This window comes from Lactuca sativa, chromosome 1, assembly GCF_002870075.4.
Source record: "Lactuca sativa cultivar Salinas chromosome 1, Lsat_Salinas_v11, whole genome shotgun sequence".
NCBI classification, from domain to species: Eukaryota; Viridiplantae; Streptophyta; class Magnoliopsida; order Asterales; family Asteraceae; genus Lactuca; species Lactuca sativa.
The window spans coordinates 57,749,095-57,893,273 of record NC_056623.2 but is presented as its reverse complement, the minus strand read 5'-3'; the positions used below and the strand labels follow the sequence as shown (position 1 = coordinate 57,893,273).

Sequence of the window (144,179 nt, the reverse complement as noted above, 5' to 3'; positions counted from 1 at the left end):
ATCATCCAAAGCTCATAAACCCTAGATCTAGCATACAATAACCGAATTAACATATGAATTAGGGTTTAGATCTTACCCTGATTGTTATGTAGCAATAACAATCTCAATTCCTTTTGATATTGACCTTTGAAAGCTTAGTGCCTCAAATGTTGCACCTCTAACGGAGTCACAAACACCACAAGCATCAAGACGAACTTAGAAGAAGGAGTAAGAGCCACAAAAAACGTTCTAGGTTTCTCTCAAAGAGTTGGTCACGTTTTTGGGGGCTTAGAGATTCCTTATATAGGTAGGCTATTAGGGTTTTCAACTACGAAACCCTAATTTGACTGCTTAGGCCCTAAGCATCCCATGGACTCCCTTCTTAGAAGCCTTGGACGAATTCTAATGGGTTTCCCCATAGATTTCGTCCACTCCAACTTCTATAGAGTCCAATAGCCCAATATTCAACTATCACACAATTGCCTGTTCTAGTCCCCTTTATTTAATTAATATCTTTTAGCCACAAAATTAATTCTTATTAGTTCTTGACTAATATTAATTAAACAATATGATTTCTCTTTTAATAAATTATTCATATAATATATTAATAAATCATAATTAATCCTTTTTCTCCTTAGTTCATCCTATCAGTTGCTATGGTGAAGGCAACTCAAAAGAGTCATGCTCACAATCGGGTCAAGTACATACCAAAATAATTATGGGCTTAGACACCTAATCCAACACAAAGATGACTCTACCACAAAGGTTCATGAGAGAGAAGGAGCCAGTAGGGCTTGAGTCAGAAGCAACATTGTTGGAAGACATCTGAAAAAGAAGAAAGACAATTTTAGATTAGATATAGAATCCTTAATAAGACACCCAAATGTAATATTAAGGCTAGGACCCAACACAATACTTTACAACTTGGAAGAGGGATGCCATAATCCAAGCTATAAAATATTTGAAGGTAGGTGAATGACGATTCACCAATTTCCACCATGAAAAACGAAATAAATTATTAGGTTTTTTAAATGGAATTGAAACTCCTAGATTCTTTGGAAATTCATTGAACTTTTCAATGGCATGTTTAAATCTCGATTGTGTCCTCTCAAGTTTGTGACTGGGATGCCGAGGATCACAAACAAGGTGTGAATAACCATGAGAATTAACTTGGTACCCTTAATCTTTATCACTTATCAATGTGTCGGTTACCCACACGCGCTCCACCGATCTATGATAAAGATTAAGTAACCCTTTGCCACTCTTACTAGTCCATGTTAGTGTGTCGGTTATCCACACACGCTCCACCAATGACTTGCTAAGGTACAAAGTGTGATTTCATGGGATAGCACCAATTTCACATTTTCCTAAAGTAACTAAGAATGGGAATTTATAAAAAGCTTAGTTACTTTATATTTTCATTATACTTTTAGTGAGAATTATATTCCTTGTCCTACTCGTTAGGCTAACGACCCTCCACCAGTCAAGGAAGCGGTGGGTGAGAGTGGACACCCATTAAGCTGCCATTTTATAGGCAACAACCGTATACCCCCTTATAGACCAGCTTCGTGAATGAGGCCTACTAACGGTAAAACTGACTTGCTCTTATATATATATATATATATATATATATATATATATATATATATATATATATATATATATATATTATTAACTTATAATATTATAAAGATAAGGGTTGAATTTTAACTTTTAAAACTCTAGGGTATGGCATTAAAGTTCTCTAAAGTTACTTTACAAATTCCAAAACTTGAGGGCAAGTTTTGAAACTATTCAAAACCTTTCATATTTATAACTTATGAGTTTAATGGTTTATTAAAATGAAGACTCTTCATTTTATGTAACCTATGGTTCTTTAATGACTTTTAAAGAAGTGACTTTAGGTAATCCATAACTTGAGGACAAATTATGAACTCCATCAATGATATTTAGATCAAGAACTCCACTAACAAACAATTTGCAAATAATTCCTATGATCAACTAAAACTCACAAGCATGAATATTCATATCAACAATTTCAAGAATCATATAAACACATATAAAACTTGAAAATTTAATAATAACCATTGAAAATGGATTAGCATAATCATTACACCATCAAAAACAAGTTTTATAAGACCAAAACAGTTTTGGGTAATGATTCTAGTCCATTTCCAACAACAAAACTTGAAATTTTGCACACAGGGGCTCCTACTCGTCAACTACAAGAACCTACTCGACGAGTAGGATACATTTTGCCATGGACTCGGCGAGTTCACTATCCAGATTGCAGAATTCTCGACTTTTTAAAGCAGTTTGCATCAAATACAAAGAAAACAAGCCTAGGATCTGATACCACTTATGGGTTTTGAGCATTCTAACACTCCTATGGTGTACATGCAACCCTATAAACCTTGGATCTATGTGTTTCTCTAATATTCATGCAAATAAGAATTTTCTAAGGTTTTCATCCTAACTAGCATGACAATGGGAACTTGTAATATAAAACTAGTAGAATGACATACCTTTGTAGTTGCTTGGATTCCTTAAGACTTTGTGAGCCTAGCACCTCAAATGTGATGCCTCAAATGTTTCACACAACACCACAACTCTTGGAATAACTTGAGAGAAGAACACTTTGATCACAAAATCGGCTAGCCCTCCTTGTCTTGCAATAGTGGCCGATTTTGCTAGCTATGGAGCTCTTTATATAGTGTGCCACATGTAGGGTTACACCATGTAAACCCTAATGTGCATGGCTTTTCATTTTCCTCCATGATCCATGGGTTAGAACCTCCATGGAGCACCCAATGGGTCCTAGCCCAATCTAGTGAATCATGAACCATAAGCCCACTATATAAGAATGAATGATTTACAAATCAATCCCCATATATTTAATTAGTCTCTTTTTTATCACAAAATTAATTCGAAATTAATTATTGATCAATACTAATTAAATAATATGATTTCATATTGATATATTAGAACTTATAATATATTAACAAATCGTAAGTGTCATTTTTCTCATTTTGTCTATCCAACAGTTGAGATGTCGATGCAACCCAAATTGACCATGCCAAGTCGGGTCAAGTACATACTAAATATAGTTATGGACTTAGACACCTTATCCAACATAGCGTACCATCTAGGTACGCCTAGCAAAAGGATAGAAATTGCAAAAATAATTAAATGGAGGGTAGGAAAAGAAACTAACCGAGACTTGGGTGTAACATGCAAAGAATATATTATTTGGGTGAATGTTTATATTAGAAAGACTATGTATCACCTTAGCGATATTGCTCACCATAACTAGATCTGCTAGTGGTTTTTTTCAGGTTATCATGGATGTTGCAGGTAACCTCTCTCCATAATGGTCCATTTCCTGCCTTTAGGCACCACAACCATCTAGACACCTGGGCAATATTTTGAGCCCTTAAAGACCCGACTCCAAACCACCTTCTGTCTTCGGGGAAATCACTTTCCACAATGAAACCCAATGGATTTTTGGTGTCCCATCACAACCACGCCATATAAAAATCTTCTTCTAAGTTTTTGCAAAGAATCTAAAACACCCACGGGGGCTTTAAATAAAGCAAAGTAGTAAGATGGAAGATTTTTGATCATGACTTTAATAAGACTTAAAAGCCCTCCAAAAGAAATGTTTTAGATTTCCAAACCAAAAGTTTGGAGTGAAACTTCTCAATAATTAGCTTCTAATGTTTTTTTTAAGATTCATGTTAGCTCCAACCGGTACTCCCAAGTATTTGAATTGAAGGGTGTTTGTCACACATCCTAGTAGTTGAGCCCATTTTTTGTTCTCTAGTTTCGTAGAGAAAATACCAAAAATTTGAGACTTGTGGAAATTTACTTTCAATCCGAAAGTGGCTTCGAGACATCTAAGAATACGTGCTAATTTGATGATGTAATATCGGTTCCATTCTCTAATGAATTTATCATCTATATAGAAAAGAAGAGATTTAAGAGGGAAATTGTCACATCTAGATCATGGAGGTACTTAATTTCTTGAATTTCTAACCTTTTGGAAGAGGGTCACGATGTGAGATGTGGTGGTCACGTCGTGAGTGGCCATTGACTTGTTGACCCGCATTTTCGAATCTCACGATGTGAGGTATGAAGCCTCATGATGTAAGAATGGTCTGATGATCCAAAAACCTAATGTTCGGGTATTTAATGGAATGATAGGGCTAATGTTGCCCATCCTCAGCCTCCCTTACTTTCTAGACTCCTGAAAAACCTAATCTCGACCTGCTTGAGGTCCTTACGACCCGTTCCAATCGAATATTCAATATGTTAGTCTCTGACCTTATTTGTTGGATTTGGATAATCGTCGGAATGTATGGTTTTTACGGACGAGTTTGAAGAACCCGCAAACTCAATCTAGTACTTTTGGCCCTTCCTTTACCATGATTTTGTTATGCCTCAAATTTGGGTTTTGACTCAGACTCGAGTTCGGGTTCAGGATGGGTTTGAAATTGTTGTTGGGTTTGGAATTGGGATGGAGAATATGGTATTAGATGGTTGAATTTTTTTTGAGAAAAGATGTTGTGTCATTTGGAAATTCGAGTACATGGATGAAACACCACCATACATCGGTGGTGGAATCCAAATTGGGTTTCTATTTGTGGGTGGTATAGTTGTGGTGACAAAGAATCATAAACAAAAATGTTATGACTGAAAATGTTGGAAGCATTTTGGTTGTTTGGAGAGTTGTTTGAAGCCATTTTGAAAGAATTAGATAGAGTTTAAGAAATCATAGTAATATTTGATGTGGTAATATATATATATATATATATATATATATATATATATATATATATATATATATATATATATATATAATTGTCAAAAACTAGAAAAAAAATCTATATTTTATCCCTCCCTAACGTCTCTCTCAACGACTACTTTCTTCTTTGCCTCCAATTCTTACAACCGAAAATATTTTATGTTCAACATTGCCTACTATTAGAGTGCAAACCCAATCTGGCATCTATAAAAAGAGTAATTAGATGCAAGCTTACAAGGAAATGAGTAATCCCTTCTATTTCCAATTGGTTTTTGAAAATGAAGTCTTGTTGTTCTTCTATGTTGACCATGGTTGGGCTAGTATCGATCCTAACAAGTGGTATCAGAGCTATGGTTGTACCCCGGATGATGTGGTCGGCGTAGGTGGTGTAATCGCTAGTAATTCTCGTTCCAACAAAGTTGATCCCGAAGACTTGAATCGAAAGTCTTCCTAATGGCCCTAGTCAAGTGAGTGTGTCCCGAGAGTATCGGTAATATGAAAAAAGATTGGATCAAATGAACAATCATTAAAGGGAAGCCATGGCCAGAAATGGCTGAACTTGGGTTTGAGGGGAGGATTATTGAGGGTGCAAACTCAGTCTCACATCGGTAAAAAGAGAAACCATATGCTAGCATATAAGGCAATGGGTAATCCCTTTTATTGTTGATTGGTTTTAGATTACATATGGAACATCGTTGTTCTTCTATGTCGAGCATGATTTGGCTAGTATCGATCCTAACACCTATGAAAATTGCTGCCTTTTCGGCAACGAGGGGCGGTGTTTGCTGCCCACAATGTTGTCCACGCCAGATGCTGATGATAATTCATTTGTCCATAGTGTTTAGCCTAATAAATGAAGTTAAAGACCTGAGATTTTTCTCTCTCCTAATGTGTATCTCAGACAGACCATAATCTTTTATAAGTTACCGACCTTTTCGATGTGCTAAAAATCACACACACACATTTCAAGAAACCTTGAACTAAAGAGAACACAAGATACAACCCCAACACAAAGCTAAAACACACACACACACATGTCTAGAAATGGGATTTTGTAAGAGAAAATGGACCATTTCACACCAGTAATAACACTCTATTGGAAAGAGCCATTTAACCTAAAAAGATTACTCACACCAAGATACATTATCAGCCCACACACTCTATTGGAAAGAGCCAGAACACAAAGAACCTCATACATACGCGAGAGAAAACACCATTTCTTTGTTGCCTACAAATGTGATCACCAATTTTAATGATGGTATATATAATGAGAGTCCAATAAATACACATAAGCAACTTTATCATTTAATAATTAACTAGTGAAGAAACCCGCGTTGCGGGATTGGTTTTTTTACTTGGATAATCACATTTTATTATGAAAGCTGAAATACATGATGATACATGTAAGTCACAAACAATAAACCCACCACCAAAAGACAAATGTTCTTTGTTAAACTTCTTTGCTGCAAAAGGAAAGAAAAAACAGAACACATATTAATAAACTGTTGTTTCATAAAATAGCTATCAATAAATCAGGTTCGATTACTTTGTTAAGATTCTAGCAGATTACCAAAATTTTGACATGAATAGGTTTTTAGTTCCATATTGCAATCTTGTAGCTATCATACCTCTTTGGAGTATGAAAATTTATGTGCATTAGCATTTTTTTTATGTCTAAACACCTCTCTGATAATCTTGAATCTATCTTGCACCTGATGCTAAAAAAAAGCTAAAACAATGCCTTGAGATCATATATATATATATATATATATATATATATATATATATATATATATATATATATATATATATATATATATAAAGCTATCAAAATTGGCAGGTTAATAAGAAACATAAAATAAACATTTTACAACCACTTCAAACAAAGTAAAATTCGAAATTGAAGGACTAATGACGAGTCAAATTTCATAACATAATCCTAAAAAAGCTACAAAGTAAATATCATGAAAGGTATAACAAAATCAATTATTAGAAAATGTGTACATACTTTGCAATTTGTAAAGGAAATGCAATAAATTTTGTTTTAAAATAGTAAATTAGCTATACACACCAGTGGAAGAAAGGTTGGCCAACATTAGCTTCTTACCACTCCTCATAATACAACTGTAAACTATCACCATGTTGGATGTCGACCATAAATCTAAAATTATTCACAACATAATAGTTTAGCCATAGTAAGAAATAAATAATCATCAATTTTTGATGCGTTGGGTTGATTATACTTACAAATTCAATCCAGATTTGAAATATTAATATATGAGCTTGGGAATCCAATGACAAACCCTTACCCGCCTGCCAAAACAAATTTGAGTAAAAAATGGTGGAATATTTGCATAAATTAGGATAACTGATTTCAACCAATATATAAAGGAAATATAAAATCAAAAATAGTGATATTGTTTTTTTATGTTTAATATTTAATAACATGTCATTTCACCTTTTAGATTATAAAAAATAAAAAATGATAACATACACATTTACATGTAATAAATGGCATACCATGTAACTTGTAGACTTTTGGTTTTCAACTTCTTGAGCTACAGAATCTACGTATCTAGAACAAATACAATGTCAACTTAGGGGTAATTCGGTAAATAGTGTTCTTCACCTCATTATTTCAAGATTCCCATATGCAACTTACATCACTTGATACAACAGGAATATGTGAGACATTCCAACCAATAGAATGAAGCTTCCTACACAACAAATGTCTTAATTCAACCTCCACACTTCCAGACCTGAGCTATGTCAATTCATAAACATCAGTTAACACATAACAAATCATAATCATAATAATACAAATAATAATCAAGAAACTTACATAATTTCATCACCCACTGCTGTGATTGAGGTTGAAGGGGTGTTTTCTTAATGTGATTCCACATCTTTGACTCCATCGTTGACTTTTTTAGTTAACTTTTTTTTTCTATTCCAGCTCTTTCTAATCTTCCGTCTGAAAGCATATATGCAGGCTTCAACTTTTCCTTACCAGAATCTTTAATGCATAACAATGTATCTGGAGTTGTGTCATTAACACTTCCTATTGATGTATATCTGTAAACATGTAAAAAAAATGTTTTTTTAAAGAAAAAAACCCATAAAGCAAATTCTTGAAAATATAAGCAACAACTGATGCACTCTCAACAGGAAGCAAGTTAATTTAGAGTTTGAAATGGAAATAGAAGGTGGGCATAGACTTACGGACGGCAGTGAGTAGTCGTCGTGCAAAATTTAAAGGATTTTTCACTTTAACCATCAATTTACAAAAGTGTCTACTTCCATTAATCATTATACAAATATTTAGGGAAAAATTAAAGGAATTTTCACTTTAACTATCAATGTCACCTATGCACACAGAAAAATCTAAATAGGTTGAAAAATCGCTAAATGGGCTATATATACAAACCCATTTAAGTAAGACTTCATGTGGATTCGTCCAAATCACCGATCCTCTCGGACTCTTCATTCTTCTCAAACTCTTGAGACTAAATTCAAAGATGAATCGTTCATGGGTTTTCTAGAGAGATTGATTGAGTGAGTAAAGAAGAAAAAGAAAAAAGGAGAAGACAATTGTTTCTCAAGCGTCTATAGGAAAGATAAAAGGAGAAGACGATTCTCCAATTGTCTGCAGGAGCCCAGCCGTCGAGGAAAGTTATGGTACTGTACATCTGAGTGGAGGAGAAGGGACTGGAGATTGTACTTGACGCTCCCGCCACTGAGCATCAGATTGCAGAAATAGGTGGTGGTTATTGAAATGGTCCGTCGTTAGAGGTTGGCTCTTTTCGATTCCAAAAAAAAAAAAAAAAACAGAAAAACAATCACGGGTCTACAAAGAAGGTGTGTGTACCTGAGTCTTAAAATGATGAAATCGCGAATTCACTATTTTCTTTCCCTAGATCTTTCCTCTCGCCATTGATTAATTTTCTCAGCGGATCGATCAAGTCGGAGACGGCAAAGTTGCATGCTGATGGCGGAGATCGAGCAGACACAGTGGAGCCCTAATCGAAATACAGAAGGAGGTAGAAAAGAAAAGGGATGAGTTATGTAGAAGGTTTAGAGAGAGAGAGAGAGAGAGGCAGTGTGTGGAAAAAGGTGATATGGCAAAGGAGAAGATGCAGGAAAACGAACACGTAGCCAACAGCTTGAGCCACTATCAGACATGTAATCCACTATCAGGATCCAGTATAAATATTTAATTAATGAATTAAAGTGACAAACAACACAGCAGAAAAAGAAAACAAAAGAAAAAGAAAAAAAATCAACCAATCAGAAACTGTTCAAGTGTATCTTTCAAATTAGTAATTATATATAATTATATTCCAGCTGATATATTTCCCAATGTTGAAAAAAAAAAAACATAATACCAACATTAAAACTTGAACACAACTTATTAATAATAATAATAATATTTTATTCTCCAATTATAGATTACCAATATACTTAAACAAAAATGGCCAATATGGCGGCTACAATAGTGGTTATCATGAGTAATATCACAAGCACCATGATCTTATACGTGATTGTCACAATTTTCATTATCGATTCTGGCGAACTCCTATTAACAAAAACGTTAGCGTCACCGATTACCTGGGATGTAAAAAATGTGATGATGTCTAACACCAAAAAAACTTTATATGAAAATTTCCTTCCCAGTTTAAACTCTTCGGTCGCTTCGGCAAATACTTCCAGACGTTTCATCATCATCATCATAAGAATAAACGTAGCATATTTTATTGCAGATGTCACAACCGATATGATGGATCTTTTATTTTCTTGGGCCTCATTTTGATCCTCCATCTTGTGAAAATAAACCTTCATAATAAATAAAATGATTGGTAATTAATACAATTTGCGTTTCAGTATTTGTTAACATAAAAAACGAGATTGTGAAATAATGCAAATCACATGTAAGACCAATCTCCTTTTTCACTACAACAAACATGTTACTTTTGTTAAATACGATAAAGATAATATCAACCACCAACCTAATAAAAGAAGAAAAAAACAATATGCGAATCCTTTCTCTCTCTCTTTTTTTAGAAAAAAAATAGAAAAAAAAAAAGCTACTTAAAAACGAACTCTTCTTCGATTGGAAGTTGGTTTTTAAAGATAGAGATGGGAGGATGGTTTACTTTTAATATATGATATTGATGCATTTATTTAGAAAATATTTTTAATAAATTGGATCAATGGTGTAATTATTAAAATGTATGTTATAAAACATTATAAAGATGACATCGTTTTTACCATAAGGAAAATCTGATTTCTTTCTTGTTTACGAAATGTACCCTTTTGTAATTTTTATGTTAGTTGTAATTACGTATCTAGTTAAGTAATACTTATTGTTTGAACTTTTAACTAGTAATTTTGATTATGATACATAATCTTTTTTATTGTTACAAAAAAGTAATTAGGATTTTTTTTTTTCATTAGTCATTGCATTATGATGAATGAATATAATATATATATATATATATATATATATATATATATATATATATATATATATATATATATATATATATATATATATATATATATATATATATCCAATAGAATAATTTTATTTTTAGTTTAAAAGATGATATTATATTACTTTCTATAAAATTTTATTATAAGTGAGATTATAATTAATATTTATTTGGATGACAAACATCTTTGATTTTAGTTATAGCTAGGTGAATAACCTCCGTTTTACGGAGGGTGTAATTTGTAAATTTTTAAACATATAGACCGTTTTTGTAAAACAAGCATTCATGTAGGTATTAATAGGTTTTACAGGTTAATAAAATACATATGAATAATTCAACCTATTTCTAATTAATATATTAATCACATAATATATTAACAAATCATTTTTTACAACTTATTAATCATATAATAAATCAATAATTCAACCTATCTCTCTCTCTCTCTCTCTCTCTCTCTCTCTTTCTCTCTCTCTCTCTCTAAATGTCATTCTATTCAGTTACTAGTTATGTGGGAAACCTAAAAAAGACTTTGTTTCTGATCAATTGTATACTAATTTAGTTTGATCTTAGACACCTTAAGCCAATAGTCTCCTACTAGGATAAGTATATAAATTCAATTTCAAGTATAACTTCTAATCAGATAACAAAGTGTGCTTTCCGAAGCATTTGTTGAACTCTGATCCAATCTGACATTTCTCCTAAGATAAGTGATCAACTATTCTTTCGTTCTTCAAGATATCGTATAAACACGAGACATGTATTATAATCAATTTCATTGTCTAAGATCCGGTTTCTCAATTTCCCGATTTGTGATGACATCATCATACTACTAAATGAACACATCAATTCAGTCCTCACTGGGCCCAACATTATAGTGTCAACCCAAATCACTGAGAGGCCCAAATATATCGCTTTTTCCGTAAGGGAAAAAGGAACGAATAAACTTTGACTATATAAATGTGACTTGTACTCAACAAATCATACATGATACTATGTTTTATTACATCATGTTACTGATTCTTTTTCGCAACACCAATGTACAACCGATTTGTAACTCACAACTTATATATCTCCATTTGAAGAATAGAATATATCATAGTATTAGAATTACTCGTGATTGAATCCATGAAGTAATCTCGAAAAGTGGGTTTATCCATTACTCAAAATCTGCAACATCCCAAAAATCGTAGTAAAAAAATTCATTTTTAAAAACATCAAATCTGTTCAACCATTTGTTTAAAATCAATCAAGGTGAAATGTATTTTTATTTTTCGAACATCGGAGTAATACAGTAACACTCGGTGCGGAAAAGCCATTAGGGGATGTTGTGCAGTCAAGCCGGATCCTTCCCTTTGAAACTAGTAGTACCTGAAAATGTTTAAACCACAAACCGTAAGCACAAAGCTGAGTGAGTTCCCCAAAATACCACATACCATACAATGGGCCCAGTCCGACATACAAATGGGCCCAACCCATCATGAAAATGGGGCCAGTCCAACGTGTATCCAAATAGGCCAAGCCCAACATGCAAATGGGCCCACTCCAACATGCAGACTAATGGGCCCAACCCAACATGCAAATGAGCCTAGCCTAACATGTAAATAAATGGGCCTAGGCCAACATATCAATGAGAGAGTCACAAAGATAGCTAGCTTCCTACACAATAGGGAGAAGACTCACCGATTCACGAAATCAGCTAAACCATAGCTCAATGCCCTGAAATGGATGCTACCACACTCCTATCAAAACATACAAGGTCCAATCTTAGCCTATACACTAAGTCCATCAATATTGAACAAAAGTCAATGATCAAAGTTAAAGTTAACAGTCAACAATATCATCCATTGAACCTCATGTCTTGACCATCCCTTGGTCATTTTGTGAGAACACACTCAGTCCGATTCCATCTAAGTCACAAACAACCCACTCAGCAAGCATCATAACGTGAGTCCTCCTTTGTCACGTCGTGAATATAACATGGCAATATAATCGTGGAATGCTCCTCAGTCATGTCGAGACATCCTCAATGTCACGTCGTGACCACAGTCTGAGACAACCACTTAATGATTTTGAGTCCTTAATATTTTAATTCTTCAACTCCCATTTTCTAGAAACCTTTAAGGGACTCCATAGCTGCATAAAACTGATAACTTTATAGACATGCATGCTTCATGCATGTCCTCTACCCAACCTAGGTCAAAAGCCCAGAAAATAACCTAAAACTCAAGCAAGGTGCACAATTCACAACCAATCCTTAGATGTATAAGATATAATGTTCTAGGGAGTCTGGAGGACCATAAATTTGCTAGCTTTATTCCATCCATTTACTCAAATCAAAATCATGAACCGGAAAGGACCAAAAAATTTAGATATAAGAGAATAAATTATAAAGGTAAAAGCTTAAATCCTTACAAATGGTCCAAAAGATGATATCAAAGTTGAGAAGATGTTGCTTGCTTGATCCTTGCACCAATTCACCTTCCACTTCCTTCAAAAAGCACTAAAACCACCAAAGATGGGCCTAAACCACCAAGATGGATTAAGGTTAGGGTTTTCTAAGGTTTGCGGGTGATGGAGGCTGATAATGAACCCTAAAATCGAGTTAATGGGGTTTAAAAATGAAGGAAACCCTAAAAGATCATGGGCTTGGGCTGCAGCCTTCCTCACGTCGTAATCACACCCCACATACACGTTTTTTTTACTTTGGCTTATCATGTTGTGAGCTCATGAAACCTGGTTTTCACAAGAAAAAACCATGCTTTTGAATCCTTAATGCCCTCAACCGATCCATTCTTTAAAACGGTTGTTACAGCTCTCCCCCATTTAAATTAGATTTCGTCCATGAAATCATTCTTTTCAACTTTCCCCGCCACACTAATCGACCCTGACAGAACTTCTTGAATACCAATTAGGACTGAGAAGTCATCTGACATCGACAACCACCTACCAATACTGCAAGCAAAACCCCAACTTAGCAGAAATCACATACCCTGACAAAGAATGGGCCTTAACGCTCCTCCCTCAGATAACAAAAGAAAATTCAGTCGCTATGCCATAAAACTGAAAACCCTAAACCATATCTGACCTCTAGACAGATAGAACTATTCCATAGCATATCCATAATGATTTCACTCCACAACATGAACCGAACGAACCTCTTCAACCCTAAATTATCTTGCAGATAACTCAAAAAACAGAATCCCTTACCATTCACCAATGTTGATAACCTTGCACCCGGAAAAAAAGCCGACTCCCAATGCGAGTCTCAACCATTAGTGCCAAACCGTACATAAGTCACGTCTTGATAACCAAAAAATTGCATATTCGATCTACTTGAGATTTCCAGATTCCATGTTGACCTTCTAATAAATAGGGATGCAAAATCCTCAATTGTTTGTTGAGACTGAAAACCTCACACATGGTCGTACAATGAGACTCTATCCAAGAGTCTTACTGATAAAGGCTACCCTAGCCTATCTGCCACACGGATCCAACTCGTTGATGATTAAGCTTCCCTATTTCCATCCTACTCTAACGCCCCAACCATGTCAGGCACTATCAGGTCGCACCCTCATGATTCATACACTAACTAATTCACGATACACCATGACAACATTTAATCTACTTCAAAATTAAGATTAAAAATCAACCTAATCTTACCAACATTCCATCAATGGCTTGGAAACTCATAACCAAAACCACATGCCTTGAGAATAACCTTAAATTTATGAACGATTCGCTCACCCAAGATAACATAACCAATTGGGCCTCGCCGACGAGCCTTAACCAAGCTAGCATAACCAAAAAGGCGTCGCCCACAGGTCTTACCTAAGCTTGCATAAGCAAACGCGCCTCACCCACAGGTCTCATCCAAGCTAGCATAGCCAAGTGGGCAACGCCATCAATCAGAAGCTATACTAGTTCAACCATCAATACAACTCTAGCAGCTCTCCTGCCCAAACACGGGGTGGAAAAAAATAACGAGCCCAACTCAACCCAAACAAAAGCTATGATCACCTCATAGTATTACTACCTGTAACACCCAGGTCATGGAGGCACTTATTTATTGAATTATAGCTTTTGAATGGGGGTCACGTCGTGAGTCACCATTGACCAGTTAACCCGTGCTTTTGAGCCTTACGACGTGAGACTTTGAATGTTCACGACGTGAGAACCGACTGATGACCAAAACCCTAATATTTTGGGTATTTAAAGGAATGAGAGGTCTAGGTTTGGCCATCCTTAGTCTCCCTCACTCTCTAGCCTCTTGGAAACCCTAATCTCGACCCACTTGAAGTCCTTAGCCATTTTTATGATCCTTGAAGAATTCTTTGGTGGTTTTTGACTCCTTAAAGAGGAAGAAGACCTTGGTGGAGAAACCTCTTGCCATTCCAGCTTTTACCTTACCTTCTTTTTGAGATTTTGGACCACTGTAAGTCATAAAGCTTTGACCTTTTTACCTCTTGCATGCTAGATCTAAGTTTTAATCTCCTTTTTTGCATGATTGTGATGGATTTCACGCATGGGATCCATAAAGTGGGAAAAAAATATGGATCATTAAGTCATTTTCTGTGACATATTCCTTGGATCTGAGTTTTGGTGTAGCTTGAGACTCCAAGCATGAGTCTAGATCTCATTTTCCCTCTTTTGACCTAGTGAGTGTTTGATTCATGCATTGGACATGCATGACTAAAAAGCTATGATTTTTATCATCTTTTTGGTGAGTAAAGACATTGGAAAGTCCCAATTTATGGCTATAAGGAATAAGAGCTTAATGCTCAAATTTGGCCAGAGCAGAGCTCACGACGTGAGGATTAAGCCTATCACGTTGTGAGGATGCTTTCCATCTTGCCTATTTTGTTCAGATTAGGCCACGAAGTGACTCAAGAAAAGGTCATGATGTGAAGATGACTGGAATGGAATTGATAGGCTGAGTTGACCCATTGAGTTGGGTCTGGGTCGAGTTGATGCTCATGACATTACCACGAGCTGGTCACGCCGTGAGGATAAGCTATTGGAGTTTGGACCATTGACTTTAGGCCATTTTGTAATATTTTGGCCTTAGGGTTCTCTAGATGGGTTGGTCCATTATTGGGCCTAGTTTGGACTTGGGCTATTCTTGGGCCTCATGATTATGGGCTTAGCCTTAGAAAGTAACTAGAGTCGGTATTGATCGTTCTCAGCGTGAGGAACCATTGTATAGCATGCATGGGTGTAGAATTTGCTATCTTCTGATTGAGGTGAGTTTTCCTCAATGTACTTATGGGTCGAAGGTACCAAGGCCAGCCCATTGGATTAGATATCATGTTTTGTTGTATAATATTATGTAGAGGTTATGTGATTAGACTGGTAGATCTATAGGAATACATGTGTTTATTGTTATTGATTATATATTGATATGTTATCGTTTACAGGGTTGAGTCATACCAACTTATACTGAAGGCCAAGATACATAGGGCGGTCCAGATAGATTGAAGGCATGCGAGGCGGTCCAGTCAAATCGAATACCTAGAGAGTGGTCCATATAGGATAAAGGCGCGGTAAGACGGTCCAGTCATGTTGAAGGCTTTGTATGCATGTTTTTGTTTGTTATGTTATGTGGTGCTAGTTTGGGGGAACCCAATAAGTGTTGGCTTACAATTTTAGTTTTGTTTCAGGTACTTCTGAGGATCATGACAAGGTGAATGCGTGATCGTGCACATCCTTCGGTTTTATGTTATCTGGATTTTTTTGGCACTCTGATCATTGAAAAACACTTTTGAAACAATGGTTTTCTAAACATTATGGATTAAATTTGTTGTTTTAAAAAGTTTAAATTTTTTGTGATTTTTGAGATGTTACAAATTGGTATCAGGGCAGTGATTTGAGAGAATTGGAGGAGCATTCGTGTGAATCCAGACTCAAACTAAGGAACTGCAAAACTTTTAAAATGGTTTTCAAAAAATTTGTTTGCAAAAGTAACCAATGAAGGATGTGATGTGTGCGATCAGCTAGAGCTAGAAAATATACCCCAAGTTACCACACTGTTATTTGATATAATGTTTATGATAGAACATGCTAGTGATAGGCTAGGGATCTTCAGGAAATGCATGACAGAACTGTCTGATATATGATACTTGATATCCTGGGGTTACTTCTTATATGGAATTGATATCATTACTACAGTAGCTTAGTATATGCATCATAATTGTACATAACTAAGATTTTATAGCCTGAGAATGTTTGGTTTGGCCCTATTTCCTGTTCCTTGTGTGGTTGTGGGCTTAGGGTAGAATAAACTATTCGGCTATCTATAGGATCCAGTTTTATGTAGGATTAGCATACGCGAGTGGTGTTGGGTTGGTGGAAGTTTCATAGATGAGTATATGTGTGAGTAGTTGGCTAGATGAGAAATATTTAGCCACCCTTGAGAGCACAAGGATATGATGTATATGTTGGGTTTTGAGCATTCTAACACACCTAAGTGTACATGCAACCCTAAATACCTTGGATCTATGTGTTCTCTATTATACATGCAAATATGAATATCCAAGGTATTATGCTAACTAGCATACAAAACTTTGATTCATATGAAACATAACAAGTTAGAATACATACATCTTTTAATGTAGAATGACTTCATGAAGCTTGAGTGCCTAGTGCCCCAAGTGTGACACCTCAAATGGTTCACACAACACCAAATACACTTGGAATAACTTGAGAGAAACTTGAACACTTCTAAAATTGGCTAGCCCTTCTCTTCCTAACTTAGTTGCCAATTTTTCCCACAGAATATGATCTTATATAGTTGTTACAATTAGGGTAAACCCTAATTGTCATGGCTTTCCATTTCCTTGGATCCATGAGTTCAAATGCACCATGGAGCATCCATGGACCATCTTATGGGTTTTGGCCCAACTTGACATTCCATGGAGCATTAGCCCACTATACAAGTATGGATGATTTACACAATCAACCCATATTTTTAATTAGTCTTCTTTTGATCACTTAATTAATTCTAGATTAATTCTTGATCAATACTAATTAAATAATCTTATTAATATATTAGAACTTATAATATATTAACAAACCTTAAGTGTTATTTCTCTCATTATAGTCTATCCAAATGCATGATGTCATGCAACCCAAATAGACCATGCCTGGTCGGGTCAAGTCTTACCAATTAAAGTTATGGACTTAGATATTAATCCAACAGTCTCCCACTTGGATAAGTCTAAAACTATTATTGCGTATGACTTCATGAACCAACTGGTAATCATAGCTCTCAAAAGCTTCCGTCGAACTCTGACCTCGTAGATGAACTCTGACCTTTGTCAATGACTTGTCCATTAGATAATGGATCATATATTCCTCCATTCTAGATATCATATGGACTGAGACATGGATTGTAAATCAATCTCTTTGTCCATCTGTTGTTTCCCGATTTCCGATTTATGATGACTGACTGATTGAACAGATCAAATCAGTCCTGGCTTGGCCACGCACTCACATGTGTCATCATTAAATCATTGAAGGGCCCACATATATCGTTTTTATCCCGAAGGTAAAAGGAATGGATAAACTTCGACTCATATGGCTTGTTCTGCTACTTGTTGAATCATACACAAAGACACGTTTTATAACATCGAGTTACAATGCGGTTTCGTGCAATCAATGTATAACCAACTCATAGTAACAAATCATATCTCTAGGTTTGAAGAATATAAGATATTATCGCCTCATGATCACTCGTGATAAAATCCATGAAGTGATTCAAATGAGCGCGGGTTGAATCCAATACTCAGAACTTATGAGCACTCATGAGCTTTGTAGCACAACTTTGTCCACCAACTTGGACCTCTACAAGCCAACACATGACAGTCTTGATTCATATCTACTTCCAACATATGACCGACTGTAGATGGTTTGAATAACTTAGTCATTCCGTAAGAATAACCTAGTTATTATGGAAGTTAAAACATGCAAAGTGAAACACAAGAATAAATGAATCAAATAAGGTATCAAACCCTATGAATATAAATAGACCACTTTTATTTATCACCATACTGATTACTCGTTATTCATTGTTTCAGTTTTATCAACTTTATACTTGAATTAAAAACACTAGTTGTCCCATGCTCCAAGCATGTACACTATGTTTTTCTAAACAATAGTTTTGCCATACACCAAGTATGCACTCTATGATCCTTACTTTGTGTAATAAACCAATTGACCAAACTTTCAATGATTCTAATTTCACACTCCCGAATTCTTAATGCAGGAATTCCAAATTCATGCCATTTTACCGAAATCTTTTAGATTTTAAACTTATATGCAATGATTCTCTTGTAATGATTATGCACAAAGTCACAAAGACTTGACAACAAACATTATAGAGTATTCAAATGAAGACCTACTCCATGGACACAAGCCTTATGTTCAAAGTATGCATTGCTTTGAACATGCTTCTTGCACTAAGTTTTTTTTTTCTAATCTTACACAGATTGCTTCCATCTATAGAGACAAATCTATTTCCCATTTTGACTACTACTTCTGAACAAAAGTTGCCTCTTTTCAGACTATGTCAATATGGCCCTTCCAAAATTCACACTATACTTCCAACTGTCCTTGAGCAACCAATCTTTGGTAAACCTTAGATTGTCCTCGACAATTGCTTAATCACTTTAGTCATATCCAATTCTAGACATTTTCCTCCTTAATGCCCCAAGGCATTTGGAAAATTCATAAAGAATTAATATTATAGCACATGTAAATGGATCTTGTACCCAAAGTAAATGGGACATGATTCATGATGTTTCACATAAAGACATGGTTCTAGACCATTCTTTTGCCATAATAATTTTTTTGTTTGCCATATTCTCAAAATTTTACTATGAAAAGGGATGCCGTAATCATAATCAAATTTTGAGAACGCAATATATAGAATTTTCTTAAGTTGAACCAATCCAACATGAAATTCATATATATATATATATATATATATATATATATATATATATATATATATATATATATATATATATATATTCTTGACTAAGGGTGATTACAATCTCAATATAAGCTCTTTAGAATGATTATAAACTCAATCTAAGCTTTTCATAATTGAAATGAAGTATAATTTCCTCTCCCTTAATTATAGCAAAACAACTTTTTCAACCCCTGCAACCTCACGAATTGAAACTTTTGTTTTCTATAATTAACATTGCTAAGTTGCAATACTTATCATAATTATCATGCTCCCACTAACATGATGATTATTAGCATAACACTTATGCTCCCACTAGCTTTGACATGTACTCAGAAATCAACTATTGACATTTTTACCAAAGTTCAGATTTCTGATACTAGATTGCTTTGATAAGACTTTATCAAACTCACACACCTTATCTTAGATCGCTCACAGGTGTGTCTAAACAATTTCAGAACTATGAAAAGGGATGCTGTAATCATAGTCTTAATTGTTTAGACCTTTGCTATTTCTCATAAGTCCATGTTAGTGTGCCTACTAACAACTTTGAGAATGCAAAGATTACTATCTACTTACAAATCTACTTAGTGGAAGTGTTTCCTCACCATCATTTTCATGAATCGGAGAGAAACCTTATGGCACTTATATTTTTATGGTGTATGAGCTCCTACCCATATGAATTTGTCAAAACCTTAGTCACAAGATGCGGATAATGACAAATCCGAACACATATGGACTGAACTTATGCAATTTTAACTTCTTGCCACCTGGCAGTACATGGCCTGCCATTGCTTCCAAGTTGTTATGCAACCAATTGAGAACTCTAAGAACTTATATGCAAAGCCAACTTTAACTAGAATGGGCACATAATATGTCAACACGATAGGTTATAAACCTCAAGTCGTGTGCTAGTGAAGAACCTCAGGTTTTCTTCTTGATTAGTTCTTGAGACTTTCAAGACCTTTAAGACTCCCACTGTCCTCTTGACATATAAGACTCTCTTGTCAAATATTCAAGGGATAGTGCGGATTCTTTGTCAAGACAAACACTTCACACAATTGGCCTAAGTTGGTCTTTGTTTTATCCAAAACATCACAACTTACCAACTTCAAATGTACAAGACTAGGACACTTTTACTCTTACATTTGACACGTGCTTTTAAACCTTTCTTTAAGATATGTCACTCAAGTTACAATCTTAGAGTATAACTCTAAGAATTGTTTTGGAACGAAGTATGACTCACCACTTCAACAATTCATAGCTCTTCTTCTTAGCTATCAGAATGCACTTAGAGGATGAACTGTGATAAGGTCTCTTAATCATTAAGGTGATCATATAACATGATACTAAAGTACTCTCCCATCTTTTCAGATTTGAGAAACCTTTATCCTTCTGCCTAATTTGATTCTTCTCATTCGTTCTGCCATACATCGAATTTTTTTTTCCAATGTATCATAATTACACTTAAGCCTGTAAGTATAACCATATTTACTAAACTTTAGTAAATCATGACGAATAGTCTTATCAATTATTTGTGGTGGGCTTAATCAGTGCACAAGAATGTGTACTCAATCCCTTAGTCCTTTACTTGACTCACACATCCATGTGAACAAGTAATTAGTCTTAATTTTCCAATGCTTGAAAGTTCTCATTCATCATAGCATACAACTTGCATGATTCCAAGTTCCGGTCCAATTGAAACTTGGGTGATGAGAATCTTTCTTTATTTGGTAAATTTAGACATTACCACAAATGAAAGAATCAATTTCATATTCCCAGTCTTGCTATTAATGGAATCTTATAAGCAACAAAAATTTTGACAGATGCCATTGTAAGGATATTTTAAAATAATTAATATCAGAAATTTTCCTTTTATTTTAAAAACTTTGCGGAAGAACTTATCCTTACAATCCATATGAAAACTTGTTTTTATCTATTCCTAAGAAATATCTCATAACTCCTAAGAAGTAGCTCAAGAATCCAATCTTCAAACTATGCGATAGAAATCCATCTACGTGATCAGATTCAACATATTCTTTCTTTAAGTTTCTTTACTTTTCTTTGATTCTTAAAACACCAAGATGTGACCCAGTCAAATCATGTAATAAGAATCTCAAAATAGGAACTTAATAGAGTTAGACAATGGACTTTACCTGAAATAAAGTCAAAACTCATTGACTTTACCATCCTTAGGTAAGTTTGGAAGCTTCGCAAACAGTGCCCCTTCCTTTGGCAATTTTAACAAATGGACCCTTTGGTAATGGAACATGGGACTCTCATAGACATAGCTTTTCTCTTTACCATTTGGTCAACCGAGTTTACTATGGCCAATCCCTTTCCATTGGGAAGAGAATGCTTTTCTGGATTTCGTGTGTCAGTATTGTCCCTTTCCATAAAGTTTTAGGAAGTTGATCTTCTAATCAAATTTGCTTTACTAGCCTTCCAAATCATTGTTGATTCAGCAGTACCAAGCAAATAGATAAGATTATTAAGGGTCATGTCATAGTCTGTTTCATAGGAGTCCCAAAGGAACTCACTATATGACTTAGAAAGTGATTTAACCACCAACTTTCCCAAGACTTTGACATCCAACTCTCCCGGCTTGTCAATATGTGACTTCATCTCCAAGATGTGATCATACCACGACCTTGCCTTGCCAATAGGGCTTGAGTGACCTTGAACTTGTGGGTTAGGGAGAATAATTGGAGGAGGTGGAGGAAGTGAAGTTCCAAGAGATTTGGGAAGATCATAGATGTCTGAACTTAGACATCTTTTAGGAGATATTCAAGTTTAGTTGGTTTAAGTGCTTAATATAACACCCAATATGAAATATTAAGGCTAGGACCCAACAACCTATTTATAACTGGAAGAGGGATGCCGTAATCCAAGTTATAAAATAGTTGAAGGTAGGTAAATGACGATTTACCAATTTCCATCATAAAAAACGAAATACTACCTCCGTCCCAAATTCATAGTCCACTTTTGACTTTTAAAGTCTTTTTTCTTCAACTTTGAACTTAAATATTTTTGTTTTTTTTATAGATAATACTTGATGCAAAATATATGAATGGATTGTATTTTAAATGTTTTTTCATTGTTATAAAATTTATCAAGTAATATATAACAAAAATAAAAATATTTAAGGTCAAAGTTGAAGAAGAAAGACTTCAAAAGTCAAAAGTGGACTATCAATTGGGACGGAGGGAGTATAATTAAGTTTTAATTGGATTTGAAACTCCTAGATCTTTTGAGATTCATTGAACTTTTCAATGGCATGTTTCAATCTCGAGTGTGCCCTTCAGGTTTTGTGACTGGGATGCTGAGGATCACAAAACAAGGTGTGAAGTAACCATGCAAATTACTTGGTACTCTTAAATGTTTATCACCCAACCAATGTGCCGGTAAACCACACACGCTCCACCGGCCTATGATTAAACTTTAAGAAACCCTTTGCCTACCTTGTTAAATCAAGCTAGTGTGTCGGTAAACCACACACGCTCCACCAACCGACTTAATCAAAGTGCCAAGTGTAATTTCATGGGTTAGCACCTTATTCACATTTTCCTAAGTAACTAAGATTGGGAATTATAAGTGTTTAGTTACTTAGTATTTATCATTAATACTTTTAATGAAGGGAGAACTTATAGTCTTTGTCCTACCCGTTCGGCTAACGGCCCTCCACCAGTAAAGGAAGCGGTGGGTGAGAGTGGACACCCATTAAACTGTCATTTTATAGGCAGTAACCTTATACCCCTTATAGACCGGCTTCGTGAATGAGGCCTACTAACGGTAAGACTGACTTTTACTCTTATACATATATATAAATATTATTGACTTATAATATTATAAAGTATAAGGATTAAATTTTAACTTTTAAAATCCTAAGGGCTTAACTTGGAATTAAAGTATTCATAAGAGAAAACTTTTCAAATTCCAAAACTTGAGGGCAAGTTTTGAAACTATTCAAAACTAATTAATTCCATAACTTATGTGTTTAAAGTAGTTTTAATTAAAAGACTCCTCAAGTTCCATAACTTGAGGACAAGTTATGGTAGACTTTAAACTATTAAAGAATGTAACTTTTCTTTATTTTTGTAACTTATGGAATTAATTAAAGTTACATATTTTATTACTTAATGAAGTGACTCTTGACTCTCCATAACTTGAGGACAAGTTATGGAGTCATAAAACCATTTAATGATAACAAGACTCTTCATATTTTGTAACCTTTGCCAACTTTTATGAGTTTTAAGAAACTTTAATGTGACTTTTCATGTAACTTGAGGACAAGTTACACAAACACATTTTAGAATCATCTCTTAGATTAAAATGGATTGAAAGCAACAATTTCTATTAATCTAAGCAACTCATAAGAACAAGATAATTCAAATCAAACTTTTCCATGTAGTTAGCCTAATCACTAAAATAATTCAAAACATGAATCTATTGACAATTATCTTTGAAATTGGATTAGCATGAACATTACCACATCAAAAGCAAGTTTATAAGTTCAAAAACAGCTTATGGTAATGTTCCTAGTCCAATTCCAGCCAAAAACCACGAAGATATACTGTCTGGAGGCCAAAATCGTCGAGTTCTTCATGGAACTCGTCGAGTTCATGCTCTGATACATGAACTCGTTGAGTTTTCTACCAGAACTTGTCGAGTTTAAGGTTCTGACAGTTTCTTGGTTTCGAAAAATCTATTTGCATCAAGTATAAGAGAAAGCAAGCCTAGGCTCTGATACCACTGTTGGGTTTTGAGCATTCTAACACACCTAAGTGTACATGCAACCCTAAATACCTTGGATCTATGTTTTCTTTATTATACATGCAAATATGAATATCCAAGGTATTATGCTAACTAGCATAAAAAACTTTGATTCATATGAAACATAACAAGTTAGAATACATACCCCTTTTAATGTAGAATGACTTCATGAAACTTGAGTGCCTAGTGCCCAAGTGTGACACCTCAGATGGTTCGCACAACACCAAATACACTTGGAATAACTTGAGAGAAACTTGAAAACTTCTAAAATCGGCTAGCCCTTCTCTTCCTAACTTAGTTGCCGATTTTTCCCAAAGAATATGATCTTATATAGTTGTTACAATTAGGGTAAACCCTAATTGTCATGGCTTTCCATTTCCTTGGATCCATGAGTTCAAATACACCATGGAGCATCCATGGAGCATCTTATGGGTTTTAGCCCAACTTGACGATCCATGGAGCATTAGCCCACTATACAAGTATGGATGATTTACACAATCAACCCATATATTTAATTAGTCTTCTTTTGATCACTTAATTAATTCTAGATTAATTCTTGATCAATACTAATTAAATAATCTTATTAATATATTATAACTTTTAATATATTAACAAACCTTAAGTGTTATTTCTCTCATTATAGTCTATCCAAATGCATGATGCCATGCAACCCAAATGGACCATGCCGGGTCGGGTCAAGTCTTACCAATTATAGTTATGGACTTCGACATTAATCCAACAGTATACGTATCCTAGTTGTTGTATTTGTGTGGGAGATTATGATGATCCCTTACGAAAAATATGGGTAGTGATGATATAGGGTCCATTAGCATGGCCTAGACAGCTCTGGCATGCCAGCCATGCCTGACGCACCCTTTCCATCCTTGCTGGGGACTCCCTTGCCAGCCCTTGTCTGGCACTCCATTGTACGCCTCTCCTGGTGCGCGCCCGCTAGCCTTGCCTGATGTGCACCCGCCAGCCTCGCCCGGTGCCTCCGGGCGGCCTTGTCCAACTCCTTGCTAGCTAGGCCTGACCTAATTCCCCTTAACCTAATTCTCCCCTATAAATAGAATAGTGCCTCCTCCATGGAAAGGGGATTCTCCCCTTGGCTCATCCGCCACACTATACTCCGTCACCCACCATACACCACCACCAGCACCAAGATGGTTCTTTCCAGCTAAGGAGAACCGTCTCAGATCTACCAGTTGATCTAACTTGATCATCGGAGCCTGCTCCCGGGGCACAGTCCATGGGGCTTTTCTAACGTATCTCTCTGATTGTGACTAGTAGTTCTCTCCGCCGTAGCTGCCATCAAGAGAAGAGGAGACCAGAAGTATCGTTGGAGCTCTATGTCACATCATTTGGCGCCATCCTGGATCCGGTCAAGTAGCAAAAGCCTCAGTTGGTTTCAAGCTCATTTTTCTCACAGAGATGTTCAAATATGTTGCATTCCACATCAGGTTTGCTTAGATCTGTATATTTCTACCCATAATTTGTTCAGATCTTCTTGTTTCTTACCAAGATCTGTCCAAATTTGCTTCACAATCATTCAGATCAGTACATTCATTTTCGTTTTTAGTTCATATATATGGATATATACGATTTTCTTCACTCCAATATTCCCCAAGTTTTCAAGAATCTTCTTAGATTCGTTTTTGTTTATATTTTGGGGGTTTGTTGAGCAAGTTCAGAAGAAAAGAAGTTTTATGAGTTTTTACCCATATTTTTCAGTTCATAAGATCAGAAAAAAAAAATGATTGTGGGCACAACTAGGACGTTTGTACATTTAAAAAAATCGAGTTCTTGTCCCACCTTTGTTCATATTTTTGGTGTTTTCTTTAAAAGATTAGAAAAGGAAAACCAAAATCTTCTCAGAACTGTTTCTTGTTCATATTATGAGGATTTGATTAGCAAGTGGGGAGAAAATAAGTTTTTAAGAATTTTTATCTCATTTTCAGTTTATATATTACCAAAAAACCGTTTTTAGTTATGATTTTTTGTGTGCAATCCCATCCCTACAAAAACTATTTGTACACATAGCTATGTAGTTTGTATACTTTACAAAACCTTCAAAAAAAAAAGAGTTTTTCACAGGTTTTTACTCCACTCTGAGTTCATATATTTTTAGAAAATCGCATTTAGTTTATGATTTTATGTATACAAGTTTACTCAAGTTATTTAAAAGCTTGAAAGAAGAAATAAGTTTCTATGAAATTTTTACCTTCTCAAACTTTCAGAAAACTCGTTTTTCATTTGAGTATTTCTATATATTCTCAGCTCAGATCCTTAGACCCGCTTAGATTTTCGTTCAGTTTAAACATGTTTGCAAGGAATTATTCAGATCTATTTTTGTTAAAACTTCAATGGCTTTATTCAACTTTGAAAAGAAAGAAAGATTTTATGAATTGTTATCATCTTTTAGTTTACATATTGTTAAAAATTCATTTTATTAATGAGTCTAAATGTAAAAGTTTATTTAAGTTGTGCTGTAATTCTTATACATTTCAAAACACTGGTAAAAGTTACCTTTACCCAATAGTTTGCCATTTTAGTTAATGGTTCTAAAAAAAACAAATTATCATGGCTTATAGTTTAATGGTTAGTCAAAATAATTTTAGTTAATGGTTCTAAAAAAACAAGTTACTATGGCTTATAGTTTACTGGTTAGTCAAAATAAAAAAGAACAAAAAATGTAGATATGAACTGATACAAGAAAGTAATTAGTAAAAAAGAAGTGAAAAAGAGACGTATATACAAAATTCGATGGTTATACAAAACTCGATGGTGACTCCTTTTTACCTCGACACAAAAGAAAAACAAATATAACAACTGTATTACTCTTTTTCATTTCATGGTCAACCAAAAAGGGAAAAAAAAGAAAAAAAAAGGGAGGAGGTGGTAATATCGGGTCTTTCAAATAAAATTTGCAATGCCACTAAGTAGCTACTTAGGACTTCATCTTGCTATATATGAAAGGCTTGAACCTCATACCAGGTTCGAAATTGAATTCCATCTCTCTTTCGGAATTGAACCTCATACCAGGTTCGAAATTGAATTCCATCGTTGAGTTTTGAATGGAATAGGTGTTGGTTATATCAAGAAGACGATCCTGATTTCGAGTTTTGGTGTAGAAGTTTTCTTAGATTAAATTGCCTATGTTAGATTTATGAGAATTCTTATTTTTGAATTCTGTTTACTGATTTCTGAGAATCGAATGAAATTAGGATTGATTTTTTATTGCTTCGAATGCAGCAGAGGTGTCGATTAAATTTAAGAAAACATGAAAATTGTATTAGTTTATATGTACATAGTTATATCAGCATTGTAATTTCTCTCTAATCGCAAATTGATGTTTGGGATGGCTGTTGTCACTCAAGATTACGAAAGACTTGCTCTAAGAAGATTAGGACTTGCGAGCATGTCAATCATCATAACAATTCACAAATGTTTGCAATTGGTACCCAATGTCTCCACCTTAATCCTTATTTGAGTGTTGTTTGGCTGTTGATTCAATAAATGGTCAACTGTTTTGGTTCATCGAATGGTGTTGTTGTTGCTTTACGTATTGCAAGCCATCTCACAGTTTCATAGACGTTTTACCCTTGCCTCTACCTCTTGTTTTGTTGTTGCAGGGAAACATATTCCTTTATATTTGTGATTACTTTTGTTGACTGTCATTAACAAACATCTAGCCAACAAATGTTGTGTTAAAGAAAGTTATTGGTTATTTGATTTACATTTTTTTTACATCAGTAGATTGTGTAAGCATTTATGGTGGTTTCCTGATGCTTATATGGTATTCATGCTCTCCGTGATTTTATTTTGAACAACAATCATAAAGAATTTTTATGTAAACATTGTATCAAGTATGTAACGGTCCGAACCTTGTTGTTTTATGTATTATGTTTTAATGCCTTATTCCAATTTGTTGGACTTTTTTGCCCTTGTTTCTACCTTTGGTTTACTGCAACTTTTGATTATTAGTTGCTGCTCATTTTGGAGTTTGTTGTGCTTCTTTCATCTATAATTTTGCTTCTTTTGGATCTGTGATGCTCCTGTTAGAATGTAGATCAACATTTTTTTTCCAATTATAACTATTTATTTAATATGATTGCTTAAAAAAATAAGGGTAAAATAACTATGTATTCAAATTTTTTTTTGGGTTTGTATTCTTTTTTTAACTGAAAGAATATTTTTTGCATAAATATAGAGGACGTATTGGAGGGTTTTATTGAGAGAAATATTAATTGTTTCGTAAGTGATTGTATATTTTTTTTGCCAAAAGAGGCATCACGAATTGTTGATGGAATTGTAAAAAAATTGATAAACATTTATAGCAAAATAAATAAATAAATAAAACCAAAAAGAAAAAAAAAACCAAAAAATTAATATTAAAAAAAAAAACAAACAATAACTACGATTTTTGTGTCTTATGAGTATTGGTTTATTTTTTTGTTGAAAGAAATAAAAGAAACATGACACCTTTTTTTAAAAAGTGCTAAATAACCCCATTTTGGTAAATAAGTTTAAAACTATACCTATCGGGTAAATAAGTTATTTTTTAAAATTTGCAATGCCACTAAGTAGCTACTTAGGACTTCATCTTACTATATATGAAAGGCTTGCAATTATTTTATTGTGGCCCACCGTTTATCTTTCTACAAATAAAAAAAAAGCTTGCAATTATTTTATTGTGGCCCACCGTTTATCTTTCTACAAATGGATGAAAGGCTTGCAATTATTTTATTGTAGCCCACTGTTTATCTTTCTACAAATGGATGAAAAGCGAGTTTTTGACTAAAAGAGTGTTTTTGAAAAACTTATTTACCCAATGGGTACAGTTTTCAAAGTATTTACCAAACAAGGTGATTTTTCCATTTAATAAAAAAAATAACCGTGACCTAAACGACTGAAGCTGCAAGCGGGAAGAAATTACCAACTATGCACGACACCATCTCTCGTTCGTCTTTCCGGGTGCACCTCCATTAGCGGCCACAGCTCCAGCCGGCCACCATTCAACTTTCGGTCATACCAGAATCCACCTCCGTCAATTCCTAGCATGTTATTCCATCTCTCTTTCGGAATTGAACCTCATACCAGGTTCGAAATTGAATTCCATCGTTGAGTTTTGAATGGAATAGGTGTTGGTTATATCAAGAAGACGATCCTGATTTCGAGTTTTGGTGTAGAAGTTTTCTTAGATTAAATTGCCTATGTTAGATTTCTGAGAATTCTTATTTTTGAATTCTGTTTACTGATTTCTGAGAATCGAATGAAATTAGGATTGATTTTTTATTGCTTCGAATGCAGCAGAGGTGTCGATTAAATTTAAGAAAACATGAAAATTGTATTAGTTTATATGTACATAGTTATATCAGCATTGTAATTTCTCTCTAATCGCAAATTGATGTTTGGGATGGCTGTTGTCACTCAAGATTACGAAAGACTTGCTCTAAGAAGATTAGGACTTGCGAGCATGTCAATCATCATCACAATTCACAAATGTTTGCAATTGGTACCCAATGTCTCCACCTTAATCCTTATTTGAGTGTTGTTTGGCTGTTGATTCAATAAATGGTCAACTGTTTTGGTTCATTGAATGGTGTTGTTGTTGCTTTACGTATTGCAAGCCATCTCACAGTTTCATAGACGTTTTGCCCTTGCCTCTACCTCTTGTTTTGTTGTTGCATGAAAACATATTCCTTTATATTTGTGATTATTTTTGTTGACTGTCATTAACAAACATCTAGCCAACAAATGTTGTGTTAAAGAAAGTTATTGGTTATTTGATTTACATTTTTTTTTACATCAGTAGATTGTGTAAGCATTTATGGTGGTTTCCTGATGCTTATATGGTATTCATGCTCACCGTGATTTTATTTTGAACAACAATCATAAAGAATTTTTATGTAAACATTGTATCAAGTATGTAACGGTCCGAACCTTGTTGTTTTATGTATTATGTTTTAATGCCTTATTCCAATTTGTTGGACTTTTTTGCCCTTGTTTCTACCTTTGGTTTACTGCAACTTTTGATTATTAGTTGCTGCTCATTTTGGAGTTTGTTGTGCTTCTTTCATCTATAATTTTGCTTCTTTTGGATCTGTGATGCTCCTGTTAGAATGTAGATCAACATTTTTTTTCCAATTATAACTATTTATTTAATATGATTGCTTAAAAAAATAAGGGTAAAATAACTATGTATTCAAATTTTTTTTTGGGTTTGTATTCTTTTTTTAACTGAAAGAATTTTTTTTGCATAAATATAGAGGAGGTATTGGAGGGTTTTATTGAGAGAAATATTAATTGTTTCGTAAGTGATTGTATATTTTTTTTGCCAAAAGATGCATCACGAATTGTTGATGGAATTGTAAAAAAATTGATAAACATTTATAGCAAAATAAATAAATAAATAAATAAATAAAACCAAAAAGAAAAAAAACCAAAAAATTTATATTAAAAAAAAACAAACAATAACTACGATTTTTGTGTCTTATGAGTATTGGTTTTTTTTTGTTGAAAGAAATAAAAGAAACATGGCACCTTTTTTTAAAAAGTGCTAAATAACCTCATTTTGGTAAATAAGTTTAAAACTATACCTATCGGGTAAATAAGTTATTTTTTAAAATTTGTAATGCCACTAAGTAGATACTTAGGACTTCATCTTGCTATATATGAAAGGCTTGCAATTATTTTATTGTGGCCCACCGTTTATCTTTCTACAAATAAAAAAAGGCTTGCAATTATTTTATTGTGGCCCACCGTTTATCTTTCTACAAATGGATGAAAGGCTTGCAATTATTTTACTGTAGCCCACAGTTTATCTTTCTACAAATGGATGAAAAGCGAGTTTTTGACTAAAAGAGTGTTTTTGAAAAACTTATTTACCCAATGGGTACTGTTTTCAAAGTATTTACCAAACAAGGTGATTTTTCCATTTAATAAAAAAAATAACCGTGACCTAAACGACTGAAGCTGCAAGCGGGAAGAAATTACCAACTATGCACGACACCATCTCTCGTTCGTCTTTCCGGGTGCACCTCCATTAGCGGCCACAGCTCCAGCCAGCCACCATTCAACTTTCGGTCATACCAGACTCCACCTCCGTCAATTCCTAGCATGTTATTCCATCTCTCTTTCGGAATTGAACCTCATACCAGGTTCGAAATTGAATTCCATCGTTGAGTTTTGAATGGAATAGGTGTTGGTTATATCAAGAAGACGATCCTGATTTCGAGTTTTGGTGTAGAAGTTTTCTTAGATTAAATTGCCTATGTTAGATTTCTGAGAATTCTTATTTTTGAATTCTGTTTACTGATTTCTGAGAATCGAATGAAATTAGGATTGATTTTTTATTGCTTCGAATGCAGCAGAGGTGTCGATTAAATTTAAGAAAACATGAAAATTGTATTAGTTTATATGTACATAGTTATATCAGCATTGTAATTTCTCTCTAATCGCAAATTGATGTTTGGGATGGCTGTTGTCACTCAAGATTACGAAAGACTTGCTCTAAGAAGATTAGGACTTGCGAGCATGTCAATCATCATCACAATTCACAAATGTTTGCAATTGGTACCCAATGTCTCCACCTTAATCCTTATTTGAGTGTTGTTTGGCTGTTGATTCAATAAATGGTCAACTGTTTTGGTTCATTGAATGGTGTTGTTGTTGCTTTACGTATTGCAAGCCATCTCACAGTTTCATAGACGTTTTGCCCTTGCCTCTACCTCTTGTTTTGTTGTTGCATGAAAACATATTCCTTTATATTTGTGATTATTTTTGTTGACTGTCATTAACAAACATCTAGCCAACAAATGTTGTGTTAAAGAAAGTTATTGGTTATTTGATTTACACTTTTTTTACATCAGTAGATTGTGTAAGCATTTATGGTGGTTTCCTGATGCTTATATGGTATTCATGCTCACCGTGATTTTATTTTGAACAACAATCATAAAGAATTTTTATGTAAACATTGTATCAAGTATGTAATGGTCCGAACCTTGTTGTTTTATGTATTATGTTTTAATGCCTTATTCCAATTGTTGGACTTTTTTGCCCTTGTTTCTACCTTTGGTTTACTGCAACTTTTGATTATTAGTTGCTGCTCATTTTGGAGTTTGTTGTGCTTCTTTCATCTATAATTTTGCTTCTTTTGGATCTGTGATTTTCCTGTTAGAATGTAGATCAACATTTTTTTTCCAATTATAACTATTTATTTAATATGATTGCTTAAAAAAATAAGGGTAAAATAACTATGTATTCAATTTTTTTTTTGGGTTTGTATTCTTTTCTTTACTGAAAGAATTTTTTTTGCATAAATATAGAGGAGGTATTGGAGGGTTTTATTGAGAGAAATATTAATTGTTTCGTAAGTGATTGTATATTTTTTTTGCCAAAAGATGCATCACGAATTGTTGATGGAATTGTAAAAAAATTGATAAACATTTATAGCAAAATAAATAAATAAATAAATAAATAAAACCAAAAAGGAAAAGAAAAAACCAAAAAATTTATATTAAAAAAAAACAAACAATAACTACGATTTTTGTGTCTTATGAGTATTGGTTTTTTTTTTTGTTGAAAGAAATAAAAGAAACATGGCACCTTTTTTTAAAAAGTGCTAAATAACTTCATTTTGGTAAATAAGTTTAAAACTATACCTATCGGGTAAATAAGTTATTTTTTAAAATTTGCAATGCCACTAAGTAGATACTTAGGATTTCATCTTATTATATATGAAAGGCTTACAATTATTTTATTGTGACCCACCGTTTATCTTTCTACAAATAAAAAAGGATTGCAATTATTTTATTGTGGTCCAATCGTTTATCTTTCTACAAATAAAAAAAAGGCTTAAAGTTATTTTATTGTAGCCCAATGTCTATTGCAATTAATTATTTTATTATAACTCAATATTATCTTACAAATGGATGAAAAGCTTACGATTATTTTATTGTGCCCACTCTTTCTACTAATGGATGAAAGACTGGTAATTATTTTATTGCCCACCGTTATCTTTCTACAAATATACACCATATACACCGCCTATTACATTCATCTTTTCTGTGGATTGCGCCCCACAAATACATACTATTAAAAGTCAGCAGAAAACAAAAAAAGACCACAGGTGGGCGCCACCTGTCTCACTCATATACTCCAAAAAATAGAAAACACGGTGGTCCGATGACCACCTTCTCCGGTAGAACCTCCACCACCGACAGCGATTCACCGGAGCCACAAGACCGGTTTCTCCAGCCACCAAGCCATCTCCCTTCCCAGAAGTAGTCTCTCGAGACCAACCGGCGATGGAATCCTTCAAATTGCCATCTCCATCTCACATCCAGCTCCTCTACCACTTGTAACCTCCGGCAAACAGCAGCGCATTACCAGTCAACCATTTTCTCCGACTGACGCGTTTGTAAACCTTCGACAGCACCCGTCACCCAACAGATTGAAGCTATCAGAAGATCTTGCTCTGGTCTCATCCATTTTTAAGCTTCAATGGGAACAAATGAATGAGAAACTCTCCACCATGAACTCCTTTCAAATCTCACCAACACCTCCGATTTCTAGTCATCAACTGGTGACAAATTACAAAGGGGAACCACCAAAGCCTTCATCGATCACAACCGTAGCTCCAGTCGCCGAGCACCCTTGACCGTCAGTAATCTCCAGGTAACCAATAACGTCCGACAAAGAAGCTCCGGCTGGGTAGTCCGTTGCCAATAGGTGACTATTACCGGTCCCGTTTCCCTCGATTTACCGGCAGCGATTGGAGCAGTCACATCGCCACCTAGCCACCGGACTCATCAAAACAAAACTCCGTTGGAGAAGCGTCGCCTCAACATCGCCTCCAGTCGTTGATTGTTTCAATGGGAAGCCAATAGATCTAGCGCCGCTCCTAAACTTGCAGCTTCGGTTCCTTCTCCAAATGCTAACTAATTTCGTCGTTAGTCGACGCCCTCCGGCGAGGAACCGCGCGTCACAGATCGCCGATGCCTTTCCTTCTTCTTGGACTAACGTTTCATATATTGAACATTAGAGCGACGTGCGGCTGCAGGGCTTTTCCCCTAAAAACTGATTAAAACATGGTGGGCCAACAATTGAAAGAATGGGCTCCTTGTAAATAAAATAAATAAACAAAATTAGGATGATCATTCAATAATTGGGCTCCTAGGGTTCGGCTCACATTATGTTTACATCTTATTGGGCTCTCTCCAAAAACAAAAACGGGCTCTGCCTGAGCAAGACATGGGCTAATTCTGCAAAATAAAAAATCAATCGCGTGGCATTCGAATGTTGTGGATCAGCTCAACATAAAATGTTCTCAAAATACATGTGTTGTGACCGGACTAATCAACACTCTAAAAAAAAAAAAAAAAAAAGACGGAGAAGAGTAGCGCATTACTAGTGCTGCTACTACTCACGAAGCATTTCGAAATAACCTCGACAGGAAATATGAATCAATTTATTATTACAAGAAAAATATAATAACTGTCAAATCTAACTGTGTTTTCAGATAGCCGCTCCAACGTTGCGACATTCAGAGCTCGCCGACGGAAAACTCGTGGAGCAAAGCTCGGCCTATAAAGCAGTCACAGGGGACTTGCAAAGTACAAAAGAATGAGGCTTACACATGCAAACACAAGCCAATGTCATATACTTTTTCGTTCTCACTCCTCACCATTTCTAAAAAAAGGGGGACTAGAAGGGTTAGCACGACATTATGTAGAAGTGATCCTAAAAGGCGGAGTTAAAGTAAATGAAGAACTGATATTATGCATGATAGTGCATTCCCAAGGTGACATTAATATTCCAGATCGAAAGAGAAACCTCGTGGTTCAACCCTTGGTAGTCATGTTTCCCAGCTCTCAGTAGTCGTGTTGCTCACCTATCGCTAGCAACTCCACGACCAACCCTTAGTAGCCTCGCTTCACAGCTCTCGACAAGGTCATTAGAAGATGAGCACCAATTTTCATTCTTGATAATGATACGGCAAAGCACCAGGTGCCATTACACTTCAGCTACTCCTGATAAACTAGGCCGAACACATAGATTGCTGGTCGTTGCGCCCAATCATGCAAGGTTCAACATCCTTGCCTTGAGTCGCACGGTGTCTTATCCCGACTCCATTATATTACCAAGCCCCGCATGCAAGGTTCAACATCCTTTCCTTGAGTCGTTTGGCTTTTCAGCTCGACTCCATCCTAGCGGTGAGCTCGGCCGGCAAAGTTCAGTACCTTTGCGTTTAGTCGTTTGGCTTCTCAGGCCAACTCCATCCTAGCGGCAAGATCTGCCGGCAAAGTTCAGTACCTTTGCCTTGAGTCGTCTGGCTTCTCAGTCCGACTTCATCCAAGCGGCAAGCTCCGCATGGAAGGTTCAACATCCTTTCCTTGATTTGCCTGGCTTCTTATCCTGAATCCATTATAGCGGCAAGCTCCTCCTACAAGGTTCATCATCTTTGCCTTGAGTCGCCTGGCTCTCCAGCCCGGCTCCACTAAAGCGGCGTGCTCCACCGACAAGGTTGAACGGCTTGCAACATTTGCCTATATGATTCCACGCGATGCTCTCCCACGTGATGTATCTACGATCGTTGGCAGCCAAGCCCGATCCATTCTACATGATGCTCTCTTGTGTGATGTATCTATGATCGCTGCCAGCCAAGCCTGATTTGTTTCACGCGATGCTCTACCGCGTGATGTATTTACGATTGTCGGCAGCCAAGCCCGATCCATTCACACGATGCTCTCATGCGTGATGTATCTATGATTGCTGGCAACCAAGCTCGATCCATTCCACACGATGCTCTCCCGCGTGATGTATCTACGATCGCTGGCAGCCAAGCCCGATCTGTTCCATATGATGCTCTCCCGCGTGATGTATTTACGATCGTTGGTAGCCAAGCCTGATCCATTCCATGTGATGCTCTCCCACGTGATGTATCTACGATCCCTAGCAGCGAAGCCCGATCCGTTCCATGTGATGCCCTCCCGCGTGATGTATCTACGATTGCTAACAGCCAATCCCGATCCGTTGCATGCGATGCTCTCCTGCATGATGTATCTACGATTGCTGGCAGCCAAGCCTAATCCGTTCCACATAATGATCTCCCTCGTGATGTATCTACGATCGTTGGCAGCTAAGCCCGATCCATTCCATGTGATGCCCTCTCGCCTGATGTATCCACAATCTTGGTAGCTAATCCAGATCTGTTCCACGTGATGCTCCCCCGCGTGACATCTCCATGATCGCTGGCTGCTAAGCCCAAACCATTCTTCTAAGCCGCACAACATAATTTATGTATTAGCGCGCATTGTAAGTCGTGCATCATAAGTTCATGTCAAGCTTACCACCACATTTAGTGTCTCCTCTCTTATAATCAACATTGTTTTCCTATGCTCGGACGAACAATAAGGCATTTCCTACATTACATCTTGCTATAGCAAGGTTACTCTTCAAGAAGAACGCTATCTACAACAACATTATCACTTATAATCCATCAACATCTATGTTGTCTGGCGCTTGGCAACAATGTGGTTGTTATTGTCACCGAAAACAACCTTGTTGTGTATTCTTACAACAACCTTGTCATAGGCACCATAGTTTGATATGGCTACCTATGCTACCCACATCAGACTGGGGGGAATCTAACTTGGAATAGCCCGAGCAAGAAACACCTTCATAATGGTTATCAAGGCTCATACAAAATAGACTAGGTAGATAATTATTGATGACATTCCTCCAAGATGATAGAAACGTCACGACATACATCGTACATTCATATAGTAGCCCTGCTCCGCAATAACATTAGCAGTAGTCTTGCTCTACATAACATTGCCAACAACATTTACGTTGCATCACACCAACCGGACCACACTGCTTTCAATGAAGGAGTATCAAGTCAGCTCAAGCTGCATAAGCAATGCTTGAATCATCGCACAACACCATGTCTCTCGTGGACGATATTTGGTCATTCATTTTACTCTTTGATGCATCAGTGCTTTGTCTAGTCCGATCTGATTGGACTAGGGGGATTAGCATGGCCTAGACAGCTCTGGCATGCCAGCCATGTTGGGGACTCCCTTGTCATCCCTTTTTCGGTGCTCAATTACAAGCCTCTCCTGGTGCATGCCTGCCAGCCTCGCCCAGCGCCTCCGGGCAGCCTTGTCCAGCTCCTTGCTAGCTGAGCCTGAATTGGGCTGGCCCAAGGCATGACCTAATTCCCCTTGACCTAATTGTCCCCTATAAAGAGAAGAGTTCCTCCTCCATGGAGAGGGACTTCTCCCCTTGGCTCAGCCGCCACACTATACTCCGACCGGATGGCTCAGCCGCCACCTGCCGCCGTCAGCCACCATGCACCACCACCAGCACCAAGATGGTTCTCTCCAGCTAAGTAGAAATATCTCAGATCTACCAGCTGATCTAACTTGATCGTTGGAGCCTGCTCCCAAGACACAGTCCCTAGGGTGATTCTAACGCATCTCTCTGATCATGACTAGCATATCTCTCCGCTGTAGTTGCCACCAAGAGAAGAGGGGACCAGAAGTATCGTTGGAGCTCTATGTCACATCAACTAGGTATGGAAGGTAGTGTGGGCTCATACTAATGAAAGCACAAGAACCGTACATGTCACATGGAAGTCACAAACCCTGAGGGTTCGTCTGTCTAGGATAGTTGTGATGTTATGTGTAATGACCCGATTAAGATGACTTATGCGGAATTGTAAAGATCAAGTGAATTAATCAATCATGAAGAACACAAAGAGTAAATAAATGTTTTAAGCTCCATTAGAATAGCAAGATATTACAAGTGGGTAATGTAAATTCTCTCGCCAATCTAAACTCTCCAAATGGGTTCTTACATAATATGGGAGACACTCACTTCCTATTTATAGGAAAGGCGAAACCCATTACACATCACAAGAGGGTAAGCCACATCCAAGCATAACTTTTCTTCCTAACATTCTCCCCATAAAAGTTAGGATTGGATGTCCCGACTTCAATTTCCAAACGAGCTTCAAGTGATCAAGACCAACTCCCCCTCGAAGTAACACCTGTCTTCAAATTCTCTTTGAAAAAGAATATCCAATAATCTTCGAATACCCATTTCAACATTCTACCCATTTTTATAATCAACAAATGATTATAAAACCCATAAGGGATGAGAAGCGCTCAACGAATAAACGTGATGAATTATGAAATATTTAATATATTCTTGTTTATTTTCATTATGGCTTTCATGTGGGGATCAGGTTCAGGATCGGGAGAGAGCGGCCAGGATAGGCCAGGGATGATTGATGTCCAGATTCGGGAGATCATCGCCACTGAGGTGGCTGCTGCTATCCGGAGATCTATGCTGGAGACGTATGGGTCTATCAAGACCACTGTGATCGAGCTTTTTGATGAGCGATACGCTGCTCTTACTGAGGCTACCGCTACTGTAGCTAACACAACTATCATTGTTGTGGGGAGATCCTTTCAGTATCGGGAATTCGACAATACGAAGCCCCAAGTATTTGATGGAGTTCAAGATCTGATTGTTACGATGAGATGGTTGTCTGATGTTGAGGGTTGTTTCTTTACATGCTATTTCCCTGCTGACCAGAAGGTCAAGTGCGCCCTGAACCTTCTTCGTTCATGTACGAAGGATTAATGGAGGTTGGTGAGTGGCTCGTACACTTCTAAACAGAGGACTGCTGTGACCTGGGAGCAGTTCTCCGAGTTGTTTCGCTAGAGGTTTGTTCCTACGGTGGAGAGGAAGAGACTGGCCCAGGAGTACTTGGATCTTAGGAAGGTGACTGAGACGGTGACGTAGATCACAAAGATGTTTGCAGTGTGGGCTATTTTTTGTCCCAGGTTTGCTGCTTCTAAGCAAGATCAGATGGCCCGATACATGAACATGCTCAAGATGGATATCCGCCAATTTGTCTCCACTCAGCGGTATGGTTCACTTACAGAGGCAGGCCCTTGTCCAGCCACAACCTACATCAAAGTGGTTTAAATACGTTGATTCAAGATCTGGGAGCCAAAGGGGTTACACTTGTGTTCAATGCGACAAGCTTCACAAGGGTACTTGCCGATCATCTGTTGGATGCCATAAATACCTGATTCGATGTAGTTGGATGCATTTTTTGACTCAGGATGCGTGGGGTTGTGATGGTTAGGGTGTGGTAAGATATGGGTGGTAACCATGGTTGGTTAGAAGTGTTGTAAGACTGCGATGGGACCGTAACATTCACCAGTTCGAGGTAGACCTCCGTTAGAGGTGGTCATGAGTGTATCAGGAGAATCAGTTTGTTCCTTGGGCACCCCGGCCAGGATTGTCAATGATTATTCTCTGTTTTAGGTTGAGGACCATTAGGGTCCGAGGCGGAGTCGGGCCTGTGTAGCTCTTGATGGGTGGGGCCCGTGGGCGAGGCCACTCCTTGGTATAATTAAGTGGGACCCGTGGGCAAGGCCTGTGTGATTATGGAAATACAGGTGGGACCTAGTAGAGACTGTTTGGTCAAGGTTTTGGTTCTTGAATTATAGGATTAAGGGGGTGAAATGTAAGTGCAGATCCGTGGATCTCGGGTTATGAGTTGAGTATCAGGTTGGTTTTTGGGTGAGATCTTGGGCTGGGTATCACGAGTGTTTATTTGTAGGATTTTCTTTTCAGTAGGATAAGAATTGGGGTATCTATATGCCGAGCTCATCAACCGAAGGGTTCAAGGGTAATGAATGGATTAAGTTTTGATGATAGATCAACCCATTATGATTATGTACTGGATTGATTCTATATGTGAAGGGCATCAAGATAAGTCAATGTGGTATTAATGATTGGAACTCGTGTGTAGAGTCGCTTGTTATTCGGAGAATATGTTAGGTCACTTGTAGTTTGGGTTAAATAATCTCAAAGTAAAAGATTTGACCCTGTTGCGTTGCTCTTGTATGAGTCTAACCGTTACAGGGATAAGTCTTCTACTCGAAGGATTATCTAATCCTTCTATCAAATTTAAGTGTTCTGCAACAATAATTGGTTTGTGATTCTTTTTTCTAGTGGGAACCTCAAGTTATCAGAAGTTGAGTAGTCAATTGGGAGATAAGTGAAATGGATTTAGCAATGGTTTATGGGTCGTCTATTAAGGAGTCAGACCATCTCGAGACTTCAGATTTCAGATTGAGTGGATGTGGTTATTTTGCAAGGGATTATTTTCAGGTGGAGAAAGCATTCGTTGATCTTCGGGTTGGAGAGACCTACTAGGGTGGTTTCGGTTGCCTTGGGAAGGTTGTGGTACGCCCAGGGTTGTGGTCATGTTACTCTAGTTGTTTGGCATGTCGGGAATGGTAAGGAATGATTTCGAGGACAAAATCTAATTTAAATGGGGGAGAGTAATGACGCCCTGTTTTGAACCGTTTCCCATTTCGGGGTGGTGATCAGCGTTTGGGTATTATCATGCTTAGGACCCTTGAAGAATTGAGATTTCGGCTCATTTGGAGATGGATGATGTAACTTGGATGATCCAGGTATTCGGTTTGTGTTTTGGAGTCAAATGGGTATTTTGGTAATATGCCAGCTCGGGCTTTTATGGAAATTGGATGTTTTTTCAAGAAATGGTAAGGTATGTACGACTTGATTAAAGTGTAGAGCTTCTCGTTACCTTTTCATGGATATATGGATCATCGGAATCGGATTTATAATGGAGAAGTTATGTCCTTTGGAATATATTAGGGTTTGATAGGAAACCCTAGTACGCAGGGCATACTGATGTGAAGGGAAGGACGTGAGGTGTACGCTTAGCATCCTGCAAAGGTTGGATCGAGGGTGCGAGAATTCATACGCTGGATGTACGAGGACTACGTGGGGCATACGAGGTGCACATTAAGTCATTAGTGCTGGCATCTATGCCAGCCTCCAAGTCCTCAAAACTCTAGAAATTGTCCTTTAACCTCGATGGTGGTGTTTTTGAGCTCATGTTGTGCGTCTTGGTGCGTTTTGGCTCTTATTCAAGAAGAATGAGTTTGGTGCAAGGTTGTGAATCAAGGAAAAGCTTGTGGATCTTGATTATGTGCCTCATTTCCAGCTTGTCTAAGGTAAAAGCTATAAACTTATTCATTGTTGGCTTAGATCTATTTTGTATGAGTTTTGGTTCCTTTTGGCCCCACGAATGAGCCTAGTGGTTTGGGACCACTCTAGGAGCTATGAGTTGCCACTCTTGGTGTTTTTGAGGTTCTAGATTCACGTACTCAGTCAGATGGGATTTTTCTTTTGGGCTTTAAGTTTGGGCTTTCTTTTAGGCTTGGGTGTTTGAGTTCCTATTGGGCCATCTCAGTGCAAGTGTTTTGGTCTCGAAAAATTGGTTGGGCTTTAGGGTAAGGCCCATGCAGGGGGTGTGGGCCCAATTTGGAAAAATGGGCCATTTTTAGGTCTTGGTTGATTTATTTGACTTTTGGGCCTTTTAGATTATGAGTTTGGGCCTTAGTATGGGACAAGGCTAGGGTAGGGGTAAAATGGTCTTTTTTACCCCGAGTATGGATTTATGGTTGTGGATTGGAACCCAATTGTTAATTAGGTGTTGTTTTGATATTGATAGTTCGGGTATTAGTCAGCCAGAAACCATGGATTTTAGGTGTGATTCAGCGGTACGAGGTGAGTCTCGTCACTTGGTTTAGTGGGTCGAAGGCACTAATGTCGTCCCATGGTTTATATGTTAGGATTCTAGATGTTTTTTCAACTCTTGAATGTGTTATATGATGATATGCTTACCGAGCAAGGCCCAATGCCAGGCGGCGCCTTATGAGTATATCGTATGCTAGTTATCAATATGTGTTTTTATGCTTACCGGGTGAGGCCTGATGTCGGGCGAGGCTCAATTACTGTATGGTATGCTATAGTCTTTGTGATTATTGCATATGCTAGTAAGGTTATGTGTTTATATGATTATGTGGTTATATGATGATGTATCGGTCAGGGCCCAATATCAGGTAGGGCCTGGTGATTGATAGATCTGTAATCCAAGCGGACTCACAATCAGGTGTCGCACCTTAGTAAGCTTTCAGGAAAGTCAGGACTATTTATTGCCGCATCAAGGAAAGATGAAATATTTTCTATTAATACTCTTTATTCCCACATTTTTTGAATCCAAGAATTGAACAGGGTTCTATGGTCGGTCCGTGACCCCTGGATGCCGAAGGCGTCCTTGGGGGGGATAGCACAAGGGCTTAAGGCATTGTTTGCTAAATCGACTTATCTGACCTAGCGCCCCCTGTCCTTCTCCTTAGTTTCTAAACTAGAAAAATCGTAGGACATAAACAGTGGGAAGTATCTTGTTGGTTTTTCTTCCTCACTCTCGAATAGGTGAACTTGGTTCGTTTAATTCTTGTGGGGCTTGAGACCGGGCGAGGCCTGATGGAGGGTGGGGACCCAGTATGTGATTTATGTATGTGTAGTATGTGGTATCTTGGGGAACTCACTTAGTTTTGTACTTACGGTTTTCAGTTTATGTTTGACGTGCTTCGGTTCTCAAATGGAAGAGCTCGGGATGATTGCAGAGCACACACCACATGTTTCTGCATTATGTGATTTACTCTGATTTGGTGATGTTTTGATAAATCTTGATTACCTTGATTTTATGGAAATGTTATGTATTAACGACTTATTAATCTAAAAACGAAATATTTTATGTCATTAATTTTGGGACGTAATAGTGTATCAATACATCATAAAACATCAGAGTAAATCACACAACGCGAAATAAGGTGGTGTGTGCTCTACAATCATCCCCATCTCTTCCCTTTCGAACCTGAAGTACCTGAAACATAAAACGAAAATTGTAATCCCAAAGCTTAGTGAGTTCCCCAAATCTGCCTGTTATTAGGCCATGCCGGGAATCAAGCCCCGCTCGGTATACAAATTTGTCAGTCATCAGGCCCTGCCTTGTATACATATAAACGTATCAACATATAATCATACAAACAACTACGATAATCCCAAAGATAATAGCATACAGTACAGTCATCGGGTCCTGCCCTATAAGCATACCAACACATAACACATGCAAGAGTTATCCAGACATCTAGCATCCTAACATAATAAACCATGGGCCGACATTGGTGTCTTTGACCTGCTAAACACAGTGAGGAAACTCACCTCAAGCTGCTAAATCACTCGAATGAATCTCTGACTGTTGGCCCACAAAATGCTCGCGCTATCAAAATCAATCACATCCAATTATTAATTGGATTCCAACCCATAACCAAAAGTCTAAGTTATTTGGCCCATCACCAAAGTAAAATACTAATTTACCCTTTATCTAAATTGGCCCAAAACCAAGGCCCAACTCAACCATTCAAAGTCCCAAATCCTAAAGCCCAATATACGGCCCAATCTTACAAATTGTGCACAAAATACATCATGGGCCTAAAATCCAAGGAAGCCCAACATGCTATCCCAAAGCACAAAGCAAAGGTATAATCGCCTAACTAGGCCCAAACTTCCAAATCCACACTATGGCCCCATACCGAGGACATTAAGCCCAAAGGCCTATATGCTGAGTACGCAGGGCATACTCAGCTCGTACGCTTAGCGTACTCCATTTGGGGCTAGTATGCGTTGCGTACCCATTGGGTACGCCCTGTGCACTCCCCAGTGTGCCAACCTACTCATTTAAGCATTGTAACGTCCCAAAAATAAGACCCGAAAATTTCATTTTTAATTTAATAAAACCAATATCCCAAAAAACATCATCATAAAAATCTAGATAAACAAATTGTATCAATACATCATCAATCATCAGAGTAAATCACACAATGTGGAAACATGTGGTGTATGCTCTACAATCATCCATGGCTCTACCCTATGGAACCAGAAGTACCCGAAACATAAAATGAAAACCGTAAGCACAAAGCTTAATGAGTTCCCCAACATACCACATACCATACATAAAGAAACACATAATTGGCCCCGTCCAATGAGTGTAACGGGCCCATACCATTCTCGCATAATAGGCCTAGCCCACTGAGTATAACGAACCCCACCCAAACTCACATATCGGGGCCGCCCACTGAGTATAACGGGGCCCGCCCAAACTCGTATTATGAGCCCCACCAACATATAAATCATAAAAGCACATACACATACAAGGGTCACACATACATCTAGTATCCTAGCATCATTGATCATGGGTCAACATTGGTGCCTTAGACACGCTAAACATGGTGAGGAAACTCACCTCGCACTGCTAAATTTCACGGATAAATATTTGGATGCTGGCCCGCTAAAAATCCACACGCTATAATCACAAAACATCATCTAATTAATAATTTGATCCTGACTCACCCTAAGAGTCCAAACTAGGGTAAAAGACCTTTTTACCCTTCCCTATATTTGGCCCAAGGCCCAAGCCCAATCAAAATTGTCCAAAGGCCCACATTCTAAAATAGTCACACAAGGCCCACTATGGGCCCAACTTAAACCAAGGTCCAAAAATATTATTAGCCCAATACAATATTCTGATGGCCCAAAAAAATCCCTGGACTCCTAAAGTCTAATTTGAAGCCCAATACCGAAAAGCCCAATTTCCGCAGCCTACTGCTGAGTAGGTGGGGCGTACTCAGCTCATACGCTCAGCGTACCTGCTTAAGGGATTGTATGCGCAACGTACATGCTTGTACGCTCAACGTACTCCACCCTTTTGCCAAGTTTCACTTTTTAGCTTCTTAATCGATTAAGACTTCCATCCCAACTTAGATTTGACTTCATTAAGGTGAATTCTCAAGTAAAGTTGGAAACTTTACGTGCATAAATGACTTAATGGGGCTCTAAAGCTCAAAATAACTTAACAAAGGGTATTAACACATGCATGAGTCCATAAACACTTCCAAGCTTTGCATTTTTATGGACAAGGGGACCCCAAAATGTCTAGATCTACCAGGTTAGGTTTCTGAAATGACCCTAGCTTACAAGACCCAACTAAAAGGACTAAAATGGCCATAAACAAGTCTAAAGAAGATCCATACAAGGAGATGTCAAGATATTATCTTTATACATCAAATGACTTGCAAAAGGAAGGATGATTATCAATATCTAAGCTTCACGCCAAGCAATGAACCTTCAATCTTCTTCTATCCCTTAAAAGTGAGCGATAAAACACAAAATTTTCTTCTCAAGAGCTTAAAGATACAAAATGATGGCTAAGGATCGATATTTATGGTTTAGGGCATATGGAGGCTGATAAGAGGCCAAGCGCATGGGACTTAATGAGCTTATATAGGGGTTAAACCCAAAATATTAGGGTTTCAAGCTAGCCAGATTACGCCTAACATAACCCTGGTATGCACAGCGTACGAGGCTCAAACCCACAATCACCCCCTCATTAGTATGCTAAGGATACACTATGGTATGCCTTGCGTACTAGCCATAAGAACCAAAAATGAAATAGTTTAAATACGAAGGGCTAAAAGGAAACATACTCAATTGAAGTGTTACAAGCACTTAACCCTCTAAGTCCTTTATCCAGAATCTCAAATTTGGTCCTAAAGGAGACTTATCACATAAAGTTGGCAACTTTACATTCATGCATGGCTTAATGGGGCTTAAGAGCTCAAAAAGAGCTTAACAAAGGTCTTAATACATGCATGGGTCAACATACTCCATAAAGTTTGCATTTTTATGCTCATGGTGATTGAATTGAGCTAAGATCTAACATCCATTACTTCTGGAGTAGATCAAAATCCCACCTTTAACATAAAGGGTTCAAAAATGCCCAAGAAACACCAAATAGAAGATCTAACATAAATTGACATAAAGGTGTGACATTTTTACCTCAAAAGCTTCCAAATGAGAAGGTGATCTTGGATCCACAAGCTCAATCTACTTCTCCAATGGATTCTCTTCTTCTTCTTCACCTTAAGACACCAAAAATCTCTTTATCAAGCTCAAAAACTCACTAACACACTTAGGGTTTCGTTTTCAGGGTAAGAGGAGTTGGAGACTAGTCTAACATGTATAAGAGATGAGTTTAAGACATTTAAATAAGGCACAAACCCTAAAAATTAGGGTTTATCCTAGACCTGCAAATGCCATGTGTACTATACGTACGCCCCACGTACGTGGGTGGAATCCACGACCATCAGAAGGCTAGTAGGCTAAGCATAGTCGTAGAGTACGCCCCGCGTACTAGCAAAGGACCATATTGATAACAATTTAGCATTGGGGACTAAAAGAGGAACTTTCCAAAAACTTGTATGTTACAATTCTCCCCTACTTGAATCAAACTTTGTCCTCGAAGTCTGCTGCTCCAAATAACTCTGGGTAATGCTCTCTCATCTCATCCTCAGGCGCCCACATCTATTCTGAACCCTTGCAATGCTGCCACCAGACTTTCACTAACTCAATAACCTTGTTCCTCAAGGTTTTTGTCTTCCGGTCAAGAATCGCTACCGGTCTCGCGATGTAATTCAGGCGATCATCCACCTGAATATCCTCTAATGGAACCATTGCGGAATAATCCACTGAACACTTCCACAACTGAGAAACATGTAACGTCCTATGGATCAGACTGAGCTCCTCGGGAAGATCCAAGCGATATGAAAGCTGGCCCACTCGGGCTAAAACCCTAAAAGGACCGATGTACCTGGGGCCCAACTTTCCTATCTTTTTAAATCGACTGACACCTTTCCAATTTGACACCTTTAGGAGAACCATATCCCCCACCTAGAACTCTAGATCTGATTGTTGCTTGTTGGCATAGCTCTTCTGCTGATTCTGAGCTGTCTAGAGTCTACCCCGAACCTTCTGTATCAACTCAGTGGTCTTGAGTACCACCTCGGTACTCCCCATGACTTGCTGACCGACCTCACCCCAAAAAATTGGTATCCTGCATTTCATATCATAAAGCTTCTCAAAAGGAGTTCGATCGATGCTGGCGTGATAGTTGTTGTTATAAGAAAATTCCGCTAACGGAAGATACGTATCCCAACTCCCACCGAAATCCAAAACACACGCTCGTAGCATATCGTCCAAGGTCTGAATAGTCTGCTCACTCTACCCATCAGTTTGCAGATGGAATGTCGTGCTAAAATAGAGACCAATAACCAACTCTTCATGGAACCTCTTCCAAAATCTGGAAGTGAATCGGACATCCTTGTCTGAAACCACCGAAACCAGAACCCCATGTCGTGCTACAACCTCCCTGATGTATACCTCAACCAAATTTTCTGCAGAGATACTCTCCTGAATTGGAGCCGCGACAGCCTTGCGGATGAGAGCATCGGCCATCACATTGGCCTTCCTTGGATGATAAAGGATCTCACAATCATAATCCTTCACCACATCCAGCCACTGACGCTGCCCCATATTCAGATTCAGCTGATCCATCAGATACCTTAGGCTCTTGTGATCCATGTAAATAGTAAAACGGACCCCATATAGGTAATGCCACTAAATCTTAAAGGCGAAACCACAACACCCAGCTCCAAATAATGCGTCGGATAGTTCATCTCATGAGGCTTCAGCTGCCTCGAGGTGTAAGTTATCACGCGACCCCGTTGCATAAGACCTGCACCTAAACCCACGATCGATGCATCACAGTAAACCATAAAGTCCTCAACACCCTCTGGCTGGGTCAAAATCAGTGCCTCACATAGTCTCTGTCTCAGGGTCTCAAAATATGCCTCCTGCTCAAGCCCGAACAAAAAGTGTGCGTATTCTTCATCAATCGGGTCAACGAAAACACTATTTTGGAGAAATCGTGGATGAATCTCTGATAGTAATTTGCTAATCTAAGGAAAGTCTGAATATTAGATGGAGACATCAGAAACTTTCACCTCATCACCTTCTCGACCTTGGCTGAATCGACCAGAATACCATTCTGGTTGATAAGGTTCCCCAGAAATTGCACCTCGCGCAACCAAAACTTACACTTGGAGAACTTCGCATAAAGTGTCTCACTCCTCAAGGTCTTAAAAACCTCTCTCAAGTGCCCCTTATATAGCTCCTGGGTCTTGGAATAGACCAGGATATCATCAATGAATACAATCATAGACCGATCCAGCATCAACCTGCATACATGGTTCATGAGGTCCATGAATGCGGTTGTAGCATTGGTGAATCCAAAAGACATCACCACGAACTCGTAATGGCCATAGCTAGTCTGGCAGGCCGTCTGCTATACATCCTCCTCTCTAACCTTCATCTGGTGGTAACCCAAATGCAGATTAATCTTGGAAAACCAAGATGCACCCTGAAGCTGTTCAAACAAATCATCAATCCTCAGGAGTGGGTAATGGTTATTCACTATTAACTTATTCATCTCCCGGTAATCAATACACAAACGATGAGACCCATCCTTCTTCTTCTTCATAAACATGATCGGTGCTCCCCATGGAAAACTGCTCGGTCGAATGTGTTACAACCCGAAATTTTCTATCATGTACAGTCAAACACTTCATAGAAAGTCAAACTCATTTCTGCTACCTTTTAGCACGTTTGGTGTCCGTTTGAGCATTCTGAGCTTTAACCCTTCAAGAGGTAAACATAGGATGTATACTCCAGGGCATTTTGTGCTTCTTAGAAGTCTCAAAACTCCAAGAGTTTGGAGTTTACGACACAAATGGCATTTGGACCATAAACCATAAACCATCTCTCCCAATGTGTGACAACCCGAAGTTCGCTCCGTCATTTGTAACCCGTTCCGTTAATAAATTCGTCATTTTCAAAATTATTTCCGTTTCATTTCTAAAATTAAGTCATTAAATTGAGTTTTCTATTATGACTTAATGGGTGTCTAAATGCATTTAGAACTCATATTAACATCCCATTCTAGTAATCGGAATATTTTTAGAATCGACCATATCGGGTTACGGCAACTTGATCGGGTGCGACCAAAAGCCACGTCTAACGTCGGTATCGGGTAGAATTCCACCGTGCCCCAAACTTGGATCCTATTTAAAGCCCAAAAGACTTCATTTTGAAGCTTTTGCACTCTCTCACTACTCTCTCTCTCTAACCTCTCTCCTCAAACCCAAGATTTAGGACCAAAAATCATCAAATTAAGGCTCCAATTCATCAAGGTAACTTCCCTAACTCATAGATTAGCATCCTTAGCCTTCAAATTCGTGTTTAATCTATGGAAAAGGACCATATTCATGTGTTTACGGCCCAGGAATACTCTTGGTCCGTGAACACACATAAACGGGGTTTTTGAGCCTTAAAACCCTTCCAAACCACCTTTGGAGCTTAGATATGACTAAATGGCTTAATGGAACGGACTTAGAACACCTTGAACTTAACTTTTGGGGAGTAAAATTGATTTTACTGCCCAAGAACATTCTTGGGCCGTAAACTCATTATCATGGGTAGTAAACTCAAATTCAAGTGTTTAAATGCCACTTAAACACACCAATAGCCTTGGATTAAAGTCTAGAACCAACCACAATCGATTTAGGGGCCATAAACATGATGAAAACCTTCCCTTTAGGAGTTTACGGCCGTAAACCCCCCAAAAATAGGTTCCTGGGCCGTAAACTCATATACACTAGTCAAATGATGCCCTAAATTCATTCTAAGGCTTGTAAAATTAGTTTGAATCACATGTGATTGATCTAGGGCCACCAAATCATGAAAGGAATGAATATATAGGAGCTTACGGCCATAAACTCCTAGTTTACAGCCGTAAACTCCATTTGGTAATACCTTTGGTGGTTTAATTCATTCCTATGCCTTAGATTAAATCATACCAACATTCGCCAAGTGATATTTGACCATTTAGCACCTTAAAACCCATCAACCATGAGTTCACGGCCATGAGATCATGTGTTCATGGTCTTAGGGCCGTAAACTCCTTAAGGAGTTTACTCTTGAAGAGCAAACACATTATCCGAGCCCTATACGTCCGTAGATGTCACCCGGGTCACTCCAAACACTTGATTTGAAGTGTTTTCTTGTATTGGAGTGTATAATCATATATAATTAGTGATTTAAAGTCTAATTAGATACATTTGTATACCATTTCATATTACATAGTAACCTCGCTCGTTTTCAAGCCCCGATTTGACACTTAGCATCCTAGACGACACGTTCCTCGACTAGTGAGTTCATACCCCTACACCTTTTTTAGTGTTTTTCAATGTTTTCAGGGGGGGGGGGGGGGGGGAATACAAGCAAACTATGAATGTTTTCGAAACTTAAAACTGATGTAATTCTATAAATATCTGGCAAACTTTTAAATATCTATACCCTTTATGTATTATGTGGAGCATAAGGGATGTTTTATCGATTATAACTACATGGATTTTCAGTAAAGGAAACAATCAAGCAAACTATGAATGTTTTCGAAACTTAAAACTGATGTAATTCTATAAATATCTGGCAAACTTTTAAATATCTATACCCTTTATGTATTATGTGGAGCATAAGGGATGTTTTATCGATTATAACTACATGGATTTTCAGTAAAGGAAACAATCAAACTAAACAAATTATTATGGGAATAATTTGGGATCTTCAGTTCTCGTTTTATGAATTCGGATTTCATGTAATGTTAATAGATAAACTATGTCTGATTTAGTTTATCTCTGTTTATTGTAAAGTATTATGCCAGATAGTTTCTTTGTATTAAACTGTTTTTACCGTATTATGTTCCAAAATGATTAGTATGTATGATAACGTCCGAGAACACCGTGAATAATTTAATACTAGCTTGTGAGAATTCGTCATTATTAAACCCTTTGGGTTATCAGTAAATCCTCCCCGGAAGTGTAACCAGAGTCTCCTGGAGGGAGAGCGTGGAATTTGTGAATAGATCTATTCGAGACTGACAATCCCACACCTAAACTGCTGGCTACAGTTAGGCGGGCACGCCTGGGGTGACAAATTATGGATATCGCTCGACGTCTGAAGAACGTTAAGGAGGTCTCGGTGTCGTATCAGCATGGTTACCCGACTCACAATACGTATTAATATAAGTTTATTCACGGATTTGATTTTATATCTATCTTCAATCTATAGTTCTTATATCTAGTACGGGATGGTAGTCCCATGGTTTTTAATCTATATCTAGTACGGGATGGTAGTCCCATGGTTTTCAATTTATATCTAGTACGGGATGGTAGTCCCATGGTTTTCAATCTATATCTAGTACGGGATGGTATTCCCATGACTTTCAATCTATAGTTTTGTGTATTAAAACTACCTTATATCTAGTACGGGATGGTATTCCCATGGTTTTCAATCAATATTTTTATGTATTAAAAATATCTACTGTTGTACTAGATGGTAATTCCCAGTGGTTTTCAATATATAGTTTTATGTATTAAACTATACACTATGATATTTAACTAAACTTTACTTTTAGGAAAATAAAGGTTTTTCCCGGGATAATTGAACTGTAAATAATCGGATCGTATAATAAACAGATAACTAACCTATACTTATAAGAAAATATGAGATTTTCTTGGATAACAAACTTTTTCGGAAAACCAAAGGAAACATGTTCATTTTCAGAAAACAAAACACTTATGAACTCACCAGCTTTATGCTGATTTTCAAACTGCTTGTATTCTCAGGTCCACATTAGACAGGTACCCAACGATCTTTTTGGTGAAGACGGAGTACGTAGAAGACACGTCATTACTTTTGTTCATATGATATATATATATATATATATATATCATGGGTTTTGGTCATAAGACATCCTATATGCTCATATAAACCCTAATGCTTGGATCTAGGTTTCTCTATTGTACATGCTTTGAATCCAAGACTATAAACCCTAATTCTAGCATATGGAAATAGATATTAACATATAATTAGGTTTATGATATTACGTTGATTGTTATGTAGCAATAACAATCCCAATTCCTCCTTGAATTGACCTTGGAAGGCTTAGAGTCACAAGTGTCACTCCTCTAATGGCTTACAAACACCAAGAGCAAATGGAGAAGGTATAAGGAGAGAGGGGAGGTATTGAATTCGTTTCTAGGACCTCTTGGGAAGGCATGGAAGAATTCATGAGCCTTGGGGTCTTTATATAGGTGTAGAGATTAGGGTTTTAGTCCTTATCCTTATCTAGTTGCTTGCCCACCAAGTAACCATAAGATAAGCCTTGAAAACCCTTATCCTAGTCAAATTCTAAGGCCTTATCACCTTAAATTCGTCCAACCTATTAATAAGATAATCCTTACCTTATTTTGTAACTATCACATAATTACAATTCAGCCCCTCTAGTTTAATTAATTACATTTGATCACAAAATTAATTCTTAATTAATTATTGACCAATATTAATTAAACAAATATGATTTCTCCTTTAATATATTATTCTTATAACATATTAATAAATCATAATAACCTCTCTCTCTTTATTTATTTCTCCAATCAAGTTGCTTTGGTGAAGGCAACCCAAAAGGACCATGCACCATCGGCTCAAGTACATACCAAAATAGTTATGGACTTAGACACTAATCCAACAGTCTCCCACTTGGATAAGTCTAACAACTATTCTACGTATGACTTCAGATCCTGATCTGCAATCGTAGCTTTCCAAAGCCGCTGTCAACTCTGATCCTATCAGATACGCGTGTCCTTAGATAAGGGATCATATATTCCTCCATTCTAGATATCATATGAGATATGATTTCAAATCATTCTCTTTGTACTATATATCGATTCCGATTTATGACGACTGACTAATTGAACAAATCAAATTAGCCCTATCCCGACTGAGCATTTACGTTTGTCATCACTAAACCATCGAAGGGCCCAAAGATATCGCTTTTATCCTACTTTGGATAAAAGGAACAGATAAACTTTGATACAATGCTTGCTTGCACTTACTAACCGAATCACACACAATAATATGTTTTATAACACCAGGTTACTAGTGCGTTTACATATTATCAATGTGCAACCGATTTGCAAGATATAACTCACACATCTCGGTTTCAAGAATATAAAATGTTATCGTCTCACCAATCACTCGTGATACAATTCATGGAGTGATCCATGTGAGCATGGGTTTAATCCAATGCTCAAATCATATTCATAAGCACTCATGAACGTTGCAGCAAACATTTGCTTATGTCTAATGCTCTTTAGACAATCCACACACCAATTCACGACAGTCTTCATTCATATCTACTTCCAACATATGAACGACTGTGGCCCGTTCGAATAATTCGATTATTCTTAATAAACTTAATTATTCTGGAAGTCAAAACATGCAAATGTGAAACACAAGAATAATACTAATCCCATATGGCCTCAAACCTTTGAGTATAAATAAAACGCCTTTTATTTATCACCATATTGATTACTCATTATTTGTCGTTTCGGTTAATCAACTTCTTACTTGAATTACAACACTTGTCCCATGCTCCTAGCATGCACACAATGTTTACCTATGGTTCTTACTTTGTAAAATAGATCAAATTGAAGACATTTCCAATCTTTCTCATTTCACAACTCCAAATCCTTTTCCATAAGCGAAAGAATATCAAATTCTTGCTACTTATAGAATATGCTAGATTCTAACATTCTATGCAACTATCCTTTCGTAATGTCACTGCACCAAAGTCACAAAGACTATTGCCAATGATATTACAAAGTCCTCTATCGGAGATTGTTATAAGACAATTCCTTAAGTATGATGTCTCTCACTCAAAGTACATTCCTTTGAACATCCTTTTGCATAAAAGTTCCTAATCTTAGACATAGATTTTTTTTCAATATTCAATTCCCAATATGGACACGCTTCCATATTTTCCATATGACAACTTATTCTTAATAGAATATTTTCTATTCATAATAATGTCGATATGGTCCATTCAATACCATGCTTCCAACTACTCACAAGCAACCAATCCTCGTCGAACTTTGGATTGTTCTTTGATAGTTGTTTAATTATTTTAGTCAAAACCAATTCTAGTTCCTTTTCCCTCTAAATGCGCTCGACATTTGGAAAATTTTAGAATGGTCAAACATTAAAGCATTTGCAATCGATCCTATACCCGAAGCGTATGGGACACGACGCATAATGTTTTATTTGCTATGTTCTCAAAATTCGAATTGTGAAGAGGAATGCCGTAATCATAATCGAGATTTTAAGAACACACTATTTACCTTTGGCTAAATTTATTAACATTTCTCAACCTAATCCTTTAGACTTGAAATGAAGCATAATATTCTCTCTCCCTTAATTATAGCAAAACAACTATTCCATCCTTACGACTTTGTACAGAATGACTCTTGTTTTCTATAATTAATATTGCCAACTTGCAATACTTGCCTTAATAATCATACAATCATAACATGTATGCTCCCACTATCATGATGATTATTAAAAAACATAACACTTATGCTCCCACTAGCTTCGACATGTATTCTTAAACATCTTAACTTTCAGAAAAACAATGCTTATTGAATTTCTTAAGTTCATGTTTCTCATACTTAGTGCTTTGATAATGTTTTATCAAGGCTTCTTGAACTTATACACCTTTGCCTTCGATAGTTCATATGTGTGTCTAAACACTTAAGACTAATTGCCAAACCTCACAATTCAAATCATGGAAAGGGATAACGTAACCATAATCGAATTCGAGAATGCAATTTTACAATCACTATCTTCTTAAAATCTCTCTTAGTGAAAGCATTTCCTCACAATCATTTTCATGAAGGAGGAAATCTTATGACACTTAGATTTAAACGGTGTATGTGTTCCTATCCATGTGAATTTGTTAAAACTAAAGTTTACGACAAATTCAAACTCATATGGACCGAACTATCTTAATCTTGATTTCTTGCCTTATGGTAGCACAGCTGCCCACCATGTATCCCAAGTAGTTAAGTAGCTCACCCTTTTCCTATCAATGTACCTTTCATTGATTAAGGTGCTTTGCCTTTTATGCGTTCAAAATGAGAACTCATAGAACTCACATGCATAATTAACTCGATTGGATTGGCACAGAAACAAAATAATGTCAACACGATAGGTTGTAAACCTCAACTCGTGTGCTAGTGATGATCGATAAGGTTTATTTGATTTGTTCTTGAAACCTTTCAAGACCATTAAGACTCCCACTTACTCCTTGACATATAAGATTCTCTTGTCAATAACCATTTCTTGACAAACAATTATCCAAGAGTTAGTGTAGCTCATATCAAAATACTTCATAAATTGGTCCTGGTTGGTCTTTGTCTTATCCAAGACATCACAACTTTCCACATTTGATGAATGTTATAAACCTTATTTTATTTCACTCGATGTCACAATCTTAACTTTAAGACTTGTTATTGGAACGAAGTATGATTGACTTATTGATTTAACCATTTCTTCAATTCTTGATTCCTCTTCTTAGACATACAATTGTACTAAGACTCATTTAGAGGATCAATTGAGATATGGTTCTTAATCATTAAGACCTATCATAAAGCATAAAAGGTGCTCTCCCATCTTCTTAGAATGGAGAAACTTTTATCTTTCTGCCTATTTGATTCTTCTTATTCGTTCTGCTATTGATCTAAACTTTTTCAATCAATTCAGAATTACACTTAATCTTATAAGTATAATCATATTTACTAAACCTTTAGTAAATCATGACGAATATCATTGTTACTCTTATGGTGGACTTGATCAACATGCAACTTTGTGTGCTCGATCTCCTAGTCCTTCACTTGACACTTTGTCAATGAATTAGTCTAATTTCCAAATATGAAATTTCTCATTCATCATGCATCCACGTTGCATGATTCCAAGTTTCCGTCCAATTGAAACTTGGGCGATGAGAAACTCTCCCTATTTGGTAAATTCTCGACTTTTCCATAAACACCATAAATAAGAATCATATCCATTTGTTGTATAAATATGCAAACACCAATTTTCATAACGATTTCATTGCAAGGAAATAAACAAATAAATAAATAAGTCAAACAAAATTTATTTTATTTATAAAAGCAGCGGAAAACATTTGTCCTTACAATGCAAAATCCATTGAAAACCATGTATTTCAAAAGAAAAAATTTCTAACAACTCTATCATAACTATCTAAGCTCAAAATCTAATCTTCAAGTCCATGCGATCAAGATCCATTCCTTGTGATTAGATTCATCTTGCTCTTTCACCAAGCTTCCTTTCTTTTCACCGATCTTGTAAAACATTCAAATGCAATCTTATCACATTATGTATTAAGAATTAATGAATAGGAACTTAATGGAGTTAGATAGTGGATTTTACCTGAAGCGCAGCCATACTCTTTGACTCTCCCATCTTATGGACTCTTCAGGCTCTTTGGGCAGACTTGTATCCAACGCCCTTTCTTTTGGCAGCAAACGCAGGTCGGTTCTCCTAGAACGTCCTCGGAAGCATGGTCGGTTGACTTTTCCAACAAATACGCTCCATTGCTTCGCCAAATCATTTCTGATTCAGCAGCAATGAGCATGTAAGTTAGGTCAATGAGGTTGTCGTCATGATCCATCATATAATACTTTCTTTTGAACTCATTATATGATTCAGGAAGTGACTGCAAAACCCAATTCACAGCCAACTCATCTGGGAATAACACACCCAACATTATCAACCTATTAATGTGTGATTTCATTCCTAGAACGTGGGCACACACGGGTTTACCATCTTCATGTTTCATTTCCAATAGGGCCTTTGTGATATTGAACCTTTCAATTCTTCGATCTTGTGGGTTGTGGAGAACAATAGGAGGAGGAGGAGGAAGTGCATCATGATTTCTTGTTCCTCGATCGAATCGTGGAATACCATCTTCATGTGGAATGCTTGTTCCACGAGATTTGATAAGACCATAATTGTCAAACTTTGACATCTACAAAACGGGAGAAAATGAATTCAAGTTAGTTGATTGATTGAGTCCTTAGTAAATCACCCAAATGAGATACTAAGGCTAGGACCCAGCACAATATTCTACAACTCAGGAGAGGGATGCCGTAACCCTAATTGCAGAATATTTGAAGGTAAGTGAATGACGATTCACTAATTTCCACCACGAAAAACGAGAAAGAATTTAAGTTTTAAATCTATGAAAACTCCTAGATCCTTTGAGATTCATTGAACTTTCAATGGCATGTTTAAATCTCGATATGCCCCTCTTGTTTGTGACTGGGATGCCGAGGATCACAAAGCAGGTGTGAATAACCATGCAAACTTACATGGTGCCCTCACATGTTACAGTCACCTATTCGATGTGCCGGTAAACCACACACGCTCCACCGAACTATGACAAACATTGAGTCACCCTTTGCTACCTTTGCTTAGAACCATTTAGTGTACCGGTAAACCACACACGCTCCACTAACGTCTTTGCAATGGCACAAAGTGTAATTTCATGGAATTGCATCAATTCACTTTTGCCTAAGTAACTAAGATTGGGAATTTTATGAAAACATTTAGTTACTTTTGTACTTCATTATACTTATAATGGAAGGTTTTTTCTTATCCTACCCGTTCGGCTAACGACCCTCCACTAGTCAAGAGTGCGGTGGGTAAGAGTGGATACCCATTCAATCGTCATTTTATAGGCAATTTCCTTAAACACCCCTTATAGACTAGCTTCGTGAATGAGGCCTACTAACGGTAAGACTGACTTTTATTCATACATATATATAATGTTAGACTTTTAATGTTATATATAGTATAGGGTGTATTTTACACTTTTAAAATATTAGGTGGTCTAATTTAACAATTATACTTTTAATTCAATTAAATTGTAACCTAAACTTTTATGGATTTATTAAACCTCTTTTAATTATACACTTTAATTAATTAATAAAACCATAAGGGTGTGATTTGAACTTTTTCAAAACTATACTAGAGTTTTAGAATTTAACATTCCTAATTAAACTTTTAATCAACTTTTAAATTCCAAAACTTGAGGGCAAGTTTTGAAACATTTCAAAACATTAGGGTGTAGAATTTAAATATACATCAAAATTAAACAATTAATCAAAATTTAAATTCCAAAACTTGGGGGCAAGTTTTGAAACCTTTTTCAAAACATTAGGGTTTCAACTATTTAAATTTCAAAACAACAAAACCTTTGGGTTCAAATTTAAACTATAAAACCTAAAGGGGAAAATATGAAACTTTTCAAAGCACAAGGATCAAATAACAAATAATCTAAATTAACATTTAATTACATAATTATCCATATTTGATTTATTTAATGATTTCTTGCAAAACAATTTACCAATTAAGTCAAAATAATTAATTAATTATCACATAAGGAAACAATTATCTTATTAATTGATAAATATCTTCAATTAGATCAAGAATATAGTCAAATATATCATAAAATCGGATTAATATTGATCTAATATGATAAGGTAACCATCTATAAGCAAAAACAACAAGAAATCCTGAATATACCTCTGTCTGACGCACCGACTCGCCGAGTCACCCTCTGGAACTCGCCGAGTAGGGGCAACTCGCCGAGTCCACAGTGGGACTCGCCGAGTCCATCAAGCAGAACACCAAAAAATCGAATTTTTTCAAACATATCAAGCATCAATACAATAGAAACCAGTCAAGTCTCTGATACTACTGATGGGTTTTGGTCATAAGACATCCTATATGCTCATATAAACCCTAATGCTTGGATCTAGGTTTCTCTATTGTACATGCTTTGAATCCAAGACTATAAACCCTAATTCTAGCATACAGAAATCGATATTAACATATAATTAGGTTTATGATATTACCTTGATTGTTATGTAGCAATAACAATCCCAATTCCTCCTTGAATTGACCTTGGAAGGCTTAGAGTCACAAGTGTCACTCCTCTAATGGCTTACAAACACCAAGAGCAAATGGAGAAGGTATAAGGAGAGAGGGGAGGTATTGAATTCGTTTCTAGGACCTCTTGGGAAGGCATGGAAGAATTCATGAGCCTTGGGGTCTTTATATAGGTGTAGAGATTAGGGTTTTAGTCCTTATCCTTATCTAGTTGCTTGCCCACCAAGTAACCATAAGATAAGCCTTGAAAACCCTTATCCTAGTCGAATTCTAAGGCCTTATCACCTTAAATTCATCCAACCTATTAATAAGATAATCCTTACCTTATTTTGTAACTATCAAATAATTACAATTCAGCCCCTCTAGTTTAATTAATTACATTTGATCACAAAATTAATTCTTAATTAATTATTGACCAATATTAATTAAACAAATATGATTTATCCTTTAATATATTATTCTTATAACATATTAATAAATCATAATAACCTCTCTCTCTTTATTTATTTCTCCAATCAAGTTGCTTTGGTGAAGGCAACCCAAAAGGACCATGCACCATCGGGTCAAGTACATACCAAAATAGTTATGGACTTAGACACTAATCCAACAATATATATATATATATATATATATATATATATATATATATATATATATATATATAACGCATGTAACTGTTGTTTTCAGACAATGTAAATGAATCTATGTAATGTAAAGTTTTGTGTTTACTATGCTTACTATGTATATTGGTTGTGATATTCATGACGTCCTCCGCCCCGGAACGTTTCCGCCTTTGGTTTTGGGGTGTGACACAAGGATCTTCAAGCTTTCGCCCAAATTGTAAGTACTTCTATCCTAGAGTATATTAAGGCTTGTTATACTTCCATATGTCAAGAAATCATCCAAGAAACACCAAGAACGAGGTGTTTACGGTCCAAGGTGTTCTTGGACCGTAAACCCTAAAATGGGTGCCAAAGTGTACCCTAGTTCCTTCTAATCCTTGACAACTAGCATAGATCCTTCCCTTGATGAGTTTAGCACTTGAAAAACACCAAAAACCCCCCATGAACACGAGTTTACGGTTTGGGAATCTCCCAAAACCGTAAACACCCCCAAAGGGTGTTTTGATGCCCCTAACACCTTAGTAAGCCTTGGATATTAGCATAGAGCCTTACACCATTGAACTAAGGACTTCAATACACGAAATGGTGCTTCTTACCATGAGTTTACAGATGTAACTCATGGGGAAGTGGTCCCCAGACCGTAAACACCATACAAGGACATTCTTGGACCTTAAACTCACCCAACCTCTTGTTTAAGCCTTGGAACACTTAACCACTTAATTTATAATAGTTTTATGCCTCATTTGGTGATCCAATTGAGAGTTTATGAACAGGAGTAAACTCCCCTGGGCCGTAAACTCCAACAAACATGGTCCATTGACCATAAACTCCCGTATAAGGCCTTGTACTCCTTTGTTGCAACCCGATAGCCTCCTAACACTTTGACCAAAGTGTTTTCCTCACATTAGGATGTTTATACATGTTTAATTAGTGTTATAATCACTAATTATATATATACATATGTCTTCATATGTTATTAGGATCATTGTGTGTGTCTAAGTCTTCACTTGACACCAAGCACTTGTCCGACACTTCCATCCGATCTGCTCACTGCAGGTGAATTCATACCCCTTAATTAACCTTTTAAATGTTTTTAAATGTTTACAAATGCTTTATGGGGGGAATACAAGTTGAATCATGCTAATTGTTATATCAATCACATGTGATTAATAACTAGCATGCAAATGGATTTACTATACGTTAACTGTTTTACCAAACAGATTTCTTCAAATGACTTTCTTAAACGTTTTCACATGTTTAAAACTCTTTATCACACTGTATTACATTCTTTAAGTTTCCTTAAAACTCTTTTACAAATGTGTTTTTAAACAAAGGTTTTCCTTATACTTAAACTGTCTTATCAAACAAAATACTTTCAAATCGTTTTATAAACTGACATCAAGTCATCGTTTCTTAGTATTAAACTTTTCAAAGGTTTTACAAAACTTCTTTTATGCTTTATATTGTCAAATGCATGCCTAGATATGTATAGTTATATAAATAATGTTTAAAGGACTTAGGACGGCTAGCTCGCTTTATTTCCTTTTCCTCGTTGGGATGTGGCCTTAGGGCATCGGTTGCTCATCCGAATGTCATCTAAATATTAATTATAGATCATGTATACATATATAGGTATAAAGGTTCCCTTAGTCAGTTCAGTACCTTTGGGTAGCAAAGGTATACTTCCGGTTATACTCGTACATCACTAGTAACTATAATAGGTTTAGTTAGGAGATACTATTTACCATTCCAAGTACAAGGAATCACACAAGAGTCAGTTCATTCATGAGTCTATACTAATACATTACATGTTACATGAATACATTTACATAGATATGCTTACATGGATACGTTTACATAGATACGCTTACATGAATACGTTTACATAGATACGCTTACACGAATACGTTTACATAGATACGCTTACATGAATACGCTTACACATATACGCTTACACAATTACGCTTACATTACACGATAACAGAACTAACATAACAAGGTGCTATAACATGGAACAAGTTCAGGATCTAACTATACCAATGAATCACTAATACTTTGTGATAGTTATATTAGGTATACATGATCATAGTAATGTGGATGTTCATGGCTTGCAGTCATGCAGGTTCGCGTTTGGTTCCCAAAATCTCTTGATAGAGAGCGTATAGTATGGGTTCTAGCCATCACATTATGCCTTAACCCTCAATTAAGGCAAATTAGTACAAAGTAGTCACTTATTACAAATACTATAGTACTTACACTTTGCATACGACAATTGCAAATGGATTGAAAATCTGGTTAATATATTATTAATACCTTTACCATGTGCTACATTCACATAATCGATGAGGTAGAAAATAATAATAATAGGCGTACAGTCTGGTCTTGGTAGAAGGCTACTTTCAAAACAATTAGGTCTTGGTAGAAGACTACTTTTTATACTAGTAGGAATCATAGGGATTTTCTAGGGTTTTCAAACGTTTACCATTACTTATAAACATTTTAATACGTATACAAACTTTTCTCCAAATGTTTACAAGTCTTTACTTTCTAGTTTACAAATCAAAGACACATTAATACTTATGAATTCACCAACTTTATTGCTGATACTCGCTTTCAAAATAACTTGTATTCTCAGGTCACAAATAGACAGGTACGACGACCAGGTTTTGTGAAGACGGAGAAATCAAGACTCCTCTTTTATTTTGATTATATATTATGTTGTCTTATACTATGAAAGAACACACTTATAATGAAAATTATACTATTAATGCAATGGATGATGTTTTTGCTTGTTTACTACTTTACATTGTTGTGATACATTACATGACGTCCTCCGCCCCAGAACGTTTCCGTCGTTCTTGGTTTTGGGGTGTGTCAGTGGTATCGGAGCATTGTTTATAGTGAATTAAGTATATCAACCCATAAAAGATATACTAACTATAAATACAATGGGATTAAAAATACTCTGACCAAGAGTTTATACTTTTAAACAATAAAATATTTAACAAAGTATACGTGCTTGCATTCATACTAAAATCCGTGTCACAATGACAAGAACAAAAGTATTACGATTGTTGAATATCACAGGTAAGCTCGGGGATGTATGGTCAGTCCTAGGGGTGGCATAGCCTGATCAACTATGCTGATCCGAGGAGTGATTAGCACATGCCCAAGAATGGTTGTGATGTGTCAACAAGTATAAAAACTTACCAACACTACCACAATGAGAACATTATAACAAAACCTAAGTCTAAAATACTATAGGAGTATTTTGTATGACTATAATTACTTACTTGAGAACTAAAAAGGATCTTCATTACTAAGTTGATAATTGCTAAGTGGATACACTAAGGTTATATGTAACTAGGATGTCATAGACTTAGAATCTGTGACATTTTTGCTTTACCCCGGTTCCTTGTGAATTTGGAGTTAAGGTCACTTATTAGAAGGCCTATTTTGTTTTGATTGCATATAACTGGTATGCAATTTACAAATAGTGATGTAACTAATGAAGATTTTCTAATAATTATCTAGATAGTTCGTCTAATAGTTATTTCCTTACCCCAATTCTCACGTAGATAACATGGCTGGACTCCACCCCCATGGCAACCCGTACCTTCCGAATGAAGGCAATGCTGGATGGTTTGGAGAAGAACCCAAGAATGATCATCCAATCTCTTTGAATGATCACCATGCTGAAGATCTTTCTGATGATGATAACTCTGAACCCAAGGTTGAGAACCAACCCCCGGTAGCTCCCATTCCAAATCCTAACCCTCATCCAGCTTTTCATGGCCCGACGCCTCCTTGGGTAGAGTGCTTGGAAACATGGAGCAAAGAGAAAGATCAACCAATGTTGTTTAATGGAGACCGAAGCTTCTACAACATAAACAAAGGAAGCTCAGCAGATAGAGTTCTACCAATCCTGATCCGTAGAGTAGCCCGAAACGAAATTCAGGGCAGGACGGCTCTCCATCGTATCGCAAAGGTTGATACCAATGCAGAAATGCATACCATTCGCACCAATTGACTTGAACACACAAGTGAGAGATATGAGAGAAACCATGAGACCCTACTACAAGCACTAGCTGAAACCCGAGCCGAAGTCATACAGCTCTGAGTATGTCAGAGAGTGTACGAAAGATACCTACTTGATATGGAACGTCAACTAGCTGAACTAAGGGTTCACCATAGGGGTGACCGTCGCTAGTAGGAGATGCTTTACTTTCCTTCCTTGTTTTAAAGAACCGTGTTCCTGTCTAGGTTCTGTGTAGCACTTTTCTGTGTGACTACCTTGTACTGTAAGTACTTTTAGTTAGGTATTTATGTTGTCAAGGACTTTTCTACTCCGGATGTGATGTAAGACCTACTACAAGGCCAACTTTCCCGAACTTATTACATCTTAAACATCGATGATATTGACAGTCGGCTAACTTTCGTGTCACTCTTTTGTTCAGACGCTTTCATCATACCTTCATTGGAGTCTATCTGAAACTTGATTTAGTCAAGTCATTGGACTATAGTAATTTAACTGCGGAATCATTTTCAAGTCTCTTTCAGTGGTTGGATCATATTATCCACCAACCTATAATACCTCGGCTTGAACGACAAACGTCTTGAGACCATTCTACAAACTTACTTCTACTCTTTACTAGGACTGCATCATGGGGATGTAGGTAAAAACTTCGTCAACACACTTCTATTCCGTACTAGGACTTCATCGTAGGGATGTAGGTCAAACCATCGAGAACATACTCTTACTCTTTAATTGAACGATCGGAGTACATCTAGGGTCAATGGTAGCTTTACTAGGAATTCTAGTTCATCGAAAAGGATTCGTAAGAAAATTATTATTATGACTTTCCTCGCTTATACATTCCCGAGTTATATATAACGAAGACCTGGTAGACAATAGAATGTGAGATTTCTAATTTAGTTTCTTTTCCTCGTTGGGATGTGGGACTAGAGTAGAATCACACATTTTAATATCCGCACAATCTTGATTATATCATAACGTGTATAAGCTAAGTTTTCATGTATAATAACTTATCTATTAGTCAGAATCAAGCCTATAAAGGCTCAACCGTAACGAATCATGAACTCCTTTTCTTTCGTATTAAAGAATCATGTCGTCACCCATAGATAACCCACCGAGAAACGAAACCCCTATCTTCCAGATCGATGCCGCTATGTTACAAGCCGCGGTAACAGCTGTCGTGACCGCTGTCCTTGCACACTTCAACTCTGGCAACACGAACAAGACCGACAAAGGGGTTGACAATTACGATCGTTGTGACAATCCGACCCAAAGCCACAACCCAGAGCTCAAGAAACGGAATCGTCAAGCCCAAGTAGAATGCAAGCGATTTCAAAGGCTTTCCATGCGACAACAACAAGTGGCGACTCCTGCCACCTCTGTACTGGCCAAGCGTTATGAGGGAACACTCCCGAAGTGTAGCTATCATCATAACGGAGCCTGCCGAGTATTGCAATGTACCAATTGCAATAGACTGGGGCACATTGCCCGTTTCTGTAGAGCCATCTCCACTACCGGAGCCAGCCAGGCTTGGTATAGCTGTGGAGAGACAGGACACTATCACAGGAATTTCCCAAAAGTAAAGACCAAAGAAAGCACCCACGTCAATATAACTCCAACCCGACACATCGCTTCCACCACCAATGCTAGTACTAGCCATTCATGTCACCAATGCGGTGAGATAGAGCACTTCAAGAAGGATTGTCCAATAACAAAGAACTCCGGTGCAGACGGGAAAATACTAAGGATCACTGCCGCAGGAGAGACTACTCCGGACCCACGTTAATGTAATTAAGGCGTTTCGTTGTAACAGACCCATAAAACATGTTTAAAACTAGTGCAACTCGAGTCTTATCTTTTGCGAAATCCTATCAGTTAAGGGACCCTCGTGCTGCGTATACTTGCCTTTTGTAGTATACCTTATTCGTAGTAGCATTCTTGTAGTACGCTAAAGTACTGTAACCCTGTCAAAAGTTGCACTGTTGTGTTTTGTCTGTAACGCCTTTATGTTAAAATCTAGTGCCTTTATTTTCAAGTATGTCCGATATTATCATACAACTTGAGTCAATTCGATTCGCACAATACCAGTTTCGTGCACACATATCTTTCTCCGAAATCGCTTTTCTAGCGAAGCCGTCATTCTAGAACTCCGAAGTACTCATGCATAGAGTACCTCGTATTTCTTATCCCTTCCGAAACCTCAAGAAACCTCCCCGAAGTACCACTCGTACAGTATGTCAAGTTCAATCCAAAGACCCATATGGTTGATCTATCACTGAAGAAGGTATACACAGGGGTGGCATATAATCAAGGTTCTATAGGTTTAGAATTGATGATTCCACTTTAACTCTTTTCCTCATTGGTATGTGAGGTTAAATAAGAATCATTTATTCGACTACCTTTTCAATCTTAATTATATACGACTCGTATACACGAGACTGTGATTGATGAACCATGTATGACTTCTAATATGAACTTCAGGACGAAGACTGCCCAAGATTACAAGTGCTCACATCGTCATGCGAATGAACTTAGGACCTAATACGACTCCTGTAACCCAATCGCCCTATAGTCTCGCACCAACGGAGATACAAGAGCTGTTCGGAAAGCCTAACGACTACTCAGCAACGGAATGAGAAGACCAAGCTCCTCACCTTTGAGAGCTCCGGTCTTATTCTTCAAGAAGACAGACTTCAGCGGGTGCGATCATACCAACACTAATGCACCGGATCCCATCTGAACTCCGCAGTTAAGCGTGCTTGGGCGAGAGTAGTACTAGGATGGGTAACACCTTGGGAAGTCCTCGTAGCGCAGACCTCAATATGACTTCCATTAGAAATCATTACCTTCTACCTCGCATAGATGAATTGGTTGATCAACCGCAAGGAACGAAGTGCATTTCAGATTTGGACCCAAGATCTGAATATCACCAGTTACGAGTGTTAGTGAAGGATGTCCCGAGGACAATCTTCCAAACTCGATGCAGATGCTACGAGTCCGTAGAGATATCCTTCGGATAGGACCAATACGCCCGTAGTATTCATGAACTTAATGAATAGGGTACACCATTCTTACTTGAATCAGTTTGTCATTGTCCTTGTAAATGACTCACTTATCTATTCTCGTAGTAAGAAGGAAATCATAAAGGGAATCTACAACAAACCATGGAAACATTTCGATCGGAGAAGCTTTACGCGAAGTTCTCAAAATACGAGTTTTGGAAGAGTAGAGTTGAATTCCTAAGACACACTATTAGTGATGTGGGAATTCTTAAGGACCCTTCCAAAGATCAAACCGTTGAGAATTTTTCAGCACTGAAGACACTTATGGAATTCACCAAATTCTAGGTCTCGCTGACCTACTGTCGTAGTTCATTCGGAACTCCTCACGAATTACGGAACCTCTTACGACTTTGACTCAGAAGGGAGTGGCCCTTGACTGAGAAGAGAAGCAAGAGGAAGAAACCTTTGGAATTCCAAGTGAGAGACCCAAATCCTTTTGGAAGTCTCACTCTGGGAAGGCTTTATACGCTTCGGAAAGCGTGGAGAGCTAATTCCAAGAGAGTTTGGACCCCCGAGATTCTTACCCGAATCGGCTTATAACTCAAAAACCCAACCTACACCGCGAACTCAGTAACGTACATTTCACCCTTCACGTCTCGAACTTGAAAACGTATCTTTCCGACAGGACTCTCGTAATCCCACTTGACGAGATCGAGATCAATGAGAGCCTCACCTTTGTGGAAGAACCGTAGTAATCATGGACCGAGAAGTCAGGCGAACAAGGCAAAACCACCTCCCATTAGTGAAGGTTCATTGGGATACCAACCGAGGACCCGAATTCACTTGTGAGCGCGAGAACCAATCGATTAGGAAGTATCCCCACCTCCTTACTCGATTATTCATACCTACTCCTTACCTAAATTCTAATTTCGGGACGAAATTCCCTCTAACAGGGGGATGATGTGACAACCCGAAATTTTCTATCCTGTGCAGTCAAACACTTCACAGAAAGTCAAACTCATTTCTGCTACCTTTTAGCATGTTTGGTGTTCGTTTAAGCTCCCCGGAGCTCCGACAAACCTCTTGCTAAGCACAAGCGATACAAAGGATCGGGTAGCCCCCGAATCAAACAATACCAATGTAGAAGTATCGTTCACGTGGAACGATCCTAAAATAAAACACATAAATATAAGCAGGCAATTCAATATAAATAAAGATATAAGGAGAAGATACATACCTGTCACCACATCAGGTGCCACGCGAGCCTCCTCGGTCGTCAGCTGAAAAGACATGTTCCTCACCACAGGCGCATCCGCCTTGCCCTGGCGGCCATCAGTGATCTGTAGAGTCGCAGGAGCGGGTGCTACCAACGGTCCTACTATATCCAAACTCGGAAAATAGGCCTTCTTGTGGCCCCTCTGATTGCATTGGAAGAAAATCAGATTAGATACTGGGTGGTGGTAGTAACAGTACAATCCCTGCTAATATAACTCATATTGCCGCACTTGAAGCAACCATAACCACTCACCTTGCATGCCCCCTCGTTCGTCTTGCTACACTTGCCACAGTAGCTCCGGCCCTACTAGCCTCTCAATCTAGAATCAAATACCTTGGGCCTCTTGCCGGAACCCCTTGAACCCTAAGCCTGATATGGCTTCCTCTTCCTCTCCATATCAAGATCAATCTTAGTGTCCCTAGCACTCGCGATCATATCCTTAGTTTCCTGCAACTGGATTGACTCACAAACTGTCGAATGTCACTCCTCATCGTCTCATGGTACCTCACCTTTTTCATCTCCTCATCCACCACATACTGTAGAACCAATAGCGCCCTCTCACGGAACATCGCTGTGATCTCCGTCACTGTCTCAGTAGTCTGGCAGAGGTCCTAAAACTCCCTCGCCAACTGTTACAACTCAATCACTGGCGTGAACTCAGCTCGGAATATGGTCGTAAAATCATCCCATGTCATCGAATCAATAGTCTCGAGCTCTTTCTTTTAGAAGACAGGAAGCAAGTCTAACCTTTTCCCCATCAGGACAACTGCTAGTGCAGAAGGCGTTAGCGGCATCTGCTTACCAATGAATGCTTGTAATCGAGTCCTTCTCCTTATAGTAATCAGGAGCCCTACATTCCCGGAACTCCCTGAAGGCCAGTGAACATGTCCCAATCAAAGCAACCATCTCAGAATGGAAAAAGCCCAAAAGTTCCTCCAACACATCCATGATACCCTTCTTGATCGTACCAAAGATCACAGGAGTCTGCTCAAGTGTGTTGCAGGTAATCTCAGACGAAATGAACTCCAGCATCTAATCATCCAACTTCCCCACTCCAGAACATAAGCCCGAACCCTCAGCAGCACCAGAACCACTAACCGATCTACCTCGAAGAGTCACCATACTGAAAATAGAACATATAAACCATCAGAATACGCATCAATATATATACATCAAGGAGTCTCATACTCTACAAACTCCCTGGTTTCTTCGCAGTTCTCCTTGACTCGAGTACGGATCCTCTGCTTCTAGTAGTACGGGTCGATACTACCTTCTACATCTATCTGTACTTTCCTCAAGGATCGCTTTGATTCCTCCAAGTCACTCTTTACAATAATCCCTATAAACAAGGCTCCCGACACTAAATCTCTTCCTTGGTTTTCCTAGGGCAACCACCACACCACTCTCCGCCATCAGCTACAAAAGGAACTCCTACCAGCATCCTCTAACTAGCTCACAAATACAATTACATATCATTCACACCAGATCATTTTCGAATGAAAGGTATCACACCACAACGGTTGGACTCAAACAAGAGCTGCACAATAAAGTTAAAACCTAACCTTCTAAAATTATTTAGTTTCCGAAATATGTAACTTAACATATTCATTTACTAGTTATCTGATGTTAGTGAGAACTCCTAAAAAGCACGAAGCAAGCAGCATTCGAGCATCGAGTAATCTGAATCAAGCATAACCTAATCTAGTCATCCTATCATTGACTGATCAGTACTAGCATGTAAGTCTACAAGCTCATATATTAGGCATATAAAGGCATCTCTCCTAGCATTCTATCATGCAAATCCTGAGCAGATTCTCAGCCCTAACTAGCATGCGATTCATAGATTTATAAATCAAAGCATATCATAAATCATGTATGGGTATATTGGGAAAACTTACTTGAGATCAGTCAATTGCATGCACTACACCCTTTTATTTTATTAGAAAATCTTTTCATAAAACATTTCTTTTTGAAATTTTTTACCAAACCCTCAATTTGATTTCAGACATACTTGAGAGTACGTCTGAATCTCTCAAACTAAGGCTCTGATACAAACTTGTAACGTCCCAAAAATAAGACCAAAAATTTTCACTTTTAAATTAGTAAAACTATAATCCAAAACATCATTACGAATCTAAGGTGGAGCAAAGTGTATCAATACATCATAAAACATCAAAGTAAATCACAAAATGCAGACTAAGGTGGTGTGTGCTCTACAATCATCCCAGGTTCTTCCCTTTCAAACAAGAAGTACCTGAAACATAAAGTGAAAACCATAAGAACAAAGCTTAGTGAGTACCCAAAAATACCACATACCATACATAATACATAATGGGCCTCGCCCGTCATCGACCCCGCCCGACATCGAGCCCTGCTCGATATACAGATCTGTCAGTCATCAGGCCCAACTTAACATCGGGCCCCACTCGATATACATATATGTAGTCATCAGGCTCCACCGGGTATACATATAAACATATCAACATATAATCATACAAACACATGCAATACTCACAAAGGTAATAGCATACAATACAATCATTGGTCCCATCCCGGTAAGCATACCAACACATAGCACATGCAAGAGTCATGCATACATCTAGTATCCTAAAATAATAAAACCACGGGCAGACATTGGTGCCTTCGACCCACTAAACACAATGAGGAAACTCACCTCAAGCTGCTGAATCACTCGAATGAATCTCTGACTTTTGGCCCGAAAAATCCTCGCCCTATCAAAATCAATAACATCCAATTATTAATTGGATTCCAGCCCATAACCAAAAGTCTAAGCTATTTGGCCAATCAGCAGGGTAAAGTACCAATTTACCCTTTATATAACTTGGCCCAAAACCAAGGCCCAACTCAACCATCCAAAGGCCCAAATCCTAAAGCCCAATATATGGCCTAATCTTCCAAATTGGGCCCAATACCCATCATGGGCCTAAATCTAACGAAGCCCAACATGCTAGCCCAAAGCCCAAAATAGAGGTCTAATGGCCCAACTAGGACCAAACATACAAATCCAAACTATGGCCCAATACCGAGTACATTAATCCCAGAGGCCCATCTGTTAAGTACATGGGGCGTAATTGATGGGTTTGAGCATAACATACAATCCTATGTATGCATGCAACCCTAATAAGATCTATGTATTCTCTAATTCAACATACAGTATGAACAACATCATGCAAACCCTATAGCTATGATAAATAATCGAAATTCACATAATAAAGAGTTATGATACATACCTTTTCTTGTTATGTAGTAATCATAATCCAATAATCTTGAAGATCTTGAAGCTTGAGAGCAAGTGTTACAAGTGTAACACCTTTAATGAATCAAAAACACACTTAGCAAGAGGATGAGATATGAGAGGGGGGAGGAAGCTTCAATTTTTGGCTATAACTCTCTAGGGTTTCTAGTGGCCGAAAATTAACAAGGGTATAGGTCATTATATAGTGAGGTGACTTAGAGCCAAACCTAGGGTTAGAAGTAAGAAACCCTAATTGCTTTGCTTAAGGATCAAGCAAACCCTAAACCTTCCATCCATAAGCCCTTGGATGAAAATTATAGGGCTTCTTTAGAAGATTTTCGTACAAGCCTCTTTAGGACGGTTCTAAAGCTTCTTTCCTCCACTATCAATAAATTGCCAAACAGCCCCTGCACTTTTAATTAATTCAATTAATCCCAAAATTAATTCTAATTAATTTATGATTAACTATTAATTTAATAATATGATTTATAAGTAATATATTATTTACATGATACATTAATAAATCATTCATTTCAATTTATTAATCAAATTAATAAATTATTCAACTTTCTCAACTAATCATCCTGTCTAGTTGCTAGTATGAAGGCAACCCAAAAGAACTGTGTTACTATCAATTCAAGTATATAACAATTATAGTTATGGGCTTAGACACCTAATCAAATGGCCTCCTACTTGGATAAATCTAATAACTATAGTTTCCAGTATAACTTCAAAAATTGATTAGAAAATTATAGCTCTCAAAGTCACTGTCGAACTCTGACCCAGTCAACTACGTGTCCTAAGATAAGTGATCAAATATTCCTCTGTTCTATAAGATATGGTAATGACATGAGACGTGGATTATAATAAATCTCATTGTCCAAGTTTTGTTTCTCGATTTCTGATTTATGACGACTGAAATTAGACTAGTAATTGAACACATCAATTCAGTCCAGGCTTGGCCAAGCGATTTACATGTCGACATCAAATCATCGAAGGGCCCACAAATATCGCTTTTCCCGTTAGGGAAACGAAACATATAAACTTCGACTTATATGCTTGCACTATTCACTCATCCGATCATGCACAAAAATACGTATTATAGCATCAAGTTACTGATGCGTTTACGCATTATCAATGCAAAGCTATCTCGTAAACAACAACTCATATATCCCCGTTTCAAGAATATAAGATATTATCATCTCAAAATTACTCGTGCTAAAATCCATGAAATAATTCTTTGAGCATGGGTTAATCTAACACTTAAATCCTCATTTCAAAACTACTCATGAATATTGCAACAAACAATTGCTATGTCTAATCTCCATAAACAATCTAAAGTTCAATTCATGACAGTCTTGATTCACTACTTACTTCCAAAAGTATGATCAACTGTGGATGTTTGAATAATCCAATTATTCGGGAAGTAAAACATGCTAAGTGAAACACATTAATAGCCTAATTAACTATGGTCTCAAAACCACTGAATGTAAATAAAACTCTTATCACAATATTAATTAGACTTTATTCATTGTATAATGTTTCGATTAATCAACTAAACACTTGAATTAAACATCAGTCATGCCATGTTATAAACTGAAGGGTTTTGAGCATTCTAACACTCCTAAGGTGTACATGCAACCCTAGAAACCTTGGATCTATGTTTTACTATGATACATGCAAATTTGTTTTTCCAAGGTTCATAACCTATCTAGCATACATGGGGAACTTTTAAACATAAAAGTTAGTAAGAAATACATACCTTTAGTTGCTTGGATTCCTTGAGAACCTTGTGAGCCTAGCACTTCAAGTGTGATGCCTCAAATGTCTCACACAACACCAAAGCACTTGGAATAACTTAGAGAGAAATGCAAACACTCTAGGAATCGGCTAGCCCTCACTTTTCTTACTTAGTGTCCGATTTTGGTCTACAACATGATGCTTATATAGTGTGTCATAATTAGGATTACACCATGTAAACCCTAATTGACATGAATTTTCATTTCTTGGATCCATGGGTTCAAAAACACCATGGAGCCTCCATGGAGCATCTTATGGGTTTTAGTCCAACTTGATAAACCATGTATCATTAGCTCACAATACAAGAATAGATGATTTACACAATCAACTCATATATTTAATTAGTCTCCTTTTGATAACTTAATTAACTCCAAATTAATTCTTGATCAATACTAATTAAATAATATTATTAATATATTAGAACTTATAATATATTAATAAACCATAAGTGTCCCTTCTCTCATTTTAGTCTACCCAAGTGCATGATGCCATGCAACCCAAATGGATCATGCTAATTGGGTCAAGTACATTCCAGAAATAGTTATGAACTTAGACACCTAATCCAACAGTCTCCCACTTGGATAAGTCTAATAACTATAACTGCAAGAATGACTTCAGGAACCGATCAACAATTGTAGCTCTTTCAAGGTCTCGCGGAACTGAGATGATGATGATACGCCATTTAAGATAAGTGATCATATAATCCTCTGTTCTAGATATAATCCGGACAAATACATGGAACAATGTCTTACTTATTTCCAGCAGTTTGTTTCCCGATTTTCGATTTGTTTAACATAGAACTTAATTGAACACATCAACTTAGTTCTGACCGGGCCCGGTACATTGGTTAATACAAAATCATCAAGGGGCCCAGATATCGCTTCTAATCCAAGAAGGAACATATAAAATTCGACTCATATTCTTGTTCTACTACTTGTTGAATCATACATAAAGGCACGCTTTATAACATCGAGCTACCAATGCGTTTTTGTAAATTCAATGTATAACCAACTCATAGGCAACAACTCATATCTCTAGGTTTGAACACATATATGATATTACCGTCTCACGATCACTCGAGATAAATTCCATGAAGTGATACCAGGGAGCGTGGGTTGAATCCAATACTCAGAACTTATGAGCACTCATAAATGTTGCAACAACTCGTGCTATGTCCAATCTTACAAATCTCACAACTATTGATTAATTGAGGCGTGTAGATGGATTAAGGAATGAAAATACATCAATAATATCATAAGAACATCATAAATGAAGTATGAAATTCAAAGTTGTACAAACACATAAACCCTAGGTCGAATTTGGGGAAAATGAGGATGGAGATCTACCTTTGGTGCAATTTCTTGGAAGGATTTGAGTAGAGATTCATCAAGCAATTCCAATCACCAAAACACCATGATTTACGAGGGGGGAATCGATTATAAATATGGGAGGAAAGATGGAATCGAGATAAGAAGTGGATGAAGAACGGGAATAGAAGAGACATCAACAATGCTGATATATCGGATCTGCGTCAAAAGAACGGGGCACTTCCCAAGGGCGCGACACGCATCACACCAATTCCGAAAAATTGCCGAATTTGGTCCTTCTCTAAAAAATCCTTTCAAAAATGGTCCCTAAGCTCACCCTAAATTCACTTTAGCTCAAAAATGGTCCTTCCATATCTTAACTTGTAAAAAATCGATCCTATATGCTTATTAGGTCAAATTCTCAGGTCAAAAACAAGTTTCTACAAATTAAAACTTATAACTCCTGAACCTTAAAAGTTTTCTTTTGATGCCTAAAGTTTATCAAAACTCATTTATGATTCAGCAATAAGGTTTATTTTCATTATTCTTCAAGCCATTTTTTTTCATATATTTATTTATTTAATTTTAATTTACTTTATTTTAAATTAAAGAAACTTTTGATTTTACAAAACACCCAAAACACGATTTTACATCCATGAGCATCATAGCATAAGTGGCTAATTAAAGGATATCATGGCTCATCAAGGAACACATGTGGCGCACCTTAATCATGGAGTGACGCATCTACCTCCAAGAATGGTGTATTATCAAATTCAGGGTCATTTTAAAAATTTTCATGATGGAGCATTACAAGATGTTTCATTCCCTTCCTATCTACTTCATACCTGTGACAATCTCAAATTCATGGTCATTTTAAAATTTTTATTTATGCTTATTTTATAATTAGAGTATCCTTTTTGAAGAATATTATTACGAAATTACTCCCCAAAAATATGATAAATATATTATCAAAGAATTTTCGAAGAAATGTATTTTATTTATATTAAAACATTGGGATGTCATCGTCAATATAGAAACATAAGCATAAACAGACATTACATTCATTTACACTACTGATTTGCATCTCCTTTAATCTCTCAATGTAATGTATCTTCGCATCGATACCTGTGATACAAATAAACTGAGTGGGTCAGGTTGGGAAACCTGGTGAGTACATATGGGTTTCAACCCTCAATAATATAATTAATTTGTTTCTCCACATACTTCATGTCCAACAAGTAACTTGATTACTCATCCCCATTATCTTCTTTATTCTTAGGGATCTACCCTAAGAATTATCTACTCTTCAATATTTAACCCTAAGGATTGCCCTAAGGAATATGCACAAAGTCCATCACTGCCAGGGTTTATCTAATAGGCACTAAGTGATAGGTTTTATACAAACAATCCTATGTGTGCATGCAACCCTAGAGTTGGATCTATGTTTTCACTATTAGACATACAACTTTATGAACACAAAAAGAAACCTGGCATGCTCCTACTATTTTCGAAATCCACATAGGAGAATAGAATACATAACTTTTGTTGTTATATAGTAATAACAACTAGTTCCTTGAATCTCCTTAGCTTTTGAAAGCAAGTACCACAAGTGTAATACCTCTAATGGCTCACAGACACACTTGGGTGAGAGGATTGATATAAGAGAGAGGAGGAAGGGTATTAAGCTCCAAAATTCGGGTATAGTAGGGTTTTCTTAAGGGATAGTCGAATTCCTAAGCCTAGGGGGCTATTTATACTTAAGGCTAGCTAGGGTTTCAAGGTGGAAACCCTAATCCCTTAGCTTAGGGCCTAAGCAAGTCCATGGACTCCTTTCCTTAATGCCTTGGACGAAAACTCTAGATCCTTCTAGGATTTTCGTTCAAGCCTTAATAAAGGTGATCCAATGGCCCAAAGTCTCAACTATCAAATAATTACAAAACAGCCGCTATACTTTTAATTAATTCATTTAATCCCAAAATTAATTCCTAATTAATTTCTGATTAAATACAAATTAATAATATGATTCCTAATTAATATATTATTCTTATAATATATTAAAAAAATCATATTTATACCCTAATTTATTATTCTTAACAATAAATCAACCCCTCCCCTCAGTAATCATCATGTCTAGTCACCAGTGTGAAGGCAACCCAAAAGGACCATGCTCATAATCGGGTCAAGTACATACCAAAATAATTATGGACTTAGACACTAATCCAACACTAAATCCATAGTTGTCGATGTTATCTATTAGGCATAGCTGCCAATGTTATATATTAGACACTAAGTCCATAGCTTCCAATGTTCATTTATAAGGCACTAAGTTCATAGCTACCAGGGTTTTTAGAGTACATCTGGTGAACACGTCATTTACAAACACCTACAGGTTGCAAGCCTGCTAGCGTTCCACTAAACTATCTTGAATAGTCCTTGGTCGTCATCTATACTCTACTAGATGACTGGATCAACTTTAAAGTCAAGGCTTCTTATCATCTTTCACCTCTCATCATCTATATAATCTTTCATCTCTCATCATTTATCTACCCTTCTTTACCCAATATATTTATAGGTATGAAAATACGTATACAGTTTAAATCACGTAAAACATGTATAAATCGTTCATCTAGCATAAATGTCTGGAACACATATAATAAGCACATATAGCATGTATTAATATTAAATACTTCATATCAATGTGTAAGATGAAAGTAACTATGAAGTCACTTGTTAAAGTGATGACTTGAAATTCGGGCAGTGCTCCGCTTCTAACAATTGTCTTTTCTTTTGACGAAACCTAGTATCATTATTACTAAGTTTTAGTCTAATATTTATTACGGCTAATTATTACTCTATATTCATCATTAACTCAAAGTCTAGTTTCATGATCTATTAAGTAAGGAACAACCATGTAGGATCATATCGGATGTAGGGTTTGTATGGTATACGAAGTATATTGTTTGGAAATCCCACTTTAAACACCTCACTAAATCGCAACCTAGACATCATCCCCGTAAGTAGATCAAACAATATAATAACTTTGAATCACTGATAAATCTTGTTTATATGTTCATAATAACGATAATGAACTTAAACATAAGTTATAATTAAAGTATGGTAAGCATAACTCACTTACTGGGGGTTTAGCAAGGAGTTGACATCTGAGCGAGCAGAACTCCTGAGTCGAAAGCTCTTCTTCTCGGGGCCTTCTGGCACTCTGGGACTTGCTAATAACACCTAGGAGGTGCTAGGGAAAGGCTTAGTGAGTTTGTGGGTGTTTAGGAGAGAGTTGGTTAACCAGATGTGAGAAAAAGAGTGAAAACACCACTTATTTATAGGTTGCCAGCAACCCTGTACGTTGGGCGTACGTAAGGGTACGATGGGCGTACTCAGTATGCGTGGCGTACACCGAGCTACGTTGGGCGTACTCAGGCCACATGTCGTGATCTCGTGGAAAGCCGTAGGGAAGAAGTAGTGGCCCAGATCTTGCCACGTGTCACTCCGGGGTTTAATCCAAAAATTAAGTATCTTCTAAAATCCGTAACTTTTGCATATGAGCTCTGTTTTTGACGTTCTTCATATCCACACGTAGGTAGCAACAGGATCTACAACTTTGCTTTAGACTCCGTCGACTAATTTTGACTTTATTTTTAAAGTTATATTTGAACAGACTTAGACAGTTAAAGTCCGTTAAAAATTCATAATTTTGTCATCCGACATCCTTTTTAAACTGTCTTTATATCGTTAAGCTCCTATTATTGAGATCATCAATTATCATTTAGGTTGTCTCGGATAATAAACGAATGATCTAAAATTCAACTTTCGAGCTGTATACTCTTACGCTAAACCTTAGAAAATTCATAACTTCCTCTAATGAAGTCAGATTTGGACGTTCTCTATATGCATGCTCTCGGTTTAATGTCTACGACAACTTTTGTTTTGATCGCCAAGGCTAAAAAGTATTTTGTCAAAAATTTAATTTTTACAATACAAAGAGTCGTGTCGGTTTAATCGTGAAATTTCAACGGGTCATAACTTCTTCGTTATAAGTCAGATTTTAGCATTCTTTATATGTACGGAATCCTTGTGAAATCTACTATAACTTTGGTTAAGATTATTTATGTTAAATAATCTTCTATCCAAAAGTCATTTTTAACGTTTATTATCTATAAATTGACTAGCCTGAATCTGTGGGCGTTACAATACCCCTTTTAAAAGATATGTTCCTTTGTCGCTTGATCTATTCATCTGTCTGATGATTCATTCCCTTCTCAAATGATATGGTCCTTTGTGACATGCTCCATAAACACCAAGTGCTCCGTTGAGTTCCAAGTGCTTCATTGAACTCAAATGCTCAATGAATATGCTCCAATTGCTCAAGTCACATTTAACACTAACAAATGCAAACGGTTTTCCTGTCTTTGATAAACACCTTGCAATAAAAATATCAATAATCGACCTATATTTTTCACATGTCCTCAAAAGTTCATGGTCAGTAAAGTGAGTGGGAAAATTAGTAACACAAACATTGTGTCTAATCTTCTCTATTAAAGACGCATTCGAGATACATCAACCTTGGTTGGCTCTACTCCAAAACGCACACATTATCCGACCTAAAAAAGATGAGGTCGACACTTCACTTGTACAAATAATTAGACTATCCTCATTCACAACCAAATCCAACCTAATTATTCATTAATAAAACTAATTTATCTTTCTTCCACCTATACAATCCAACAAAATCCAAAATTTCACTCTCATTAATAACCCAACCAAAATCATGTATTACTTGATAAATAATATTTGTAAATCTTTTTTAGCTGTTGATATAAAAAATCGTTTAACTAGGTAAATATGTACATATTTATTTAAAATATGAATACCAAAAAATTATATGAACAAATAGCAAGTTATTAATTTGTGATTTTTTTATCTTATTAAAAACTATTGAAGGTATTAAAAAGAATTATTTGTGCTGACATTAAATTGATATTTAAAAATAGATTAAGAATAGAAAATCAAAATTAAATACGTATATGTCACTATTGTATTTAATTTGTAAAGAAAAAGAAGTTACAAAATTTTGTATTTTCGTAATGTTTTTCAAACTTAGATAATTTAAGATTTTATACATAATAAACTATTTCAAAAGAAAATCAATTATCCTTTTGGTAAAGCCACATTTCAGTTAAATACAAAATATAATGACCGATTGGCGTTGTGTGCACCAAACCCGTGGGCTGGTTTTTTCAAGGATTTTTTTTTTTTTTTTTTTTTAATACTTTTTAACCAACCAAACACAATTTTATTTGCTTTCTTAAATCTTACATATTAAAAATCAATTTTTATTATTTTCTTAATATTTTATGAGACGTAACTTTGATTAAAAAAATTATGCTACTTTTCATTTTTGTTTTTACGTATGAGCATGAACAACTAGCAAGCTTTGAAGTTTTAGACGGCTTGCGGTACACCCTCACATGTAGTATCTTTGAACGTGAGCATGTCCATTATTATATCATATCCGTCGCTATTACCGACTAAATGATTAATGAAACCAAGCACCGATCTTTTCGTACAATTTATTAAACGGGCGCTATACATAATTACATGGGAAAACCACTTGTAAGGGTAATAATGTTTTACCTGTGTTCAAATTATACCATTCATGCTTTTTTTTTTAACAAAAAATACCATTAAAATTTGTTTCTTGTATATATATGTTACCATTGGTAACCGGATACAATAGGTATCCTGGTATTTTTTATTTAAAATAAAAAAAATGATTATGTGGAAATTACGTGGTTTTACCCCTCTCTCAATTAAACACCCTCACCCTCAATTAAACACCCTCAGAGACACGATTTCTTCTTCACTCTTCAAGACTGTTGCAGGCTTTCTCACATCCATGGCTTCCTCCTCTACGTACAACTCCAACACTAGATCGAAGAAACCCAAGTCAAAATCAAAACTTGATTTTGCAAATCCCTGTGATTCTGGCTACCCTTCTCTTATCTGGACTTCAACGACCAAAGATAATCCTAGAAAAGAGTTTAGGGTTTGCCCTAATTCAACGGTATGTCGGGTTTAATCTATATGTAGTAAGGTCTTTTCAATAATTTTCGTATATTTGGTTTAGGATAACCCATAAATTAAATGCAAATTCTGGGAATGGGTTAATGAAGAAGATACAGTCAACAAGAAGAAAAGAGATGAAGTGGGAGCACAATCCTGTGAAGTGAGGGCACAATCTTGTGAAGTGAGGATTGCAATTATGGACCATGATTTCAATATTTACAAAAAGAAGACAGATGAAGAATTTGATAAGATAATTAGGAAAATTAGCAGTCTCAAAACATATGTAATTGTGTTGTTTATGTTGTTTGTAGTATCACTTTTAAGGGCATAAATGTCAAATTGTAATTGGTTATTATGCTTGTTTTGCTGAATATGATTGAATGAACATGTTTTGTTGTTGCTAAATTGACTGATGTACATTCTTAAATTTGAATATGATTTAATCTTAAGTACAAGAAACATTGAATGAGCATTCATGCATTGTCTTGTAAGGGTAATAATGTGCAGAATTTTACCCCTGTACAAACAACTTTGCATAATTTTACCCCTTAATGTGCAGAAGGGCATAATGGTCAAAATGAAGGAATCCTAAGAGCATAATGGTCAAAAAGAATCTTATGTAAAAGCAACTTTGCAAACAACTTTGCAGAATCTTATGTTTGAATATGATTTAATGTGAAGAATGGTAAAAAATAATGTGAAAGGCATAATGGTCAAAAAGAAGGAATCCTATGTAAAAGCAACATTGAACGATGTAGATTATATTTAAAGGGTAATAACAAACAAAAGCACAGTTTTTAATGTGCATATTTACATCAAAAGACAAGCATAGTGTTTAGCAAAAGACAAAAGCATAGTAATTTCTGCCCTAAACAAACAAAAGCACAGTTTTTAATGTGCAGATTTACATCAAAGGGAATCATTCCAATGTAACAGGTTTATTCACACTTAATCCACATCCATCCTTGGTGATGACAACCCTCCTTAATGCCACTTCAGTGATCCTCTCTGACTATTTCCTTTTCCTCTTCAATGGTTGTGCTACTTGTTCAACTTCAACAACAGGTTGTACAGCAGGTTCCTCAACATCTTCAATTACAGGTTCAACAACAATTTGTTCTAATTCAGGCTCAACAACAAGTTCATGAACTTGTTCCTGATCAGGTTCAACAACAGCTTCAACAATAAGTTCAACAACATGTTCATGAACTTGTTCCTGATCAGGTTCAACAGCAGGTTCAACAATAGCTTCAACAGCAGGTTCAACAGCAGCTTCAACAACTTGTTCATCAACTTGTCCCTGATAAGGTTCATCAACATCTTCAGCCAACTCTTCAATCTAAGATTCAGACTCAGATTCATATTCATCTTCAACTTCAGCCATCTCTTCAATCTCAAATTCAGACTCATCCTCAACATCGGGAACATGTTTACCCTTCTTCTTTTTGGCTTTAGTACTTGGTCCTACATTTAAATTTATAATGCATTAATAGATAATACTTATATTTTTTTGTAAATGAATGATACTTGATATGAAAAAAACCTTCTTTGGATAGTGGACATCTTAATTTGTTGTGTCCTGGTTCTCTACAGATGCTGCATTTTGTAATAGCCCCTTTCTTGCTAATAGTATGTCGACCTTCTTTTTCTGAAGCAACCTTCTTCCTGTTGACTTTAGGTCTGCCAGGTAATCTTCTACGCTTCGGGGGCAACATAGGTTGACCTTCCCAAGATGGCCACATTTCACTTCCATTTAAAGGATTAATTGTATACTTATAGCAATTTCCAAACATTTCTGTTATGAACCAAGTTGCCACATAGTCTTCCACATTCTCATTTAGATAACTAATAGCAGTCATAACATGTACACATGGTATACCGCTTAGTTTCCATCCTCTACATGCACATGTTCTTTGGTTCAAGTACACAACATAAACCTCATGTACCGACCTCACCTCAAATTGTTGCACTCCACTGGGAATTTCATACCAATACCTATAAAATAAAGGAATATAGTATAAAATTAGTACTTGGGAATTACATGCCAACACCTATAAAATAAAGTATATATACCTTAGATGTTTCCTCTTGTCCACTATTTTCCTTCTAATAGATGGACATATGGCTAGATTCCATTTCTGCCCCTTCAATCTTTTACAATACATCCTATCCATCACAAACCTCCTAATTTCCTCTAACATTGTTATAATCGGCTTTTTCCTAGCATGCACAATTGTAGCATTAAAGGATTCACAAATACCATTCTCAATGGCATCACAAGACCTGTCCAATACAAAAAAGCCCTAGACCAGGATTTTGGATCTCTTTCCATCAAGTGATCATATGCTTGTATATCAATCATCCTAATCTCTTTCATTATACCTTCAAACCTTTGCATAGTTGTGGCCTTTGCAGCCCTCCAAAAAAGCTTCCTATATGCAACACCCTTAAATTTTTTCTTGAAATTAGCATAGATGTGCCTAGCACATTGCCTATGCTCAGCATCTGGTACTATTTCTTTAACAGCCTCAATAAGACCCTAAACATGCAAGATAAATAAAACAGTAACCAATTAAAAAACAGTTAGGATAAATACCTTGTGTTGGTCAGAAAGTAAGGTTAATCCTGCCCCATTTCCAATGTCAATGTCCTTAAGTAGTAAGTTTAGAAACCACTTCCAAGTTTCTTTGTTCTCAACTGCAACTACTGCCCAAGCAATGGGGTAAATATGGTTGTTAGCGTCTCTACCTACAGCTGAAAGAAGCTCACCACTGCAAATAACTTTTAAAAGCAACCATCTACACCTATAACCCTCCTGCATCCTTCAATCCAACCATCCTTTACACCTTTGATACAAACATACATCCTAGAAAAATAAATTGTGGAATCAGGCATTGTATCCATCCCAATTTTCACTGTTGACCCTGGATTAGCTCTTAATATCTCAGCTCCATAACTCCATAATTTTTCATAATGTGTGTTCAAACTGCCTTCGATCTCATTAAGTGCAAACTTCTTTGCATTCCTGCATTGTTCAACACTAACCTTCACATTGAAATTTTCCCCAACTTTATCCCTTATTTCCATGCAACTCATTTTGGGATTTTCTAAAGTATCATTAACAAAACGTTTCCCTATCCATGAGTAAGTAACAACTGACCCAAACTTGAAGGTTCTAGCACAGTTATGCTCATTAATTAAGGACTTGATTTGGAATGATTTTTCACTACTCATCCAAGTAACCCATAGTCTAAATGGACATGCTGCCTTTCCTTCACTAGTTTTACAACACCTGACCAACAACCTAGTATTATAATTTTTTTCTTACCAAAGGTTAAAACCGTTTGCTACTGCATAGTTTGAGACAAGTTGATTAAGTTCTTGAGGGTTACAAAACCTCATACCAAGGATGGGTTGCATTGTATCCCATTTCTGAGTTGTGTCATGAAAAGGATAAATTGGGGCTTGTTTGGTTCCATTATCTGAATCATCATCCTCATCAACAAAATCATCTCTAGGGACAACACTAATATAGTTAAGAAAGGGATCATCAGATTTAGTCAATGGTATTACCTCTTCATCAGGTTCATGATCAACAAATAGAGCATCAGACATGACCGAGTCCTTATCTTCATCAGAGCTTTCACTATCAACACCTTCTTCTTCCTTTTCTTCCTCTATCCAGTCAAGCACCGAATCGTTGTAGTGATCAATATATACATTAATCTTTCCCTCGTTACCATGTGCAGCATCAAGAAGCCCCCTTTAGTCATCATCATTTTTCAGTGGTCTCAACCCATCACGCATCGACTTATGCCCAAGACAGTAGTAAACATCAGGACACTTCCCCTTTGTGACATCCTCAAGAACATAAATGAACTCCTTGAAATTTAATCCACCAAAATCGACATCTGTAATTGACGTTTTTTGATTCAGGTAGTATATAAGATGAGGAATGGGGGAAAACATTCCATCGTAATAAACATCTACTTGAATGAAAGTTGATCCTTTTGCATTAGATGGACCAACCATCATCGATCTCAAACAAACCTTCGACTGAGAAAACCCTACACAACGATCTTGGTATGAGGGTGTTTAATTGAGCGTGAGGGTGTTTAATTGAGGTTGAGGGTGTTTAATTGAGAGAGGGGTGAAGCCACGTAATTTCCACATAATCATTTTTTTTTATTTTAAATAAAAAAATACCGGGATACCTATTGTATCCGGTTACCAATGGTAACATATGTACAAGAAACACATTTTAATGGTATTTTTTGTTAAAAAAAACATGAATGGTATAATTTGAACACGGGTAAAACATCATTACCCTCATAAGTCATTTTCCCTAATTACATATACCCCTATACTCTAATACTAACAAAATTTTCACACTCACTTTCTCTTTTTCCTTTACAGGCGCTTTTTTTCATTTTTTTTTATTCTCTTATATCTTTTTTTGTATTTATTTGTATTTATTAATTTTATTTTATTTTTTGTTTAATTGTTTTGATGTTTTAACTTTTAAACAAGTCATTCGAAAAATTATAAAAAAAAAATTTACAACTTTTCATTTGTTAATAATTTTAACAAATTAATAATTATATATTACATTTTCTTAAAACATGAAGAAAATAGCGAAATAGCATGGTAAAGATATAGTAATTTAAAAATTTTTAATATAATGTTCTTTTATTTTATAGAAGAACTAATATTTTGCCCATAACTTCTTACTATTGCAGTAATGGATTTAAGTTGAATTTTGACGATTGTATTAATAAAATCCGACATTGTTGCATATGTTGATAGATTAATATACAAAATCATTACCACTGAATAACTCTAGTTTATATCGTCGAATGAAAATATATTATATATATGACCGAACTCATACGTAAGAAACGTACATAAAAATAAACATGAAAACGTACCTAAAATTTATGTTGAAACATAGATAAACTTGAATTTATATCGACACATACATAAAAATAAACAAGTAAGATTTTTTTTAAGGTAACGCCTGTAAGTTCAAATAATCAAAAACGTATTATATGTGCTCCACTCATACATAGAAAACTTACATAAAAATGAGTACGAAAACATAAAAAAAATACATTAAAATGTAGACAGACTCGAATTTAATCTGATATGTACTTAAAAAACAATTTTTTTAGATTGACAAAGGAAAATACAAATTTACGACAAAATGTTGACCGCCTCGAATTTATACCTACTCATACATAAAAATAACCAATATAAAAATCATTTTTTAAGTAAACTAACGAAAATTTTAGGTACGTTTCTATGATATGCTATGTGCCATAAAAATTAATGAGTTTCCCAAAATACCGCATACCATACATAAATATATACATATAATACAACCTATTTCAGACAACATGCCTATTTCATACCAAGTGATATGATATGTGCCGAATTATAGTCTTACAATCATTCCTACAACAACCTACTTCAGCCGACTGGCCTATTTCATCCCAAGTGAATGCTACGATTCGAATCGTAGTCTTATAACACGCATGCAATTTTCATGGGCTTAACCATGATCTTTCACATACACATAACAACAAAAGTCACACCACCTAGATACAAATCACAAGTCAAACCTATGTCTACCCTCTAAAACTATCATTTTAACCAGAAGTCAACCTGGTCAAAAAGTCAACTGTAAACGGACAAGGTCAATGACCAGCCACCATGCTGTGGCATCCACTTGATAAAACAATTACAGATAAGACCTACCACCACTCTGTAGCGAGCTTCACACCGCGTCGTGGGAATGAACTCAAACATCTTAATGGATTAAGCTCCAATCCGATAAGCCCAACACTCATATATTCAAGAAAGCTTCTTTGCACTCAAATGCTTCATAAAAATTCTAACATTGGGCATGCATGTCAATTACATGTCTATCCTAGAACAAGCTTAAAAATGGTGAGAAATGTGGCCTTAATCTCATGCATGGTTTCAAATCACTCTCAAATTCTAGATTTGGAAGATAGAAAACTCTAGGGACACTCAAGATTGATAAAGATACATGCTTTATGTGGAGTTCATCCATAAACACCAACCACAATCGTAAAAGGTACCCAAAATGCTAGATCTACGAAGTCACAACCATCAAGAAAATAACTTGAATGCTTACAAAGGTCCAGGATATGCACAAGTTGTAACATCCCCCTCTGGCACGTATCACAATATTTTCCGCTTTGGGCTTCCAACAAGAAAACTTCCCAGGGGGTCACCCATCCCAGGATTGCTCCCGCTTGGGTACGATTAACTACAAATTTCTTATGGGTTCTGCTGCCCCCACGACTTTAAAACACGTTGTGGTAGGGAAGGTATCAACATCCCTTATAAGGAATGCTTATTTCTCCTTCCCAGCTAATGCGAGATCACGTGCAACCCACCTTCACCCCCCACTATAGGGTTCGACGTCCATGTCGAAGACATCAACTTGTGACCTAGCTCTGATGCCATTTGTAACATCTCCCTATGACATGTATCACAATATTGTTCGCTTTGGGATACCGGCACGAAAACTTCCTAGGGGGTCACCCTTCCATGGATGGCTCTCGCCCGGGCACACTTATCTACAAAGTTCTTATGGGATTTGCTGCTCTCACGACTTTAAAAGGTGTTGTGATAGGGAATGTATCAACACCCCTTATAAGATCCAAAAGGTTCATTGAGCGCCTCATGGCGGCATGCAGGTTAGCTGCACCTGATCCCACATCGGCTGGGAAGGAGAAATAAGCATTCTGTATAAGTGGTGTGGATACCTTCCTTATCACAATGTGTTTTAAAGTCGTGAGCACAATAGATCCCACAAGAACTCTGTAGTTAAGCGTGCCCGGACGAGAGCAATCTAGAGATACGTGGCCACTGGGAAGTTTTCGTGCTGGGAGCCCAGAGCGGACAATATTGTGATATGTGCCAAAGCGAGGGTGTTACAAATGGTATCAGATCTGGGGCACGGGTCGATGTGTTCGACGGGGACGTCGAAACCTATAACAGGGGTGAATGCGGACAAGTTAGCTACACCTAATCCCACATTGGTTGGGAATGAGAACTAAGAATTCCTTAAAATGGTGTGGATACCTTCTCTGTTACAACGCGTTTTTAAGCTATGAGGGAAACAAACCCTATAAGAACTCTACAGTTAAGCATGCACGGGCAAGAGCAATCTATGGATGGGTGACCCCTTGGGAAGTTTTCATATCGGGAGCCCAAAGCGGACAATATTGTGATACATACCATAGGGGGATGTTACAAATGGTATCAGAGTTATGGCACGGGTCGAGGTGTTCGATAGGGACGTCAAACCCTATAATGGGGGGGGGGGGGTGAAGGTGTTGGATATAGTGTCTAAGTCCATAACTATATTTGGTATGTACTTAACTCGACCCGACATGATCCATTTGGGTTGCATGACATCATGCACTTGGATAGACTAAATGAGAGAAATAAGACACTTATCGTTTATTAATATATTATAAGTTATAATATATTAATAATAAGAATAATAATATTTAGTTAGTATTGATCAATAATTAATTTAGAATTAATTATGTGATCAAAAGAAGACTAATTAAATATATGGGTTGATTGTGTCAATCATCCATAACTTATATAGTGGGCCAAGGCTCCATGGATTATCAAGCTAGGTTAAACCCATAAGATGCTCTATGGGTGCTCCACGGAGGTTGCATAACCCATGGGTCATGGAAATGAAAAGTCATGACAATTAGGGCTTACATGGTGTAACCTAATTGTGACACATTATATAAAGGTTATTCTATTCACCAAAATCGGCCACTAGAAAGAAAGAGGAGGGCAAACCGATTTTGCAAGTGTTCTTATTCTCTTAGAGTTTATTCCAAGTGTACTTGGTGTTGTGTGAGACATTTGAGACATCACACTTGAGGTGCTAGGCTCACAAGGTTTCAAAGGATCCAAGCTATAAAGAGGTAATTCTTACTAACTATTAGAATAAAAGATCCCCATGTATGCTAGATAGGATTATGAACCTTGGAAAATCATTTTGCATGTATCTTAGTCAAACATAGATCCAAGGTTTCTAGGGTTGCATGTACACCATAGGAGTGTTAGAATGCTCAAAACCCATCAGAAGGTGGGTTACACGTGATCCCACATCGACTTGGAAGGAGAACGAAAAATTTCCTTATAAGGGGTGTGGATACATTCCTTGTCACAATGTGTTTTAAATCCGTTAGGAAAACAAATTTCATAAGAACTCTGTAGTTAAGTGTGCTCGTGCTCTCAAAAATGGTATTAGAGTTGCGGCACATATCAATGTGTTCAACGGGGACGTCGAAACCTATAACAGGGGGTGAAGGCGGGCAGGTTAGCTGCACCAAATCTCACATTGGATAGGAAGGAGAACTAAGAATTCCTTAAAAGGGTGTGGATACCTTCTCTGTTACAATGTGTTTTTAAGCTGTGAGGAAAATAGATCTTATAAGAACTCTGCAGTTAAGCATGCTCAGGCGAGAGCAATCTAGGGATGGGTGACCCCTTCAGAAGTTTTCATTTCGAGAGCCCAAAGCAGACAATATTGTGATACGTGTCATAGGGGGATGTTACAAATGGTATTAGAGTTAGGTCATGGTCGATGTGTTCGATAGGGACGTCGAACCCTATAATGGGGGGTGAAGGTGGGTTACATGTGATCCCACATCGACTTGGAAGGAGAACGTAATATTTCCTTATAAGGGGTGTGGATACCTTCCTTGTCACAATGTGTTTTAAAGTTGTGAGGGTAAAAAATTCCATAAGAAATCTGCAGTTAAGTGTGCCCAGGCAAGAGCAATTCAGGGATGGGTGACCCCTGGGAAGTTTTTACACTGAGAGCCCAAAAACGGACAATATTATGATATGTGCCAGAGGGGGATGTTACAAATGGTATCAGAATTGGAGCACGAGTCAGTATGTTCGACGGGGACGTCGAAACCTATAATTGGTGGTGAAGGCGGGCAAGTTAGATGCACCTGATCCCACATCAGCTAGGAAGGAGAACTAAACATTCCTTACAAGGGTGTGGATACCTTCTCTGTTGTAACGCATCTTAAAGCCGTGAGGGCAGCAGATCCCATAAGAACTTTGTAGTTAAGCATGCCTAGGCGAGAGCAATCAAGGATGGGTAACCCCCTAGGAAGTTTTCATGCCGGGAGATCGAAGCGGACAATATTGTGATACGTGCCAGAAGGGGATATTAAAACTACTACATCTATTACTTCTGATTATAAGAATTTTTGCCTTTGTTGGATTAATACCTAAAGTCATATTGGATAGGGTTCCTTTAGAGAGTGAGATTATATGTCTTTACAGATAACTCACTTCACAAAGTGAAAGACCTATTCCACCTGCACTTCAAGCAATTCTTGATGCTGGTGATGCCCCGAAAAGGGTTGGAGTAAAGCGAAAGGATAAAGCAATTGATGAGCTTTCTCCTACGAATAAAAAATCAAAGAAACCTTCTGTAGCTTTGGTTGATGATGAATTAAAGGAATACAATCTAAGCCATTGTTTGTGCTGAAAATATTCAAAATGAAGCAAACACTGCAAACACCTCTGAGATATTGAAGGAAACCATGGAACTTGTTCTTAATCATGAAACTCCAAAGGTATATACGCCTCCTCTTATCACAACTATTACAACACCGGTTGAGACTCAATTCGAGTCTGACATATTCCAGAATGTGATTGATAATCTGATTATAAATCTTTCACAATCCCAAACAACATATACACCACCACAAACCATAATTTCAACTCCCACTACTACAATTCCTATTCCTATATCTACCATTCCAATTCAAACCACCACTATTCTGAAAACCACTCTGCCAATCCAAAAACCTATCTTCAAAACTTTCACCACTCAAATACATATTTCTCAACCCATACCAACACCTATTTTTACCGATTCAACAATAAATCCATATGTCTCTCAATCTCAAACCAATAACAACACTGTTATTCTAACATCTGAACCAATCTCTTCAGAAGTTCCACCTCTTTTCACATAACCTATTTCATCAACAGTTCCACTAGTTACTTCTGAAGTTCTCATTTTAGAAAAAAGTCCTAATTCTCTATCGGTACATGAAGCGTCACTTTTTTTCTTTAGATAATGATTATATGGTGGCGGATGAAGAAGATTTTCATGTTAATCTCGATAAATTTGTTACACCCAGGGTTGATTCATCTTTTGTTGATGAAGAAAGTGATTTAGATGAGGAGAAGGCAGATAATCCCATGACTAAGAGGGATTATAAAGTGTTGAGCAGGAAGGTTAATCTCTTGGTTCTTCACACTCAAGTGTTTTCTACTTACAAGTTTCAATGCATGCAAGAAGCTCACATGGGAATAGAAAAAACTCTTTTTAAGACTTCTGCGAAGTTAGTTTTAGATACAACTACGAAAGTTGATGAAGCGGTTCATGAGGTCAAACAAGCTACTACGAAAGTAGATGTTGTTTTGAAGGAGGTCACTCATTCTATGAAAAAAAAGCTTGCTTAATTAGTGAACGAAGTTAAGGAAATATGCACTTCTTTGGTTACAGAGAATATGGAGCATCGTACATTGTTACAAAAGGACATTGTTGATCACCATATCTCTATGTCAAATTTTATTCTTTCTCTAACTAAGAACTATAAGGGTGAAGCCAACTTACTAGATATCATCGAATAAAAGGCTCAAAAGATCAAAGGGATGAAGAAAGAATTAAAAACAACACATTCCGATCTTGCGAAGATGGATGATGAACTCTTGTTGATGTATAGTTGGAAATTTGAAATTATTCAAAGTTTGGATTGTATCGTTGAAATCGAAGATGCTCCGTATGTGGATTACATGTCTCAACTTCAAGATGCAAAATTGCAACTAATCATATCCAATTTATCTAAGTTCTCTGATGTTTCAAGTAGCGGGGCTACGTCTCAATAAGGGGAGAGAAGACTAAGAGAACTGAGACAGAAGCTCCTATGAATGAAGAAAATCCAACAAAGACACAAGATACTCCATCAACATTTCAAATCGCTATCAAAATGGAGAAATGAAGAAAAAGTCTGATGTAGAACCTAAAGTTACTTTTAGTAAATGCTCAATGGGTGATCGCATGAAAGATTTCACAGTGAATGTTTAGAAAAAGGTTTCGTAGAAAATCCCACAGAAGGATAATGTTGGTTCTGATTCGGTAAAAGTGAAAATTGTTTCAGAGAATGATGTTTATCCATCTGATAATGTTGCTGAGATGGAAGATCTGAGAAAAAGGAATGGGAACTTGATATGTTGAATCAAAATGAGAATTGATCTTGATCAACATAATGGTGAGAAAAGAGAGTTAGAAGCAGGTGAAGCAATGAAAAGAGCTTTATACCTGCTTGGATAGTTGAAAGAATTAAGAGGAGGCAATCAAGAAAGTAAATATCTATTGGCTTGAACCAAATATTTCCTTTTTTGTGGGTAATAATCATGATATCCAATTAGACTTTCTGATGACAGCAAATGCATTTTTTTTGTTGCTTTGAACACTTGGTAAAAGTTCAGATTGGCAATGTTTCTGTTAATTAGAAGTTTTTCAAGTTCTATGTGACACACTCAAAGCCACAATATGATTCTGTTTAGGTTCGAATCATTTGATCATATGGTTGATTTTATGGTGAATGCATTGGATTAATTTTTCTTTGGCTACCGATTAAGGTGATCCGTTCACATTCGTTATTACTAATCCTTAGAAAATAGATTAATTCAAGCAATGGCCAGTTGTCTAAATTAATGAATTTCCTAGTTTATTGGTTCGGGTTAAGTAAGACTTGTAATGGTTAATTAAATTGGTCGTTCAATTAACCTCTTGTTGATGGTTCGTCACAGAAGCTCACACATTAATTTATCTATTTTCTAGTTAACCCTAGTTTCACAGTCGCTATTCCTAGGCATATAACAATGTTTTCACATAAATCATACGAATTTAGCAATTAAGAGATGGTCATGCAACTTAATATGCTGGTTAATTAACTAAAAATAGTTATAATTAACATATAAGGTTCTTTAACAAGCTTAACAAAACAATATCACCAAATTAAATTAATCCTAACCATAAAATCATTCCATATTCACAAAATCATCTACCCTAAACAGAAGACAAAGGTTTTAGTTCGTCATTACAGCTAAAACACACTTAAAAACGAAATCCATTGGTTTAAACATGATTCAATCAAAGGTTAAAGTAAGAATACACTTGAATCGCCTTCAATCTTCCCAAAATCGGATGCATAGACTTGATCTTCGAGTTCCTAGGGTTCCAACAGCAACTTAGCCTCCAAGGGTTTCCAGAGAGAGCCTCAATTCGGGGATTTGACATCTATTTATAAATTTCAGAAAACAGGGTTGACTCGTCGAGTCCAGGTATCGACTCGTCGAGTCCCTCAGTAAAAATCTGTGTACGACAAGGACTTGTATCTCTTCACGAACCTTCGATCAGACTCGCTGAGTTGATGTCTGACTTGCCGAGTCTCTTGTGTTTTTTTGGTTCTTTTCTTCTTTCATCCATTCTCGAGATCTCGAATGCTAATCCTGCTCCCTTTCACTCTCGATCATGTCTTTTAGGCTGAAAACACAATTTAAACATAATTAAGCATCTTTTGTTCCATAATTGCAATAAAATAGCCAAAAAGTATTAAGATTAAATGCTAAATATGTAACTAAATATGCACATATCAGGAGGAGCCCTATTTAAGCATCATTATGAACTTTGGACATTTACTCTCATCCGCATCCATTGTTTATTTCGTCCAATTGAAACCCTAGTCCATCATTGGTGGGTTCTCGAGAAAATAATTGGTTTTTGTGGCATTTTGGTGTAAAGAAGAAGGAACTTGGAGACCAAGTATTTTTTGAAGTTGAACCATTAGATCAGAGTCTTCATCAATTTTGGAAGCTTTAGAAGGTATAAAGCTCTCACCTTGATAACTCTTCATGATAGTTTGAGTTTGGGGTTGTTTATGAGCTTATTTTGGTCCCATGGGTTCTCTTTGTGAGTTTGGGGAACTCTAGGAGTTAGAGGTGTTATATCTCTGTCCCTTTGATTTTATAGATGCATAAAAATGTCATCTTGATGGTTGGTTTGGCCCATGCAAGAGTTTGAGTCCTTATTATGAGTATTGTTGGAAAAAATGGATGTTGGGTTCCATTAAGACATGCTAAGGTATAAAGTTGCCATCTTTATGTATTAGAACCCTAAAATGGACGAGATCTGAAAGTTGGGCCTATTGGCAGAAAGGATTAAGCACAAAATGACTTAAGTTGGCAAGTAGCTCGGTACGCTGAGCGTACCAAGGGGGGTACGTAGTGTGTACTGGCAACAAGACGAATACGCCATGAGAACCGCACATACGCCAAGCGTATGCCTTGCTGTGTCTATTCTTGGGATTTTGAACCTCGATTGGGCCTTAGACTTTTGGGCCTTAGCTAAGAATTGGGCGTTGGGATTTTAAACATTAGTGGGAAAATTTATTTAGTGGTCATTATTTTATTATTGGGCCAAGTTTGGGTAAGCCCTAGTTACTTATCAGCTGACTGAGGTGACTTTTCTCATTGTATCAATGGGTCGAAGGCACTAAGGCCGACCCATTATTTGTGATATAGGATGCTAGCTATATTTGTGATATGTGTATGAAAGACCAGGATTTGGATCCTGACAATTGTATGAAAGATCAGGAAGTGGCCCCTGACATCTGTATGAAAGACGAGGATCTGGCCCCTGGAAACTATATGGAATACCATGATTTGGCCCTCGGCAAGAAATTATTTGTATGACTATGATTAGGCCCATAGCGCTAACTTATTTATATATGGTATGTGGTACTTTGGGGAACTCAATAAGCTTTGTGCTTACGGTTTTCAGTTTTTGTTTCGGGTATTTCTGGTTCGATAGGGAAGAGCGCGACTTGATCGCAACGCATCCACTCATGTTCCGCAATAAGATGATTTTGGTATTGTACTCTGATAACTATTTTATTATGAAATACTTGGAATGTTTTTTGAGGAAAGATAATTGGTGTTTTGATTGAAGTAAAAATGAAAGTTTTACCTCTTAATTTTTAGGATGTTACATCGTTGATTGGATTGTGGTTTGGAGTGTACAACATGAATGTTTCTTGCTTTGTGCTTTGTGGGACTCTTGATGATGTGAGTTAACTATAAGTGAATATGTTAAGTCACATGCTATATAGGTTAAATAATCTCAGAGTGATTGATTTGACCCTACTGCACAAATCTTGTCTTTGTTTAACCGTTGTAGGGATAAGTCTTTTAGTCGAAGGACTATCTAATATTTGTGGTATGTCATTGTATTCATGCAGTAGTTAGCTGAAATTATTGGGAGTTCTTCCTCAACTGATGGAAAGGTGAGGTTGGGAACCTAGGAGAGCATAGGAAGTGTTTAGTGGGTTTGGATGCGTTGTTTAGAAGGAATTTGGAGTACTAGTTTGAGAAGGTGGAATAAAGGATTCAGGATGATTCTTGAGGAAAGTATGGATAGGTGTGGAAGGTTGTATTGGGCTCGTACTACTGAAAGCACAGGATTCGTACTCGAATCAGGGAAAGTCACGGAGAATTGACGAAGCCTGTGTGATAAAGATTCTTTGGGTACGTTCTAACTTATTTCTTGGTTGCTTTTCATAATGGTTATTAGCACTTGTGGAGGAGGATCTGGTTTAGGTGCAGGCTCTGGTGCTGATCCGATTGATGAGGGGATGTATGAGTTCTTCACGTCACCCGCTGACATATCTACATATCATCTTCCTAGCGTTTGTGGGAGGAATACCAAGGCTCTAAGTTCACGTTGGATTGAGGAGATGGAGGGTGTTTTTTTTGCACCAGTCCCTTTCCCATGGAAGACATGGTTTGATTTGCTTTGGATCTCTTGCATCACGCAGCAAGGAGGTGTTGGGAGCTGACTGCACAATCTATTACACTTACCGAGTTGGAGTTTATGTCTTGGGATGAGTTTGTGATCTGGTTTAGGGTGGAATGTGCACCAGCTATTGAGGTGCAACAGTTGGCGATAGAGTTTTAGGACCCTCTCCAGACGACTGAGACTGTGGCAGATATCACCGCTAAATTCAGAGAGAGGGTTTGAATGGTTCCATAGTACGCTACAAATGAGGAGATGAAGAAGACAATGTACCATCATATGCTGCGAGGTGATATTTGGGGATTTTTGAGCACGATCTGCTGCAAGACCCTGAATGACATGATTACTAGAGCCCAGGAATGGGAGATTGAAATGCAACTTCGATTAAAGTGCGGGCCAGAGCAGATTCAGATAACAGTGGGCTAGGCAAAGAGGCCTAAGTTAAAGGATTCACGATTAGGAGGCCACCAGGTCCGTGGCCATTATGCTGAATGTGGGAGGACTCACGAGGGAAGTTTTCATGAGAAAGGAAGGGGATGTTTTAGTTGCGGTCATACGATCCATTTCAGCAGGGATTTTCCTCGAGGCTTGGTTCTGATATGTTTTCATCGCAATCAGGTGGCCCACAAGAAGGCCGATTGTCCGGGATTGTCTGGTGGAGCGGTGCAGGCGCTAGCTCCAACCACTCTGAGGATTACAGTTGATCGTGATGGCATATTGGAGGCTCCCATGGTGAGGAGTCGATCATTTCAGTTGCAAACAGGGGAGATCTAATTTCCATCAGGTGATATCACTAGTATCTATGGTATTCATTTCCATCATATTCATATTATTATTAATTATTCATGTAATTATATAATTGTGTGTGAGAGACACTATGTTCAGTTTATTTAGGTCTCCACCTAAGGATCAAAATTTCCCTATGATGGTCTAGTTATGATACTTCAAGGATTTTTATATGCAATGTTGCATACCAAGAGCCATGCATAGAGGGTATCCGAGTGAGCCGATTTAGGACTTTGATGTAGCAGACATCGACTAGTGACAGGGCAAGCCCTGAGTGGAGGAAGACTGAGTGTTTTGCATAGAGAGCCAAGATTCATTTTTATATTTGGTGGTTCAGCAATTAGTTTGGAGGAAGATACAACATGATCATGTCAAATTCAAACTTAGGGCTCGTTGAGAGTGTTCGTGATTGCGATGCAAGGAAGGATTGGACAAATCACGAGTGTAAAGTCCGCAGTTGTCAAATTCAGTGGAAGGTGCTTGGAAATATTGACTTTCGTGCAAATGTTGGGGTGTATTAATCAGGTTTTTGGTTGTGTATATGCTAGGTCTTCTATTCATGAAAGTTTGGTTCTTTTAAGCCCAGGTTGGTGGCACCATCGAGTAGTGAAACTGTAGATGTCTTGGGATTTCGAACGGCTACAAGGTTGATAGTGTGTTGATGATTCCAAGTGGGGGGGGGCACTTAGGAAAGTGCAAGTCAACTTGAAGTTTCCTATCTATAACAAGTAGATAGCTAGATCTGTTGTGGTATGAGCCAAGAATTATGCAAGCGTTAATGTCAGTGGTTATTTTAATCAGGAAAGCAAGGGTTGAAGATTCATAGCTATCTCACTGAGGACAGGAAGCAACGAATGTGACGCATCAGTAGTGGCTCATGGCGGATATATGACTAGGTTCAAGTTGAGGGTTGTGTTAGATCTTCTCTGCCAGTTCTTGTCCGATTAAGACTTTAAGGTTCAAAGCATGACTCGAGCATCTGATAAAGGTATAGTCTGATGAGGTTTCGACTCAAAATTGATTTTGGTATGGAAGATTGATGGCAATACCATTGGTAATGTTGATAGGCTATTGTGTAAGTGTTGTAAGACTATGGGGTAGTCGTAGTATTCACCAGGCTGATAAGCTGTTGTGGAAGTGTTGTAAGACTGCAGGGTGGCCGTAGCATTCACTAGGTTGTTAGGTAGTGTTAGTAGTGTTTCAAGATTACGGGGTAGCCGTAACATTCACCTGGTTAATGAGCAGTTGTGAGGGTCTTGTGAATCTACATTTTGGCTTGTAGTTTTCTCAAGGTAGGATTAGACCATGGAAGGATGGGTTGAGAGACTATGGAAGGACCACATCATTCATAGGATCGAGGAAGGATATAGGCCGATTTAGGGTCGTTTGTGATGTAAGACTATAGTTGGGCTGGTACCATTCACCTAGAGTGAAGTGAACTATCTTACATCCTTGTGGTGGTTGACTACGAGTCTTTGGTTGGATAAGGAGGGCTTTTGGAGCCATATTGGCATTCAAGTTAAGATTGCTTTTGTCAGAAAGACTCTTGGTCGAAGTCTCGAGTTACGGGCACATATGAGGCTATTAGATACAATAATCGGTTAGAAATCTAACATTTCGGTTAATCGGTAGGTAAGTATGAGGCCTGAGAGATCTTGGTTAAATCAGAAGGTGATAACTGGACACCAAGATGAAATCGAAACATTGGTAAGGCACCAATGATTGAGACTTGTGTGGTTGTTGCCTTTGTTTTCGAGTGAAGGGTTCGGTAGAAATGGGTGGTCAGGAATTTTGTTTTCTAGTAGTCAACAAGATAATTCAGGGGAAGAAAGGTTTTGTTCGGTTCGGGTTGCGAAGTGAAATCATATTGATTGTGTTTCAGAATGGTTTTGTCTATCGGGAAGTCAGACAAGGTTTTGAGTTTCCGAATTGTGGGTAGAGTAGTGATAGTTATCCTTCAATTGGTTGAAGATATTGGGTCAATGATTCATTATTTGTTAGGGAATGTGAGTTCCACAAAGCTTCGATTTTGATTATAGTGATGGAAGGCAGTCGCTTGTGTGAGTCAACTTCTTAGTTTGAATCGAGATTCTGGAAGGATTGTCCGAATAGCCTGGAAAGTAGTAAGAGGTGATTTCGAGGACGAAATCTATTTAAGTGGGGGGGGGGGGGGGGTGGGGGGTGGGGGATTTGTAACACCCGTATTCTAGATTGGTTAAGATTACTTTTATCAAGTACAAAAGATAAAGTTTTGAAGGAGGCTTTGTTTTATGATGTGGTGCAAGGATGCCTACGACGTTGTAATGGCTTTGTGGAGCGCGTGTTTATGTGGGCGACCACGACATGGCCAAGTATTTCCACGACGTGATAGCTGTTCTTGCCTAAGCCTATGATTCTTTTAGGGTTTTCTTCATATTTAATCTTCTCTAAGCCATTTCTAGGGTTCATTTCTAGCCTCTAACACCCTTTCACCTTAGAAAAACCCTAACCTTCATTTCTTGCTTGACTCTTGACCTTTTTGGAGCATTTCTTAGCTTGAAGAAAAATAAAAGAAAAAGAAGAAGGTGTTTTATTGGTGAAACTTGTAAGGAAACATCATCATCATCATCATCATCTCATATTCTATTTAGACCCTTGTAAGTGTCAAAGCTTCCACCTTTATTGTGGTGTATGGCTAGATCTAAGTCCTATGTTTTTCATGCTTGAGCAAGTTTGGAATGATGAGACTCATAAAGTTAGCAACTTTATGACTCTCCTGAGTCCTAAGATCATCATATGTGGTAGATCTAGACTTGGTTGGAGTTCTTATCATTGCATGAGTTTTTGGGCATTTTTAGCTTATAATAACCTAAAATGGATTCTAGACATGTTTTGGGCATACATATCTATAAAGCTTTTAACTTTATGATGGATATCGTATTATAAACCCTTTTGGAGTGGTTGGGCTAAGGATTTTTTTTTCAAATTTAGGACTTAATGGTTATGATATTCTGGTATATGGCTTTATTTGGATCTAGGATTGGAGATCTTGATCTCTTTAGGTGTCTTAACGGATAAAGTTGGAAACTTTATCCATTTAGACCATACAATGGACCAGAGCTTTGGAGCTCTTGGAATCAAAGAAAGTAGCTTAATCCATTAAGCTACTGGAAACCCAGTGCCCATGGCGTGGCCATAGGTCACCATGGCGCAACAACGTGGGTTTTCCTGCCTGTTTGTTTATATAAGGGCCATTACGTGGCTAAGGAAGGTCACAATGTGGCGGTTGACTAAAGTTAATGTCAGCCGTTGACTTTGACTATTGACTTTTGGTTAAATTTCTATTTTTAAAAAGTAGCGTAGGGTTTACCTTGTGTGGATTGTTAAGAGGTGTTTAACACCCATCTTTTAGCGGTGAGAGCTGTTAGCTATGGTCGACGTGACATCGAGCTGGGTTTTAATCGGCTTTATGTTTCAGGTGAGTATGCTCAGTGTGCTTTGGGGTTGAAGACACCAATGTTGGCCCTTTTATTATGTTGTAGGAGAATAGTTGTCTTTGTGACACTTACCGATATGCATGTATGTGCTCGTTGTCTTTGTGACTCTTGCTAGTATGATTGTATGATTAGATATATGGGTGAAATAGCCCCGTACCAGTTGAAAGATACTGAAGGAATCAGAAGGGACTCAGAGAGTTGGAAGGGACTCAGTGAGTCGAAAGGGACTCAGCGAGTCGAAAGAGGCTCAAGGGTGAACTTGACCCATCACAGCTTTAGGTTGATATGTATGTATGATTTTTATGTTTGATGTTTATGTATAATATGTGGTATTTTGTGGAACTCATTAAGCTTTGTGCTTATGGTTTTATATTTATGGTTTTAGGTATATCCAATTTTAAAGGGAAAAGCCCGACGTGAATACACTGCATCCCCTAGAGTGTTCCGTATGTGCTCTTTATATTTTTTACTATGATGTTTAAATGTTTTAATCACTTTGATTGGTTTTGGAACAACTTAATTTTATGACTTACTATTTTGAAAATGAAAATTTTACTATGAATTTTAGAATGTTACTCAACGGGTGCCTTTTATATCTTTCTAAGCTCTTTCTGACCTTGTCGGTGGTGGCTCAACCACTTAAAATGAGAATGACACTTTTTCAGGCTCAGTGTGAATAACTTTGTCATAGACACGATAGAATTTGATAAATTGTTGAAAGATCGATAGAGAATTGTTAGAATTTTTGATAAAAAAGAAATCATTGATGATTTTGTGTTTTGATTTGAATAATGATGGAAATATATTATTTGGATTTTGCTTTGTAATTTGTTTGATTTGTTTTTTTTGTAAGACATTTTAGAGGATCAATATTTGAATGTTTCTAAGGTATACAATAAACTATACCATGTTGTAGTTGATGACACTCATTCATTATTGATTATTGGGTCTATACTATAGATGAATAGATGATTCGTATTTGATATTCGTTTCAATACGTTTCAGTTTTTCAAATATTTACATAACATTTTTCTTGTTAAACCTTAAAATTTTTCTTTTATAGTCTTATTATATATAATATACTAACTTTATTTATTATAAATATAAAAAAAATATTACTTTCCAGAAATTAAAAAAAAATACATAGTCTTACGAGACTTTGTAAATAATACAAATTGATCTTTATTTTACTTTTTATAAAATATAGTGACTTTATAAATGATGATTACTTTAGTTAAAATAAAACAATAACATTTTTCTTTGAATTATAAAATATGAATTACAATAAAATTGAAAAAAAAAATATTGCGTTTCCAAGTCGAATATTATGTATACTTTTGTGAGAAAATATAAAACCGATGGCCAAAGACTAAATATATAAAGATTTCTCCAAAGCCTTCAAGTGAATTGTTGGGTTGGGTGATGGGCCTCAAATGGGTCGGTGATGTTGGGTTGTCGTTGGCGATTGGGTGCACAAAACAAGGGTCACCAAGTAAGGGCCTGTTTGAAAGAAAAAAAAACAAAATAAAAAACGAACACAATGTCTTATCTATTATTTTTAGACTTTCAAAGAAACAAAAACAATAAAAACAAACTGAAACTAATCTAATAAATATTGTATTACAAAAGGCATAATCTTGTCATAATTAAATACAAAAATCGGTCATAAGCAAACACACACACAATCACTAGTCCAAAGACATGATAGGCAATACATACGATTTACATCAACAATATTATGTAAAAATTCAATGCTTAGTCAATAAAAATATAATGCATGAGATTTGTATAGAAAAATAAAAACAATATCCAAATTTTAAATTAGTAGAAAAAATCATTGCCTAATTTTGGAGCAAGATTAGGATACACGATTATTTTCCCTTCAAATTCTTCTAAATAAGATTGCGAGAGAAAATCATTGTCTAAAAGACGGATAAACATGGTGTAAGGACCATTTATGTGCTTTACTATAAGAAAATGTAAACGAGAATTTTTAAAATCAATTGTTTTTAAAATGTAAGGACCATTTTTGTGGTTTTTTAGTTTTTTGTCATGCATCCTTTTAAATTTCTCAGTAATTCTTCGGCATGTATTTGTTGAGATCAAGTAAGAGACAAAAACGTATCATTTGTTGCCGGCTCAATTTTGCATTCTAGAAATCCTGAAATACAGAAATAATGATCGGTCTCTGTCACATTGTAACAGTCTCTAATACAAATATAAGGATTTAGCTACAATTGTTCAATAGTTGAACAAATGAGAGGATCGAAAACCTTCCAAGGTTAGACTGTTTTGGGATCCTTGACAAGGTTTCTAAAAGACTATAAGGAAACTAGATAATTACTGAATTAAAATAATATTATTTTAAATTTAAATCTAGGGTTTCTGCGATCTTTTGGAAATTATAAATAGGGCGATAACCTTTGGATTTTTTCGGTCACTACCTCTACCATAAGATAAATTCAATTTTCTCCCTTCTCCCCTCTCTCCTATTCGATTCTAGGGTTTCCTAGAGTTTTGGGTGTGCCGAATTAGAGGCTTCCATACTTTTGGAGCTAGGTTATCTAAGAATATTTTAAGAGGTTGATTAACTTAATACAATTTAAGCAAACGGTATGTTTCCTACTCATGATTTCGTTAATCATAGGGTTTTAGTTTTGTTTTATAAAACATGTTGATATTAATAAAGAAATTGCATAGATCTACTTAGGTTGCATATACCCATAAGAGTTATGTGAAATTCTGCAAGTACATTGTTATTGTAACTAGGGGTGTTAACGTGGTGGTTTGTTTTGGATAGTAATAAAATTGTGAACCGTCACCACGGGGTGGGTGCCTCATGTACACTAACTGAAACCGAACCGAATTGACAAAAAAACCAAACCGTATAAGGGCGGGTAACCACGGTTCGGTTCACGGGTACCCCTAAATATAAAAAATCAAATACAATCAAAACTACAAACTCCATTCCAATGATTTCTTTCAAAAAATTATTAGATCCAAAAGTTATAAAAACATAATGATGTTCATATAACATACATTATAATTGGTATAACAAATATAAAAATAAAACTACAAGAAAACAAAATGTAGAAGCGCAAAATTGGAATTACCAATAATGATTTTTGTTTGGATATGACTAAGAGTTCAATGGAAATGAATAATATATATATATATATATATATATATATATATATATATATATATATATATATATATATATATATATCAAGCGGTTCGGTTCGTTTATCCGTGGATACCTAAGTATCCAAACCAAAATCAACCCGTTGATATATGGTTTTTTTGATTTCGGTTTTTTTTGTTTCGATTTTTTCGGTTTCGGATAGGCCGGTTCGGCTCCTTTATGCGGTTTTTTTACACACCCCTAATTGTAACCTAAAAACTCCAATTGTAGTATCAGAGTTATGCTTTTCAATTACTAGCGCATATAAGATGAAACTTGGAAAAAAAACCCTGTTAATCGCAGGGCGCGACACGCCTAGGCTAAGGCATGACACATCTTCTGATTAATTTGATGTTTCGGATTTACTTGCCTAATTCAAATTATAAGTTAATTATTAGTCAATATCTGTTATTTTATCTAATTAAAATCCGAACTATTAATGTTAGATAACAGGAAAACCCTAATTTAAATTTTGAGAAAGGAAATATAATTAAAATGAAACAAAATATTTAATTATGATATAATTAAATAGAAGTGAATTATCCTTAATGGAATTTAATATATATTTAATTAACGGTCTAATTAATAGATAAATATTAAATTATATTTGGTTTAAAAGATTAATTAATTAAATGTTAATTTAAATAATTAAATTTAATCCTTGTGCTTTAAAAAAAATACTAAAATCCAGTGTGTATGTGTGTGTGTGTGTGTGTATATATATATATATATATATATATATATATATATATATATATATATATATATATATATATATATAGTTGTAATACTTTATGTGTAACTAGAAGTCATTCGAATCAAGAGTAGACATCATTCATGAATCCACTCTCTAAGTGAGGTATGACGAAACGACTTATAAAATGACCATTGAATGAGTGTCCTTTCACCCACCAATTCTTTTTGTGGTGGTGGGTCGTTAGTCGAAAGGGTTTGATGTGACATATTCACATTAAAAATGTATTGTATAAATTACTATAATCTTCTATAAAATCTCACTCTAGTTACTTTAGGAAAAATATGAAAATGTATGCTAATCTATGTAATCGCACATCATTTCTTTGCAAGTCATTACTAGAACACGCATGGTTAACCGACATACTAATGTTGGACTACAAAGATGAAATAATGGTGCATGATCAAAATTTATGGTTGTTGACGAAACGTGTGTGGTTACCCGAGACGTCAATATGAAATCATAAAGGACCTCAGGCATTCCATGAGGGTTTGCATGGTTATTCATATCTTGTTTATGATTCTTGGCATCCCAGTCACAAATCAAAGAGCATAATCTATGATTAAACATGTCATTGAACATTTCAACGAATCTCGAAAGATCTAGGAATTTCATATTATATTTAAATTGGCAAAGTGTTCTACCTACCTAAAATAAATTTGCAATTAGATTACGACATTCATCTTGTTAATTTCGAATTGTATTTATGGATCCTAGCTTTGAATATTAATTTGAGTTAAAATACTACAGATTAATTAACTATCTAAAAATCTTGTCTCTCATTTTAGATGTCTGGAAATGGTGATCCCCCACCTCATCCTCCTCTTGTCACTCACAACTTTACTCTATTGTCGATCCTCTCATAGGACAAGCAAACTCGTCCAAACTACATGGACTGGATGCAAAATGTAACATTCATAAAATTTTTGAAAATTTTAAACTTTTTAAACAACCATAAAATCATCACTGTTTACAAATTGTTTTCCGACCATGTTTCAACAACAATAAATCCCAAGATCATAAAACAAAGACATGAGAGGGTGCACGATCACGCCTTTGCCATAGATGGCAACAGTAAGACAACGACGACGGTTTCGAGCAATGGTGGCGGCATGACAACGACAAAGGTTTCCGTTGATGGCAAGGGTATGCACACCATATTCAACAAGAGGAATGTGGTGGGGTAGGGTTATTAGGGATTAAAGTTTATTTTATTTTATTTTTTGTCTAATTTTAAATTAGAAAAATAACAAAATAAAAAATAGAAAATAATAAGGGGTAAATATGTCATTTTAAAAAAAATTCAGAATAAATTGGACCAAACTCACAACAAAATCAAAAGGTTTGGACTGGTGGTTCTAGTCCAAAACTTTTTTGACGAAAGTGACAATTTTCAACATACCATAAGAACCATTTTTGCAATTTTGTCTAAAAAAACAAGATTACCCATACATGAGATTTTAAATATTTCACAATCTTTATTTATTTATTTTTATATTAATAATTGTTAACCATTGTATATTAAAACTCAATTAGTTGTATACTTCACCAAATTTATATCTAATGTGAAAGGTTATTTTCATAAATAGAGAACCAGAACCAGAACCAGAACCAGAGATACCCCGTATTGGTTATGGCGGTGAAAAAAATGCATTACCCATAATGATTTCAATTGTTACAAATAATGTCTATGTTCATAACAGTTAGTGATATTACTAATAATAAAATATGTCTTTAGGGTTACATGCAATGAAAAATTTAGGCAGGCATTGACATGATAGTTTATTCGGATCTAGTTTGTTAATTTATTAGTGATCAATAAATTAATAGAAGTTTATGACGCATCTCCTTAGTCCTCGTTGTAGAACCCTTATCGTTTTAGGTTTTTAGTACTTTGCGATTCAAGGTGTTGTTTTGTCTTGGAAGTGAAAATTCAAGTTGGGAGAAAACAATCATAAAGAATCTCTTTGTGTGCTATGTAGATAGATGAAACTAAATTCGAAGACATCTTCTTTTTAGAGAAAACTAGGGCACCGCCTTTATTTGACTGATACATGAATTAAGTTAGTGATATAAGCAAGAGATAAACCATGTATGAGAACACCTTACTAATGACTGTCAAATATAGGATGTCATACGAGCAAAACGTAACGAAAATCGGTCATAAGGATGTGTACAAAAACAACAACCACTTATTTTGCAAAAAAAAGACTAAACGTTGTAGTACAAAACTGGCCTATGGACGGTTTTTGAAATCTAGGTGTCGGTTTTATATTTCTTGTCACTAAAGGTCATAAATTAATTCACATGATTGTTTCCATGACAGTTTACTGAAAATGAGTCATCAATGCAAATCAAACTTCACATATCAACATCAGTTTTACATAAAAAAGTGACAAATAGTGCAATGGTCAAAAACGATGGCAAAATGTCATTTTTTGTAACGGGATTATTAATTTTAAATGTACCGTACTTTGTGTCGGTTATTAAGTGAGATATAATGTCTTGAAGTTTCATTTTAAGTAATTAAACTTTATATTGAAATTTGTAACATGAAAAACACTGTGACAAATCGTACCACGGTAAAAAACGGCGGTTGAATGTCATCTTTTATCCCTCCCTAATGGCTCTCACAACTACTACTTTCTTTTTGCCACCGATTATATCAGCGGAAAATATTCTCCGTTTAACATTGCTATGAAAATTGTTGCCTTAACGACAACGAGTGGCAGTGTTTTCTATCGACAATGTTGACCATGCCGGATGTCGGTAGTAATTCCTTTTTCCACAGCGTTTAGCCTAATAAATGAAATTAGGCCGAGATTTTTCCTCCCCCAATATGTATCTCACACAGACCATAATTTTTTTTGTAAGTTAGCAATCTTGATGTGCAATATGGTGTAGATATAATGTGTAAATCGTAGAGAATATGCAAGCTTGAAAGGAAGTGAGCACAAGATACAACCCTAACGCAATGCTAAAATGGACACACACGTGTAAAGAAATGTGATTTTGTAGTGGAAAATAGACTACACACGAAAAGGCATTATCATCCCACCCACCTTATTAGGAAGAGCCACAACACCAATAAACTCATACATAAGTGAGAGAACACCTTTTTTTGTTGCCTATTAATGTGATCACCAATTTCAATGATAGTATACCCATCGCCACTTCAACGTTTCTAGCGTACTCAGTCTCACACGATGACGGGTTCAAGGTTCGTACCCAGTTTCATATTTTAGTTTTCAGACCTCTCAAGAACCACCCGATCGACTGTTCTTCCGATTGATCATTGATCGGGAATCAAGGCTGATAGTTCTTCAAAATCTTCAATGTAATCTTCTACACCTCCCTCTTGGAATAACAACCAAAGAGCTTCATGAGCATTGCGATATTTAGTACCACTAAACCGATTGATGAGTTTCAATCGAAATTGTTCCCAGGTGGTATTAGGGTATCGAATAAGAAGGTTTGTAAAGTAACCAGTGTAAAGCAGAGTCGTCCATACTATAGATAAGTGGAAGCTACTGTATGTTATTTTATATCTAATACATGGATACATGGTTTTCTTATATAAGCACTATACAACAGAATCCTGCTTAACAGGTCCAACTATTTGACTAAGAATAAGTCTAACATCTACATGTGACACACGTGCTATTAGTTACACTGTTATCACCCCCTGCAAGCTCATGATCGGTACGAACTTGAAGCTTGTGACGAATGTGTGCAAAACGATCCTTATGTAGAGGTTTCGTGAAAACATCAACTAGCTGATCAAGTGATGAGACATGTGCAATCTGCAACTGTTTAGATTCAACTTGTTCCCTTATAAAATGAAAATCAAGAGCAATTTATTTGGATCAAGTACGAATGACTGGATTCCTTGTCATGAATATAGCTCCAAAATTATCACAAAGTAACAAAGGAGGTCCAATGATGGGAGCATGTAATTCAGCCAACAGTTGATTTATCTAGATGAGCACTGCAGCAGTGTAAGCCAAGGATCGATATTCCGCTTCAGTGCTTGAACGGGCCACAACTCTTTGCTTGAACGGGCCATATTGAGAACGACTATCATCTTTGTCAGACATCCATCCTGCATCTGAATAGGCTAGAAGAGAAGTTTTTGTAGTAGGTGAGAAGTGTAAACAATAACCAATCATCCCATTGAGGTAGTGTAATATTCTTTTAACAGCTTGCCAGTGAATAGTGGTGGGAGAATGCATGTATTGGCATACCCTGTTGACAGCGTATGCAATGTCGGGTCTTGTGATTGTAGCATATTGTAGAGAACCTACCACTTGTCTATACAGCCGAGGATCTGAGAACAGTTGACCAACAAGAGTAAGTCTGGAGTGACAATCGGCAGGTGTAAAGATAGGTGAAGCAGCATCCATGCCTGTTTTCATAAGAATGTCCTGAATATAGCCTTCTTGACTAAGATTTAAACCTACTGAGTTACTCTTAATTTGTATACCAAGGAAAAAACTCAAATCACCCAAATCTTTTAATGCAAAAACTTGATGAAGCTGATGAATGAAACGGTGAATAAGAACACCACTTGAACCTATGATGATAAGATCATCCACATACACTAGAATATAAATGATGGCAGATTTGGAGGTGTGAATAAAGAGAGATGTATCAGATTGACACCCCCAGAAGCCTTGTTGAACGAGATATGATTTTAATTTTATGAACCAGGCTCTGGGAGTCTGTTTAAGACCATAGATGGCTTTGTGCAACTGACATACATGAGAGGGATGTTGAGAATTTTCAAAACCGCGTGGTTGTTTCATGTAGACCACTTCTTTTAAGTCACCATTGAGAAATGCATTATTGATGTCAAGTTGCCGAATACGCCAACCGTTGGAGATGTCAAGAGACAGAACTAGACGAATGGTTGTGGGTTTGATCACATTGATAAATGGGTCAAAGTAGTCTACTCCTTCTTCTTGGCTGAACCCTTGAGCGACTAAACAAGCTTTATGTCTTTCAATGGTGCCATCAGAATACTTTTTGATCCTGTATACCCATTTGCAACCTACAATATTAACATTAGTAGGACAGGGAACAAGAGAACACGTGTTATTTCTCATTAAAGCATCATATTTAGATTGCATCACATCTTGCCAACATTTAGACTTAATTGCTTGATTGAAGTTGCGAAGTTCAATAGATAAGGTAGATGAGATGGCTGAAGAGAAGACTTTTGGCTTTAGTGAACTGGTACGTGCTCTAGTAATCATAGGATGATGTGTGTTAGCAGCTGGGCGATGATGGGAAGGAGCAGAAGGAGTTTTTTTTGCTCGAGAACTGACTGTAGATTGTTGATTGTTAGGGCTTGTAGTTGGTATGGGAGATTGCTGGACAGGAGGAGATGAAGGAGGAGTAGAGTGAGATGAAGAAGTGGAGGAGGAGGATGCATTAGGAGGAGGACTGATGGTAGCTTGTTCTGATGGGTTTTAGGTAAAACAAATAAACTAGAAAAACAATTCCTAAGTTCACATGCAACCTACTTTGGATCTATGTTTTAACTATTGAACATATAACTTTGAAATGCAAAACAAGAACCCTAGAGGAGAGAGGCTATTTTCGAAAATAACAAACTAGGGTTTAGGAGTTACATACCTTTCAATTGTTATAGTAATCAATTGATAATTCCCTTGATCTTGATCTTGATCTTCTTGGAAGCTTAGCACCACAAGTGTAATGCCTCTAACGGAATCACACCCAAACTAGCAAGAAAGAAAGTAGAAGAGAGAGAGAGGGTAGAGGGAGTATGCAAAATCTCGGCCTTAGGGTTTCTTCAAAAGAAAGGGTAACCAAAATGTGAACCAGGAGGCTCCTTATATAGCTGAGGGATCTAGGGTTTAGGGGAAACCCTAGTTATCCTTTGCTTAGGGCCTAAGCAAACCCAAGGGCCTTATCCAAGCCCCCATGGACGAAATCATTAGGGTTTCCCCTATAGATTTCGTCCACCCTCTTCCAAGGGGGTTCTAGAGCCTTCCACTCAACTATTAGATAATTGCAAACTAGTCCTTGCACCTTATAATTAATACTTTTAACCCTAAAATTAATCCTGATTAATTTCTGGCTAACTATTAATTAAAAATAATGATTTCTAATTAATATATTAATCTTTTAACATATCAATAAATTCATTTATATTAATTTATTAATCTTATAATAAAGTAATATCTCTCCTTTCATAATTTCCTTGTCCGGTTGCTAGGTTTGAGGGCAACCCAAAAGGACTGTGCTGCTATCAATTCAAGTACATACCAATTATAGTTTTGGGGTTAGACACTTAATCCAACATGTTCAAGGAGGGTAGTGAAAGTTGGGGTGAGTGGAGTAGGAGGGGAAACAGGAGGAGGAGGGAGTTTGGTAGAGAACGGAAAGATGTCTTCATTGAAGACCACATGGCGTGCGATATATATGCGAGATGAAGGTGAGTGGTAGCATAGGTATCCTTTATGGTTGGTACTACAAGCTATGAAGACACAAGGGAGAGATCTAAGGTCAATTTTATTTTGATTGTAAGGACGAAGGAATGGATACCAAAACATCCAAAAGTTTTTAAGAAAGCATAATCGAGTATCTTGGAGTAAAGTTTTTAGTATGGTGAAAGGTAATCAAGAATAGGGGTGATGGTGCGATTATGAAGATAGGTGGCGGTTTTGAATGCGTGTTCCCAGAATGTATGTGGGAGGGATGATTGAGTTAACAAGGTTAGTCCCCTTTTCAATAATGATACGGTTGCGTCGTTCAACCGCAGCATTTTGTTCTTGAGTATAGGGACAAGAAATGTAATGAATGATACCTTGTGTTTGAAGATAGTTAGAAACATTTCGATATTCCCCGCCCCAGTCAGTTTGAAGACTTTTTATGGGACAATTAAATTGGGTTTGGACCATTTTTTGAAATTGCTGGAAAAGTTGAGTAAACTTGAGATTTATGTGACAGAAAATAAATCCAAACAAACTTTGTACAATCATCAACAAACAAAACAAAATATCGATTTCCATTGATAGAAAATAGGGGGGATGGCCCCCAAACATCCAAATAAATCAATTCAAAAGGTTTAATGGAAGAATGATGAGAATTAACAAAAGGTAAACGATGACTCTTGCCTAATTGACAAGAGTCACAAACAGTGGGAAAATCTGTTGAGGAAGTGGGAAGCTTGAACAAAGATAAAAGCCTACAAAAAAGAGGTGCGTGAGGATGTGCTAGTCGCTTGTGCCATCCATGAAGAGAAGTCCGCACCCTTGTAAGAGCCATGATGGGAGTTGATTTATTTTTGGTGAGAGGAAGACGATACAACCCATTCTTAACGTCCCCTTTGAAGAGTATTTTGGCCTGCAAAGACTTGACAGAGCAATGAGATGGCCAAAACTCCATATAAACACCATTGTCATTTGTCAATTTAGAAACACTAAGAAGATGTTTAGTAATATGTGGAACTATTAACACATATGGCAATTTAAGATTAGGATGCAAGAATGATGAACCTATATGAGAAATAGCAAGGGGATTACCATCTCCTACTTGTAGTTTGTCAGTGCCACGGTACACTTCTACAAGATTAAGCTTTTGAAGATCGGGAGCAACATGGTCGGTGGCTCCACTATCAAAATACCATGAAGGATCAACCACTGTTGAGGGACTGTGATGATGAGTGAGATTGACTTGACGCTGAGAATCACGAGCATCATTTTTAGGATTTTGGCGCCTAGAAAAAAAATCTGTGTGGTTGTTTCATTGCCAGTAATCCACTACTTCGTGCCCAGGTTTGTTACATATTTGACATTGTGTTCATTTGCGACGAGAATCACCATATCGATAATGAGCAGATGACGGTCCTGTAGCAAGAGCTCGATATTGAGAACGATTGACGTTCAAAGCAACTGATTGAGAGGAATTGGGAAAGGAAGTGGGAACAGGTGGCTGCATAGAGGCTTGTCGAAGATGATCTTGTTCAAGTCGGGATTCTTCTAGGAGGAGCATGCCGACGAGGTCGTCAATGGTGGAATTGTCGCCTTTTACCATGAAAGCAGTGATAAAAGGTTCATAGGATGAATCAAGACCTGATAGGAGATGGCCAATGAGATCGTCGGTGGAAACAGGAGTAAGATTCTATGCGAGGGAATCAACAACTGACCGTTTATGTTCGATGTATTCAATCATCGTAATGGACCCTTTAGTCAAGGAAAATTAATCGGTGAGAAATTGGCAACAATTCCGAGTAAGAAAGGATGGTTTGCCATGAAGAAGAACGAAGAGTGGAATGAAGAAATCTGAAAATTTTTGGTCGATGTGCTCTGATACCATATAGATAAGTGGAAGCTACTGTATGCTATTTTTTTTTTCTAATACATGGATACAAGGTTTTCTTATATAAGCACTATACAACAGAATCCTGCTTAAAAGGTCCAACTATTTGACTAAGAATAAGTCTAATATCTACATGTGACACATAGTTACACTGTTATCACATACACATTTGAGAGATATTAAGCTTCTGATCTGTGGGGGTTTTGCGTACCTGGAAATAGAGCTCTGCCTTGCTAACCCATGCTCGAGCATCTGTACCATCGAAGGTAGGAAGTTTGACGTTTGGGAGTGAGAAGAGGGATTTGTCGGTCTTCTGGAATCGGGGGCTCGAGTGTTGTGAGATGATAATGGGGTCTTTAGTGTCGGAGGTGGTACCAGACTTGGAGCTGGGGGCGGGTTGATTTTTTTTAAAAGTTTTGCAACATCTTCTCCATTCTTGCTTCCATGGAGTTGGGGAGGCCACCGATCAATGTCTGTACAGCTTGAACCGAAGTTGATATCTCCTTTACTTGAGCAGTGAGTTGCTCTATCTTTTCTTCATGAGAGTTGAGTGTTGTTTGCATCCGGGTTCCAGTTTTTACTTCGGTTGGTTGTACCATGGTGGAGTGAAAGGGGTTTCCCGACAATGGAACCAAATTGATAAGAATGAAGATATCAAAATGCAAAGATGAGTAAGTCTTAACAGAAAAATGATAGCAAATAAGCAAATCTCTTCATTCAAATGGATAAACAAAACAATCAGAGAAGAATCATAATGATTCCTCCTGTTCAAGCATACAGCCGAGTACAACAAATCAGAAAAGATAAAAGATGGCAATGAGAATGCTCCATTCCTAGCTAAATAAACTTCTTCTCTTTCTCTCTCCTTAGTCCTGCGAGAGGTTAGTGGTCAGACCATTACCATTGTCCATTGTCTCCTGTGTCTAGGGCTCTCAAATCGTGCAGTCGTGTCGTGTTTTTTCTGACACGACACGACAATGTGTTGTATAACACGAACACGACGCGACACGATGTCGTGTTTTTTTTTTCATTAACACGAAAACGAACCAATTAAAATACGAAAACATGAAACGACACGACAAACATAATATTACATAACTATTAGTGTATTTCATTCATACTTAAAGATATATAACACGATAAAAACGACAAACATGAAAAAACCGACAACCACATGCTTAATCGTGTCAATTTCGTGTCGATTTATGAACACGAACATGACACGACACGACATCGTGTTTTTTAATCTTGATACGAACAAGACACGAACACGAATTCGAATTTTGATTTCGTCCCGATTTCGTTTAGTTTCGTATATTCTTGTCGTGTCGTATCATAAATTGACACCCCTACCTATGTCTCTTTTGTGTCTCCTCTTGTAAACCTTCCAAGTTTTGGGCTTTTTGGGCTCAAAGTCAGTGGGCTGAATCTGTTTTGGACCAACGACATCTTCCGTATCAATACCAACGACATCTTCCTTATCATATGGGCAATAAGTTTAAGTTTTTAACCATAATAGCAATGTGGCTCCGACTGAAGAGAAGTACGACATTTGAACATATTTTAAATGTATAGGATAATGTTACATTGCTATTTAGAGGGCTAAATGCAAAAATAAGCAATATACTTCCACTTATTTGTTTATTTATAGCAATCTACTTTCATCACATCTAATTTTTTTTGCCATTTAATTCAATATTAGATGCAAAAATCCCATGAAAATTAGCTTAAAGCTATATAGCTGCTACACCAACTGCCACTTTTATTTCAAGTAATAGCAATACACTTCCAAATAATACCATTGTACTTTCAAGTATTTACCTAGTGCAAGTTATTTCACCATTAGCTTCACATTACAAGCGTACTTCCTATCATAGGATTGATTTGTCCTCCAACGGTTACGGGCACAAAGTGAGGCAAAACTTATCTAAAACTCTTTGTTTTTTTGTTTTCCTTCCTCCATAGTCCACCCTAAATTACCAAAAGTTAACAACCCAATCAAAATTAAATTAAGAAAAGCCAATGAACAAAAAAAACATTACACTCGTGACACGAATTTCTTGTAAATTTGCTACGAGATAACAATGGAAAGTATTCATGTCATGTAAATGTGGGACACGATGCCCTGCCAGCAGAATATCTATAGAAGGATGAGAAGATATAAACCAAATGTTGTGAGTATCCTGTAAAAATTCAAATAATGAGAAAATTATTTAAAAAATGTATGTAGCAAATTCAAACGATCTATTGTAGTGAAATATTATAAGATACTAAATAAACCTAGATTATCCTGGATGCTTATTTGCATTGGTCTTGGAAAAATCAAAAAACTTGCATTGTGTTTAAACGGTTGTTGGGGCACTTGACCCACCATTTTTTATTTTTAATAACAAATTATATAAAGTTAAAAAATTATGGCCTACCTAAAAAAAATTAAATGAACTACCTTAATAACAAAAAAAATATATAAATCATATTTTTAAAGCTCATAATTTATAATAGCCTAATATTTTTTGAGGTATAATTCAATATTCATAGCACATCAACCTTCTATCTTCATAACCGTCAAACCAATTTGTCATCACCCGTAAATATTTTACTTTGTTAACTATATGAAAGTTAAATAAACTATGTCGAAATTCTATCCATGAGCATCAAAAAGTCCACGATGACAATATGGTGTGAATTGATAATTGATAATTTAGTTGTAGGTTTATTTGCAGTCGCAATTGTTTTTCTATTTTTATTTTTAATTATTCATTAATATTTATTCCATGAGCATCAAAGTGATTGAACTTTTGTTAATATTTATTACTCGTTGGGTACAATTGTAAGAATTTAATTTTTTTTCTCCTATACAATTCAACTCGATCCGAACCTGCAACTATTTTTTTTTCTATCAGTTTTATTTAAATAGTGAATAATGTCGTTTTACGTTCTAGACTCGTTATTGGGCATCATTATTGTCTGTTGCCAAATGTGGTTGCTCTACCTTTGCTGGACCAAAATTACAGTTCTACCCTTCAAAGAATTGTTGGGTAGCTTCAATCGCATGATGTGTATCTTCGTTTGCATTCTAATAATTCAAATATAGTATAAAACTAGATGTGAGACCCATGTATTACATGGGTTTAATTAAAAAAAATAAATATAAAATTTTAATAATTTGAAAAGTTTAAATTTATAAGAAAAATGAGAAAAATTTGAATTATTAAAATTAATGAGACTTTAATGTATTGAATACATTACATATATAAACTCTTTCTAATATATACTTTACATATATATTACCTTACACATTAAATGTGGAATTTTAATTTAATAAAATAAAAAATACAATAAAATGACAAGTGGAAAATAGAAATTTTAAAAAAATCTAGAAAATGTCATGTGTCCAAATGAATGAAAAGAGGACATGTGGCAAAAAAAACCTTCATTTATTATAGTAGATTAAAATAAAAAATGTAAAAAAGCAAACAGAGGTAGTATGGTTAGTATTAAGCCATATCATGCATCTTTAATTGACCTAAAAATTATATATTGCACCAAATTTGTCGCTTATTCTATATATATATATATATATATATATATATATATATATATATATATATATATATATATATATATATATATATATATATATATATATATATATATATATATATATATATATATTTCATTCCTTATTATCATAATTGCATAGTACCTACCATATTTGTCAAAAAGGGATTATACTTGGTTTTTTCTCATGTCATTTATGAAGTGAATCGCTTTTGGCATGGCAAAAGTTGTGATGGACATTAAATATAATAAAGGGTAAAATGAAAATTTCATTTAGTAGACATTTTTATTTTCAAAAGCAATTTCATATTTCGTAACAAAGTTTGGAAAAGGTTTGTTGTAATGAAGTTTGAAAAGGATTGTTGTAGAAATCATCTATAGAATAATATTACACTTTAGAATTCACCTCAAAATTATAGTTTATATCCCAACTTATCATCAGTAATTTCATGACCTTATTATATACTTAATGCCAATTAATTGACTAATTTAACTTGTCTCTAACTTGTAAACATCTTCTAATTTAGTTGTTCTTCAATAGTTATCTGAAAATATCATTAAAAGCAGCTTTTCTATTTAAAATGCTTCTTTTCCTAACCACATATACATTTCTCCTTTATTCTTTTAGATACCATATATTTGTAATTTCGTAGAAAGTATTAAACAAAAAAAAAAGTAAGAAATATACCCAACCAATATGAGACTCAAATACTGGAAAAATATAGTGCACTACTGCAGTAGGGATATGCGCTTGGACCGAAGATCTGAACCGAGACCGAAACCCGGACCGGACCGACCCGAATAAAGGTTTAATCAGGCCAAAAAGACTGACCCGGAAAGTAAATAGTCACTTGAACCGAATAACCCAAATAAACCGAAATAACCCGAATAATCCAAATAAGGAAAAATTATATTTAGTTCAAGAAAAAAAACATTAAAATAATATTTTTTTTTTGAACTATATATAGAATTTCCTTATTTGGGTTATTCGGGATATTTCGGTTTATTTGAGTTATTCGGGTCATTTCGGTTTATTTGGATTATTCGGTTAAAAAACATAGTGTAAAAGTTTTATTTGGGTTATTTCGGTCCAATCGGGTTAATATCAGAATCGACCCATATTACCTGAACCGAATCGGTCCGTATTAGTATAATCAGTCCATGTTTCGGTTCCCATTTTTCATCCAATTCGGGTTTTAGGTTATTTGGGTTCGGGTCGGTTCCGGCCCAAAGCACATCCCTAACTGTAAGTTTGTATTTATTCACAATCTTTTTGAAAAGAAAAACAACTAATACAAGATTTTCTGTTCCTTCTTCATAATGAACTATTCATGCTTCCCTATTTAAGTAAACAGTTAAAAACATCACTTAGACTTTATATCAAACAATCGGTGTGCATAACTTTAAGTACAAACAAACATCAAATCACCTTCTCTTCTATAATTTCTTCCCATTTCCTTCCTTCAACTTTCATCTTCAACTGACCACCATGTAAAAGAATAAAGGATCTGCAGTAACAATGAATGCATAAATTAGGTAAAATATCACTACTTTTCATATAATCAAATAGTGAAACAGAATTCAACCCATCTTTCAAAGATTTATATAATACCTTACATAAGGTTTTAGCTAGGGTGTTTCAAGGCCGGAAACAATTGAAATAATAAGCAATCACAACCCACCACTCATCAAAGACAAAACAAACAGACAGTGGCGGATCCAGAACAAATCGTAACTGGAGTCCATAAAAGATAAAAAAAATAGAAAATTTGTATGTATAAAAAGTGTTTGTAAAATCACAAAAGGAGCTTGAAGCATTTGTTTATTGTAATAGCATCATATAGAGATATTTAGATTGGATTTTCATATATGTAAACCTTAATTTAAGATCACATTAGTGATAAAGCTGGATTTTTTTGGAATGTCATTGCTCCACCAAGGGTTTTTTTTTTCACAAAAAATAGATGATAGGTAATTTTGATATGTTTTAGGACAGATTAAGGGAAAGAAACAAAGTCTCAATGTTTGAAAGGGTGCCAGCCAAAACCAAGTGGGGGACCAAGTGGAAAAACATATGAAAAAAAACTCCTATTTTATGTAATGTATTTAAGATGGAATCTACAATCAAGTGGGGTCCATGCACCCCACTTCTAACACTCTAAATCCACCACTGCAAATAGAGGGTGTTTAATTTGAAGATCTATGAAAAATAACAAACAAATACTTTCGTTTTTCCCAATTAGTTGCCTGATCAAAAAAAGGTTCTCAGCTACTTCCAAAACACAAAACCAAAGTTTTCTGAAACTCGTGTTATATATAAAGGAGAATAGAGATGAGCAAAAGGACCGAACCGGTCGGAACCTGCCCGAACCGGACCCGGCCCGGGAACCGGCTTCGGCCAAAATTAAGAACCAAACCGGCCCGACAGTTTTACAGGTTCCCGGTTCCTATCGGTTCTTGTCGTGTCTTCAAATGTTGGAACCGGTCCTTGAAAAATAGCATCATACGGTTCCGGTTTTTGCCGGTTCTACCGGTTCCGGTTATATCGGTTTCGGTTCCAAAAATCCACAAAAATAACATCCCGGTCCCGGCCCGACCGGTTCCATCGGGTTCCGGTTTCGGTGCCGGTTCCGGTACCGGTTACGGTCGGTTCCCCGGTCCATATGCTCATTCGTAAAGGAGACCGATGAAAATCGGTATTACTTCTCCAATTCCTACTTTCTGTTGCTTGGTTTATTGAAACTCCATCAAAATTTACTAATGAAGAAATAATGTCTTCAGCAGAAGTAAAAACCAAAAAATAGTAAAATGTGGTATACAATCTGGGGTGAAACAATGTTCACGTGGTAATCGGTAATAGAGGATGTCGGTAAGTCTTGAATCTGCGCTATCTTCTCGAATTCCAATAATAAGTCATTTGCACGATATAAGATAGATGATAAAAATCTCAACCAAGATGAAAAAAAAATCTTAAGACACAATGAAGGAACTCTAACCTTCTGATCAGAAGGTTGGCGACGGAGATGCACACATCTACACCGGTTTCCCGGCGACAAATAATCGAGTGGGACCAACTAAATTGGCATGACGTTCTTTAAAGGCATACCACTTCTTAACCAAAACCCAAAAGGTAAACCATAGTCGACGAAGTAGAGGTAGCAAGAACCTTCTGGCGAACATGCGAAGCGGGATTTTGAAGGTTTGTGTGTCAAATGTAATCGTCTAGGGCATAAACAATGGCTGTGAGGGTGAGGCAATCTGATGGTTGATTATAGAGAGATTTGAGTCGATGATTGGAATATCCGAATATGGAGAAGATAAGGCTGGAGGGAGTGGTGCCACAGACCGCACTCCCTTCCCCGCCACATAAGCGTTATGTCATTTTTTACCACTAAAGTGTGGTTTCTTGCCACACTTTTCATTTCTTTTATTTTTTTTGTTTTTTTTAAGTATTTTAATTTAATAAAATTTCCTTTTTGTAACTATTTTAATTTAATATAACTTCTATTTTAATAAAAAAAAACATAATTTTTCATTACTTGAAAAGTAAAAAAAACAGTACATTGCGTTACTAAAAAAAACCCACACACATGACATTTAAATAATCCTAGAAACTTAAAAAACATAAATAAAATAACTAAAGCAAACTACGTAAAGTTGTTCTCCGAGAACTCGTCTTCAGGGTCATCCGGTGGATCCAAATTAAGGTTAATGTTTTGAACTCCGTAAATGTGTTCCACCAAGTGATTGCGAAGATTGTGAAATGTTTCAGTGCAACGTATCTCTGCTCTCCTGTTTATATACTCTTCGCTGCCAATTTCTATTGGTTGTGTCTCTAGTATGGTTTCTTCCTCGTCAAACACACATATCGCTCTTCCTTTATCTTCAATAATCATGTTATGCAATATAATACACGTCTACATGATTTCTTGAAGTTTTTCCTCGCCCAAATAAGCTGTTGGTTTTTTCAATATGAACCACCGTTTCTTCAGAGCTCCAAAAGCACGCTCAACATCCTTCCTAGCTCTTCCTTGAGCTCTCTTGAATTCTTTCGTCTAGAACCATGTGGAGCTGAAAACGATTTAACAAACATAGCATACTCAGGATAGATTCCATCGACCAGATAATAACCATACTTATATGGCGTTCCATGCACTTGAAAAGAAGAATCTGGTGCAGATCCATCGTATATGTTGTTAAATATTGGTGAACGGTTAAGAACGTTGATGTCGTTAATCGAACCTGGAGAACCAAAAAAAGCATGCCAAATCCACATATCTTGTGATGCAACTGCTTCAAGTATGACCGTTGGGTGACCATGATCACCTCGGGTAAATTGCCCATGATATGCTGTATGACAATTTTCCCATGCCCAATGGAGACAATCTAAGCTTCCTAGCATTCCAGGAAACTCATGCACACTAGCATGATGAGCTTGCAATTGCAGGATGTCATTACGTGTAGGCTTACGTAAATATTTTGGACCATAAAACTGAATCACAGTTTTGCTGAAAAAAAGGAGACCGTCTCGTGTTATCCTAGCAGACATCCTAAAACTTTCGTCTAACGCATCAGGCGGAATGCCATATGCTAACTGACGAAGTGCGGCCGTGCATTTTTGTAAGGGAGTGAAACCGAGTGTACCTCTAGCATCGTAGCGTTGTTGGAAAAAACTGCACTCCCTCGTTACATCTTCAACTATACGTTCGAACAAACCTTTGAGCATTTTGAAGCGCCTACGAAAATAATACCCTTGGTAAGTGGCATTCTCTGCAAAATTGTCTTGCACCAAACGTTGGTTGGCTTCTTCACGATTTCTGTAAATATATCTTCGTGTTCTCTGTTGAGAACTTGCAGCTGCGTTGTTACATACAACGTTGTATGTTTGTTCCGCCATCTGAACACACGCAATAGCGGTATCAAAAATAGTCTGAAATTCTTCAGAAGATGACATTTTTGAGAGAGTGGTGATTTATTTATTTATTTATTTATTTTTTTTTGAGAGAGAGAGAGAGGAGAGTATGTTATATATATATATATATATATATATATATATATATATATATATATATATAGAAAATATGAAGATCTATCTCATTTTTACTAAAAGACCCACCTATTTTTTCTAAAAGACCTAACTATTTTAGTTTTATTTACATAAGAAGCCAATGACGATGAAACGCAACATAGCGGCTAAAAAGGTGAATAAGAAAGCCAGCCAGTAAAAAAAAGGCACATGCCGATTAATTGTATGTATAATTATATTTCAGTTGATAATACCAACATTAAAACTTGAGCACGACTTAATAATAATAATAATAATACTTTTTTCTCCGATTACATATATAACGAATATATACTTAAACATGTATCTACAATAGTCGCTGTCATCAATGCGCCACGATTGTATATCTGATTATTGTTGCACGCTTCATCATCGATTTCTGCGAACTCTTAGTCTCAAAAATGATGCGTCCGTTAACCATACCAATTGCCCAGGCCATAAAAAATGTGATGCCGTCTAAGGCCATAAAAACTTTATATGAAATTTTCCTTCCCGGTTTAAACTTGTCGGTCGCTTCAATGTCTCCTACCAGACGATACATCATCAACATCATAAGAATAAACGCAACACATGTTATAAAAGGCGTCACAACCAATATGGTGGATCTTTTATTTTGTGGGGCCTCATTTTGAACCTCCATTTTGTGAAAAGAAACCTTCATATTAATTAAAATGGTTGGTAAGTAAGACAATTTGCGTTTCAATACTTGTTAACTTGAAAAAACGAGATTGTGAAATACTGCAAATCACATGTAAGACAAATCTTCTTTCTTTTTATTATAATAAACATGTTATGTTTCTTAGGTAAAATAGAGATAACATCAACCACACACCTGAAGAAAAAAAAAACAATATGCGAGCCCTTTCTCTCTTTTTTTCCCTGAGCAAAATAGAGAAACAAACAAGTTTCTTAAAAACGAACTCTTCTTCAATTGGAAGATGGTTTTGAAGATATATATATATATATATATATATATATATATATATATATATATATATATATATATATATATATATATATATATATATATATAGGGATGATGATCTACTATTAATATATAGTATTGATGCATTTATCTAGAAAATCTTTTTAATAATTTGGATTAATGGTGTTATTATTAAAATATATGCCATAACATTAAAAAGATGACATCTTTTTACCATAAGGAAAATCTGAATTCTTTCTTGCTTACGAAATGTAACCATGTTATTTTTATTTTAGTTGTAATCATGCATTTAATCAATTAATAATTATTGTTTCAAAATTGGACTAGCTAGTGACTTTGATTGTGAAACATAATTTTTTTATTGTTAATAAATGGTAATTATGATATATTTTTTTTTCATTAGTCATTGCATTCTAATGATATATATATATATATATATATATATATATATATATATATATATATATATATATATATATATATATATATATATATATATATATATATATATATATATATATATATATATATATATATAGGGAAATGATCAAATGAGAACACCTAAAAGGTTGAGAACGCGAGAACAAGTATATTCGTTTGTGATTCCATGTATTCATTTGTGGAGAAATGATAAATTTTTACGCACAATCAACATGAATATGCTTTTTCTCTTCAATTGAAATCAAAGTCGTAAAAATTTATCATTTCTCCACAAATAAATACATGAAATCGCAAATGAATATACTTTGTTCTCGCGTTCTCAACCTTTTTGGTGTTCTCATTTGATCCTACTATATATATATATATATATATATATATATATATATATATATATATATATATATATGTATGTATATATATATATATATATATATATATATATATACGCACAATCAACATGAATATGCTTTTTCTCTTCAATTGAAATCAAAGTCGTAAAAGTTTATCATTTCTCCACAAATGAATACATGAAATCGCAAATGAATATACTTTGTTCTCGCGTTCTCAACCTTTTTGGTGTTCTCATTTGATCCTACTCCTATATATATATATATATATATATATATATATATATATATATATATATATATATATATATATATATATATATATATATATATATATATTGTAACGCCCGCAGATTCAGGCTAGTCAATTTAAAGACGATAAGCGTCAAAAATGATTTTTTGATAAAAGATTATTTACAATGAATAATCTTAACTAAGTTATAGTATATGTTACAAGGATTCCGTACATATAAAGAATGCCGAAATCCGAGTTATAACGAAAAAGTTATGACCGGTCGAAGTTTCGCGACAGAACCGACACGACGCTGAATGACGTAAAAAGTGAATTTACGTTAGAGCGATATTTAGCCTTAGCAATCTAAAAGAAAGTCGTAGAGTTCGTTTGAGCGTGCATAAAAAGAACGTGTAAATCTGACTTCATATGAAGAAGTTATGTTTTTTTTAAGTTTCGACTTAGTGGTATGCAGCCCGAATACTCGATTTGAGATCGAACGGTTTTTAGTTGAAACAATCTAAACGAGAATCGAAGATCTTGTTGATAGTAGTGCAACAGTAAAAAAAACAGACGAAAACGGACGTCGGATGAAGAAGTTATGAATTTATAACAGAGTTTTCTTGTCCCGGCCTACTAAAAATAAATAATAAAAATAAATTCAAAATTAGCCAATGGAATCTAAACGAAAGTTGTAGAGCGTAGTCTCACCTACACGAATATAAAGAACGTCGAAAACGGAGTTCGTATGAGGAAGATATGAATTTTTGAAGTTTATTAAATAATTAAAATATTAAAATTAATTATAATTTCGATATTATCCAAAGGGGGGGAGTCAACGACCTTATCCAGGTTACGCCCGGCGTAACTAAAGATTACGCCCAACGTAATTAGGGGTTTCAGCCCCTATAAATAGATGTCGAGTGCAGCCGAGTTTTGGTGCTCCATTCTTCCCTTTTTCTCTCGCGTTTTTACGTCGTTTTGCGTGCAAGAAATACCCCGAAGCCCCGGTATCATTCACGAGACCCGAAGCAACTCCAAAGCCCCGAAGATTCCGAGAAGTGAAATTCCCGAGCCGAAGCTCTGCCCGCGAGAAGCCCGTTTTTTGTGAAGATCTTCCAGATCTACCGAAGAATACTACTTCTACAAGTCGTAGTGATGTCCGAGCATCGTCTAATCAAGTCATCAAGTGAGTGTATGGTTACTTTCTTCTAACACATAAATATAAAGTATTAGCTATGAAATACGTGCTATGTGTTATATATTATTTGTCTATTTGAGATGGGTTTGGAATTGATGTTTTTATACGGGTGTTAAATGATTTAAACTGTGTTTGTATTCATATCTACACAAAAAAATGTTGGGTAGAACATGGGTGGATGGAATAGTAGGTGACGATGCGACTTCGTGCCTATTGAGTAAGCCTTGGTGACGATGCGACTTCGTGCCTATTTTATAAACCTTGGTGACGATGTGACTTCGTGCCTTTTGTGTAAACCCAAATGACTATGAGACGTAGTGCCTATTGTGTAAACCTTGGTGACTGTGAGACGTAGTGCCAACTGTATGAACCCTGGTGACTATGTGACGTAGTGCATGTTGTATAAACCTTGGTAGCAAATGGACTGTGTGCCAGTTCCTTAGGTAAATCCTTAGGAATAAATGAATGAAGGATAGTTGGTTCTTAGGGTAAATCCTTGAGAAAATAAAGGAGATATGGGGATGGGTATTTGGGTTGATTGTTTGATAATTGAATATAATAAATGTATTATTGTGGGTTGAAAACCCTATATGCTCACCAGGTTCCCAAGTCTGACCCACTCAGTTTTCTTTGCATTACAGATAATGGCACAAGGGTATAAGTTGGTGGACTTGACGAGAGATTTTGGATTATAAATCAGTAGTTATAAATAATTGTTGTAAGGTCTATTTTATATTGTTTATGCTTTTGGTCTGTATCGGAACATGATATCCCGGGGTTTTATTATTTAATGAAAATACATTCTCTTGAGAAACGTTTTGATAAATTTCAACATATTTTGTTTTGGGAACAAATTCCGCAACTCTTTTAATCAAAAGATTACTCTGATTTTATAAAACAAAGCATAAACAAGTCGGTCTTTTCTGGCCGTGAAATTGGGGATGTCATATATATATAGATATATATATATATATATATATATATATATATATATATATATATATATATATATATATATATATATATATATATATATATATATATATATATAACGCCCCAAATTTCAGCCCAAAAATTTCAATTAAAAACTTTAAGTTTATTAAATTCACGACTACAAGATCTTAAAACATTTATCAGAGTATCATAAAATGTTATCATCTGCACAAGTCCCCCATTGATGGGATACAATCGAGCTGTGACCCTCCTTTAATACAAGAAAACTTAAAACATATAAACCACAAATTGTAAGTACAAAGGTTAGTGAGTTCCTCCAAATATCACACACAACATAACACAAATAAACAACTATGAGTTATCAACAAATTGTAACCACAAAGGTTAGTGAGTTCCTCAAAAACCTAAAACATATAAACCACAAATTGTAAGCATGGTTGTTGATAACTCATAATTTTTATTTGTGTTATGTTGTGTGTGGTATTTTGAGAAACTCACTAACCTTTGTGCTTACAATTTGTGGTTTATATGTTTTAGGTTTTGTTATATTAAAGGTGGGTCACGGCTCGATTGTATCACATCAATGGGGGACTTGTGCAAATGATAACATTTTATGATACTCTGATAAATGTTTAAGATCCTGTAGTTGTGAATTGAATAAACTTAAAGTTTTTAATTGAAAATTTTGGGGTTGAAATTTGGGGAGTTATATATATATATATATATATATATATATATATATATATATATATATATATATATGATTTCTGTGATGACTCATTTTAACGAGAGGACTCGTGAGGACACCTTAAAAAAATTGAAAAAAATACAAATCATAAAATCGAACATAGATATATGTCCGGAAAAAAATTGGATTTTTTTTTGCATCATTAAAATTCATCCATGATGCTCAAAAAATTTTTTATTTATTAGACAAAATTGCAAGTTTGGTCCCTGTGGTATGTCAAAAATTGGATGTTTGGTCCAAAAAGTTTTGGGGTTGTACTGGTGGTCCAAAAGCTTTGATTTGTTGTGGAATTGGTCCAAAGGCTTAACAGCCGTCTACCCCCTCCGTCTGTGTGAGGGTATTTTTGTCAATTCACGCTCATTCCTTTGATATCTTATTAAATTAAACCCCCCTAACGTCTACTCTCCTTATTAATAGATCGAACATGTGTTTCATCTTTTCCCTAAATTGATATCTCCTCTTGCTAAAATCAAAATCGTGTCTTCCAAACTCAAAATCAACAATGGTGAGGTGTTTTTGTGGTCAAATGGCGATAGTGCGAACGGCTTGGACTGATAAGAACCCTGGTCGACGTTTTTGGGGATGCCCTAAAGAGGTTAGTATTCATGTGGTTGGTTATGAAGATTTTTCACTGATCCCTCAATTCCTTCTTATATTTTGCTAGGATTCGACATGTGGGTTTGTGGGATGGATCGACCCTCAAATGTGTGAACGATCAAAATCAATAATACCTGGGTTGCTGAGATCAATCAACAAGCTAAAGACTGAAGTTGGAAAATTGAAGGAAGAAAATCAAATGTTCAAGTATGATATTGGAAAAATAAAGGAAGAAAAATCAAAACTAAAGTTATACCTGATATGTAGCTGGGTTTTTTTTGGGTTTGTTTTTTTTCTGATGAAGTAGTTCTTCCATGTTTTAGTGGTTTATTTTGTGGTAGATTTGGGAAAATTGCTATGTTTGTGAATGTACTCTTTTGGACATGCAAGTGAATGCATTGTTATGGTTAGTGGGTAATGAAGTTATTTGTTTCAAACATCCAAATATTTTGGTTCTACTAGACATAGCAGTGATGGGACAAAGTGTTAATGCTTAACATAACCTAATAGTAACATAAAGATGCTAAAAAGTAAAGGACAATGATGCATAAACAAAAGAACATCCAAAGTTAATAACCATTGTTTGCACATACCAAATTCTTGTTACATGACCAAAAAAAACATCATTCTAAACGGAGGGTAAAGTTGTCCAAAAAAATCAAAACCATTAAACAGACACCCAAAAGAACAACACAATGGTTCCCAAAAGTAACACATTACATCATCTTAATCCAACAAGACAACACATCAATTTCCTCATTGCCCCTTACATGTTCTTGCATTATGTCCCTTGTTTTTACACTTGCTACAAGTGACAGTAATGAACTTCCTTGTGAGTTTTCCACTGCCCCCTGGACCATGACCATCTATACCACTAGCACCAATTGTTTGACTTTGACTTTGAGTTTGGCTCTGACTTTGAGATTTTTCCTCCATGGATCTTTGCCTCTTCTTCTTGGGCCTACCAGGCTGATCACGATGTGGAGGAGGGCTGATCTTTATTGGACAATCACTAACAGGCCACATGATACGACCTTTGATTGGTTCTACCTTGTAGGAATAAGCCTCTTTCCAGGTTTCAAGCCAATGCACCTTGTGTACATAAGTGTAAAGTTCACCCACATCCTCACCATTGTCAGCTTTATCAAATAAGACTGCAATCACATGCCTACAAGGAATTCCTGTTAATTCCCATTTCCTACAGCTGCATACCCTTTGGCCCATGTCAACAACATGTTGATCTTGCCATGGTCCTTGTACTTCATACTTGTCTGAGGAATTCCACCTGGCTATGTAGTTAGAAGCATTTGTTGTGTTTGTTTCCATGATCTTTGTTGCTGTTGGAGTCAATGGACCTGCACACTTCTGTTGAACCTTTATCACATTGCAAATCCTCTTCATCATGTACTCCCGAATGTACTCTAAGCATGTGATTATTGGTTTATCCCTACCTTCTATCAGTTTACTGTTAAACACTTCACATAGGTTATTTAAAAGCATGTCTGTGATTGGTCTACCTGCAAGATAATTGTAATTTAGAACAGCATACAACAAATTTGTGTAACTTAGCACTGAATTGAGAGTTGTCTACCTGTGAAATGGCTTCTAGCCCAATGTTGTGGTGGGATCTTCTTCAACCATTCATAAGCTTCTATGTCATATTCACTAAACTCTTTCATCAAACGATTGAATTCTTGTACTGTTGTGGCTTTGGCACAGTTCCATAACTTTTCTTTGTACTCAGTAGTTCTCCATCTCTTCCTCATGTTTTCATAGATATGTCTAAGACAGAATCTGTGTTCAGCAACCGGGAACAACTGTGCAATGGCTGGAATTAAGCCCTACAAAGTCATTAAACTGTGGTTAGTATAATACAAGTGTAATAAGAAAACTAAAATACATCAAGGAAATCTATTACCTTTTGTCTATCACTTATGAAAGTGAAGTTTGAAAGTTGTGACAGGTCCAAATCATCTCCCAGGTACTCTAGAAACCATTTCCAACTTTGTGTGCTCTCAGACTCAACAATGGCGTATGCCAATGGGTATATACCATTGTTAGAATCTAAGCCAACTGCAGTCAAGATCTGCCCTGGGTAAGCTCCTTTCATGAAGGCCCCATCTAAACCAATAAAATCCCTTAAGCATGCTTTGAACCCCTTTTTCATTCCACCCAAGCAAATATAAATTCTCTGAAAACATCTTGAAGTTGCATTTACAAGATTTGGTTCTGGAACCAGTTCCAGTTTCACAGTTGTGTTAGGATTTGTGGACTGCAACTCTAATATGTAATCTCTCAGCACATCATATTGTTTTGTGTAGTCTCCCATCACATGTTTTTTGGCATCTGCTATAGCCCTAAATACCTTGTCTTTGGAGAAGCTCACCTGATATCTTTTCTGAAGTAGTTCTTGTACAGCTTTGATTGGCACAGTTGGGTTAGATTCCACTAGATCCATAATCTGTTTAGAGATGAAGTTTGCTGTGGCCGTTCTTACCTTTCTTGTATTGAGACATGAATGCTCAGGTTGGTAGGTTTTCACACACCAACTTTCTTCCTCACTTTTCCTAGATGCTTGTAAAACCCACTGACAAGACAGTTCAGTACTTGTCTTTGTCTTTTTACTTTTGCCTTTACTTTTCTTCCCAGTGGTAGGTCCATCCACTTGCCCCTCATTGAATACTACTTTTCCTTTGCATGTGGCCCGCAACCTAAGTTTATCATTTTTCTTAATAAAAAGATTCTTCCTGGTTTCCAAGGCATGATGGGCAATTTTGTCTTTCAACTCTTTTTTACTTTTATATTTTTGTCCTATACGAAATGTTGGTTTATGAACTTCTCCTAAAGAACACCTTTTTTCCTTACCTAATTCTTTAATAACTTGTCTTCTCTTCTTGCCCATCTCAGAATCATCATCTGTTGAATCCCATTCATCATTGTCAATAACATCCAACTCCATATCTTCATGCTCCTGATTTCTATCTTTCTCCATGCTATTCCTTAGTCTTTTCTCAAAAAACTCTGCTTCAGTGTCAATGCTCATGTGGAAATCCCTCATATCCACTTCAACTTCAGGAATGATATTCTCCTCATCCACCCAATCACTATCCTCACTATCCTCACTGTCATTTTCCTCATCACAGTGACTACCCTCTCCCCTATCAGATATGCTCCCATCTTCTCCATCAGATTTGCTCCCATTGTCATGCTCCATTTCAGTCTCCATGTAATCATCCATGTTGTTGTCTATGTAATTATCCATGTAATTATCCAAGTTGTCTTCCATGGCAGCCTCATGTCCATGATCCAGTTCCACTTCATATTGTACATTTTTTTCTACTTCTACTTGTGCATGTTCTTCTACTTCATCTTGAACATGTTCTTCCACTTCTACTTGTACATGTTCATGAACATCTGCATTTGATTGTAACATCTTTTGATACAAACCAATATCAAATTCTGTAGCTGCCTCCATAAAGTCATTGGCAATAAGCTCTTTTTGTCTATCATGAACCTCGACATGTAACGGTTGTACCTCAACCTCAACAGGGGATGATCTAGGTGGGCTTGGAAATTCTTGTACCTCAGCTGTGTGGTTTTCATTGTCATCATTTTCATCTATTTCATCCATTTGTACAATAGTTACCTTCTTAACAGGTTTAGGATTCATAAAGTAGGTAAGTAACTTTGTCTCACCATGTTCAGTATATACCCTCATGATTTTGTGATCACACACATATTGGGCAAAAGTTCGTAAATCATCATCATTGCCTAAGGGTTTAAGACCAAAGTGGAAGTCTCCACCAGGCACAAGGAAGTGATAGTAAATCACAGGAGGAACACCGTACCTGAACCCTTTCATGATAGCATCCAACTCATGAACTGAAAACGTGTCTATATCCACCATGTCAACATAGTTCACACTTCCGTCAATGTATTGAACATCAGGAAACTTGGTGAACTCACCTCCATGGTATAGCTTGATGGTAAATAATGTTGGGTTGCCATCTTCAAACCAACAACAAAAATAAGTTCAGAAGCATGATTTCACATACAAAACATGTAATGTACAGAGAAATTACAAAATCCTTACCATAAGCCACCTTTGCGTTGAACGGTTTGTCTAAGAGCCTTATATTCCACATTGGTATGTTCATACACTGAAATAACACCGATCACAATAAAAAACTCAACTTGGAGGTTAGGGCTTCTGGGTAACGAATGAAGATGAAAGTGACAGGAGAGTCGATCGACGAAATGCACAGAGGATTTGGCGGCAGGTATCAATTAATTAGGATGATGAGGTTTAATTTAATAAGATATCAAAGGAATGAGCGTGAATTGACAAAAATACCCTCACACAGACGGAGGGGGTAGACGGCTGTTAAGCCTTTGGACCAATTCCACAACAAATCAAAGCTTTTGGACCACCAGTACAACCCCAAAACTTTTTGGACCAAACATCCAATTTTTGACATACCACAGGGACCAAACTTGCAATTTTGTCTATTTATTATTTTGCATCATTATAATCTATGATTCATTTTTAATGATCTAATTTTTTTCCAATTTCTTTTGTCCCGGACATAGATCTATGCTCGATTTTATGATTTGTATTTTTTTTTCAATTTTTTAAAGGTGACTTCACGAGTCCTCACCCGATCCTTTATATATATATATATATATATATATATATATATATATATATGTGTGTGTGTGTGTGTGTGTGTGTGTGTGTCACCTTATTAGATCTTCTAATTAACGTCATGTCACATATCAATTTATTGATTACCCATTTCAAATTTCAAAATTTAAATTTTCCATTCTAATTACATTAAATTAAATAACATAAGAACAAAATTTAAAATAAAATTAATACAGATTATAAGGTCGCGTATTTATTTAAATCAACGATTATAATTTTATATAACTAAAAAAATATCTCTTAAGTAATAATTTATTTAAAATAATTGATTAATAATTTTGAATTTTTACTATGCAAATTTAACTAATTTTGTAACCGTAGTGCCCACGGGTTATAAACTAATATATATATATATATATATATATATATATATATATATATATATATATATATATATATATATATATATATATATATATATATATATATATATATATATATATATATATATATATATATATATATATATATATATACACATACACACATTAAAAGGGAAGAGGCTTACACAAATAGTATGGGCTCAGACGGTTACCGTTGATCGTCTGTTCCCTCTTTTCCAGCTGCTCATGGGCTTCTATTTTAATTCGTCGTTTCTAGATTATACTTTTATGAACATGTGTTTTGTTCTGGTACGAATGTGCTTATTAATCTCTCCTGCTTCTTTCACTTTCATTGTCTTTCGTTCTTCGATTCTCTCCAAGTTTTTGCTTCTTGTTTTGTGTTTTTCTTCTTTTTGCTTTTTAATGTTGTTCTATGTTTGTTATTTAGGGTTTTCTAAATGTCTAATGTTTTGTCGATGTTTTTTGATATTGGTGTATGTGAATAATAATCGTCTTTGTGAATATTATGCTTTGTTCTTTTTGATTTTGTGTTTGGTGTTGCTCCGTCGGTGTGGTGTGTCGTTATGCCTAGACATGAGAAGCGGAAGGTCGGTGATTCTGCCTCATCTTCTTTTGTGTATGTGACCCCTAATCAAGGAAGTCTCGGCGTCATAAAAATGGTATTGGACCAATCACACAAAAAAAAACACACAACCACGAAAAAAAAACACGACTATCATCATAGAAGAAAGATAGGGACCTAATGTGTGACTTTTTGTAAACAGTAAGGACCTATTGTCTATTTTGTCTTGAAACTAATTATAGCAAGTGTAATTTAAATATCAAAACTTTTGAAGAGGTACTTTTTTCTTTTTTAAACGGTTAACTTGTACTTACTGAATTAAAATGATTAATTGTAAATTTGACAGTTTTTTGGACAGCCGGTGGCCAGCTGTTTCCTTGGTTATTTCAATATCGAATGTTAAAGAATTCAATTGGTTTTAGTTTTGAGAAATTAAATAGTTTTCTCTTTTTGTTTTTAATATCTTCCTACATATTTTAGATGATGACAAGTGTCATTAAATTTAATTTAAATTTAATTGAGATTTTGAATTTATACACTTGTCACTATTTTAAATAGGTAGGAAGAAAAATAAGAACAAAAGGTAGGATGATCTTTAATTTCTCTTTAGTTTTATATCATTCAAGAAAATTGAAAAAAAAAATTAAATCAACAGTATATCTAATTAAAAGATAGGAAAATGACTTAAGAGACTATCGAAGTTTCAAATTCGTTTGAAAAAAACCATTCAAGTATCACATGTTCAAAAAACACCATCAAACTAAGACATATGTTCAAAAAACACCAACGGAGTACATGTTCTGTTCAAAAAATATCATCTTTATGGTTTGGGGTAACTTACATATTTAGTCTCTAACTTTTTCTTTCTTAAATCAGACGGTCCCTTTAGTTTAAATTTGTTTCGACTTCGGACCCTGATCGAGTTAAAGGAGTAATGTACCTTTATTACTTTCATTTAACATTATTTTTATTATTTATTAATTATTTATACAATTTATGTTATTATTTATTATAAATATATCAATTGTATAAATAATTAACAAGTAATAAAAATAAATATTAAATGAAACTAATAAGGGTATATTAGTCTTTTAACTCGATCATGGTCCGAAGTAAAAATAAATATAAACGCTAGGGACTGTCCGAGTTAAGAAAAAAAAGTTAGGAACTAAACATGTAAGTTACTCCAAACCATAAAGATGGTGTTTTTTTAGCATAATATGTATTTCGTTGGTATTTTTTGAACAGTTTGATGGTGTTTTTTGAACATGTAATACTTGAAATATGTTTTTTGAATAAATTTAAAACTTCAATGATCTTCTAAGTCATTATCCCTTAAAAGATCATACATTGAAAGAGACATTCATAGAAATCATTAGAATTTAAAAATCACTTTTTATTAATATCTTAATATTTTATGAGGCCTAGCTTTGATTAAAAAATTAAACTAAGCTTCAAAATTCAAATTCCATTTTAAATAATAATAATAATAATAATAATAATAATAATAATAATAATAATAATAATAATATTTGAAGAAGAGAAAACCACTTTCCATTTTTGTTTTTACGTATGATAACGAGCAACTAGCAAGCTTTCAAGCTGTAACGATGGCTTCCCTGCGTCACACCCTTTGAACGTCAGCATGTCCATTATTATATCATATCCCTCGCTATTCCCGACTGCTTTGACCAAACGAGATTAATTAAAGAAACCAAGCTCCGATCTTTTCGCACAATTATTAAACTTGGTACACCGAATATCAGAAAAAAAAACTATCTCACTCATTCTTCTACAATATCATCTCCATTTTTTCTGTTTCTGTACTCGTGATTGAGGAAGCTTCGCCATTTAAGGTGCTATTTATGTTTCTGCTCTTGTATTCTGGTTTATTACATAATCTAGGGTTCATAATTTGTAACTGCCTCTGCTTCGTTTTGATATTGCACTAGATGCAAAATTGATATGTTTTTTTTTATAGTAATTAGTTACAAAGTTCATAGGGGTAAGCAATTTATGCTCAGAGTAGTGTCAATTAAAATGATTGAGATTCAAATGGAACAGAGGAAGACTGGGAATTTGATTAGTAATTAGTTAATACTTAATAGATTGTTTGTTTTCGAGCAGTTAATTCCAGTTATTTAGCTATTCTTCAATGCTTTTGTGGCTAAATTTGACTAGTTATTAAAAGACATCTTATTAAATTTCTTGGCAATATTGCAGGATTAGTAAGATATTTGTGTGCTTATAATAGATATGAGTAATGGATATCAGCATATACTGGGAATTCAGAGATTAGCATGCTTTGGGGGAGTGGTGTTTGCTGTTGTTATAATGTTTCAGTATTTTGAATTTCCATATGGTGATGTTATATCATCTTTATTTTCTGCTACCAAGATTCACATAACTAACACTCGAAGCTACCCACATGAGAATTCGTCTCTTCTTCTCCAAATATCAGGGGACATGAACATGACAGGGGCTTCTGATGTTCTTGTGAAGGGTATTATGAATACATACAAGGGACATGATGATGACATGATTGACATCATAAAGCATAATAGATCAGAAACAAAAAAGGAATTGGATGATTCTATAGATTTGAACAGAAATGCTACTAGTTTAAGTGTCCACTTAGCCAATGTTTCCTCTGTGATTGAAGTCCCTCGAAAGAAGCAAAAGAGGAAAGTTGTGGTGATTTCTGAGATGCATGATATTTTAGTCCACAATCGTGAATCTTCTCATTCCATGGTATATATGATGAATTCTAAACTCGGTATGTTGATTTTGGTTGTTTTAACACAATTCTGATTATGTTTATAAGTATAATTATATAGAAACCACGTTGGTCTTCAAGAGCTGATCAAGAATTACTTGAAGCAAAAGTGCAAATTGAGAATGCTCAGTTGAATGAAGAAGATCATGACCTTTATCCTTCGGTGTTCCGTAATGTTTCCATTTTTAGGAGGTGAGGACACCTTCAATTTAGTCATAAGATTTAAAACTTGGATTTGTTTTCATTCTTGATCCTTGGTTTATTTCAATTTCTATGTTACGATATACAGGAGCTATGAATTAATGGAAAAGACTCTAAAGGTTTATATTTACAAGGAGGGAGAGAAGCCAATATTCAACAACCCAGAGGCAGTTATGAAGGGAATATATGCATCGGAGGGATGGTTTATGATGCAAATGAAAAAAAGCAAAAGATTTGTTACAAGGAAATCAAAAGAAGCCCATTTGTTCTACATTCCTTATAGCTCAAAAATGTTGAAAGCAACTATATCTCCCTACTCTTATGATCGTCAAAGTGTTGTACCTTTCTTGAAAAACTACCTTGACATGATCTCACGGCGATACACTTTCTGGAATAGAACCGGTGGGGCCGACCATTTTTTTGCTGCGTGTCATGACTGGGTAAGTCATATATATTCTTACGCTCAATCAAATACAGTTTAGGTATTTGATTGTTTCTTTATTTCTTCTCTTGTTTTAGAGTGTAGAAATGTGTTAGTCAAATCTTGTTTTAGAGTGTAGAAATGTGTATTTTTATACGGTTTTGGAGTTTTCCACCTGTATTCTTGTGTTCTTATTTTTCTATATTTTTCATTGGGTGGGTTGTTGGGGATCTTTGAGGCCACTTTCCGAATATTTTCGAATAACGATGTTTTTGATAACCAAGCACAATGGCCAAAAAAAAAAAGCTGCAACATTTATTTTTGCAAACTTTTGATTTGAATTTACGAATTTGCCAATTGTTTAGTTACGATGACTGATTTGGATGCACAAAATCTCTCAACTTTGTGGTTTGACTTTCTAGTTTCTACTTTACTTAAATTTTCAAGGGCCCAGAGGAAACAAGCCAAATCATGGCTACTTGCATTAGAGCCATCTGCAACACAGACATTGAAAAAGCAGGATTCGAATTGGGAAAAGACGTTTCTCTCCCTGAAACAAATGTCCGTGATCCTCAAAATCCATTACATCAACTTGGAGGTAAACCCCCTTCCAAACGCTCAGTTTTTGCATTCTTTGCTGGAAAAATGCACGGGTCCCTTCGTCCAATTCTATTACAACATTGGGAAAACAAAGATCCTGACATGAAAATCTTCAGAAAGCTTCCCAAAGTCAAAGATGACAAAAACTATGTTGATTATATGAAGAGTAGCAGGTTTTGTATATGTGCCAAAGGTTCTGAAGTCAATAGTCCTAGAGTTGTGGAGGCTATTTTCTATGAGTGTGTTCCCGTGATTATATCTGACAATTTCGTGCCACCTTTTTTCGAGTTTTTGGATTGGGAATCATTTGCAATTTTCATTCAAGAGAAAGATATCCCGAATCTGAAAATTATTCTTCTTTCCATCACCAATAAGAGGTATTTACAAATGTATCAGAGGGTAAAACAGGTACAACAACATTTTCTTTGGCATGTGAAGCCTGTTAGGTATGACATCTTTCATATGATATTACATTCAATATGGTATAATAGAGTTCTTAGAGTAAACTCAATGTGAATTACTAGGTTGTTTGTTGATATATATGTCATCTTCCATTGATACATAGATTAACTTGTACTAATGTTTTTACGATTTTCTTGATGTACTTTGTAAAGAATAAATCAAGTTTACATTGTTTTTGCATGCGAATTGGTAAATGTGATAGTGCCCTTCATGAGTAAAAGGTTTTCTTGTAAACTCCATATTAAAATAATTTTAAGAGTTAAAACTATTTTTGTAATCAAAATGTGTTTTACAAACACGTCGTAGACATGCAATTTTCATTTTTTTTCTTCTTCATATTTTCCATCCATTTCATCTTTTCTTTTACCCTCTTCAAGCATAGCATGCGTCCTTGCAGCATTCGAGACCGTTCCTTGTCACTTTCTTTTTCATATTTACCTTCCTTCAAAATATCGAGAGGTATTAAGAGTATAATCTGTCAAGAAAGGTGCAATTTCTACTGTAGCTAAATGTGCTGGGAATGGGTTAAGGCTATTTCCAATTTCTTGGCACTGTCTTCATTCAATTCGAATGATTTTGTAGTTGATTTATTAGTGGACATTTTAACAAACCAAGGGATTGTAAATTTTTTGAATTTATAGGTGTGACAACTTGCAGGTGATTTACTATCTTGTTTGGTGTTCTACCACAAATAACATATATATATATATATATATATATATATATATATATATATATATATATATATATATATATATATATATATATATATATATATATATATATATATATAATTTGGTTAAATCCCATTTCATTCCAAAATGGGAAAACTCAGTATACATCATATGAAGATAAATCACATCTCATTCCAAATGGAAACTCATTACCTGACTTTATTGTTTATACTCCATATACATGCAAACTTCTATGAGAAATCATCTCCCCTAATTATAATACATCACATTCATTCATGCATTTAGGTAAAAAGGAATACCTGACATGAAAAATCTCTCTAATTGATAAATATAGAAACAATTGATAATTAAACTTCAAACACATAGAATTTAAGATCCCAAAAATCATGATAAAATTTTTCATTTTTCAAAAACAATTTTCATAAACCATAAGTCACACAAAATATTGTTTCCAAAACATCATAAAATCAGAGTATCAAAAACCTCTCAAAACATATATCAACAAGAGGATGTGTACGATCATGTCTTCGCTTTGCCCTGATTATCTGATGTACCTGAAATCATGAAATCAACCATTGTAAACCAAAACTTAGCGAGTAACATAAACAATACATGCTATCCGGGCTCACAACATAAAATTGGATTACCCCTCGGGCCATAGTCTCCCGATTGTATTACCCTTGACCTATAGTCTCTCGACTGGATTGTCCCGGGGTTATTGACCTAAAGCACAAATTAGTACCGCCTCAACCCAACCACAGTATGTCGACATATGTAACATATAAACAATAACCGACAAGTATAAGTAATCATACAGATCCAAATACCTGCTCTACATGTCACCCATACAACAAACAGGGACCAAGTCTCAATCTATATCTCAAAATGCGCCATTTGACCTAATGTCAAATTTGCTCAAAGTCAACGATCAACGTCAAAAAGTAAAAAGTCTACATTTACCAAATCTATACCCAACATAGCAACTCTATGCCCTACGTAGAGCTCAAGGCAACAAAAACGGGGGAAAACAGAGCTATGCCCCGCATAAAGGGATTTATGCCCTACGTAAACCCCTAATGTCCTAATTTAATTATTAATCCCTAAATTCAGTCCAATTACTCTTCCAACTTCTAGATATATATCTTATAAACATCTTAATGGATAAAGTCCCAGACTTTATGCATTTACATGCATACCAAGGGCACAAAATCATAAACTAAGTCCAAAAATACTTCTATTTCCCAAAAGCACATGCATGGATGGATGAGAGTGACCAAACTCTCATTTTTATGGCTTAGCAACCCCAAAAACGGCTGAAAATGACATTTATACGACTCGGAGTAGCTTATACTCACAAAGGCCAGGGTAAGGGGAAAAAGCACAAAAATCCCAAAAGAACTATATCTAATCATAAACATCATTAAGGTAAGGGATTAATATCTATTAGAGATTGACTAAGTGATGCAAGTTCCAGATCCACAAAGCTTGGAGCTTCTTAAGTGCTTCCAAATGGAGTTCTTCCTTCATAAGTAAACACAAAAACACAATCAAGGCTCAAAACTCTCAAAAAGGGGATTAGGGTTTCAAAGGAGCCGTTTGGGAGTATTGAGGCTGATGATGGAAGGGCCTCAAGATAGTTAGAGCCTTTAATTAGGGCTCAAACCCCCCAAGATAGGGTTTTGGTCCTGGGTAGCTATGCGTTGCGTAACTTGATCTACGCCCTGCGTAGATCATTAAAACCTTGCATCTAGATTCCCTCCTACATGTTGCGTAGGTGAGTACCCTACTCCCTACATAGGATTATGCTTCCCCAAAACTTAATATTTTTTAATTAAGTAAAGAGTTTTAACTGTAAGGACCGGGTGTTACAACTCTCCCCCACTTGAATTAGATTTCGTTCTCGAAATACCCAGCTGCAAATAGATCTAGATAATGCTCACGCACCTCTGACTCGAGTTCCCAAGTCCGCTCGGAATGCTTCCTATGTTGCCACTGACCCTTGACCAAAGGTACCACCTTGTTGCGCAATGCCTTCATCTTCCTATCCAGAATAGCAACCAGACTCTCCACTTCATTCAGACGCTCATCGACCTGAATGTCGTCCAAAGGAACAACCACTGATTCGTCAATGACACACTTCTGAAGCTAAGAAACATGGAAGTTGTTATGAATCTTACTAAGCTCCTCAAGCAGATCCAATTGGTAGGCCACTTTGCCTACCCTGCCCACTACTTGGAACGGTCAAATAAATTGGGGACCCAACTTGCCCGTCTTCTTGAAGTGTATAACACCCTTGCAAAGAAATACCTTCAACAAAACCATATCTCCGACTTGGAAGTATAACTCAGATCATCGTCTATCAGCATAACTCTTATGTCAGCTATGAGTTGTCTGCAATCTCTGCTTGATTTGTTGGATGAGCTCCGTCGTCTAGAGGACCACCTTAGTTGTGACATCCCCAAATCACGGCCAGAAAAGACCGGTTTAATTTATACTTTTAAAATAATTTCAGAGTAATCCTTTGATTAAAAGAGTTGCGGAATTTGTTCCCAAAACAAAACATGATAAAATAGAATTTATCAAAGCATTTCATCAAGAGATGCATTTTTATTATATAACAATATTCGGGATATCATGTTTCGATAAACAGATCAAAAGCATAAACAACACAAGATAGACCTTACAACAGTTACATATAACAACAGGTCTAAAATCAAAACATCTTGATAAGTCATCCAAGTTATGCTCTCGCGCCACTACCTGTAATATAAACAAAACTGAGTGCGTTAAGCTTGGGAGCCTGGTGAGCATATAGGGTTTTCAACCCACAATAAATAATTATATTTAATTTCACCAACCAACAATAACCCGATTACCCATTCCCGTTATCCTCACTTTACGTCCCTAAAACAACATCTATTATAAGGGACCTAATATAGGAATTTCATCAGGATGGACTTCACTGCAAGGGGTTTCCTCAACAATGAAAGTCCTAAAGGCAACCATGAGGGGGATAGAGTGCACCGGTGAACACATCTTTCACAACACCTACATGTTATGAGCCTGCTAGCGTTCCACAGGACTGTCTAGAAAGAGTCGGTGGTCGTCATACATACTCTGCTAGATGACTAGATCAACAACAACAACATCGAGGCCTCTCATCTGTTTATCACACATCAACTATCTACCCATGTTCTACCCAACATATTAGTAGATAAAAATATATATTTTTATACATAGTTTAAAACCTGTATAGCATGTTCATTCAATACATATTCCACATAACAGATGAGGCACACACACATAACACGTATTTCATAGAGGATAAATCATATCTATGAGTTAGAAGAAAGTGAATATACATTCACGCATATAATCAACAAAATATACACATAACACATATTATATATCAAATACTTCATAATTATGCATTAGAAGAAAGTAACTACACACTCACTTGATCAGAAGATGATCGGACAGCACTACGGCTCTAAGAGTAGTATTCTTCAGTGAAACTGGGATCACTTCGCACACCGGGCTTCTCGCAGGCAGAGCTTCGGCTCGGAAACTCTTTTCTTCTTAGGATATTCGGTCTTCGGGACTTGCTTCGGGTCTCGGGATGAACACCGGGGCTTCGGGGGGGTGGGGGGGTTAAAATAGGGCTTAGAGAGTATCAGGAGTGGGAGAGAAGAGATGGAGCAACCATAATCGGCTGGCCCTTGATTTCTATTTATAGGCTGAGATTTCAGGGTTCACATCGTGAGTTTTAAGGTCTCACGTCGTGAGGCTTGATCGCCATTGCATGCGTCATCACAAGTGGGGTCTGACAGTCCAGGTGATGTTTTCTGAGTTCACAGCATGAACATAATGTTCACGCGTAGGTGAGATTATGCTCTACAACTCTCGTTTAGACTCCTTTGGCTAATTTTGACTTTATTTTTAATATATTATAAATATATTACTTTTATATTATTTTTAGTAGGCCGGGACAAGAAAACTCCATTAGAAATTCATAACTTCTTCATCCGATGTCCCTTTTCGTCTGTCTTTTTACCGTTGGACTACTATCGATGAGATCTTGGATTCTTGTTTAGATTTTTTCGGCTATAAACCGCTCGATCTCAAATCGAGTATTCGGGCTGCATACCGCTAAGTCGAAACTTCGGAAAATCATAACTTCCTCATACGAAGTCAGATTTGGGCGTTCTTTTTATGCACGCTCTCGGTTTAACGAACTCTACAACTTCCGTTTAGATAAATAAGGCTAGATATTGCTCTATCTTAAATTCATATTTTTACGTCATTCAGCGTCGTGCCGGTTCTGTCGCGAAACTTCGACAGATCATAACTTCTTCGTTATAACTTCATAATTATGCATTAGAAGAAGGTAACTACACACTCACTTGATCAGAAGATGATCGGACAGCACTACGGCTCTAAGAGTTGTATTCTTCGGTGAAATCATAATCGGCTGGCCCTTGATTTCTATTTATAGGATGAGATTCTAGGGTTCACGTCGTGACTTTTAAGGTCTCACATCATGAGGCTTGATCGTCACTGCATGCGTCATCACAAGTGGGGTCTGACAGAGTCCAGGTGACGTTTTTCTAAGTTCATGTCGTGAACACAGTGTTCACGTCGTGAGTTCTGACACAGGATTGAATTTTGTGCCCCGAACTTCAGAAATTCATAACTTTCGCATACGAGCTCTGTTTTCGACGTTCTTTATATGCACGTGTAGGTGAGATTATGCTCTATAACTCTCGCTTAGACTCCATTGGCTAATTTTGAATTTATTTTTTATATATTATAAATATATTACTTTTATATTATTTTTAGTACGCCGGGGTAGGAAAACTCCATTAGAAATTCATAACTTCTTCATCCGATGTCCGTTTTCATCTGTCTTTTTACCGTTGGACTACTATAGACGAGATATTCGATTCTCGTTTAGATTGTTTCGGCTATAAACCACTTGATCTCAAATCGAGTATTTGGGCTGCATACCGCTAAGTCGAAACTTCGGAAAATCATAAATTCCTCATACGAAGTCAGATTTGGGCGTTCTTTTTATGCACGCTCTCGGTTTAACAAACTCTACAACTTCTGTTTAGATAACTAAGGCTAGATATCACTCTATTTTAAATTCATATTTTTACGTCATTCAACGTCGTGCCGGTTCTGTCGCGAAACTTCGACAGATCATAACTTCTTCGTTATAACTTCATAATTATGCATTAGAAGAGCTGAACAAGGCAACAATAAAGAATAGATATTCGTTGCCAAGGATTGATGACCTATTCGATCAATTACAAGGTTCAAGTTATTTTTCAAAGATCGACCTAAGGTCAGGATATTGGTCTATCTTAAATTCATATTTTCCTAGGTATTCTGTGTAAAATACTTCATAATTATGCATTAGAAGAAAGTAACTACACACTCACTTGATCAGAAGATGATCGGACAACACTAAGGCTCTAAGAGTAGTATTCTTCGGTGAAACTGGGATCACTTCGCACACTGGGCTTCTCGTAGGCAGAGCTTCGGCTCGGAAACTCTTTTCTTCTCAAGATCTTCGGGCTTCTCGCAGGCAGAGCTTCATAAATAGAAATCGATGTTCTTTATATCTACGGAATCCTTGTTTCGACCACTACAACTTTATGTAAAGATATCGGGCCTATCTCATACTTCAATTTTGACGCTTACTTTTATTCTTAATTTAATTAAGCTACACAACTAAGCACAAAACATATAATACTCAAATAAAAAATTCTATTATTTCAAACCGGGTTACAAAGGTTAACCTAGATTATTACATCATCATTTATGCCTAGCTTGGAAACGCGGGCATTACATCAGTCCTCCCCATGACCCCGTGGCCGACTTTTCCCCATCAAACGGGTGTACAACACTTCCTCCCATAGAGAAGCTCGTATTGTGGTGCACTAATACTAGAGTGGTGGCTATTGTTGTAAGAAAATTCATCTAGGGGAAGGTAGGTATCTCAACTCCCACCAAAATCGATGACACAAGCACTCAGTATATCCTCGAACGTCTGAATGGTCCACTCACCCTAACCATTAGTATGAGGGTGATAAGTCGTGCTGAAATGTAGCCTCTTCCCCAACTCCTCATGAAATTTCTAGCAAAACCATACACTGTTGCGGGTGAAAATCTCACGTACATACACATCTGCCAATTTCTCGGCTGAGGAACTTTCCTGGATGGTAAGAAAATGGGCACTCTTAGTCAGACGATCGACGATGTCCCAAGTCGTATCAAATCCCTTGGATTTCCTTCGAAACTTGGTGATATGTAAATGGATTTGCTTCTATTTCCACATGGGCATCTCCAAAGGCTGAAGCTTGCCATGCGGCCTCTGGTGCTCTGCCTTGACAATCAAACAGGTCAAGCATCTCTCCACATACCATGCTATCTCACACTTCATGCATGACCATCAATAACTAAGTCTCAAGTCTTGATACATCTTCATGGCTCCAGGGTGAATTGAGAACTTGGACTTATGTGCCTCCTCCATCACTATTTGTCGGACCCCTCCAGAAACTGGAACCCAATCCCTACCGCACTAGGTCAAAACCCCTCGGATATTATTGGAAAAACTACTAATATGACCCATAGTCATCTTATTCTTCTAATTCTCCCTCCTGATTCCCTCGGCTTGAGCCTCCCTGATAAAATCCAGAAGTGGCGAGTGAATTTCATCCTCAAATAGAGTCCTCGATCCAAGGTGCCAACCATCTTGTGGCTCAAGATGTCGACAACCACATTGGCTTTCTTTGGATGATAAAAAATCTCACAATCTTAATCCTTGATCACGTCAAGTCACCTGCGTTGCCCCATATTTAGATTCGGCTGATCCATATGATATCTTAGACTCTTATGATCTTTTTAAATGGTACAATGGAACCTATAGAGATAATGTCGCCAACTCTTGAAGGAAAATACTACTGCCCCCAACTCCAAATCATGTGTCGGGTACCTAACCTTATGAGGTTCCAACTGCCTAGATGCATATGTTATGGCCCTACCCCACTCTATGAATACTGTACCTCAACTTGTGATTAACGCATCATAAAATACTACAAAATCCTCAACACCCTTAGGAAGGATCAATATCAGGGCCACACATAACTTCCTCCTCAGGGTCTCAAATGCAGCCTGCTGCTCAGGCCCCTAATAGAAATCCACACTCTTCTTCATCATCCGATTCATAGGAGCTAAAATATTGGAGAAATCCTGAAAGAATCTCTGATAGTATCCTGCCAGCACCAGAAAAATCCAAATCTCAGATGGAGATCTCGGAACCTCCAACTGCATCATTGCCACAATCTTGGCCGAATCGACTAGAATCTCATTCTGATTGTCGAGGTGTCCTAGAAAATCGACCTCTCGTAACTACAACTCACATTTGGAGAACTTGGCATACAACCTCTCATGTCTTAGTATTCATAGTAACTCCCAAAGATGCTCCTCATGATTCTCCCTGGTGTTAGAGTAGACCAGAATATTATTAATGAAAACAATAATTGACCGGTCGAGCATCGGCCTGTATACCCGATTCATCAAATCCATAAATGTTGCCGGTGTGTTAGTGAGTCCAAATGAAATTACTACGAACTCGTAATGACCATAACGAGTCCGGAACATTGTCTTCTCCAAATCCTGTTCTCCGACCC

At 36.3% G+C, this 144,179-nt stretch overlaps 2 protein-coding genes, 3 long non-coding RNA genes and 1 other non-coding gene across 6 annotated transcripts; 3 read left to right on the top strand and 3 right to left on the bottom strand.

The window, feature by feature from the left end:
* Positions 1 to 6,707: 6,707 nt before the first annotated feature.
* LOC111891299 (uncharacterized) lies at positions 6,708 to 9,137 on the bottom strand. The gene is made up of 5 exons (XR_008232367.1): positions 8,652 to 9,137; positions 7,626 to 7,858; positions 7,446 to 7,542; positions 7,031 to 7,358; positions 6,708 to 6,944 (listed from the first exon to the last, which is right to left on the bottom strand). It is a non-coding gene; the product is annotated as an uncharacterized LOC111891299 (long non-coding RNA).
* A 56,964-nt stretch (positions 9,138 to 66,101) lies between these two features.
* LOC111891330 (5S ribosomal RNA) lies at positions 66,102 to 66,220 on the top strand. Its single transcript, XR_002850152.1, has one exon. It is a non-coding gene; the product is annotated as a 5S ribosomal RNA (ribosomal RNA).
* A 13,697-nt stretch (positions 66,221 to 79,917) lies between these two features.
* LOC122195952 (uncharacterized) lies at positions 79,918 to 80,527 on the top strand. Its single transcript, XR_006187085.2, has 2 exons — positions 79,918 to 80,120; positions 80,184 to 80,527. It is a non-coding gene; the product is annotated as an uncharacterized LOC122195952 (long non-coding RNA).
* Positions 80,528 to 116,426: 35,899 nt separating this feature from the next.
* LOC111891284 (uncharacterized) lies at positions 116,427 to 118,635 on the bottom strand. Its single transcript, XR_002850130.3, has 2 exons — positions 118,182 to 118,635; positions 116,427 to 116,693 (listed from the first exon to the last, which is right to left on the bottom strand). It is a non-coding gene; the product is annotated as an uncharacterized LOC111891284 (long non-coding RNA).
* A 538-nt stretch (positions 118,636 to 119,173) lies between these two features.
* Positions 119,174 to 120,139, bottom strand: LOC111891309 (uncharacterized). The gene has a single exon (XM_023887371.2). It carries the CDS (start codon positions 120,137 to 120,139, stop codon positions 119,174 to 119,176), a length of 966 nt encoding a protein of 321 aa, XP_023743139.2.
* A 12,759-nt stretch (positions 120,140 to 132,898) lies between these two features.
* Positions 132,899 to 135,967, top strand: LOC111891288 (probable glycosyltransferase At5g03795). The gene is made up of 5 exons (XM_023887352.3): positions 132,899 to 133,183; positions 133,551 to 134,078; positions 134,165 to 134,295; positions 134,393 to 134,744; positions 135,173 to 135,967. The coding sequence occupies exons 2-5, from the start codon at positions 133,584 to 133,586 to the stop codon at positions 135,839 to 135,841; spliced, it is 1,647 nt and encodes a 548-aa protein (XP_023743120.1). The 5' UTR covers positions 132,899 to 133,183; positions 133,551 to 133,583; the 3' UTR covers positions 135,842 to 135,967.
* The last annotated feature ends 8,212 nt before the right edge of the window (positions 135,968 to 144,179 follow it).

Coding starts and splice junctions, on each gene's coding strand:
- LOC111891288 (XM_023887352.3), top strand. CDS start 133,584: ATGAGTAATGGATATCAGCATATACTGGGAATTCAGAGATTAGCATGC. Junction 134,079..134,164: donor GTGAATCTTCTCATTCCATG/GTATATATGATG, acceptor ATAATTATATAG/AAACCACGTTGGTCTTCAAG. Junction 134,745..135,172: donor TTGCTGCGTGTCATGACTGG/GTAAGTCATATA, acceptor TAAATTTTCAAG/GGCCCAGAGGAAACAAGCCA.
- LOC111891309 (XM_023887371.2), bottom strand. CDS start 120,139: ATGTCATCTTCTGAAGAATTTCAGACTATTTTTGATACCGCTATTGCG.